This window comes from Scardinius erythrophthalmus (assembly GCF_964197995.2).
Source record: "Scardinius erythrophthalmus genome assembly, chromosome: 8".
In the NCBI taxonomy this organism is placed as follows: domain Eukaryota; kingdom Metazoa; phylum Chordata; class Actinopteri; order Cypriniformes; family Leuciscidae; genus Scardinius; species Scardinius erythrophthalmus.
In genome coordinates this window covers 12,988,038-13,132,216 of record NC_138228.1, presented here as the reverse complement: position 1 = coordinate 13,132,216, position 144,179 = coordinate 12,988,038, and the positions used below count along the sequence as shown (strand labels likewise).

The 144,179-nt window shown below is 37.5% G+C and overlaps 9 protein-coding genes across 15 annotated transcripts; 6 read left to right on the top strand and 3 right to left on the bottom strand.

The window, feature by feature from the left end:
* Positions 1 to 19,248: 19,248 nt before the first annotated feature.
* LOC308694845 (monocarboxylate transporter 2) lies at positions 19,249 to 25,350 on the top strand (the record flags this gene model as incomplete). Its single annotated transcript, XM_081372610.1, has 4 exons — positions 19,249 to 19,471; positions 19,910 to 20,053; positions 21,428 to 22,270; positions 25,176 to 25,350. 4 exons carry the CDS (start codon positions 19,249 to 19,251, stop codon positions 25,346 to 25,348), a joined length of 1,383 nt encoding a protein of 460 aa, XP_081228736.1. The 3' UTR covers positions 25,349 to 25,350.
* A 16,824-nt stretch (positions 25,351 to 42,174) lies between these two features.
* Positions 42,175 to 53,843, top strand: wfdc1 (WAP four-disulfide core domain 1). Its single transcript, XM_081372155.1, has 7 exons — positions 42,175 to 42,485; positions 50,098 to 50,293; positions 51,690 to 51,773; positions 53,065 to 53,205; positions 53,416 to 53,466; positions 53,571 to 53,634; positions 53,747 to 53,843. The coding sequence occupies exons 1-6, from the start codon at positions 42,366 to 42,368 to the stop codon at positions 53,627 to 53,629; spliced, it is 651 nt and encodes a 216-aa protein (XP_081228281.1). The 5' UTR covers positions 42,175 to 42,365; the 3' UTR covers positions 53,630 to 53,634; positions 53,747 to 53,843.
* Positions 53,844 to 55,537: 1,694 nt separating this feature from the next.
* On the top strand, positions 55,538 to 69,086 carry utp4 (UTP4 small subunit processome component). The gene is made up of 17 exons (XM_081373131.1): positions 55,538 to 55,651; positions 55,968 to 56,133; positions 56,272 to 56,460; positions 57,319 to 57,403; positions 57,486 to 57,575; positions 57,683 to 57,888; positions 58,461 to 58,632; positions 62,144 to 62,235; positions 62,327 to 62,423; positions 63,535 to 63,599; positions 63,785 to 63,907; positions 64,075 to 64,228; positions 65,603 to 65,709; positions 67,188 to 67,283; positions 67,387 to 67,572; positions 67,890 to 68,000; positions 68,094 to 69,086. Exons 2-17 carry the CDS (start codon positions 55,975 to 55,977, stop codon positions 68,208 to 68,210), a joined length of 2,049 nt encoding a protein of 682 aa, XP_081229257.1. The 5' UTR covers positions 55,538 to 55,651; positions 55,968 to 55,974; the 3' UTR covers positions 68,211 to 69,086.
* Positions 69,087 to 69,909: 823 nt separating this feature from the next.
* On the top strand, positions 69,910 to 93,392 carry vps9d1 (VPS9 domain containing 1). Of its 3 annotated transcripts, XM_081372180.1 has the most exons (17): positions 69,959 to 70,085; positions 70,672 to 70,744; positions 71,333 to 71,524; positions 72,902 to 73,061; positions 75,156 to 75,267; positions 77,440 to 77,502; positions 78,582 to 78,634; positions 78,860 to 78,947; positions 79,166 to 79,251; positions 79,341 to 79,537; positions 79,655 to 79,855; positions 81,050 to 81,179; positions 82,051 to 82,256; positions 83,329 to 83,413; positions 87,580 to 87,684; positions 89,864 to 89,980; positions 92,801 to 93,013. In XM_081372180.1, the coding sequence occupies exons 1-16, from the start codon at positions 69,987 to 69,989 to the stop codon at positions 89,973 to 89,975; spliced, it is 1,962 nt and encodes a 653-aa protein (XP_081228306.1). In that variant the 5' UTR covers positions 69,959 to 69,986; the 3' UTR covers positions 89,976 to 89,980; positions 92,801 to 93,013. The 3 variants fall into 3 exon arrangements, with proteins under 3 accessions (XP_081228304.1, XP_081228306.1, XP_081228305.1); XM_081372178.1 differs by having other exon boundaries at positions 69,910 to 70,085; positions 79,341 to 79,855; positions 92,801 to 93,392; XM_081372179.1 differs by having other exon boundaries at positions 69,968 to 70,085; positions 79,341 to 79,855; positions 89,864 to 89,976.
* Positions 93,393 to 94,807: 1,415 nt separating this feature from the next.
* LOC308695127 (peroxisomal trans-2-enoyl-CoA reductase) lies at positions 94,808 to 98,876 on the bottom strand. The gene is made up of 6 exons (XM_081373112.1): positions 98,701 to 98,876; positions 97,920 to 98,027; positions 97,672 to 97,811; positions 97,389 to 97,485; positions 96,171 to 96,295; positions 94,808 to 95,998 (listed from the first exon to the last, which is right to left on the bottom strand). The coding sequence occupies exons 1-6, from the start codon at positions 98,783 to 98,785 to the stop codon at positions 95,822 to 95,824; spliced, it is 732 nt and encodes a 243-aa protein (XP_081229238.1). The 5' UTR covers positions 98,786 to 98,876; the 3' UTR covers positions 94,808 to 95,821.
* A 564-nt stretch (positions 98,877 to 99,440) lies between these two features.
* spata2l (spermatogenesis associated 2-like) lies at positions 99,441 to 102,798 on the top strand. Of its 2 annotated transcripts, none has more exons than XM_081371969.1 (3): positions 99,441 to 99,551; positions 100,484 to 100,823; positions 100,928 to 102,798. In XM_081371969.1, the coding sequence occupies exons 1-3, from the start codon at positions 99,541 to 99,543 to the stop codon at positions 102,347 to 102,349; spliced, it is 1,773 nt and encodes a 590-aa protein (XP_081228095.1). In that variant the 5' UTR covers positions 99,441 to 99,540; the 3' UTR covers positions 102,350 to 102,798. The 2 variants fall into 2 exon arrangements, with proteins under 2 accessions (XP_081228095.1, XP_081228096.1); XM_081371970.1 differs by having other exon boundaries at positions 99,523 to 99,657.
* On the bottom strand, positions 102,759 to 114,426 carry pdf (peptide deformylase, mitochondrial). Of its 3 annotated transcripts, none has more exons than XM_081371974.1 (3): positions 114,331 to 114,426; positions 104,215 to 104,834; positions 102,759 to 103,225 (listed from the first exon to the last, which is right to left on the bottom strand). In XM_081371974.1, exons 2-3 carry the CDS (start codon positions 104,798 to 104,800, stop codon positions 103,068 to 103,070), a joined length of 744 nt encoding a protein of 247 aa, XP_081228100.1. In that variant the 5' UTR covers positions 104,801 to 104,834; positions 114,331 to 114,426; the 3' UTR covers positions 102,759 to 103,067. The 3 variants fall into 3 exon arrangements, with proteins under 3 accessions (XP_081228100.1, XP_081228099.1, XP_081228098.1); XM_081371973.1 differs by lacking the exon at positions 114,331 to 114,426 and adding an exon at positions 106,063 to 106,162; XM_081371972.1 differs by lacking the exon at positions 114,331 to 114,426 and adding an exon at positions 105,076 to 105,193.
* On the top strand, positions 105,401 to 115,530 carry uri1 (URI1 prefoldin like chaperone). The gene is made up of 11 exons (XM_081371971.1): positions 105,401 to 106,181; positions 107,545 to 107,579; positions 107,901 to 107,979; positions 108,414 to 108,549; positions 108,635 to 108,726; positions 108,849 to 108,909; positions 109,000 to 109,186; positions 109,870 to 110,122; positions 113,763 to 113,914; positions 113,999 to 114,242; positions 114,689 to 115,530. Exons 1-11 carry the CDS (start codon positions 106,098 to 106,100, stop codon positions 114,869 to 114,871), a joined length of 1,506 nt encoding a protein of 501 aa, XP_081228097.1. The 5' UTR covers positions 105,401 to 106,097; the 3' UTR covers positions 114,872 to 115,530.
* Positions 115,531 to 131,584: 16,054 nt separating this feature from the next.
* On the bottom strand, positions 131,585 to 143,432 carry tshz3a (teashirt zinc finger homeobox 3a). Of its 2 annotated transcripts, none has more exons than XM_081372278.1 (2): positions 142,725 to 143,432; positions 131,585 to 135,366 (listed from the first exon to the last, which is right to left on the bottom strand). In XM_081372278.1, exons 1-2 carry the CDS (start codon positions 142,762 to 142,764, stop codon positions 132,323 to 132,325), a joined length of 3,084 nt encoding a protein of 1,027 aa, XP_081228404.1. In that variant the 5' UTR covers positions 142,765 to 143,432; the 3' UTR covers positions 131,585 to 132,322. The 2 variants fall into 2 exon arrangements, with proteins under 2 accessions (XP_081228404.1, XP_081228405.1); XM_081372279.1 differs by having other exon boundaries at positions 143,316 to 143,432.
* Positions 143,433 to 144,179: the final 747 nt, after the last annotated feature.

Sequence of the window (144,179 nt, the reverse complement as noted above, 5' to 3'; positions counted from 1 at the left end):
TCAGTCTCTAGTCTTGGCCCCGCCCTCTTGTTACCTGATGTTAAGCCTCACCTGCTCTCTCTTGTTACCCTTCTGATTTTCTTCTCTTTTTATTATCCTGTTGTTCGCTGTCCTGTGCCAGATCGTCATCTATGTTCCACATGTGGAAGCCTTGTCTGTTTGTCGTGCCTTGCTCCAGTCCCGCTGCCTGCTGCCTGCTGCCCTGGACTGTGCTTTTCCCCCATTAGGGAGGTTTTGTTTATTTTTTTAATTAAATAAAGCCCTTCAAAGCTCCCTGAGTCCTCACAATTCTTGACCCTTGACATAAATATGGTTGTTTTGCTATTTTAATTAAAATGTAAGTTAAAAAAAAATATCTTGACATCCAATCATTTTTTAAAGAGATGTTAAAATCATTTCTAAATAAGATATTATCAGATATCAATACATTCATCATCCTGGAAATGGAAGGTTAGGTTGAGTGCATTACATCCCATGCATATATTCCATATTCCCTCTGTTGTAAACTGCACATTTAAGCTAAAGTACAGGTGTATACTTCATAAACTATAGCTTTTGTGGTGTATGTGGAAGTGCACTGACATTCTGTAATTGCTATAACAAACTTGTTCTGATGTTCTACAGAGGCCGACGATGAACAAGATCAGACAGGTGGAGGTTCGAGATGAAGCATATATCTAGAGATTGTAAGAAGACACGGGACACTGATGATTATTGCCTTTAAGGGCAGATTAAAGGACCACGTTAATCATCTCATCACCATGGGTAATTAGTCCCAACTTCTAACATCCTAGAACCAATAGATCAAAGCCCACTCTAAATAGCCCACAGACAGGGATGAGCTATTCTAGTGGTCATGGTGACCAGAATGATGTGATGTCAGGGAATGTAGAAATGTCCCCGAATCAGTTATGAGACTGTAATGTATTAATGAGCTTCATGAGACCTCATGAAGGATGGTGGTGAATCCATAAAATGTCCAGAGAAAAATGGACTGATGATTTCATTCATGATTTATAATCACCTTGCCTAAGGGTTTGTACACTCTGCACTAGTTCCCTACCTTTTATTTTCAGCAGGTGCATTAGAACTGGAGAAAAGTCAATCACACGTAGAAAATAGAATGGGAGAAACTGCAATGTGCAAAATGGCTGCAATAAGTAGACATTTTGGTTTAAAAAAATATGGTTAGAGGCAAACTAGAAAATATTTGATTACTGTTTTTTTGTTGTTGTTTTTTTTGTACTAAAAAACAGTATTTCTTTCTTTATTATGAATTAAAATATTATAATTATTTTTAATATTTAATATTTTAAAAAATTTAATATTTTTTTTCAATAATATTATTTTTAACTGTTTAACAACAATGTTATTATTATTTATTTCTTTATAATGAGTTTCTATGCCTTTATGTTTGAGTGGATCATAACGTCCGGGAACTGTTTGTACAATACTTTAACAAATTATAATACATCATGCTATCTTGTCATTCCATTCAATTTTAGTCACTAGTCTGATATCATACTTGCAGAACTGGCTTTCATTTCCTTTCTCTCATCTCTCCAGCAGAGATATTATCACTATCATCAGTCTCTCTCTGGATCACTGCCAGATGTTAGCTTGCCTAAAATCAAGAAATCGAACGCCACATTCAGAAACACAAACAAAAAACAAGAAAACTTGTCCACAGGGATCTCCATGTGCTACAGAATCAATCAAGCCTGCCAATAAAGTGTGACTGCCCTATTTATCTTCAAACATATCAATGGTTGGACAAAAGAAAGTAGTCCAATTGGATTAAAAAATGGACCCCCTCCTCCCTCCTTCCAAATGCCTATATTAGATATACAGTGTAATTCTTGATCAGTCCTGAGATCGGGAAAAGTGGTAGAAGAAGAATTTGTGTCCTCTCAGCTGTGACAGGTCTGGATTGAGTCTTAATCATCAACTATCAGCACAGACTGTGAATAAGCCCCTGATGTGCCCTTCATTTCGCATGGGTGGAAATGCACAGAAAACCATCATCTTGTGTTAGTCTCCCTGTGCACGCATATATGCACGCCGTGTGCACGTCCATACTCTGACATTTTGATTGGACAGATAGTATACGTTTTTTGTTGACTAAATCTCTCTGCTCATGTAAATTAGAGAGCTTGGGGCTTTGAGTGCTATCTGTGACGCTAGGCAGATGGTGAGGTTGAACTCCAGAGTAATGAATCAAGGGTTTCAAATTTAGATCAGTGAAACACACAGACTGTAGTGAGAATAACACCCTTAAAATAACCTCTAATTTGGTGCTCAAACGAATATAAAATTCAAATTAAATATCAACCGATTGTAACCTTGAGATAAAAAACACAAATTTAAAGTGTTTGCATGAGTAAACTATAAGGGCCACCCATTAGCCCAACAGTGGAATCCAATGAGGTATAATGTGTTTATATCTTTTCAGTGCTCCAGTGAAGTTCACTTAATTTATTAGAATTTAGTTTAAATTTTACTTTAGCTCCACCCTTAATCTGACTCCAATTTCAAATGATTATCAAATTTTTATTGTGCTTCTTATTATAAATGAATCATATACATTGCTTATTGATTAGTTAGATTAATTTAGATATTTGATTATTCTGGGTAACCAATACTTTCAAATATCTGTTAATTCGGGACTATTACAAACCTTTTAGCCTAAGTCTAGGGAGAATAAGGCGTGCAACATCAAAACACTGAACGTGTACTGGAAAACATCTCACACAAACCAGTCTAATTTAGGTAAAGTGATAATTTATTACAGTGAGAAATGAGATGAAAAGAATACCCCAAGATACTTATTTATATAAATATACAACTTGTATACAAATCGTAACCAAGGAAGGTCCGTGTACTTTTTGATAATTTCTTTTCCTGTTTGGAATGGAATAACGAGAAATGAAAACCAGCTCGTTTATTCGTTTTTTAGTTTAGTTTAAAAAACGAAAAATGAGATTTTGGCTCGATTTTTCGTTTGTGGTTTACGAATCGGTTTATAGGTTCGATATTTCATTTGCACACGTGGGTGGCGCTGAAACGCCCCTCTCATCTGATTGGTCAAAACGCTCCGCCTTCAGCAGGCTACACAAGCTTTTCTTTCTGTCAGGCAGAGTCAGTACGAGTGCGGCACTGACAAATGCACTTTAAAGGGTAACTAAACCTCTGGTCAAAAATAAAAAAAAATAATGTCTGAAACCACCACTCACTGTTAACTACGCACAATATTTGAAGCAGAAATATGTTGCTGGTCACGTAATTCGTGCTGCTGCGACTTGCAAGCGACCCCAATAATGTGAGCCACCTATAGGCTATGACAGATTATTTTTGCATGATGTATTTCCCATTGATAAATGCAGTGCAAATAATTCCGTCTCTTTGGATAAAAGGGAAGTGGAAATAAAAATCAACAATAGGCTGAACTGTACCATGATAATATGTCCGTAACATTTACCACTCTCGTCTTTTATTTACATCAAAGGGCAGGTATAGGCGTGTGTGACATGTAGGCAATAAAATTGAATAGAAATAAAGTTTATATTTATGAATGTATACATGTGTAGCCTACTCAGTTCACATGAAAAGAAAGAGACAGAAAAGAGAGAAGCTAGAATCAGTGAACGAACGTACATTAATACTGACAAAATTTCCAGGTTTGGGATTAATTAAAATCATGTCGGTTGAAGAGTACGGCATACATTTAAAATGTTATTAGTTTTATTATAAAACTAATACAATTTTATTACATACTGAATTGGTCGATGTTTCTCTGAGTTTTCTTTCTTGAGAAAGCCAGCATATATTTAAACATTATTATTATTTATTATTATTATGAGAAATTGACTCCGCCTAGAACTTTAATGCTTCACCAAACTCAGCTCAGACCTTCAGACTGGTCTGACTCACTTATATCTTTTCTAACTGGTCAGACTTACTTTCCCAAAAAATACATTGACTTGCGTTATCTGAGCAATGAAGGCCGTACTTAATGCTGTCCACTAAAGGGGACGACAGGATAAAAACTCTTTTCTACTCTCTTTCCATGTTTGCATCAGTTTAAATGACAAATAAATGCATGAATTTCATTCATAAATAGGCCATATCTGTGTATCTGTGTAGTTCATTTTAAGATATTGTTATTCACACTGGTTTTTGCATTTAATGTTTGTCCATTTGGAACTTTTATTTGTCATGAGCTCTATATTTTAAGAAGTAGCCTACTAGAAAAAATATGATTCAACAACACACAAACTCTGTTTTTGTTTCATTTCAAGTAGGCTATTGCCTACAAGTTATCCTGCTTTTTGCCATGGCTTGCCATACTGCCCAGAATAAACAATATTTTCTCCACACGACCCTAGACAAATCCAGACAAATGATAACATAGGACGTAACAGGGACCCAATGCCGCACAGAGTCACACGCCCCGGGTAATGTGGATTTCACGGTCACAAACTCTCCAGTCTGATCTTGGTCAGAGTGTGCAGGGTTAGCTAATAACTTCCATACAACTTGCCAAGTCAGTTATAGACAGAAATCAAAAGGTCTTCAGATGGACGTACCTACTGGTCCATTCATACATGCGCCTTTAGTTTGACCTATCCGCGGTAGCACCAGCCTCCTCATAATCTAGTGGTCATAATGATGTCAAGAGAGTCCAGAATAAATCAAACATTTTATTTGTCAGGTAAAAATGTACCATGCCAATTACACAAGTAAACAATTAGAAGCCAATTCAGAAATAACAGGTTACACCTGTTTTGGGGGGAGAGGAAAGAATTATCCTAAGTTTTCTATCTTTCTCATAATAATGACTGCAATGAAATTAAGACCATTTTACCAATTCCACTGAGACGTTTAAAATGATACCAAACATGAAAAGGAAAAAACAATGGATTCACAAGATACATCATATCTGATACATAGACATTCTCAGTGAACGTTTAGTGACTTTAATCAGGGGGAAAGGAAGGGAGTAGGGAGATGGGGGATGCATAAACAAGAAGATAAGTTTGGGCTAGGCGATGTCCTGTGCTCTTTCTTTGAGTTCTTCTCTCCAGGTGTGCGTTTTATTGTTTTATTGTTGGGGGTTTGATCTCAGCTTTTTTCTTAGCAGGAAAATCAAGTCTTACAGGCCTCCTCTAGCCTCTTGGGGCCATTTTTGGACATTTCCGGTGTTTATACATTTTGGGTGTTATTTTCATAGGGCTGACACCTGTTGTTAGCAGTGCTAGGCGATGGGTGCAGGAGTCAAGTACTCACCTGAACTAACAGCATTAAGACAGGTTGAACATGGAAGATGAAAGCAGTGCAAAATGCACCTCTGTGACACACAGTGTCTTTAGGTGTAGGCGTACTGTGCTGAGTGGATGCTGCATCAGCGGGACATGATGTCTGTGATCATCTCGGTCAGGCTTGCTTCCACCTGCCCTTGGTTGCGTTGGTATTCAGTTTGTAGAATGACTTGTTGCACCAAGTCTGTTGTGTTGGTCAGCATGAGCAAAAAGTGTGAGTGGAAAGTGTCATTATACTTTGTGGAAACGTCTGTGTCCTCCCCAGGATGTTTAACTGACCTTTTGAGAAGTCCTCGGACGCCTTCAAGCAGAATGTTTGATTTTCCAGGCAGGTCAGATCTCCATAAGTCAAGGAATCATTTCCACATGTCCAGTAAAATAACTTCCCTGATCAGATCCCATGTGAGCTGACACTCCCAGAGAAGTATAACACTTGCGCCACTTGTTTTGTTGCAAGGGAAAATTAAAACTTGTACCTCCTCTTGTCACTGGGTTGCAGATCAATGAGATAAAATTGAAATCATTCTATGGCTTTGGACGGATAGTCAAGAAGTCGGAGTCATCACGCCGGTATGGAGACGAGTTTGTTGAGGATCAGTACCAGCTGTCGTGTCGATGAGGCCTACACAGGGCTGATGAGGCTGGTACTTCAGGGATGCGTTGTGGATGAGTCCAGGCGCAGGTCCACCATCTGATCTGGATCCGGCCCGGATCCGGCTGACTTCAGTAAACCTCGGAATAAACAGAAAGACTAACATTAGCGTAGATGCCTTTCTTCTTATGATGTAACAAGTACATCCGGTGTTATAGGAAGTGTCCCCGGTTCCAGCTGACCGAATCTATGCAGCCTAATAATCATTTAACTGATTTGAATAATAGAAATGTATAATGTTCTATATGAATGCCAGATAAAAGAGATTTAAACTGACAGAGTGTTTCTGCTTCCCGGGCAATGTTAGGAAGATTGTTCCAAAGTTTAGGTGCTAAACAGGAGAATGATCTTCCGCCTGCAGTTAATTTTGATATTCTAGGTATTATCAACTGTCCAGAATTTTGAGATTGCAGTATACGTGAAGGACTATAATGTGATTAGAGCTTGCTCAAGTACTGGAGAGCTAAACCATATAGTGCTTTGTAAGTAGTCAGCAATATTTTTAAATTTTACGATGTTTGATAGGGAGCCAATGCAGTGTTGACAGAACTGGGCTAATACGATCATACTTTCTGGTTCTAATGAGACCAACTGGACTTTGTTTATTAAGCGTGCAGGGCAACCACCCAGTAGAGCATTACAATAATCTAGCCTTGAGGTCATGAAAACAAGAACTAACTGTTCCACATTTTTCATTGAAAGCATATGTCGTAATTTAAGATATATTTTTAAGATGGAAGAATGCGGTTTTACAGATGCTAGAAACGTGGCTTTCAAATGAAAGATTGGTATCAACCCAGGTTCCTAACCGACAACGAAGACTTGACAGACCAGCCATCAATTGTTACACAGTATTCTGGGTTAATACGTGCAGAGATTTTTTGCCCAATAATAAGAAACTCTGTTTTTTTTTCAGTATTAAGTAGTAGGAAATTAGTCATCTAAATTTTTTATTTCAGCTATGCATTCTGTTAATTTTGTGAATTGGTGCATTTCGTCGGAGCACGAAGAAATATAGAGCTGAGTATCATCAGCATAACAGTGAAAACTAATTCCATGCTTCCTAATGATATCTCCCAAGGGTAGCATGTACAGGGTGAACAGCAATGGTCCTAGTACTGAGCCTTGTGGTACTCCATACTGAACTTTTGATCGATATGACATCTCTTCATTTACTGCTACAAACTGATAACGGTGAGATAAGTATGATTTGAACCATGCTAGTGCAATTCCACTAATGCCAACATCATTTTCGAGTCTATTCAAAAGAATGTTGTGGTCGATGGTATCAAATGCAGCACTAAGATCCAGTAACACTAATAGAGAGATTACACAACACTACCACGATCGGATGATAAGAGCAAATCATTTGTAACTCTAATGAGAGCAGTCTCAGTACTATGATATGGTCTAAATCCTGACTGGAAATCCTTGCAGATAATATTTCTTTCTAAAAAAGGAACATAGTTGTGAGGATACTGCCTTTTCTATTAATTTTGACAGAAAAGGTAGATTCGAGATCGGCTCGTAATTGACTAATTCTCTAAGATCAAGTTGCGTTTTTTTTAATAAGAGGTTTAATAATAGCCAGCTTGATGAATTAATTATATTAAGAAGAGGATCTTTGACCTCTGGAAGCATCTCTTTCAATAGGGGTCTAACATACATGTTGTTGATTTAAATGATTTAACGAGTTTAGACAATTCTTCATCTCTTATAGCAATGAATGAATAAAAATTTTCCTCAGGGAGACTACAATGCACTGTCTGATGCGATACTGTAGTTGACGGTTGCATAGTTATAATTTTCTCTCTAATATTATCAATCTTGTAAGTAAATAAGTTCATAAAGTCATTACTGCTGTGCTGTTTGGAAACATCCAGTGTTGGAGCTTTATTTTTCATTAATTTAGTCACTGTTTCGAATAATTACCTAGGGTTGTGTTTGTTTTCTTCTAAAAGTGTTGAAAAATAAGCAGATCTAGCAGTTTTTAAGTAGCCTAGAAATCTAGACGCACCCTAGCGGCAGCAAAATGTATTTTGCAGCCAGAGTAGTCTAGCAACTCTCCGTTGACTTTCGAGCTGCAAAAACCTAAATTGGGTCAAGCCAATCACGTCGTGTATAGATTAGGCGGGGCGGGCTTAACATAATGACGACAGAGTTGCGACGGTTCCCTGCTACTTGAAAACAAAGAATGGCTGCTGCAAGAGAACAGTCTTTCGAATCAGCTTTGGAGGACTTGGAGTTAAGTTTTTCTTAAAAAAAGAAGATGTGTTCTAGTTTTGCCGGCCAGATATGGCAAAAGTTGAATCTATCAACTAACGTTAGCTCCGCTGTTGGGAAAACGCTCTGGTTGGTTGTAGCGCTGTCCTGTTGCGTGCAGAGGGAATTTGAAAGACAGCCGTTTATCCCGCCCCTCGGATTGAGCCGTGTCTATGGAGAGTTGCCAGAACTAACATCCTGATGTAGGTCTGGCTTGCCAGGCTAGTTTTTAAGGCCTTTCTGTATGCAATCGTGCTCTCTCTCTCCACGAAATGCGAAAAAATTATAATTTTGTTTTCTTCCAGCTACGCTTCATTTTTCTGCCTGCTCTCTTCAGGGCCAGAGTGTGCTCATTGTACCACGGTGTTGGACTATTTCCTTTAATCTTCTTTAAGCGCAATGGAGCAACTGGGTCTAAAGTTAACATCAAGTTCTTCTAAGCTATCTGGGATGCTGACGAGATGAAACTGATCAGGAAGATTATTTATAAAACAATCTTTAGTGGCAGAAGTGATAGTTCTACCATATTTATAACACAGAGTTGGCTTTGAAACCTTGGCTAAATTAAGTATATATGAGATTAAATAATGATCTGAGATGTCATCGCTCTGCTGCAGAATTTCAACGGCATCAGCATTGATTCCATGTGACAATATTAGATCTAAAGTCTAGATCCAAAAGAGTTTAGAATGTCTGTAAATGCTAATCCCAATGCGTCTTTTTCAATATCTACATGGATATTAAAATCACCAACAATTAGGACTTTATCTGCAGTCAGTACTAACGCTAATCAGCAAATTCTTTGATAAAATCTGTATGGTGCCCTGGTGGCAACGGGATTTATCACTTACGCTAGATAACGTTACAGAAAGCACCATCACTGCAAAAGAATTATATTTGAAACTATAGACTTCTGAGTAATACTGAAGATATTGCTATAAATTACAGCAATACCTCCCCCTTTTCCTTTTAAATGAGCCTCGTGTTTATAGCAGTAATCTTGCGGGGTGGACTCATTTATAGTAATGTAATTGTCTGGTTTTACCCAAGTTTCTGTCAAGCACAGCACATCTAGATTATGGTCTGTAATCATATTATTAACAATAAGCGCTTTTGAAGAAAGGGATTGAATATTCAGCAATCCGAGCTTTCTCATTTGTTCATCTGCATTATATTTGTTTTTTATTTATTGAACATTAATACAATTTTTACCCTTAAATGGGTTTGGGAGTGTTTTGTATTTCCTAGCTCGGGGAACAGACACAGTCTCTATGTGATGATATCTAGGTGAAAGATTCTCTATCTGATGGGATTTATCTCTGACCTCAGTGACGTGAGACAGCTACTGTAGCAGATGGTCAGTTTAGCCAGTCTGTCTGCTTCCTGACCTGAGCCCCAGATTGTCATGTTTGATCTCTAAGATTATTTGCCATATTACTAGAGAGAAGAGCAGCACCATCCCAGGAGGGATGAATGCCATCTCTTTTCAACAGGTCAGGTCTGCGCCAAAAATGTTTCCAATTGTCTATGAACCCTATATTTTGCAGACACCACTTAAACAGCCAGCCATTGAGTGAGGACAGTCTACTAAGTATCTCATCACTCCTTCGAACAGGAAGGGGGCCAGAGCAAATTACAGTGTCTGATATCGTACTTGCAAGAAGGCATTTGGCCCTACAGCTACAGCTGTGCTGGCATGTGCATTGTGTGCACAGCAACAAGTCAAACTGGTTTCCAGTTATAGACTTTGATGCTGTGAACATTCAATGAACTGCAAGCACTTAGAGCATGGGTCAAATCATTGCTCAATTTAAAGATTTTTGTGACTACAATATAGAATTGGACACAATTGTCTTGTTTCTGGGCTGAGATGTTATCAATTGCATTCTTTTGAGAATACTGTATATTTGAATATGAAAGAAAGGTTGGACAAACACAGGTCTGATGGAGGGCACCAAGATTGTTTTTGGTTTGTTAATTTTGTTATAGTCTCTTTTGAGACATCAAAAAACACACAAGTGTGCAGCGATGGCAAAGTCTGAAATAAGACCAAAGTAAAAGCTATGTTTTATAAGACTGAGCCTTAAATGGTGTTGTTTACACCATATTTTGAGACATCAGTCATTAACTTTTTAGCACACTTGAAAGTTTTTCAAAGAACAGTGATTAATCTGATGTAATTCATATTACATATTGCAAACAAAGAAAGGTGGCATAAATGCATTTACACAGCAGTTACAACTATATAGTTTGATACTAGCTGCTGAGATGAGTATGTTTTATGCATGTATACATCAAAACTTACTTTCTTCTAGTAAATTATACCTTCATAATATATAGAAACGCTAAATTCAAACCCTAAATAAATGCAAGCCATGAATTTCATAAATGACATAAGTAACTCACACGCAAAACAAACACTTACATCACTCAGTATTCTGAATATACAGCCATAATAACCCACAAACTTTTGTGTTCTGTCTCATTTACATAAGCTCCACCCTTTTCTCATCATCTTGTTTAACCTATGGAGTTTTGACATCATCACAGCAGACCAAAAGCTTAGTGATACAACACATCTGATGGCTACAGGTAAGAAATAGTTTTTTCCAATACTGCATATATGACATGTTAGCCCAGAACTTTGCTCAGTCTTTAATTCTGTTATTTTTCCATCAGTGTGTAATGCTAAGCTTTGTTAAGATAAGGGGGAAGGGATGTTTTTGGTGCTGTGACACCAAATCCTCTTGAGGAGCACAGATGGTCACCATGGACACCAAAACATAACCATGAGGATAACAGAGGGGTCACACCTTATACAGATGAAAACAACAGAACAGAATCAGTGTTAGAAGCATAAACACATTTACAATATAGTAATTATTAGGACACGCTCGACACTCTTCAGATCAATTTTTAATTTGATCATTTTTTTAGAAGACATCTTTATTTTGAATGGCAAAGTCCATTTCGAGCAGTAACAGTATAACTAAGTTTACAGTATAACTAACAGTATAACTAAGTTTTTCTTAGATTGAATAGACTGGTCAGGTTTTTCCAAGCTATCATGTGTTCCATACTAATTTTAAGATAAGATTGCTCCTCTCTAGGACAGCTAATCCAAAAATAAAGGAAGAAGTATTGCTTGGAAGAATAACACCTCAATTTAATTTACATTACATTGATTTATATCCAAAATTGCCCAGCAACTTTGTATCCAAGAAAAAAAAGGATGTACATTCTGTCTTCATTCTGGAAGAATATGCCTTGTAACATAAGCTTCTGAGATAGTAATCTAACAAAGCAATTTCAGTAAAATTGTGATTTAGATGATCTTCATGTTCCAAAGATATCCTGTGTGGCTGGCTTTTCGTCTTTTTATGATACTCAGGTTTTGTAATCAACAGCAAAGCCATCTGGGTAAGTGCAAAGACACCTGTGCTTTTTGGGTGAAAGCCACTGGAGTGGAAGGACTGCCAGAAGAGGATGCCCTTCTATCAATGACAATGTAAAAACATAGAACTCAACTGGTCTGAACTATTCAGACGATTAATACGTATCTAATCTTGTTTGTCCAAATTATCTAATTGGTTTCATGTAGTGTGTCTTCACATTTTCATCCTATCAGAGGGATCCTGAACATAGAGACCTCATTAGGATGAACGATCCTCTGCTCAGCTAATGCTAACCTTCTGTTTAACACCTTGCAGGTCACAGCACCCAAACAGAGATTAATCTGCATTATTTCATCCCTGCTGTGATATCCAGTAAGTTGAAAATCATTCTGATTAAGATACTTGCAGTTTTTATATTATGAGACACGTCCATATTCATTTCTGGAATATGAAATCATTAAACAAGATGCCAAGGTCTGTTGACCATGGGTAGTCTGATGCGTGTCCAGAGAGTAAAAGATCACAGCTTATCAGGCACTGCACAATATTCGATAACTAACTAGCTGACAGTTGGTCCTTTTTAATTGGATTTCATCCAAGACTGGAGAACACGCAACCAATGAAGCTTTAAACAGGACATGCAACATTTAACCCCAAAGCTGATGTATGTTATCTTTCAGTGCTGTTCAACCAAAATGATCAATTTCTCTAGTTATAGTTATCCTATAGAAATACATTACCATTCAAAATCTCTTTTCAGAAAAAACACATTCAATTGATCAGAAGGGAAAGTAAAGACATTTATGATGTTACAAAAGATTTATATTTCATATATATGCTGTTCTTATAATCCTAAAAAAAATATGGTTTGCTGACTTTGCATATATTAAGCAGTACAACTGTTTTCAACATTGATTATAAGAAATTCTTGAGCACCAAATCAGCATATTAGTATGATTTCTGAATGATCATGTGACACTGACGACTGGAGTAATGGCTACTGAAACTTCAGCTTTGCCATCACATGAAAAAATTACATTTTAAAATTGTAATACATTTTTGCTTTATATTAATCAAATAAATGCAGCCTTGGTGAGCATAAGAGACCTCTAATAAATTCTTACCAACTATTGACTTTTGCAGATTTTCATTTTAAGAGTCATTGACATAAGTAACTACTTATGACTTTATGTCAGACGTTACTAATTCTACAGTATCTAAAATAAATTGTGTGTAAAATTGATTATTAGGATACTGTCTAATTGCAGTTTATGACGATTAAATTTGTCGGCACGTGTTTTGAGACTTTCAATGCTGAAATCAGGTTTAGCTCTGGTAGACAAAAGCATTGTAAAGTAAAGGGATGCAAGCCAATATGTAATTTTATCTATGCAAGATAAATATTACTTTCACTCATAACTCACATTATCAAGCTTTCATGCTTTTACACTGCATGTATTCTTTTCAGTATTCTATTATAAATTCAATTCTAACCATTAGTGTCATAGTGTCAATGTCATAATAACTGATTTTTTTTCCCAATGTACTGCCAGTCTAGACAGTTAACAAGGATCGGTAATACTTATTATTTTAATGGTCAACTTTAGACTTTCTACTAACTCTAAGTAACTTTGCAACTACATGTCAACTATTTTGGGATTGCGTGCATTGTGCATAATTTTACTAATTCCCGCAGATTTTGTGCTCGTGCCCAAAGTGCGCGCACATAAAGCCACCCTCAGTACTAAATTGAGATCTTTTTCGCTGCTTATTGCCACCAACAAAAACGCACAAAATAATGTCAAAATACTTGTGTAGTCTTGGCGAGTATTCACGTAAACAGCTGTTACAGTTGAGACAAAAAACACATACAGTACTGTGCAAAAGTCTTAGGCATGTTAATATCCCCCCCCCCCCCAAAAAAAAATGGTTTTAAGTCAGTTATTTATATCTTTTGCAAAAGATATAAATAACTGACTTTGGTGGGGGGGGGGTATTAACATGCCTAAGACTTTTGCACAGTACTGTATGTAACAGTGTAAAGAATCTGTAAGTCAGGTTTTAAAGTGACAGCAGCTTAAAGGAGAACTCCGGTAAATTTTAACACTGATCTAATTTTTTTGTAAATTTGGAGTGCTGTCAATACAGAGAACAACGACAAAAAACGATTTTAGTCGTTGTTCTCTGTATTGACAGCTCTCCAAATTTACAAAAAAATGAGCTCAATGTTAAAATTGACCGGAGTTCTCCTTTAATATACCTGTGCCAAATTATGAGATAATATTAAAAATACCTATGGCAGTTTTTCCCCATGGTATCGGTGTCAAAATTGCAGTGAAAATGCTGAGTGGCTAGTAACTTAGAAAAACCACTAGACATGGTAGCTGGTGAGCAAAAAAGTAAATGTCAAGCCCTGATTATCATCTACATTATGTTTCACATTAACATGTTTAACATTATAGTGCAAACAATGTTAATTTGATTCTTCTATATGCTTATGAGCATGCATGTCTGGTCTAGTTTTTATTATCCACATCCTGTTTTGTATGCACAATGTATTTTGTAGTATTTCTGTAATACTTTTCGCCATCTATTTTATAATTAATAGTGTTTAAGTGCCTGTCCAGGAGCCAAAAATTACAGCTGAATGAATTTGAAGTTGCCCGTTTTTATGCACATTTGACAGTTTAACCTTCCTTTTAGGAAACTCTTCCTACTTTACATGCATAGAGGGAGAGAGGACATCAAATGAAACAAGTTTTTTACTGGCCCCTGAGCTTATTTAATTTTCCTTCCTTTTAATTTGTTTTTCAAAACACTCCAAGCAGTGAAGATCAAACATCAGAGGAAGCTTAAATGACCTCAGCTAATCAATGAACTCAGAGCAGTGGCTGAGAGATGAGATTCAGACTAATTAACTGTTTTTTGGTTCTCAGGGTAAAATACTGTTTATGCCTCAATTTTAGTTGAGTGTCAGTAGTTCAAGCCCAAGATTACAGGTTTGCATCTTGATAAAAAAAAAAAAAAGACTGTTTAAATATTTTCTTTCCAAAAAAAGTTCAAATCCTATATGATGACCTTGGACAATGCTATTTCATACCATAGTCAGGCAGCATAATATTATGTATAGATTTTTTTTCTGAGTATTGAACTTACAAGCTGCACAAATTCTTCATTTGACCATCTCATCTTCAAAATCCAATTATTATATAGTAAAGGAACTCTGGGGTCTTAAAATGAGAAGGAATTATGTGAAATCCTATTGGAATATAACTAAAAGCTGATGTCTGTACTTTTCTTTTCTTGTCCAGTTCTTGTGCAGTTTTATCTGATCCTGAGAAATGACTTTTTATTGTTGTTGGCTAATATATTCAGGATTTTTCAGTCATAAATAATATGTTTGACTTGTATAAACCAGTTAATTTAGATGCTATCACATGAAGCACATTTTACGTGTATCTAACAAAACATGTTTTACAATGCTGAATGCACCAGAAAGCTCATCATATTTATCATTAAGAACGTTTAAAATTATATAATTAAAGAAGCTGTGGTTCTCTGCTTGGAGTGGTTGCTAACTTTAGTGAAATGTATTTTACTATCCTATCTAAAAAAGTAGGGTAGGATAAAGGTGATTTAGTTCAGTTATTCAATTAAATTAATTGTTAATTTCTGTTCATCTTGTTATTATTCACTCTAGAGAATGATGTGCTACACACATTTCTGTCCAGGGTAATCCATTTACAAAACAGCTTGTTTATATTCAGGTCCAGAGATCATCCAAGTGAGGACCTGTGAAGCTCGGCCACAGCAGTTGTGTATCTCCTTCAGCAGAAAGAGAAAAGATCTACATGCTGGAAGCATTGTACAATACTGCATATGAAAATGCTTTACAACCAAGCAGGTTACCTCCCACTTCTTACGTCTTCCCTGTGTTGACCTTTGCATTTCTGTACAGTAGTATGGATACGCATTGTCACTGAAGATGAGCCAGACAGAACTTGGAAATGGGAATGAGGAGTCTTTTCAGCCAACAGATATTATGAGAGGTAAGATCACATTTGTATTGTGAATATAATAACTAGAACCACTGCAACTTCTTCAGCTGTGATTCAGAATATAGTGCCTTATTATATTTTAATTGGTTGAAACATGACAAAAAATATTATGTAAAAAAAATCGTCTCGGTTTACTTGACTGTAACCCTGTCAAGTAACCTGAGACGTTCACTTTTAAAAGCTACACTCAATGCTACGCTTGATTCAGCACTATGGTAATGAGAATACCCATGCCGCCGCACTGGGGATGTCTGGACCCCTCACGTTGTGTAGTGTGAGCTCAAAAGGTCTCAGACATGTGCTTGTGATGTTGATTTAAGGACGGGTGAGCCCGGAGTGGCATGAACATCCAAACTGTAAAACCTTATGAATGTGTGTGGAGAGGTCCAGCCAGGCTGCCGCATCACAAACATGCTGCAGGGGGGCACCCCCCGCCAAGGCTCGGGAAGAAGCGACCCCCCTGGTAGAATGAGCCCTGATGCCTACTGGCGAAGCTTGACCGCATGCCTCATGGGCAAGGGCAATAGCATCCCTCATCCAATGTGAAATTGTCTGTTTTGTGGCGGCCGCCCCCTGTTTTGGCCCCCATGAGAAATGAATAGTTGCTCTAACTTACGCCACTGGCTAGTGCGGTGAACTTAGGCCTGAAGAGCACGGACTGAACACAGTCTGTGAAGTTTCTCCTGATCCGGCATTGTGAACGGCGGAGGACAGAAGACATCAAGAGTGACTGGATGTACGTCATCAAGAGTGACTGGATGTACTTCCCTTAGGGAAGTAGTCAGGATGAGGTTGCAAAATTGCTTTCACAATTCCTGGGGCAAAGTCTAAGCAGGATGGCGAGACAGACAGAGCCTGCAAATCCCCAATTCTTTTCAAAGAAGTGATAGCCATAAGAAAAAAAATCATCTTTAGAGTGAGAAGCTTGTCAGGCGCTGACTCTAGAGGTTCAAAGGGAGATTCAACCAGACCCTCAAGAACTATAGCTAAGTCCTATGAAGGAACCTTGGTTCTAAAGGGGGCCTCAGTCACCTGGCCCCACGAATGAAGCTGGTGAGCAGAGGATTCTTCCAGAGTGGCACCCTGTCAATCAAAGCGTGGCAAGCCGATAAAGTGGCCACTGAGAGTGGCATGTGCCTGCTGATAATTTTTCCTGCAGGAACTCCAAAATTGAAGCAATCTGTCAGTTAACTGGATCTGCATTACCAATGGATGTGCACTACCTTTCAAAGACACCCCATTTATTGGCATAACTTCAAGTGTAGGGAGCCCTATCACTGAGAATGGTCTCTGTAACTTCAGGTGAAAGCCCAGTATCCCCCAGTTGGTACCCTTCAGGGGCAAAACATGAAGGTTCCACAGCTCGGGCCAGGGTTGTCTCCTGCGCTTGAGACAAAAGGTCCCTCTCCTTTCTGGTGTTGCCCATGGCGAGCCGTCGAGGAGAGATATTATCTCCAAGTACCAAATTCTGTTCAGCCAACACAGCGCTTTCAGTAAGAGGCAAGACCCTTGTTGATGAACTCTGGCTAGAACTCCTGAGAGCAGAGAAACCAGGGGAAACGCATACAGGCGTATTCTGGGACATAAATGCGCAGGGGGGCTGAGTGACTCAGAGAGAAGTAGATGGGACATTGCGCTGTCTGTTGGGAGGCGAAGAGGTCCACCTCTGCTTCGTAAAATCCCAGATTTGTTTCACTACCTCGGGGTGGAGTTTCTCTGTCTGGACAGTAGATCTGCTCCCACATTGAGATATCAAGGGATATAAATCACCCTGAGAGACAGGAACTTGTCCTGAGCCCAAAGCAGAACACACTGCACTAGTCTGTTCAGACAGCGCGAACGCAGACCACCCCGGCGATGAATATAGGAGGCTTCCGCAGTGTTGTCCATCCACACTAGGACATGGTAACCTCTTAACTGGTGGAGGAAGTACTTCAGGGCCAGAAATACAGGCATCAATTTGAGGCAATTAAAGTGCCAATCGAGATGATGACCTCACAATATCCCTTGGGCTGGACGGCCACCTAAGACCGCTCCCCAGCCTGTATGGGAAGTGTCTGTTGTTTGCATCTTGTGACATCAACACACACTTTGAGTGGGACCCGCGGTGAGGAACCGGGTCTGAGTCACAGAGACAGGGAACAAAACCGCAATGCGTAACCCTTACCATAAACACAGATTTTAGAAAGTACACAAAGCGTTAAGCACAGTTATGTCACATTTAACCCCCAAGCACGTTGCTCTCTGAGCAGGAGAGGGAATGCTTTTCTTGGTATTGCGTCTCAGCCCCCAAGAGAAAAGATGAGCGAGGATCCATCTCGATGTCGAAGAGCAAGCTCTTGAGACTGGGCCAGTATCAGCTAATCAGCTATGTAATTAAAAATGTGGATGGCCCAGCGGAGCCAGAGGTGCAACCATGCATTTTGTGTAACAAGGCTAGGTAGAATGGAAGAACCCGATATTGGTAAGCTTCGCCCCTGAAAGCAAACCTCCGGAACTTCCTGTGTTGTGGCAATATTTCTATGTGAAAATATGCGCCTTTTAGATCGAAAGTGACAAACCAATCGCAATGTTGAATTTGCGGCATGATCGTCTTGATAGTTAACATCTTGAACTTGAGCGTTCTGACAGAGATCAGGGTGTTGAATGTTCTGTGTACTGGGTCATAACAGGAAACGACAGAACATTTCGCTGGAAACCGCTCCCCCCCAAATCACCAGAGGTGGCAGCGATATTACAGTGCTTTCGTGGGGTGTCTGGTAGGAGCTGATTGATGTCTTTTACATGCTCCGTCCCGAGGGGGCACACCACTGACCTGGGCACAGAAACGTTATCCCTTTAAATACGTTGGTCAGTTCAAGGATAATTTATGCAATTTTTTATTATTTATTTGAAAGAATGAAAAGAGCAGTTTCCTGTCTATCCTTGCATTGTTCTACTGGTCAGGGTTGATTTAGAAAGTAATTAGTAATATGAATTGCAATACTTTGAGTAATCTAATTACACTGTTGAAGGTGTAATTTGTGGCTAGTAATTAATTACTTTTTGTAACTTACACAATACTGCTGATAACTACCATCATGCAATTTACGCAATGGTTATTAAATATGACAAATATGTCAGCTGCCCTAATATTACAGATGCTAAAGGCTGAATGTTAACCATGTCTTCTGGCAGTAAAAACAATTTTTACTGAAAAACTAGTTATCTCACTGTTTGTGGGTGCAGGTCAGCCAAGTAAAACATGTTCACAGTGTGTTCACTATTCTTAGGGATATTGACAGAGGTTACATATTCATTGCCTCATACAAAAAAAAAACATGTGCACACAACATTAGTTCAGTTTGGTGCAATGTGATTATGGCATGTTGTAGTTAATCATTCTTCAGCTGTTTTGACACAGAGATAATAATTGATGAACTATATCACTTTCGTCTTGTGTTACTGGGCTCAGAGAACATCAGTGCTGACTGGGCAGTGTGGATTTATGCGTTTCCATTTTTATAAAAACATGTTTTTCTTTTTTTAGATGGCAGATGATGAACTTATCTTCTGAGCCTCCAATGGAACTACAAGGGAAGAGAAGAATAGTTCGGCCTGCAGGTCCCCCGGATGGAGGCTATGGCTGGTTCATTGTGCTTTCCACCTTCCTTGTCTTTGGGCTGACATTCGGTGTAATCAAGTCCTTTGGTGTGTTCTTTGTAGAAATCCAGTACTACTTTGCAACCACAGCGACTGCAAGCTCATGGATCACATCCATCTCTGTGGCAACGGTACATTTTGGGGGTATGTACCAAGTTCAGTTTCAACCAGCAGGGGGCTCCCTTCACTTACACTCTCAGCAACCTTTGCCTTTGAATTCGTAACTGCAGACATGGTCTGATGTTCATTTATTTGTAAATGTCAAAATGAAGATGGGGTAAAAACTCTTTGTCACACTTGATCTTCACTGTTGATCTAATTTGTGATTAAGATGCATGCCAACACACAAGCTCACTGTAATCTTTTAATATTTGTTAGAGCCACATTCATGTTCTCCGGCACCATCAGACCTTTAAACATTTTGAGGCTGAAATATATCTAACAGAGCAGGAGACTAGAAATATGAGTTTGTGTTATCCTCCATTTCTCTGTCTCCCAGTATGGTAGCTTTACATGGGCTGACGGAGCACTTGGCTACTGGCGGTACAGTATGTCATAACTGTGTGCTTGTCTGTGATTCAGCCCCTGTAGGCTCTGCATTGAGCGCGTACTTCGGCCATCGGCCAGTGGTCATGGCGGGGGGTCTGCTGAGCAGCATTGGGATGGTGGCCGGGTCGTATGCCCAGGATCTGCTACAGCTGTACATAACTGTGGGGTTCCTTACAGGTAAAAGCACAGCCAGCAGTAGAGCATATGGCTGTGCTCCTGCACACACACTTTCACGCTTCCCTTGTTTCATCGTTGATTCACAACTTGAAAAGGTCATAAGCCAATTATAGCGGCTATGGGAGAGAGAAAGGCATATGATGAGACAGGAAAGTTGTAGGAGCAAAGAGAGAAAGAAAGAACATTTTGCCCATAGGCTTTAGAGTTAAACTAGAGTTAAAAACGATGAAAATTTGCTTTGTTCATTATCACTATTGGCACATGTTGTCTAATTATTTATCTTTAATTTATCATTCTTTATTACTTGCTTAAGTAAGTTGTTAAATTCATTATTGCCATTTTCTTAGTTTAGTATTAGCATATATTTTAAGTACAATTATTTATTCTTATTTATTAACTAGTTAAAATCAATTTTAATTATTATTTAAATAGGCACCAATTAATCACTTATATTATTTTGCAGAATTTTCAAAAATTCTGTCAGATTAATAAAACACTAAGGACCAGATTTACTAAACAGGGAAAATTAGCGTAATTCCAACACAGCGTATTTTACGAGGTGGCTAATTCGTATGAATTCGTACGAATGACCTACCCCTGACCCCGCCCCTAAACCTATACCCATCACTGGGGTTATGAATTCGTACAAAAACTATTTTTTCAGCAATGCATTAAATTGATCAGACTTTTGCATTGTTACAAAATAATTAAATCTTTTAAAATATCATCAAAGTATCCTAATTTAAAAAAGTCATAATTTCTACAAAAAAATATTAAGCTGCACAACTGTTTTCAACATTGATAATAATAAGAAATGTATTGTGTGCTCCAAATCAGCATATTAGAATGATTTCTGAAGGATCATGTGACACTGAAGACTGGAGTAATGGGTTTCCCCATCACAGGAATAAATTACATTTTAAAAGATATTAAAATAGAAATAAAATAGTTATAATATTTCACAATATTACTGTTTTAATATCTTTTTCGTCAGATAAATGCAGCCTTGGTGAGCATAAAAGACTTAAAAATGTATTTGAAAAAAATCTTACTGGCCCCAAACTTTTGAATGGTAATTTAAAATTCTTGTAGTCACTGGCTCAATATCATGGTCTAGTGTGTAAGTTACAGCAGTGGCACAACTTTCAGGTCAAGTTCAATGATAGAAATGTTCCATGACTGCTATAAAACAATGTTTTAAAATAAATGTGTATTCAGTTAGTAAGTGTTGCTAGATGTTCATAAAACACATAACCTTGCAATACTGCTGTCCATTTAGCCAGTGGCATTTGAACGTTTTACCCTACAAAATGAATGACTTGTCAAAGAAATAAATGCTTGCTCTAAATGTACTTTTCGTTTTGTCCTCTGCAGGATTCGGCTACGCCCTGACCTGGACCCCCACTGTCACCATGCTGGGCTGGTACTTTGAAAAGCGACGGCCAGTGGCCAACGCTCTGGCCAGCGCAGGAGAGTGCATCCTCACTTTCGTCCTGACCCCATCCTTCCAGTTCATGGTGGATCAGTTTTCCTGGAGGGGAGCGATGCTGATCCTAGGAGCTCTGCAGCTCAACTTGAGTTTGTGCGGAGCTCTTCTAAGACCACTCAACAGACACGTTCCTTCTAAAGAGCTGGTAGAGAAGGACAATCATGAGCTGGAGCTTTTATCGCAAACTCACACAGACTTTAGTTCAAAAAACAGTTCAGACTCGAAAAAATCTGATCCACTGAAGGTCAAAATCATAACTTACATGGACTACACGCTTATTGTTAACGCTCGCTTCATGGTCTACTCAATGTTTGGTGTCTTTGCTGCTCTTGGCTTCTTCGCTCCAGCTCTTTTTCTGGTACCGTACGCCCGCAGTCAAGGAGTGGAGGAGTACCAGGCAGCCGCTCTCATGTCCATCTCTGCGGTGCTGGACCTGTTAGGACGGCTGCTCTTCGGGTGGGTGGCTAATCTGCGGCTGGTAAAGACAGTCCATCAGCTGACTGTCACAGTGATTCTGCTGGGCATTGTTCTGTTGCTCTGCCCACTAGCTACCACTTTCACCCAGCTAGCGCTGTTCAGTGCGGGGTACGGACTGGTGTTCGGCGCAACCGTGGCCATTCACATCACGGTACTGGCGGAAGTGGTGGGGGTGGAGAGGCTAGGGAGTGCTCTGGGTTTCTTCATGCTCATCCGCAGCAGTGGTGGCCTTCTTGGACCACCTTTGGCAGGTGAGATGTTTAAAAGTATTTGATCAATAGTGACTATCCTGACCAGACACATATTATTTAATAAAGTTTGAGTTTGTTTTTAAATAATTTAAATATTTATAAACCGTATATACTATATATATATATATATATATATATATATATATATATATATATATATATATATTATTTGTGATACTTTATTTATATGTTGAGTAGGTTATTATGACATCTACCTACAAATGGCTTGCTGAAGTTATTCTACAGTCTAACATTGTGCAAACACAAGATGTCCTGTTTTATTGTATAGAAAGCACTTTATCAGTCATCCTAATGTATTCCATTCCCTCATCATAATTTAGGTTTCTCATTAATGCCTGGCAGGATTCAGTTTACAGTAATACTGTGTTATCTTCTCATAAAGCATCGCCTTTCAAAGAAATGCACTCGGCTATTGTGTTAATTTCATGGATTATTAGTCACTACATAAATGGATTTTCCCCTTTCAATAGCGAGCCACGCTTTGACTGCCCTGACCAAATCTTAAACCGTTCATTTGGTTTCATTGGCTGTAATTTTTCTGTGCCCGCTGCTCAGAACACATCACAAACGGTAGTGCAACAATACATCAGCGGAGCTACAAAAGTGGCCAAAGAATCAACAAACAAACTACCAGCCAAGAACAACAATATATTTAATAGCTGTAATTGATTACCAGATGATAAGCACTGATAGGGCAACTTAAAATAGATGGTATTGTAATGTGGAGATGATGACATTTTGCCCTTATTTAACAGTTTTTCACTTAATGAAGTTTTATGTAACAAAGTTCGGGAGGAGCATGTTCAGGTAATCATCCAATCAGCACAAGAAATAGCCAATATAAATAAAGCCTTCCCTTACCTCCTGTCTCATGACTAATTTCTCAGCATCCTGCCACCACCCCATCACCTCACATTCAGCTGGGTCTGCTCATAGATACCTATGATCTATACATTTATAGGGGGTAAATACACTCTGGGGTCGGGCTGAATTCCGAGCTCGGAGCCCTCCCCCCGGACAGCAAGCCAAATACGCATTTTAATATTACATCAGATTTCATTAACATGTGAACTCGTGAAAGAACAATTGCCAGAACATGGCACAAGTTGGAAGAGTTCTCCCCTCTGCAGCCAAAAACCTCTCCCTCGCTATAGGCAGTTCAACACTAAATCATCCAGAAAAGCCTCATCTGTCCTTTTAGAGGCATCAACTGCCAAAACCATGTCCATATCTGTATACTGGAAGACTAATGTACCTTATATGAATCTCTTGGGTTTTTTAGTCCATTAAATAGAGCACAGACTAATGGTTGGGAGGAGAGAAACGCTTTTTTTAGGCACTACAGGTTAGGAGTGTAGTCTGCTGGGCTCCATAACCGGCGGTGTAATTACACCATAAATTAGCTCTGCTGCAGTTTTTCTCAGTGACTTTTAATCGGGGTGGAAAACTCCTTTGCTGTGGCATTATAAAAGATGACTCAAATAATCACTGCATCACTGACTTCATAGGGGCTCTGTTCCTTGGTGCTTTAATTGATTGTTCGTTTAAAATAATGTACAGTGAAATGTGCATTCAGAAAGCAGGTTGGGCATAAAAACGGGAGGTGGGATGATGAACGAACAACTGCAGGCTAATTAGTGGTGCTTAGGCAAGCGTCACTATTGTGCCCAAGCAACCTCACAGAATACCCTAGAAACCTCATACAAATGCCCTTGCAACCACTTACAACAGCCTATAGAATTGGTCGAGGTGAGTTTTGTATGGGCAAGTATGTGTTTTAATTGCAAGCTAATAGCAGTATTTCAGTATTACAGGAAAACAAAATGTGATTTGACATTATTATAATATATATCACTTATGAGTGCATGAGTGTTTTTTATTTGAATGACTTTTTATATATATATATTTTTTTTTTTAAGCTATATTTTGTGCATTCATTTACTCCTTAGACTAAGTAAGTCTAAGATTAGTCAATTAGGGAATGACTACACGCCTGCGCACATATTCAAACGTGCATACCTATAGACTGAACTCGTAATACGCATGTGCACGCCATCGGCGTTCTCACTGGTTCGCGTTTTTGAAGTTTGCGCAGAAAGAACGTAATACGCATGTGCACGCCATTGCCGTTCTCACTGGTTCGCGTTTTTGAAGTTTGCGCAGAAAGAACGTAATACGCATGTGCACGCCATTGCCGTTCTCACTGGTTCGCGTTTTTGAAGTTTGCGCAGAAAGAACGTAATACGCATGTGCACGCCATTGCCGTTCTCACTGGTTCGCGTTTTTGAAGTTTGCTCAGAAAGAACGTAATACGCATGTGCACGCCATTGCCGTTCTCACTGGTTCGCGTTTTTGAAGTTTGCTCAGGAAGAATGTAATACGCATGTGCACGCCATTGCCGTTCTCACTGGTTAGCGTTTTTGAAGTTTGCGCAGAAAGAACATAATACGCATGTGCACGCCATTGCCGTTCTCACTGGTTCGCGTTTTTGAAGTTTGCTCAGAAAGAACGTAATTCGCATGTGCACGCCATTGCCGTTCTCACTGGTTCGCGTTTTTGAAGCTTGCGCAGAAAGAACGTAATACGCATGTGCACGCCATTGGCGTTCTCACTGGTTCAGGTTTTTGAAGCTTGCGCAGAAAGAACTTAAGAGTTTTCTGTTAAAACGGTGTTGTGTTAGCGCCCCCTAAGTTAATAACTAGTGATCATTGCGACGGAAGTGAATCAATCAAACTAATTTCCTATTATCAATGTAGGCTAAAGCTGCTTTGGAACAATCTACATTGTTAAAAGCGCTATATAAATGAAGATGACTTGACTTGACTTGACTAAGTGAAACTCATAATTGACAATGATGAAATAATTTCTCCTGCTGTTTCTACAGGAATCTTCATAGACAAAATGAGTGACTATGGTGCTGGTTTCCTGATGGCAGGCGTGGCTCTTCTCGTCTCTGCCTTGTTTTTGCTTGTGTTACATCAGATGAACAAAAAAGGGATGGAAAAAGGAAAAGATATCAACTTGGACAACGGGAAAGGATGCGAGGATCTGATTTGAAAACAAGAATTCCAACTTTGGAAGAAGTTAGTAAGAGAAGGTTCTTGAATAGTGGAATGTGCATTTAGGGTAACATGTTTTTTTGCAGTGTCATGTTACTACTGTGGACAAATATGATGCATTCATGTTTCACCACACATGTCGCGGTTAAGCAGAGATTATGATTAGAGATCTGTAAGTGATGGTGTAAACTAATCTGATCTGTCCATTCTATGAAGGAAAAGTGAACAGACCTTTCTCACCTAAGTAAAACATTCTGGGAAGTCTTCTCATGTAGTCCTATAATGATGCCATTGCAAGCAATATTTCATCAGATCTATTGCTCCAGTAAGTCTGGAAAATGGACACTGCCTTAATGGACTAATGGAAGCTTACTCATGGTTTAGCTACAGCCAAAGATGATCACAGTCAAGAACAATATCTGCAATTTCTTGTGTATAATAATATGAAAAATGTATTTTGGTTTGGGCTTAAAATTGCACAAATTAAAATGTATGTTTGAAACGTGGATTTTATGTAGGTTAAAGTTCCATCCACTGGTCTGGATGTCAAATACGTCCCACAGTTTCGCAGAACCTGATTTCACCAAGTGGATCATCATCTTTGTTGATCCTGGAACAACATTCCAATAAACCAATCAGATTTGAGGGACAAGTTTACAGTTTATGTTAAGTTAAGACTTACAATCTTTAGGGATAACTTGTGGGTAGGGTTAGGTTTAGGGGTATATAGGGATAGATTATGAGTGGGTTACGATTACATTTTCAGGCAGGAATTTTGTTTCAGGATCAACAATATATGCTGACCCACCCAGGAACCCGTCTAACTCGGCGAAATCAGGACGTGCCACAGTTTCAGAAAACATTATCATTGATCGCCCTCTAACATTGAAAAGGGGAAATGCAGGATGGACAGTGAAACTGTTTTAAATGCATGTTTTCCTCATTACATTTTTTAAACCATTATAAATAAATAATGCATTTAAAAAATGCTTAGACTCACATGAAATTAAAACAGCCTATTAAAAGCTGTTTAATAGAGCATAAAATAGGGGGAAACAGTATATTAAAGTGTTTTTTGTTTTGCAAAAGCTTTAAAATACCTTAATCTTGAATCTATATGGGATAAACATGAAGGCATAGACTAAAACAGAGGCACATCCTGCTGAAGAAAACCACACGATAGACAGCACTGTCTAGATCTTTTCCGTTTATACAGTGTGATGAAACGGCAACCGTTCAAAGCTAAACCATCTTTACAACATATCAAAGCATTTGTTTTTCTTCTCAATAATCTATTCCTAACATCTGCACTTTGATGTGTTTTCTGCATGCTGGTCTGTGTGTATCACTGATAAGTGGCTTTCCAAATCGCTTTTTTTTTTTTTTTTAAATAACAGAAATAAATTTCAATATGCTTGTTACCATGAATATGAGAAAGCAAACATTATGCTCTAGACAAAATGAGCCTTCAACGGCATACAAATGAAAACGTTCTTGACGTTTTAGTCTGTTCACATTCACAAACTCACTGTTTGCACTTTCCCTTGTATTAAATTATTTTGTTATATTTTATTTTCCCTCATTTCCCTTTAATTTAACACATGAATACCAACAGTAAACCAAATACATGCACACAAAGAAAGAGGCCACTTAATGGAATTAATTTTAGTTTTAATAATGAAAGTATAAGCTGTGTATTCTGATATTCACAAAATAAGTTCATATTTTTATCATAATCGTCAAATTGAGTGATATAGTATTTTGAATGAGCTTTTATTGTTATTATTTTCAGTTTTAGCAATTTAGTTTTGTACTTTTGTCGATTTTCTTTTAGAATTTATTTTGGATGTTTTTCGTCTAATATTTATATTTTATTTTTGCTTTATTTCAAATACCAAACAATGATTTTTGATATTTTTCATTAACAAATAAAAACACTGATCTTATCATTTTATCTTTCTTTATAATATTGACATTTCACTGTAAATTCACTGTGGATTTATTACTTCAAGTACAAATAGGCCGTTATATAGTTTTTGACATTTGATCCCATCAGTAAATCCCAACGAGAAGAAGAAATAATGCTGTAATGAGAGAAAATAGTCCTCTTGCTGTTTTCCTGTGACCTGAGCAATCCTTTCTTTTAGACACAGTTGAGGCGATGAGTCCTTTGAAGTCTGTAATTGGAAACAGTTGATGGAGTAAAGTGGAATAACAGATCCCAGATCCGCTTCTCCAGACATATCTCCTTCCCGTAAATCCCGGCCTCTTCACTTTGACCTTCATATAGTCCAAGTTAGGCAGGAACCCCAGAAACAGCCGTTTAGAATGATGCATGTGTGACCTTGCTTGATGGAAACGTTCTGTGAAGCCTCAGGATGAAAACTGAATTAGACTGAATCTAATATCAAAGACAAAAGGAAAAATACCTGAGAAATTGGACAGAAATTACAACAAATTGGAATTCTGCCTGTCTCTGAACAGAAAATTCAACGTGTCAGAACAGCTGATTAATGTGACTAACTCTTTGCAAAGTAAGAAACAAGAATAGGTACAGACTGAGCAAACACAACCTTTCAAACACAGACAGACCTGGGCTGCATTTCCCAAAAGCATCATAAGCCAGTGGTTTTTAAGATCTATTTAGGCTTACAATACCTTTACGAAATTATACTGCACTAAAAATGGACAGGCTGTGCTCTTTCTGCACATACTATGAGGTAGAAAATAAATTGAACTTGTATACTGTACCTCATTATAGATCAAATATTTATGGAAGCTTTTTTCCACCATGGAATAAAATATTAAAAACTTTTCTCATAACCCCTTGCAATTATGAATTTTGATTTAGTTTCTCTCACAATTACGAGACATATACCTAGACTCACAGTTATGACTTTTCTTGCAATTGCGAATTTAGTTCTGCTTGTTCAGTTAAATTAATTAAAGGTGACATTAACTTAATTTCATTGTGTTCAATCCACCTCAAATTTAAAGTAGAAGTTTACTTCATTCATTTGTTAAAACTTCATGAATAATTTTTTTGCTGATGCTGTGGATCTGTAAGGACTGCATTATGAGAGTACATTTTAGGATTAAAGGGTTAGTTCACCCAAAAATAAAAATTATGTCATTAATTATGTTTATTAATTAATTAAATTATGTTCCTCCATTGAAAGTCAATGGACGGCATACTCTGTTCACGTCCAGAAAGGCAATACAGACATCATCAAAGTAGTCCATGTGACATCAGTGGCTCAATCTTAAGTTTATCAAGCGACGAGAATACTTTTTGTGCGCAAAAAGTAAACAAAAATAACGACTTTATGCCACTATTCATTTCCTTCTCTCTGTGCCTCGAGTGAGTTCGCGTAGTGTTTCAGCGTAGCGCGTCTGTGTTGTACGTCACACGCATCACACATGACCAGCGTCGGCCAATAGTGAGCCTACGTGTGACGTACAACACAGACGCGCGAAACACTACGCAAACTCACTCGAGGCACAGAGAGAAGGAAATGAATAGTGGCATAAAGTCGTTATTTTTGTTTACTTTTTGCGCACAAAAAGTATTCTCGTCGCTTGATAAACTTAAGATTGAGCCACTGATGTCACATGGACTACTTTGATGATGTCTGTATTGCCTTTCTGGACGTGAACAGTATGCCGTCCATTGACTTTCAATGGAGGAACAGAAAGCTCTCGGACTAAATCTAAAATATCTTAAACTGTGTTCCGAAGATGAACGGAGGTCTTACGGGCTTGGAACGACATGAGGGTGAGTCATTAATGACATCATTTTCATTTTTGGGTGAACTAACCCTTTAAGTGTTATTTTGTTTGTTTGTTTTTTCAGTAAAGGGAAGGACATGTTAGTGTTTAAAGTTCAGTTATGTTGGACATTTAGGAGTCTGTTGTCACTCTTACTGATCTAGACACCAGTCTTTTCTTTTTTGTTCATTATATATATTATTGTGTATAATGATGAACAAAATTGACGTGAGAAAATTCGTTTTTTTTTTTTTTTTTAGGTTGGACCAACATTAAAGGGATAGTTCACTTTGAAATTAATTTTTGATATGTTTTAGCTTACCTCAAGGGCATCCAAGATGTAGGTGTCTTTGTTTCCGCAGTAGTTTCAATTTGGATATTTTTAGGTCAAACCGTTCTTGTCTGTCAGTCATATAATGCAGGTCGATGGTCACTGTATCAAAACACAAGCACAGAGTCCAAATTAAAACAATTCCCCATCGTCCAAATTAAACAATTCCCCATCGTAAGTACACATTGATGGCCTAAGACACGAAACGAGCGGTTTGTGTGAGAAAACGAACAGTATTTATATCGTTGTTATCTCTTGAAAACAGCACATGTCCAAATGATCTGACGGCGCGGGCGGGTATAGATATATACATAGATGTCGCCTTGGCTACTGCAGTTCATTGGAACGAAACCGTAGCCAAGCGACATCTAGTGTATATATCTATACCCGCCCGCGGGCGGGTATAGATGTGTACACTAGATGTCGCCTTCGCTACTGCAGTTCATTGGAACGAAACCGTAGCCAAGGCGACATCTATGTATATATCTATACCCGCCCGCGCCGTCAGATCATTTGGACGTGTGCTGTTTTCAAGAGATAACAACGATATTTACTGTTCGTTTTCTCACACAAACCGCTCGTTTCGTGTCTTAGGCCATCAATGTGTACTTACGATGGGGAATGGTTTAATTTGGACGATGGGGAATTGTTTTAATTTGGACTCTGTGCATGCTCTTTGAGACAGTGACCGTAACCCTGCATGAAATGACTGACAGACAAGAACGGTTTGACCTAAAAATATCCAAATTGAAACTACTGCGGAAAAAAAGACACCTACATCTTGGATGCCCTTGAGGTAAACTAAAACATACCAAAATTTATTTTCAAAGTGAACTATCCCTTTAAAATAAATTGTATTGATAAATGTAATAAAATCTGTCATTATTTACTCACCCTCATGCCGTTGAATACCTATATAACTTACTTTATTCTGTAGAACATAAAAAAAAACAGATACAAGAGATCTCTCCTACTCTCTCTTTTTCTGTCGTTCTCGGTTGGGTGGGCCTATAATGGGGACAAATGAGAGGGGCTGTCCTAAACAGGAGTGAAAGGAACAGCTGTAGAAAATTTTGTATGAACTCCTATGAGAACCAGTAGACTGATGTGGCCGTAATGGAGATATGAAAGGAAATACAGTTTTTGAAATATTTGAGAAAATAGTAAATTAGAATGACTCTGTTAGAGAGTTGTGTAACACTAAAGTGTCTACAAGTGCCTGACAACACACACACTCAAGCCACTTACATGCACCTACATGCAAGAATCAATGGTATGTAACCCTGTGAATATTTGTACACTCTTATTTTAATTTGTTGTATTTTTTATTTTTTTTTATTTATAATACATGGGAATTTGGATATTGTCATGTCAAGGTAGTCTGAGGTATTTCAAATGTTAACCAATGAGTTGTTCCATTTGAGTTTTTGGTGTGTTCACTATCAGCCAATCAGAATGGGGATGGGGGAGACGCACGCGGAGGTGGGAAGCGGAAAAGGAGAGAGAGGGAGAGCGCGCTGTTTGACCGAAGAGAGCTAACTTAAATATATTCTGTTAAAGTATATCAAGCGACAGTGTTTGTGTCCTTAGATTACATTCAGATATATTAATGTGTTGTGACAACGGGAACGTTTTCTTTATGTTTAACGACTAAATGTGTTAAGTCTGCTCTGATCATCCTAGCAGCCGTCATTTTGTGTTTCGCTGGAAAGGACTATAGTTTTCTCTTTATTATTTCTCGGGATTCAAGGACCAAGAAGAGTCAAACAGCATCGGGGTATTTTCAGGCGGTTCTATGCCGAAAATAGACCTTGCAACTTGTTGAAGGAGAGAGAACGTCAGCTTTCGTGCGTCTGATTCGTCGGCCATTTTCTGGTGTGTGACGCATCACTTATTTCAGCGTTGGACTGTTTGCCTGTTCCTCGAGGAGACGAGGACACAAGCTTCACGTAACCACTTCTCTGTGCAGCTGGAGAGTTTCGCTATAACAGAGTGGAGTATCTGAGTGAGTAACTGAGTGAGTCTATGCACGTTGAAAACTGCGTCATCTATTCGCGACTGACATTAAGTGCACCACCGAATTTGGGCCCCAACGAAATCCAAGCGCTTGGTTTATGAACATTTAAACATGTAAAGTGTGATATGTAATTCGAGTTACAGTTTTGATTTCATAAAAGTATACAACTGTAACTAATAACTGGTATTATCCACCTGAGATTGTTTTGTTTTTTTTTTCCCTTTTTGCTCTGTTCATTCTGTAATTTACTGACATTATAACAAAAGTGGTTTTATTTTATTTCTTCTAAAAAGAAGAGGGGTTTTTTATTTCATTTTTGACGTTTAAGGTGTTTTTTTGTTTTGAGGTAAAATAAATACGTTTTTTTATATTTGTTACTATTGTATTTGTTTCATAGCTCAATTTGATTACAGTATTGTTGTAGGAAGAAAACAGCCCTTAACAAATAGTGAAGTAGCAATTTATTTAATCAAGGGTAATGTGAATACATATTTGTGTAGGCCTATAGTTTAAGCTACAGTTTTGGAGGCACCGTGACAAATTATAGTTCCTGTAGAAACATCAGAGAAAATCCAGCCAACTCACCATCAATTGCTGGAGCCCAGGTCTTGCTGTTTTTTTTATGCGCCTTTAACAGTAGTGTTACATTTTTGGAGGCACCGCTGGGATTTTTTTTGTTTCTCTGGATTAACTTTTATCTGCTGGGGTGTCGTGTATTTATTTTGTTTTATTTGTGTTGTAAAGCATTGTGAGACATGGATATTTCTAAGGCTGGCGAGTGGATTCGTCAAGCGCAAATAAAGCCATCTTGCTGTCTAATACTCAGTGATGTCCCAATAGATGTGAGGGATGAGACTATCGCAGATGTGCTTAATACAGTGAAGCTATTCGGCCGTACCAAGATCCATGGTAAACGGGGAGATCCTACAGGAACTAAGTTGTTTTTGTTGCTTGAAACCAGTAATGACATTGATCCAGATACTGTACCACCAGAGATAGGGATTCCTGATGAAGTGGGGCCATGGAGGGTACATGTACCTGGAAAAATGGTGACAGATCCTTCTGTGGGAGATGCTGTTTTTCAGGATAAGTTGTTGTCCTTGTTGCAGCAGGAAGGAAAGTCACTGGAGGATGTGAAGGCTATGTTGGAACAAGGTCAGTCCTCTGATGCAAAAGTTAATCTTGATTTGGTGAATGCTATTGATCGCCTTGTGGAAAAGTGCATCCATATGCCCAGTGATACTGTGGGTTATAGGAGATTAAGAGTATTTTCAGGTGTGAAACCAGTACCTGCTGGGGAGGAAGAATATGACCCCTGGATGGAGCAGGCTGTTCAAATGATCAGCGAGTGGCAGTGTGCTGATTCTGTGAAAAGGCAGCGTATTGTTGAGAGTTTGCGGGGACCCGCTTCAGACATAGTCCGGTTTCTGAAGGTTAGTAATCCAGCTGCTACAGCTACTGATTATTTGGTTGCTCTGGAAACAGCCTATGGAACTACTGAAAGTAATTCCGATCTTCTTGCTAAGTTCAGGAGCACTTACCAAGGGGAAAGTGAGAAGCTTTCTGATTTTCTCTATAGGCTAGACAAGCTCCTTCATCGCATGCTTGTAAAAGGAGGAGTTGTAGCCGCTGATTTGGATCGCATGCGCATGGAGCAAGTGGTTAAGGGAGCTCGTACTACTGATATGGTAGCACTACGACTAAGAATGACCCACACTTTGCGTGATCCTCCTAGTTTCTCGAAATTGTTACGGGAAGTAAGGGAAGAAGAGGATTGGATCAGGGCTAGAGATGGTGGAAAAGTAGTGGTTGCTGCTGCCTCGGTTCCACAGGCTTCTTTGGTGTCTGAATTGAGCAGTATAAAGCAAGAGGTGAGTGCGCTTACAACTCAGATGTCCCAGCTGTTGAAAGCAGCTGCAGCTGCACCTGCACCTGACCCTGTTCCTGAGCATTCTTCCAAGGCAACTGGCCCTGTGTGTCAAGTGGCGGATGCAAGTGCTACAGAAGTCTCCGGCAAGAGGAGCACATCCAAGTTTACTCGGTCTGGAGTTTTCTGTTACAAGTGTGGTGAGGATGGCCACACAAAGAGAGAGTGTCGGGGAACTGAAAACCTGAGGAAAGTAAATCAAAAATTGATCAGTCAGAGCAGGTTCTCGGGAAACTTCTAGGGAGCTCCGTGGAGGAACGGCACAGGACTCCTTTTCCATCCCGTTCCACTTTTTGTTCTGGAGTAGAAATCGATTGTTCTTCTGGAATTCCATCTGGCTTGATTGGTCCAACTTCTGAAGTACCAGTCCAAATTGAAGGAGTGTATGCAAAAGCTTTACTTGATAGTGGCTCTCAAGTCACTATCCTTTATCGAAGCTTTTATGATGTGTACTTAAAACACTTACCACTGTTGCCAGTGGAAAATCTTGAAATATGGGGTTTGAGTTCACACAAATACCCATACGACGGCTATCTTCCCATTAAGCTTGAATTCACTGAAAATGTGGTAGGACTACCACAAGCTGTTGATACTCTTGCACTTGTTTGCCCAGATTCTCAGCCAGAGAAGAGAATTGCCATTCTGGTGGGAACCAACACAAATATAGTGAGACGATTGTTTGAGGCTTGTAAACAGAAGCTTGGTGTTCACTTTTTGCATACCTTGTCCATACATCCTGTAGTTCGAGAAGTCTATGAGAGCATTCAGAAGTCCGATGGCTCACCTGATGATTGTGAGAGGCATGGTACTGTGTGGTTTACACAACATAAACCGGTTGTTGTAGGGCCCGGAGAGTCATGTCAAATTCAGGGTAAACCACATTTTTTTTCTAAATCTACAGATGTGCATGTCCTGATAGACCAGCCGGAGGACACTAGTGTTTCAGATGATTTGCTAGTGAGACCTGAAGTGCAGTCTGTGTCTGTGGTATCTAATCGCATCATGACTGTTACCGTGAGGAATATGTCCACTAAAGATGTGCATCTGAAACGTGGCACACCAATTGCTCATCTTTATCCTGTCGATATTGTACCTCAGCCCGCATTAGCCGAAAGTCAGTTGTCCAATACGCTAACTCCTTCCTCATTTGACTTTGGGAATTCGCCTATACCTGAGGGCGCAAAGCAGCAGTTGTGTGACAAATTGATGGAAAGGCGTAATGTATTTTCTTGTCACGAATGGGATGTTGGGCGTTCAAAGAATACTAAGCATGAAATACGGCTTACTGATCCAACTCCTTTTCGTGAACGTTCTCGCCGTTTGCCTCCTGCTGATTTGCAAGATGTGCGAAACCATCTGATAGAATTGCAGAAATGTGGTATCATCTCTGAATCCAGAAGCCCTTATGCCTCTCCTATCGTGGTAGTGCGTAAGAAATCAGGCAAAGTGCGAATGTGTGTTGACTACAGGACATTGAACAGACGAACTATACCTGATCAATACACAGTCCCTAGGGTTGAAGATGCACTCCATAGTTTGGCCGGAAGCAAATGGTTCAGTGTACTTGATTTGCGAAGTGGGTATTATCAGATTCCCATGGAGGAAGCTGATAAAGAAAAGACTGCGTTTATTTGCCCACTAGGATTTTATCAGTTTGAGTGCATGCCTCAGGGGATTAGTGGGGCCCCTGCAACCTTTCAGAGAGTTATGGAGAAGACAGTGGGCGACATGAATTTTCTGGAAGTGTTGGTTTATCTGGACGACTTGATTGTTTTTGGCAGAACCCTTGAAGAGCACAATCAACGTTTGCTCAAAGTTCTGGATCGGCTTACAGAGGAGGGTTTAAAGTTGTCTCTGGACAAATGCCAGTTTTGCAGGACTTCTGTGACTTATGTTGGGCACATAGTGTCACAAGATGGAATCGCCACTGATCCGTCTAAGGTGGAAGCAGTTGTGAATTGGCCCAGACCGCAGACAGTTACCCAATTGAGATCTTTTCTGGGTTTTTGTGGCTACTATCGACGGTTTGTGAAAGGGTACTCTAGTTTGTGCAGACCCCTCAACCAGTTGCTTAAGGGTTATCCACAAAAACGCCAGGGAAAGGAGAACCTCAAGAAGACTGCTACTGATGGGTTCTTCAGGGCCTCAGATCCATTTGGTTCTCGATGGGATGACAGTTGTGAGATTGCTTTTCAGGATCTGAAACTCCGTTTGACGCAAGCCCCGGTGTTAGCGTTTGCTGACCCTGAACTACCTTATGAGTTACATGTTGACGCCAGCATGGATGGACTGGGTGGCGTGCTCTATCAACCACATCCTGAAGGATTGCGCCCAGTGGCATTCATTAGTAGAAGTCTTTCTACCTCTGAAAGGAATTACCCAGCACATAAGCTGGAATTCTTGGCTTTGAAGTGGGCGGTAGTTGACAAGCTGCACGACTATCTTTATGGAGTAACTTTCGAAGTCAGAACGGACAACAATCCCCTGACTTACATTCTGACTTCGGCTAAGTTAGACGCTACAGGTCACAGATGGCTAGCAGCTCTGTCAACTTACCAGTTCAGCTTGAAGTACAGACGGGGATTGATAAACATCGATGCAGACTTTCTGTCGAGACGGCCTCATGTCAGTCCTGGAGCTGAAGAAACATGGGAGGTAGTTCCAGCTTCCGGAGTACGTACTCTCTGCCAATCTGTGGAAACAAAGGATCAAGTGCAAGGTGCCATTGAGTCAGCTGTAGTACGTCAGCAAAGTGCTTACTTACCCGAGTTGTGTTGTCCTGAGAGTGAAGTGTTTCGAGCTGCTGGAAAAGTTGTTTCCTTTACTCAGGAAGAGCTGAGGAATTCGAACTTCAGTGAGTTGAGGGAGGCTCAGGGGAATGACCCTTGCCTGAGTAAAGTAAGGCTAGCAGTTAGTCAGAAGCAATTATCTGGAAGTGTTCAATTTGACCATGTTGACCTCAAGGCCTTGAAAAAAAAATGGAAAAGTCTGGAAGTGGATCAAGGTTTGCTATGCCGGGTGGTCGAGAGGAAAAATAATCAAAGGTACAGGCAGTTTGTGCTTCCCACTTCTCTCCGAAGTTCTGTTTTGGAGTCTTTGCACGACAAAAATGGACATTTAGGTTTTGAGAAAACGTATGCGCTCGTGAGAGACCGTTTTTTCTGGCCTAGGATGAAAGAAGAAGTGGAAGCATACTGTAAAAATTGTGATCGCTGTATCATGAGGAAGACTTTGCCTCAAAGAAGTGCACCTATGTCACATATGCACAGTTCTGGTCCGCTGGATTTAGTCTGTATTGATTTTCTAACAATTGAGCCAGACACCCGAAATGTTAGTAATGTGTTGGTCATTACCGATCATTTTACTCGGTATGCCCAGGCTTTTCCTTGCAAAGACCAGAAAGCTTTGACGGTTGCGAGAACCTTGTGGGAGAAGTATTTTGTTCACTATGGCCTGCCAAATAGAATACACTCTGATCAGGGGCGGGATTTTGAGAGCCATTTGATCAAGGAGATGTTGGCTATGTTGGGGGTAAAGAAATCCCGCACTTCTCCATACCATCCACAAGGGGATCCACAACCAGAGAGGTTTAACAGGACACTTCTCAATATGCTTGGCACGTTGAATGTACAACAAAAATCAAGGTGGAGCCAGCATATTGCCCAGTTAGTTCATTCGTACAATTCTACCCAAAATGATGCGACCGGGTATACGCCATACTTCCTCATGTTTGGAAGAGAGCCTAAGTTACCGGTGGATGTGTGTCTCGGAGTTCGGTCTGATGAAGATTCGCCAGTTTCCTATGGGAAATATGTAGAGAGAATGAGGCAACAATTAAAGGAAGCATATGAGTTGGCAACGACTGCATCTGCACGTGCAAACCAAGAAAACAAACTGAGGTATGATAAGAAAGTGCGTCCTCAGAGTCTTAAGCCTGGAGACAGGGTGCTTATTCAGAACCTTGGGTTAAAAGGAAAGCACAAACTTGCAGATCGGTGGCATTCCATGCCATATGTGGTAGAGAGTCAGTTGTCTAACTTGCCTGTCTATAAGTTGGTTCCAGTGAGTGGCAATGGGCCTAAAAAGGTTCTACATAGAAACCATATCTTGCCCTTGAAATCAGAAGTGAAAGTGAGTTTTGAAAGTGAAAGCCTGATCCCTTTACCTGTTCGTAAGACCAGAAAGAGAAGTGAGAATGAAAAGTCCATGTCTGAGCCTGTTAACCTTGTGCAGAGAGATTTTTCATCATCTGATTCAGAGTCAGAATTTGATTATGAGCCCCTTATGTGCTTTGATTCTAACTCTCTGGAGGTTGAACATCAGGGTCAGGACCAGCAAGATAAGGGGGCTGTTGTGCCTGATGTCTATGATTTCCCCAGAGTGGAGGAGGTGGGTCAACTGTTGGGAGATCAAGTTGAGACTTTAGATGATGGAAATGTTGACACAGAAATAGTAGGTGGTGAAGGTACAAGGGAACAGCAGCTTGAACATACTGATAACCTACCTGAGTTCATTGATCCTGTGACTTCAATGGTAGAACCGTCTAATGTGCTTAATAATTCTCAAGTGAGGAGATCTGAGAGGCAAAGAAAACCCCCTGAGAGGTTTACTTATCCTGAGCTGGGAAGACCTGTTAAAGAGAAAATGGTTGCTTCTCATTTCTGTGGGGTTGCTGGTCATGGAACTAAGTCTTTATGTTTTTGTGAACATGGTCAAAACAAACATGTGTGGTGGTGTAATTCTCAAGCATTGTGTAATATGTGCATGAGAAACTCAACGGCTTTTCCTTGCACAGTCCCAAGAGTGTAAACCTAGAATTACTAATTTTAATGCAAGGTTTGAGAATATTTTATTTATTTATTTTTCTTTCCCTCGTTGTGTGCTCCTCTTAAGTCCAGACATGGGGGCATGCTGGAATTTGGTGGGGGGAGGATGTAACCCTGTGAATATTTGTACACTCTTATTTTAATTTGTTGTATTTTTTATTTTTTTTTATTTATAATACATGGGAATTTGGATATTGTCATGTCAAGGTAGTCTGAGGTATTTCAAATGTTAACCAATGAGTTGTTCCATTTGAGTTTTTGGTGTGTTCACTATCAGCCAATCAGAATGGGGATGGGGGAGACGCACGCGGAGGTGGGAAGCGGAAAAGGAGAGAGAGGGAGAGCGCGCTGTTTGACCGAAGAGAGCTAACTTAAATATATTCTGTTAAAGTATATCAAGCGACAGTGTTTGTGTCCTTAGATTACATTCAGATATATTAATGTGTTGTGACAACGGGAACGTTTTCTTTATGTTTAACGACTAAATGTGTTAAGTCTGCTCTGATCATCCTAGCAGCCGTCATTTTGTGTTTCGCTGGAAAGGACTATAGTTTTCTCTTTATTATTTCTCGGGATTCAAGGACCAAGAAGAGTCAAACAGCATCGGGGTATTTTCAGGCGGTTCTATGCCGAAAATAGACCTTGCAACTTGTTGAAGGAGAGAGAACGTCAGCTTTCGTGCGTCTGATTCGTCGGCCATTTTCTGGTGTGTGACGCATCACTTATTTCAGCGTTGGACTGTTTGCCTGTTCCTCGAGGAGACGAGGACACAAGCTTCACGTAACCACTTCTCTGTGCAGCTGGAGAGTTTCGCTATAACAGAGTGGAGTATCTGAGTGAGTAACTGAGTGAGTCTATGCACGTTGAAAACTGCGTCATCTATTCGCGACTGACATTAAGTGCACCACCGAATTTGGGCCCCAACGAAATCCAAGCGCTTGGTTTATGAACATTTAAACATGTAAAGTGTGATATGTAATTCGAGTTACAGTTTTGATTTCATAAAAGTATACAACTGTAACTAATAACTGGTATTATCCACCTGAGATTGTTTTGTTTTTTTTTTCCCTTTTTGCTCTGTTCATTCTGTAATTTACTGACATTATAACAAAAGTGGTTTTATTTTATTTCTTCTAAAAAGAAGAGGGGTTTTTTATTTCATTTTTGACGTTTAAGGTGTTTTTTTGTTTTGAGGTAAAATAAATACGTTTTTTTATATTTGTTACTATTGTATTTGTTTCATAGCTCAATTTGATTACAGTATTGTTGTAGGAAGAAAACAGCCCTTAACAAATAGTGAAGTAGCAATTTATTTAATCAAGGGTAATGTGAATACATATTTGTGTAGGCCTATAGTTTAAGCTACAGTTTTGGAGGCACCGTGACAAATTATAGTTCCTGTAGAAACATCAGAGAAAATCCAGCCAACTCACCATCAATTGCTGGAGCCCAGGTCTTGCTGTTTTTTTTATGCGCCTTTAACAGTAGTGTTACAGGTATTTGTTTCAAAGGGAGAGACGTAAAAAGAGAGAAAAAGAAACATAGCATTTATTCTTCCAGATTTATCTTCTTTCTTTCCGGAGCACAGTGAGGTCAGGCCCCTATTTTCTTTCATCCACATGTAAATCATGAAAGCTTATTTCCACAATACACCAATCATGTTGTACAGATAATAAAAGGGCAACAACCCCACGAACATTGGAGGTTTGCAGTACGAGCAACATTAAAGCACAGAAAACTGCTGAGGTTTTTCTCACACAACAGCTTGAATTTTACCGTCACGTGGTTCTTGTTTACTCGACAGATGCTGAGAAAGATGTTGGGCAGTTCAGATTTATAGTCTGTGATCATTATAAACATGCTGTGTTCCTGGACTGATCTTTGCTGATCGGATAGAGGTTGGAGACTGATTGTATTAAAGCTTTACAAAAATCATAGATCAAAAGAATCAGAACAGCTGCGCATCAGATGACACATGTGCATTCACTTCAATTATTGTAGTCATGCCATACAGGTGTTTTTATGCAGATTTTTTTTCACAAGTCATTCTTTCTTACATTCGTTATTCATTAATCCTTCAAGTTTAAATGAATTTGAGTGAAAAAGGACTGGACCATAGCATATAATTGTGAATGGAACATATAAAAACATATCAAAAAATGTTTTTTTTTACCTGGTGTTAATTATATCAGATAACTTTTTAATAATTTTTTGAAAAAAGAAAAAAATCATTCGTTCTTTAATTAATTTAACAGAAGCAAGACTAATTTTCATCTATTGTTCCTTGCCAGTTCGTTAAAAAGGCGATCTAAAATGAAAGTAAAGCAAGTTATCATAAATTTCACATATAAAATAAAGCTTTTAGACCAATATTCAAACCAACAGGTTACACACCTACCAAACCAACATTTATAAAAAAATATCATAGTGACATACACAGATATATACAGACAAAAATTAATAACATGCAAATAAATTTGAATATCAAAGTTAATTTATTTCAGTAATTAAAAGGTGAAACTAATATATTATATCAAGTCGTACATCCAAAGTGAGATATTTCAAGCCTTTATTTGTTATAATTTTGATCTTATGCAAACCCTACATTCAAAATCTCAGAAATTTTGAAAGTTTTCATAAGCAGTAAGCCATATTCATCAAAATTATAACAAATAAAGGCTTGAAATATCTCACTTTGCATGTAATGAGTCTATATAATATATCAGTTTCACCTTTTAAGTTGAATGACTGAAATACATGAACTTTGGCACGATATTCAAATTTTTTTTATAAGCAAACAATAAAAATTTAGTCAGCAGACAACTAATATTGTTCTAGTGATTTTTACATTCATGCATTTACATGAATGAAAGTTCGAATTAAGTAGCTTTATAGCTTAATAACTCATTTGTGTATGGAAAAAATATCATAAAACAACTGGAAAAAAACTGCACATGACACAATGTACATTATGTAAAGTTCATAAATACCTGACTAGACTAATAACACTTGTAATAACTTCTAATAACAACTTGTACTAACGCTGTTGCATTCCTTTAATATAGCAACATACTCCTAAAATTTAAGACATGCCATAAACAGTGTGTTGTGATGTTTTTGTTGTTGTTTTTTAACAGATTACCTGTGATATAATGACATTTCTGGAATAATTTTCTTCCACTTTGGGAATATTCTGTAAGCATATATGTCTTCTAAACCCTAAAATAATCACAAGTGTCTGCATCCAGTAAAAGCAGTGGTGTTAAAGGTTAAAATGGACTTAGCATTCCTTCGTTTTTTTTCCCCCCAGCCCCTGTAGCAGGGGTACACACGCGTACAGAGAGTGTGGGGCAGGAGGCGGGATGTCCTACTTTAGGAGGGAACGTGAAATTTCAAAGACTCTAGTGGCCCCTTCCTCAGAATTCACCACATGCTTTCATTCTTTCTGCTGGTTTGCCCAGTCTGTTTTATCCCATGGAAATGAACACACACACACACACTCACAGATCACATGATAAACCTCAGTATAATGGAATAACATTTCCTTAAGACAAAAGCAAATATTTGAAGTGAGATTTTCTACTGTACTTTTGCTTTGTTGAATATTTCACAGATGTATTTTCCAGATGCAGACACAAGTTTGTGTATCAGGCCTGAAAACTGTCATTAATAAAGATGCCTGGCCAAAGGAAAAGTCTAAGAAAAAACTCTTTCTCAACTTTGAAAGGATCTCAACTTTGTCTTTTCGCCCTCCCTCTCTTTCTCGTTCCCTCCCTCTCTCTGAGTAACCATGTGCTTTTTCGTGTCAGTAGACACATTTAACCCTCTCCTCAGAATAACCGATGCACAGACAGCTGTCTCTTTTTCTCTTTTTTTTTGTCTTTGACTTCTCCTCCACTCACTCCTGCTGTGGTGTTCTTTGTGTTCATTCTCTGCAGGTTTTATTCCTCTTTATGGCACTAGAAACTCTCCTGTAGAATATTTTATGTAACCACAACAGGACAGAGACCTTAAACACACATAAACGCTGGAGGAAGTCACAACATAAACACGTCCAACTAGAAAGTTTTGAACGGCGGGAGCAACTTCAAAAGTCTGAGGATTACTGGGAGAGAAGAAGGAGCGTCAGGCTGAAAGAGCGGGACCATGCCGGGCTGTCAGATCCGGACTGGGATTGTGCCGGTTGTGCTGTTCTTTTTCTTTTTGCTGTTGGCATCTGATTCAGGGAATGCACGCATGATCAGGAAGAGAGGACTCAACCAAAAGGTGAGGATTCAGAGTGTGTGTGTGTGTGTGTGTGTGTGTACATGTGTGTGTGTGTGTGCACGCACTTTGGTTGGACACTAGAGGCCTCTTATGCTCATCAAAGCTGCATTTATTTGATAAGCGGTCGCTTTTTGAAATTAAAATCGAATCCTGTGAGTGAAAGAAATATGCAGTAATGTTTTTGAAAAAAGTCTGTTAAAGATTTTTTTTTTATGTTTTTGAAAGAAGTCTGTTATGCTGAAAAAGGTTGCATTTATTTGATCAAAATACAGAAAAAATAGTAATATTGTGAAATAAAATTTAAAATTAAAATGATATTTGCATGGCACTATGGTAAACATAAAAAAACCATGGTATTACTATTACAAAAATCACATTATATAGACATTACAATGTGTCACTTTGTTAGTACTTTTTGAACGGAAAGGAAAACATTTTTGTGCTGAGCAGGAAAAATTATTATTTGTATTATTAATTAAAATACATATGCAAATATGCAATTATAATGTGATAACTGCATGATTGCCATGTTCCTGTACCATAGTATTTTGATACTACGGTAGTGATTGGTACCGACCATAATAATATACCATGGTACATGTCTAAAAAATGGTATTACCATTGTCATACCATATTCATGTATATTCACATGTTGATAATGGAATTACCATGGTGCCATGTCTCTTGTCTTTTTTATTATTTTGATTTATGGTTTATATTTTGAGCTGGGTAAGAAAATATAACTATTTACCTACTTTCAAGACTTTATTTTCTGATTACCATCGACTTCAAATAAGTAGTAGTATGCAAATGTGCACTGTATGATATCTGATGTACGTTTGAACGGGAAAATGGTAATACCATGGTACACTTTGGCCCTTTGTTGTTAGTGAAGGCAGTGTTGGCGGAGGTTGGCATCTGTGAGACTTTTAGGTCCATACAGTGTGGGGGGAGTAATGAATACACTGTGTCTCTGTGACTCCAGTGGAGTTGCTGTGCTTATGGTCGAATACTCAGACAGTATAGGCTTGTGTGTGCAACAGAAGCACGTAAGGATTTTAGGCAGCAGGTTTCTGGCCCTCTGCTCATTAGTCCCGATAAGTGTAGGTTTGATTAATAACAATTAACAAGGGATGGCAAGATGGAATTTGCACCGGATGGATATCCCTTCTCAACTGACCGCATTCCAGAGTTATTCTCATTACGGCTCCTCTGTGGAATTCAAGATTGACAAGATTTACAAACGGATCCATTCACATGCCACATGAAATGGAGCGTGCCCAAAGTAATCTTCTAGTAACTCTTATTTGTATCATTATGATTTTGTCTTTAAAAGTCCTCTCATTCATTTTTATTTGTTAATGTATCTTTCCATTAGGCATTATGACAAGTAACATCTGCTACCTTCCCTTGCTGTCCTCTCTTTCTCTTTCATGGTGTGAACTGATGAAGTATAGGTAGACAGAACAGTGTTCAATGAATCATAATTAGGTTCACAACGAGGGAAATTGAGATCATTCCACTGATGTGACCTCTCTTAATATAAAAAAAAACAGCAATAACACGAGTCAGAAAAGTAGATGAACTGTTTTTTGTTGGAGTGGAGAGAAAGTGGGTTTTCTGGGTGGGCCTGAAGCAGTCCAAAAGCCATCCTTGTCCAGCTGGCTCCCAGCTCACTCGTGACTGCGAAAAACCATGGGTTATTTATCCTTTCAAAGCATTTGTGCTAAAAAATGCTTGTGGCTGTTTTACTCTGCATCAGAATGTAATCAATCCATGAGCTTGTTTCGTAGGGTTTGGATTGCTAACGTAAAATGGCATGATTATAAAGCTGAACATTTCTCATTCATCTTTGTAAAGATAGCCATCGCAAAAGACTAATGTGGAATCAAAGCTTTTTACAGCATATAACAGCTCAGTCTGTGTCTCTAGGACGTATAAAGGCATGTGAGTGGTCATCTCAACTCTGCTGAATCCTCACAACACCATCAATATCTGAGGTCCTCAGTGACGATTAACAAGCCAAGGGCGAACGGTTAAAAAGCTGACAGATGATGACAGATGTTTTAGAGCAACCTGTCAACAACGTCCTGAGGCGATGCAAAGTGTCTGTCTTCCTCTTTCAGGTTCTATTTGCTCTAGTGGACTAGTAAATCAACAGTGCAGTATCTGCTTGCATGGCATCTTATTTCATACTTGATGGAGCTGTTAATGTTTTGCACCATAAATTGCATTTGCATTTTTAGTTTTTGCAAGATATTAATCATTAATTTGGAGCTTAAAGGAACCGTATGTAAGATTGTGGCCAAAACTGGTACTGCAATCACTTTCAAATTACTGTAGAGCGGTGTATCCCCTCCCCCTCCCCCCTGACACGAGGTTGCCAGTTAGGCTGCAGGATCCAGCAGGAATGTAGGCTGTTACAAGGAGCTTCCAATGGCAAGTGACGAGTCCTACACAGTAAGTTTTTTTTCTGTTAATTATGTTATGCTTCATGAGAGATGTTTTGCGTATTTTGGATTCATAACAAGGTCTTTTAGGTTTCGTAATGTTAGACATTTTTTATCCGACACGTTTGTAGCTGCAGCTGTGGTAACTAGAGCAGAGCTGGCAACCCAGATGCCGAAACACTACTGACTTCATGATTAGTAGATAGGTGGAGGGTGGGGCATCAGGCCAAAACACAACATGACAACATCAACATCAGTTGAGGGCTGCAACTTCACTTTTAAATGACAATATCCTGGCCGGACTACTGTTGTTAGTGATATAAGTATTTGAAATGAACATGATTTCTTAATGTCTAATGACATATCAGGGCCATTTTATGATTAATTGAAATACATTTCTTGCACACGGTTCCTTTAAATTATTTGATTAACACCCTGGAATTTGTTGGAAGCTTCTCATTGTCCAGTGTTAAAGAAGCTAACTGCATGACAGTCATTTAGGGAATCATTATCTTTATATACAAGTTCTTGAAGGAGTATTTGACTGTTGTGGTGTTTCAACTCCAGCTAATACCCAACATGAGTTCAAGCTAAAGCAGTTGTACAGCAGTCATGTGTTCTGATGCAACGGTAATCCCAGTCAGCTGAGATAGAAATAGCAGTTTCACCGGAAAATCAAACATAATCTATCGGCTTTGTAAAAAAACATTCTCATGCCCATAAAATATTTCTGTAATGTTTAGATAAAATAGCCTACGTGAACTTTTCATTAAGAACTTATTTCTAAATTTTAACTACCCATTACACTGTAAAAAAAAAAAAGTTGCTGCCTAAATAAAAATGTGTTGAATCTTGTATAACATAAAACAAATTGGAAATTGCTTTACATTTTGATAAATTAAAGCAATATAATTATTGATAATATAATTTTTACAGTGTAGATTTTCAAACAGGCCATAGTCATTCAACTTCAAGTTTCTGAAGAAAATGAGAGTGACACTTGCCATAGTAGAACTTGGCACAAGGTATTGTTACTAGGGTGTTCTAGGTTGTTACTTAAGCATTGATATATGGTTGCTGGAGTGTTCTGGGTGGCTGTTTCTAGGGTGTTAGTTACTTTGTGGTTGCTAGGCAGTTTCTAGTGTGTTCTGGGTGGTTGCTAGAGCATTTGTAATTTGAGTTAGGCAGTGTGGTGCGGATGTTTACAGCAAGGTATGTTTAGCTGGTATGTATGTTCAAAACCCATGTTTGATCTAGAATCTACACCAATTGGCATTACATGATGCACATCACCATTCATTTAAATGATACATACAGTATTACAATAAGTTTAAGGGGAAGGGAAAATAATCTTGCTAATGTACAATTTAACTCAACCAACCTCATGGCATGTCGATAGTCCAAAATAGTCTACATCACAAAGGGACTGCTAAACTTTTTCAAAGAGCTTAGGGATCACCATAATTGGGAAAGAGTTTATCAGGAAAAGAGTTGAAACACTGAAACAGGTGACCTTAACCCTTTCTCTCATCAAGCTTTCGGTTCCCATCTTCAGATCTGCCAATCATACAGACCCCATCCTACTCACTCCACTCAGCTCAACTTAGACCGAGCCAAGCCTCCGAAGCACCTAAGAAGCTGTGAAATACCCAGAACTCAGCAGGAAATTAACATGCAGACGTCTAGACTTAAATCACAGCACATTGGAGGAACTTGGAGAGAGAGGAAAGGGGGCTATTTAGTTTTCCTCTCGTAATCTTAATGATTGCTTAGAAGGCCACACTACAGAGTGCTAAGTATGTCAACATGTATTTAGTTCAAATCTTATTGTCCATACTAATAGGGGCCTCAACTCAGTGAACCTGAAGAATGTTGAGCAGTAACAGGGTGGAGTTACAATTTAAATGGGAAGTAAAGGATGTTTTGTGGCCTCTGGAGGGATGAGGGAGTGTAATTTTGCAGTGTTTAACCCAGCATTGGTTAAATTAAAATAATAGGCTGCTCTCAGTTAAATGCAGCAGTTAATAGTGCACACATTTTTCACCAAACAAGGACACACCTCTTTTACAATATTTTGCTTACTTTTGTGTTAAGACACTAGCAAAAGCAGCATCAAACGGTATAAAGATCCCTGTTGTTAATCGAAATATCAGCATCGTTGTCTGATCAAATCAGAGGACCAGAACAAACTGTTGTGATATCTCATAAGCAGGAACAGAGAATTTGGGAGAGATAAGCAGAAAGACATATACAGTATAGCATCGGGGGACCTATTCCAGACAGGAAGTGCACACTTCCACTTCCTCTTGAGGAAATATAATCTGTAATTACAATAAACAAAGGCAGACTGATTCTAACCAGGATGTATTAAATGAATTAAATGTGAGAGTAAAGACCTTTTACTTTTACGTATATTTCAAAGAAACGTGTCTGCAAAATATAAGCAGAATTGTTTGTATCACTGATAATAAGAATTGAGCACCAAATCGGCATATTACAATGAATGAATGATCATGTGACACTGAAGAGTGGAATAAGGATGCTGAAAATTCAGCTCCACATCACAGGAATGAAATAAATCTAAAACCATATTAAAACAGAAAATAGTTATTTTAAATTGTCTTAATATGTCACACATTGTTGATCAAATGAATGCAGCCTTGGTGAGCGTAAGAGACTTCTTTCAAAAACATTAAGTCTTACTGACCCCGTGTACAGTAATTGCTCTTATACTCTGTAAAAAGACAATCTAACCTAATTGCAAAAACAACCGCAATGGGCTCATGCCAGACATTTGCTTTTATTTTAAAAGTCTGTTCGAAAGCAAAGCTCCAAACTTGCCAATGAACATGCTGAGTTTTTAAGATGCATGCAGTTCACAAACACATAATTTAATTAGCAAACAAAATCACAGCCACATTTCGACTTGGGCTGTAATAAAAGACGCTGTGGAGAAGAATGAAGCTCTGAACGCCAGCTCATACAAGTCTGCATTCTAAACAGCTCTGGGCTGGATTTTCAGCAGCATTTTAGTATATACTTGGCCAGGGTAAGAAAGGGTGTACAAAGAAAAGCAAGAGAGAGAGAATGGAGGAGGACTCAGAATAGAGTTCACCCCTAAAGAGTACCTCTAGTGCAAACTGAAACCTGGCTCAGGCAGATCTATGAGCCCATTGAAGAACCCATGGGAGGAAGAAAACTATGGAGTAGAAAGACTTGAATGAAAAGCCTTTTTTCTTACCCAGCATCTGTATGAGAGGTATTATGTTCCTGAACAGTGTTCCCGTTATTCAAACAGTGCTACATCAGAGAAAACAATGTCATGGGCTATAAGAGACATAAAACTTTGTCCTTGGAAACACTGTATTTCTGACAGCTGACAGATCTTCTTATCAGATAATATCTCAAACTGAAACCATAAATAAAAAAACATGAACTAAAATAAAATAAAATACACAAAAACCTAAACTTATTTTTAATTTCCCAAAACAGCATTTCTGATTAATGTGCTCAATGCACATTAAAGGTGCAGTAAGCAATTTCTGAGAAACCCAGCTAATATTTGAAATCAACCCAAACAAACACAGCCCTCCCTTTATTGCTCCGCCCCCAAAATGCACGAACACGCAATGCGAGAGTGGATGTCTCCTTAGCTGAAGAGAAGTAAAATAATGCTTTGGAAAAAAATAAAGATGGCTAACGTATGACAAGGAAGAAAAGAAAAACAAACACACAGTACACAAGAGTATATATAAGCAAGAGTTTGTTGTTATTCGGCAGCAGCACACCAGCTCCAGACAGACAATGACACTCAAAACTGTCCTGTTACTATAGCTAACATTACAACAACAGCATATTCCGTGAAGCAAAACCAATGTTACTCACGTATGAAGCAGAAACAAAGCAAACTCTGAGTCCGTATTCAGGCCTTCCCGCTTAGGTCTCTCCAACGCTTGAAAGATTTTCTATATTAACGTGGGTCTTGAAGCTCTCGTCTGATCATAACCCTTCTTTTTACAGTGATATTCCTCTGACCTTTTCTATTGTAATGCCTCTCAGCCATCTCTCTTTCTACAGTCTTTCTTCAAATTAGAGTTGTGACGTTTGCGAACGAACCGATTCTTTTGAACGGCTCATAAACATGAACGATGGGAGCTGAGTCGCGGCTGGAGGGGAGCCGTTCTTTCTGTCGTTCTTTTTTTCCTATGCGTGTTTCACACAGATGCACACAAATTAGCTCCTCCGCGAGACAGAACAGTTATAGGGGGAGGGGCGCACCCAGCGCAGGAGTGCTACTGCCTAACAGCATGATGATAGAAGGGGCTGATGTCCTATTTGCAATGTTTACAGTAGTAATAGTAGTAATGGTGGACTGTATGTAGACATTTCCATTTTATTTATTCTAATTTTATCTACAGTATATATTTAAAACTTTAAATATTTTTTGTTTTCTATCAAAATGTTCTTGTGTGATAACAATGTTCTTGTGTGGAAGTGTTTGTAGTAAAAGCTGTTCTGCACAGAAATTCATTGCAGCCGGCTTTGTTTTTGATGTTTATTTGTGAGTAGGTATTGTATGAATAACATAAGTCAACGTAGCTTTACACATACACACACTTTGTACTAAAGGTAGGCTAAATCCAAAATAGTGATGTCACTGTCTAAGCAGAGGGATGTTGTGCAACCCTATGGAATATAGTCCACACATGACAAATGAGGTAATAATCAATATTTCAGAATAATTGAAACTCAGATATTGGTGTGTGATATCTGAGTTTTAATTATTTGACTACAAATCTCACCTCATCATTCCTCCCAGTGATTATTTCCAGGATAAACTGAGATGCCCCCAAGCTGGCTTCTTAAAACTGACTAAATATTTAAAAAGAGCCAAAAGAGCCGTTCTTCTGAACGGCTCTTTGAAAGGAACGGATCGCCAAGATCCGGATCCCCTCAAAGAGCCATAAATCCCATCACTACTTCAAATCTTCTCCCCATCATGAGTGGACACGCCCCCTACTGCTGATTGGCTACAAGTGTGTTGTGGTGCTCAGTCCGATCCACTTTCAACAGCATTTCTCAGAAAGAGCTTACGGGTCCTGATCACCCTGTGTGAAGGTTTATTTTTCCATATTACCTCTTACATATGTTGTCTCTCTAAGGACTACGAGTACCCCAACCATCCACAGACCACTCAGCACCAGAAGAACGACCGCTGTCCCCCGCCGCCCCAGATGCTGCCCGAGCGGGCCTGTGAGGTGCCGGGTTGCCGGTCAGATTCTGAGTGTGAGAGACACAAACGGTGCTGTTACAACGGCTGCATCTACGCCTGCCTGGAGTCAGTGCAGCCTCCACCCGGTGAGAAAACACACTGTGATCTGCATGCTCAATAATCACTACAAGCAACCCCACAGACACACACATTTGCTTTAGCATAGAGCAAATGGATTTTATAATGAATTGATCCTCTCATGAGATGTGAGTTACTGAGCAGGGTGTGTAATAGGGCTGCACGATTCTTGCTAAAATGTGAATCACGATTTTTCTCCATGGGAATTGAGATCACGATTCTCTTACACGATTCTCTTTTTTCTAACCAAAATTTATTGCACTCAAGTACAAAAAAAAACAACAACAAAAAAACAGGACATTCAGTATAATAAAGTGCAGGAGTAACAAAAAATTGTCTCTTTTCTTTATTTTAGACCCCTTAAAGTGAATAATTTTAAAGCTTTATGTTGTTGAACATAAGGGAACATTACAATAATAAAGAACCTGTGCTTTTTGCTCCAATTGGCACAGAACCTTAAAGGTTCTTGGCCAAGAACACTAACCTAGTGGTATTTTGAGGTGTCAGTGGCTCCCTTGTCTTTCATGGCTAACTCGTACTGTATTTTGTGGTGACGTTTGAGGTGATTGTAGAGATTAGTGGTGTTACCTTGCGGGGGGTTTGATGCACATAGTACTTACATCTACTGTGTTTACGGGAATACTCGACTTGGCAGTTTTATGGCATTTCTGTGTTTATTTGGCCGTTTAGGCGTGCAACCGAAGACAAAGGCTACTTGTTGCGCTCGGATCGGAGCGCGCGCACAGCATCCTGTCAGTATAATTCAGTTCTCTTTCGCGACTTATCGCGCTTTTAATATTTATTTTCAATATAAAGCACATTCTGCTCTTTTTTTTTATCTTTCATTCATGATTTGTTATTAACTTTAAACAGAATCATCAACTGAAATCTGCGCGGATTATCAAAAATACGACACACTTGGACATAAGGTTCTCTGCGGCAAAAGTGAAAGTAAAAGCACAGCAAAGCACCCGGTTCAATAAAAGGATATATTAAAGTTTATATAGCCTACTTTTACATTTTCGCTGCTGTTCTAAAATGATTTTCGCCATTACCTTAAACAAGCTACTTGAATCCCAGTGCAGGAGCTGTTACAATTTACCACAGAAACGTAAGCGGTTAGTTGATTGCTGTGGTGACTCGTGACACTCGCGAACAGCACTGAACACGCACTTTTACCGGTACAACTTGAATATTATTATTATTATTATCATAAAATAAAATAATACACGGAAAAAGAAATACACGGAAGTGAATCGCCATCATTAAGAAATGAGATCGCATTTATGTTTGAATCGAGATCGTGATTTTTTTTTTCGATTAATCGTGCAGCCCTAGTGTGTAAGGTAAATCATGAGTACTTTTGGCCATGCTTATAATGTGTATTGATTGCTTTTTGGTCAGTGCTGGACTGGTTGGTGCAGCCCAAGCCGCGGTGGTTAGGAGGGAACGGCTGGCTTTTAGATGGACCAGAGGAGGTTCTGCAGGGTGAGTATTGATTAATCAATGAATTAGTGCACAGAGTGACAGCACACTGACTGACTCATCAATATTTGTTGTTTGGAACAATATTAAGAAATCTTATTAGAGTACTGAATAGTATTGAATTTAACGTGAATGAAAACGAGGTATATGCTGCATAAAGGTCCACAACTCACAACTTTCAAACCTGTTTTATGGAGTTTTTGTGTAGCCTACTGAAAGTTTTTTGGAAAGATGTTTCATTAGCTGAACACTTATACCTCACAGCCTTTTTTTTATTCTTGTCAACAATTAAATATAACGCTACCCTGCATAAGGTCTATTCATATCCAAAAATCGGTTGCACTTTATTTTACTGTAATTTACAGTGTACTTACCTAAATTATTTTACTGCAACTTACAGTTTACTTACCTAAGAAAGTAGTAGGCAATAAAGGTAACGGGTTAAGATTAGGTTTAGGGGTAAGTTCAGGGGGTTAGTACCTTGTTATTACCCAGTTATTACTATAATAAGTACATGTATGGAACATGCGTAACAGGGCTGTAAAATAAAGTGCTACCCAAAAATCCGTCAAAAATAAGAACATTTCGAAAATTGAGCTGCAGCTTCGTAAGTTGATGAAAGGCTAATAAATAATTAAATCATAAAAATATTAAAATAAAATAAATTGCTTAAAAACACAAATACATATAAACATATAAACACACACACACACACATATATATATATATATAATTTTATAATATATAAATAACATTTATAATATATTTTATATTATAGACATATCTATATTTATTTCATATAAAATGATTTTTTATATTTATTCTTATTTTTTTTTTTTTATGTTATGTTATTATATACATTTTTATTTGCTTATCTGCATGTCATGTGACCATTGACCAACACTGGAAATTTTAGGGGTTCAAAGGGTTTTGGCTAACTTTTTTTCTTTCTTTTTTTCTTTTTTTTTGAGGAATATATATAATACTTGTAGAAAACTCTCCAGAATGGTCTAACTGGCCCATGCTAACCAGCCAAACCATGACCCCTCAATATATACATCCCCAGCAGTGACACTGCCACCTGCAGGTGGTTTACTGGCAGTATTACCAAATCGCGAATTAAAGAACAAGGGTTACAACTTACATGCACACTTTGCCTGCGATAAAACATTCTGGTGCTCAAACCAATGTTCCAATAATAATACATATTACCTAATGTGCAGCATTAATACATTGGTAACTAGTTTGAACACATGCACAAACCAGTGACTTGCTTGACTGTGTTTATGTGTAGCTGAGGCCTGCAGCACCACAGAGGATGGAGATGAGCCTTTGCTCTGCCCAACTGGTTATGAGTGCCACATCATCAACCCAGGAAACCCCTCTGCTGGGATCCCAAACCGAGGCCAGTGCATCAAACAGCGTGGAAACTCAGGTCTGAAAGGGCTCCTCCATCCAATTGTTGATTCATACATCCATCCCTCTGTCCACTCAAACATGTGTTTTACATTATAGTATGGTGGTTATAAACATTGTTTCAGTAAACACCTAAGCAAGATTACATTCAAAATACAACAGCAGATTGAATTAATATATTTAAATCAAATATTCATACAATAAACACATTTAACTGTTCTCCCTCTAGATGGACGTAGCCTGAGACACAAGTCCTTCAAAGATTACAAGGATTATTTAGGTTAGTATGACCACCAATTTATTTTGTGTTTCAGCTGTAGGTAGGGGGAGAATAAAAGCAGCCATTAATAATAGACTGACAATGAGTTTATCTTTATTCATCAGGAAGTAACTCCAACAATGCAGTGAGCTATGAGAAACATCCGCACAAGCACTTGGGTTGAGACAGGTGAGATGGGTTTAGTTGAGTTTTACCATTGCATGCATATGAATCCCAACTTGTGAATCCTAATTTTTGTCATTTCTGTTTTACAAGAGGCATTATCTTTTTTCTCATTTAGGTGGCTGAATGTGGGTTCCATTTTAGAGGACGGTAGTAACCAGTTACCACTGACTCTTATACTTGAACCCCACCCATCAAACCCAACATAACTGGACAAGCCTTTCTCTTCAGCTTAAACCAGAGATCAGTTCATATCTGGTGCTATTTTTCTTGGCTGCTTAATATGGAGACAGAAATGGAAAGCTAAAATTTCCTACCTCTTACAAAAGCCAAAAACAGAACACAGAAATGATCAAAGAGCTTATACAATAATATCTGTCTTATAGTATGTATGCGTACTTTGGGTAAAAAAGCACATTCCCTCAGAATTAACTATGTTTGAGAGTTTTGAGAATAATACTTTGTGTGGTTTTTATGCTGCTGAGTCTGAACTCTTGTTTTTTTTTAGGTGATTGTCTCGTCTATTTCACCATAACCAAAACAACAGTTAAATTCTAGCTGTGCTCCATCACTATACAATATTTGTTTTTCATATGGTGCTTCAAACTATAACTGCGGTTATTGTTGTTTACTGAGCCTGTGACTCATTGTCCAGGTCTGTGTTTTCTCCACTTCTCTCTGATAAGCTATAGAGACTGACAAGTGGGACAAGCTACAGCCTTTAATAAATCAAAACATTTGAAATTGGTGCTGCATATTACTCCATTGTAATTCCAAATAAAACAGTTGACTAAATATATCTGTGTCGTGTTATGTTTTTATACATGGTGCTAGCGGGGTTTGAATGTAACGAAGAAAGATGTCCTCTTCAAATTTTATTCACAAATTTTATCCAGCAAATCTTTATTTAGAAAATTAAAAAGCTATAAATATGAATAGTATGTTCTGTAATAACTATAATGAAACCATCTTGCATTTATTTTGGCGTTGTACTTATTTAGTTATATTGTGGTGTAAAATACATACATTTCCTCTCTCAATTTTTTGGTAAAATATAATTTGTAGCTTCACTAATGGTTGCACTTTATTTTACAGTATAGGTGCACTTACAGTATGTGTATTTACAGTGTACTTACCCAAGAAAGTACTGGTTAATATACAGTAACTGTCTACATGGGTTAAAGTTAGATTTAGGGGTAGGTTCAGGATTAGTACCTTTAGTACCCACTATAATAATATATGTACATGGGGAACAGGACTGTAAAATAAAGTGCTACCTCTCTAATTATAATGACGAAGATGAAAAGTGCTTTTAATTAATTTACTTTACCAAATTTCACATACATAAAGGCACGTTTATAAGACCATTAAGTTTTGTTGACTGTAGGGTTGTACGCTACATCAGAGATGGGCAACTGAGGGCCACTGTCCTGCAAAGTTTAGCTTAACTCTGCAGGACAGTGGCCCTCCAGGACTGGAGTTGTCCATCCCTGTTGTACATGGACAGCATAAGAGACTAAGAAAGCAATAAAGATCACAAAAGTTTGTGAAGCCATAATTATTTGCATAACCATATTGTTATTTGCATAACCTTATTGTTATCTCCCGTCCTCCCTGGGCACATTATATACATATATATAATACATACTTGTTTGTATAATGTTTAATATTGCAGTGAATGAAAGAGTGTGATGTTAATGTTTCTTGAAGAATACACATGCTAGTGATGTAAGCTCTCTTGAATGAATCAAATTATATAATAAATATTTTCAGCCTGTAACATTAACAATCTAATTCATGTAATTATATTCTTATTATAGAATTAACCTGTATTGTAATTATTATAATTTGTTTCATGTTGTTTCGGGACTTTTATTTTGAAATTAGTTTTGTGTAGACAGCCTGCAGGGGCTTCCGTTCCGGGGTCAAGAGTAACCAACGTGGTGGATCCTGCAGCACAACGTGTGCACTACTTCTAAGTGGAAAAACATCTGAAAGAGAATAAAATACATACGAAAAGAGGGTAAGAAAAGAGATTGTCATTTTGTTATTGTTTTCCGTTCTTCTTTGGATCATACGGTATTAAGGCTGTGTCATAATAAGTAGAAAAGTTGGAAAGACAATTTCAGAAACAAGCCATAACATGATACGGTTAGCCACTTTTTTCAAATATTTTAGCAAATATTGATATTTAAACAGGTAACGTTATGTTTATAGTTATATTAGGCTCCTTGTATAGTTTTTCATCACGAGTGACCAGTCCTCACTGAACGTTACTTGAGCAAAATATTAACTCTTCTTTGACAAAAGCATGTTCTTATGATGTCCATATATTTCAGATCAGCGATGGGGGAGTTTAAAGTTCACCGGGTTCGGTTCTTTGATTACATGCCCTCAGCAATCAGAGCCCTGGCTTTCAACCAGCAGAACGAAACGATGGCAGTGGCGAGGATGGACGGAGCTGTGGAGATTTTCCTCTGTTCAGACAAATTTTTCCAAGGAAAGGTACACGTTAAGTAATGCTTTGTCATGTTTATCAAATCAGTGATCATAGACATCATGGGTACCAGAGCTATGTTGATACACTGGTTTTTGACCAGCAAACAGTGCGTCAAAGATGCTTAATGTTTCCTATGTCCACAGATCATCCCTGGCAGAGAGCAGTGTGGGATTGAAGGCCTGACATGGGTTGGTGAGCGTCTGTTCAGTGCAGGACTAAACGGTCAAATAACTGAGTATGACCTGACAAACCAGAGAGTGAAATACACCATAGATGCATATGGAGGGCCAATCTGGGCCATTACAGGCAATCAACAAGGAACACACTTAGCGGTAGGTTTGCTTTCCTTAAAGGGTTTGTATACCCAAAAATGAAAATTGTCCCATAATTTACTCACCATCAAGCCATCCACCTCCTAGGTGTATATGACTTTCTTCTTTCAGCCAAACACAATTGGAGTTATATAAAAAAATATTCTGGCTCTTCCCAGCTTTATAATGGGAGTGAATAGTAACTGAGATTTTGAATCCCAAAAAAAGCATATCCATCCATCATAAAAGTAATCCATACGGCTCCAGGGAGTTAATAAATGCCTTTAAATATTTAAATATGCACTGCTTTAACGAAAAGACAAGGCGATGTAGCTGTTGTGGGAAAAAACTAATAAAGAATAGCAGTCACATCAGGAATCGTTCTCCCCTTGGCCATGTTTAAAGTTTGTGGAATGCCCATCTTGGGAACTTGGGTATTAAGATTATCCCAGAGATTCCCAGTAGTACCCTAAATATGACATGAGAGGGTGTCCTATTTTTAAATAGTAACTCGTATTTACGATAATTCCGATAGCAAGTGATTAAAATCAGCATGAAGTAGAAGTTGCGATAATCTTTTCTTCCCTATTGTGACGTATATTCGAGTGAAACTGAAAAAATGTTGGGCGGGACTTGATTTTGCCCAATTGATTGATTGATTGGATGGTTGTGGTGAGTGACAGATTGTCCTGCCCTCATGCTGGTAAACATATCAGAGATGTTGGTGCAAGATGGAGGGTACGTTATTTTGATAAAAGACTACGAGGGCACATGAAACATAAATTTATAATAAATATTGTATTCCATAAATAATAATTGATAACGCAAGACATTTCACAAAAAGAATTTTGTTCAGATTTTGTGGTTTAACGTTTGTAGGTTGGTTGTGAAGACGGAACTGTGAAATTGTTTGCGGTGAATGAAGACAAAATACAGTTTGAGAGAAATCTGGATAGGCAGAAAGGTGAGTTTCAGATGCATGTCTTGAATGGTTACTTTATTAGAAAATAGAAAACGTCTGAACATCTGTCTACCTAATTCCATAGGCCGCATCATCTCTCTGTCCTGGCACCCATCAGGCTCCAAAATAGCTGCGGGAATGATAGATATGATCCAGATTTTCAATGTGGAGACAGGTAAACAGAATTTTTCTTTCCTCCAAAACACCTTATTGCATTCATGTAGAATGAGTACATGAGCTGGAGAACTTTAATGTAGTCATGTGTGTAATTTGTTTTTTTAGGCCAGTCTATTCACAGAATGCTGACTGACAGAGGGACATCCCGCAGTAAGGAGTGCATGGTGTGGTGTGTGGTCTACCTCTCAGATGGGACCATCATCAGTGGAGACTCTGGGGGAATGGTCAAAATGTGGAACGATCACACTGGTACTCTAATCAAAAGCCATAATGTCTCAAAATGTGACGTGCTGGCTTTATCAGTCTCTCAGGTGAGAAGATTGCTGTGAATTTGTAGTCACATTTATGACTTTATAGACTAGCTTTTAAAATAGTCTCTTATGTTCACCAAGGCTGCATTAATTGATCAGAAATACCGCAAAAAGTAATATTGTAAAATATTACTGTAATTTAAAACAACAACAAACATTTTTCAACATATTTTAAAATACAATTCCTGTGATGGCAAAGCTGAATTTTCAGCAGCGTCAGTGCCATAGTATCCTTCAGAAATCATTCTAATATTCTGATTTGGTGCTCAAGAAACATTCCTTATTATTATCAATGTTGAAAACAATTATGCTTTTTAATATTTTTGAAGAAACCATAATGCATTTAAAGTTCAAAAGAACAGTATTAAAATAGAAATCTTTTGTAACATTATTAGTGTATTTACTGTCACTTTGATCATTTTAATGCATCCTTGCTAAATTAATTTGTTTCAAAGAAAGAATGAAAATCTTACTGGCCCCAGTCTTTTGAATGGTTAGTGTACATATAGAGTACATGACATACTACAAGAATACAGATAGGAAAATTCTTATTGTACCCTCTTGAATGACAGAATGAGCACAGCTTTGTGGCCGGGACATCAGAAGGATTTGTGGTACAGTTCCAGTTCATCTCTTCGGTTCTGGAAAAGAATGACAAAGAATGGGTCAGAACCAGAACATTTAGGAACCACACTCATGATGTCAGAGCTGTGGCGGAGATCACAACGGCTGTGGTTTCGGGAGGTGAGTTTTTTTTTAGGGCCCAAGCCCTGAAAGGGCGAAGGCCCTATTGTTTCCGTAAGGATTATTTTTTTTTTTCTTCATTATTTTTTTTTTGCCTTTTTGACACTTTTGGGGCCCTTAACATGCTCAAAAACTCTTGAAATTTTGCACACACGTCAGAACCCGCGGCCATCAGGGCCGGGCTGAAGCTGGTACCGGTGCGTGGCAGGGGGGCTCGACGGCGCCCCCTGGAATGGGGTCCGAAAACTTGGTCCATAAATCAAACACGCTTGCATGTAATAATATGAAACTCAGTACACATATAGATCTCATCGGGCCGAACAACTTTCGTGCTCTAAGTTTTACAAAAGCCCAACAGGAAGTCGGTTATTATACGTTGTTTGGAAAACGCATACAATGGAATGTGAAATACTCCTCCTAGGGATTTCATCCGATCGCCACCAAACTCGGTGAGAATAAAGTCAAGACATTGAGGATGAATTCTTGCGAACAGATTTTTGATATCTCGAACGGTTTGGCCGTGGCGAGGAAACTAATTTATGGCGAATAATGGGACACAGGAAGTGTGTTATAACTTCTGCATACATTGACAGATCTTGATGAAACTTCAGCAGTGTATTCGTTGTAAGAGGCCGATCACATGGATGTGACTATTGTGAGTCAAAGTTATAGCGCCACCAACTGGCAGCAGGAAGTGTGTCACTTTCAAAATGCTTTGAAGTCACCCTCTTACTTTTACCCGATTTGCTTCAAACTTTATGTGTATAATGTAAACACACGGCAGATGTAGACCTGTGAAAGGATTATTGATATCTTAGATACTGTTGCCGTGGCAACGCATCAAATTTTAATATTCTTTTCGGATGCGTTTGAAACTCTTAGCATGCTTGAAATTGGATGAAACTCGACAGACACATAACACTTATTAGCCAGTAGACATGTGAAAAGTTTCAGAAACGGGCGTGGCAGGGGGGCTCAACAGCGCCCTCTTGAACAGGGTCTGAAAACTTGGTTCATATATCAAACACGCTTGCATGAATTAATATGAAACTCGGTACACATATAGATTTCATCGGGCTGAACAACTTTCCCTCTGTCAAGTTTCACGCCAGCCCAACAGGAAGTCGGCTATTATGGGTTGTTTGGAAAACGCTTGCTGTGGAATGTGATGTACTCCTCCTAGAGAATTCATTCAATCACCTCCAAACTCAGTCAGCATGAAGTCAAGACATTGAGAATGCTAAATTGCGGACGGATTTTTGATATCTCGAACGGTTTGGCCGTGGCGAGGAAACAAATTTATGGCGAGAAAAGAGAGGAGACGAAGTGTTATAACTTCTGCATACATTAACTGATCTTGATGAAACTTTAGCAGTGTGTTCGTGGTAAGAGGCAGATCAGATGGATGTAACTATCGTGAGTCAAAGTTATAGCGCCACCAACTGGCAGCAGGAAGTGTGTCACTTTCAACATGCGTTTGACAAAAGTGGGTGGGTTAGTTTTACCAACAGTTACAAAAATCAGTATATATATTGGTCTCACCGAGCCGGACAACTTTCTAATTTACAGTTATTAGCTCAGAGCAAAAGGAAGTCAGATATTTTGGTTTGAATGTGGATTTTTTGGATATTTCAGACTCTGAGTTTTTTAGCTACTCTTCCTAACTGGTTTATTTTATTCACACCAAACTTTTTCAAAATGATAAAGATACATTAAAGATGCTAAATTGTGAACGGATATTAAACATCTCAAACGGTTTTGCTATAGTGAGGGACTAAAGTAAAGTAACACTTAAAGCCTCATCTTCTAAAAATGTAATTAAACACCATTTATTTCTATATAAAAGTATAAAAATATCACAACTAAACCCATTTTATTCTTTTTTTTTCAATTTAATAAATATTTATAAGTTTAAAAATAGTAATTGTACTATTTAGTCCCATAAAAGTCAAGTCATACATAGGGCTATACTGCCCTCTTGTGTTCAAAATCAGGTAGGCCTATTGTATCTACTTAAAAATATACTAGGTATGTGACGGTGAGAATATTTTACCACCGGTTAATCGACATGTGACACCGCTGGGGGCTTTTGAATCGCCAACTTAAAAACGAAAGTAAAATATGTTCGTCCACACTGACATTGATAGTGGTTGAGCGAGCGTTTCAAATTAATTCCTATGGAAGTAGGAATTAACTGAAAAACGTTCACTCTGTTCTGCTCGTTCCTCGCCGTGGATGTGCACCGTTATGAATGCCCGTGCAGCCATGAGCATTTTAGTTTAATTTTAAAATTAGCGCCTTTCGGGGGTTGATTGCTTGAAATTATTTTACAAAAGCACAATGTTGTGTTTTATTGCGACTGTACACAAATATAAGTTAACACTTTGCAGTTTGAATGTCGTCCTGTATAATGACGGAGTATGTTTTTATGTGTCCACTGTTCAAACGCGCCCACGCCACACACACACACCCACCCACACACACACGGTTTACTATCTTTGTGGGGACTCTCCATAGATTTAATGATTTTTATACTGTACAAACTGTATATTTTATCTCCTTACACTAACCCTACCCCTAAACCTACCCATCACTGAAAACTTTCTGCATTTTTACATTTCCAAAAAAACTCATTCTGAATGAAGCTTGTTTACCCATGGGGACCTCTATTTAGGTCCCCACTGTGATACGAGTCCCCATGAGTCTGTGTGCATTCAGGTTAAAGTCCCCACCGGGACAGAAAAACATGAACACACACACACACACACACACACACACACACACACACACACACACACACACACACACACACACACACACACACACACACACACACACACACACACACACACACACACACACACACACACACGCACACACACACACTAGCATTGCAATCTTGACATTGCAGCCTGTTCATTATAGACTTAATAAAATATAATAATAAAATGGTCAACCTAACATATAAAGATTACACTGCTCTAAATAGTCAGTAGTACAATTCGTACAATCACAGTAAGCACCGCTCCACTGTGAATTTTCCAAGGACATTTTTGCGCATGTGAAGAGGATCATTTTTCCCTTCGATATTGGAACGTGAGTGAAGTACAAAGCATATAATAAACAATAGTTTAGCATCCAAAAAAAGGTAATTATATATATATATATATATATATATATATTTTTTTTTTTTTTTTTTTTTTTTTTTTTTAAGTGACAAGACAAAGAATATTACTTGTCTGATATATATATATATATATATATATATATATATATATATATATATAATATAGCTGCGAGCAGCGATGGAGGGCCCAAGCCGGTGACACCGCCACCCTGGTGCCTTTAGTGTACTAAAGGCACCAGGTTGGCGGTGCCACCGGCTTGGGCCCGCAATCGCTGCTCGCAGCTATATTTTTTTTTTTTTTTTTTTTTTTCGTACTGATTCGAACAGAGCTGCCTTCATCACATGACTGAAGTATTTTTGTTTAAATGAGCCTTCTCGTCTCAGGTATGGACACACAGCTGGTCGTGAGACCTTTGTTAGACAAGATCGAAGTGAAGTCATCGGCCTGTGGCTTGCAGAAGATTATCTTTCCTCATGTGAGTATTGTGAAATTGTGACATGCACATAGAAAACATGTTTGTAATTGACTCTTAATGGGAGGGACTTGTTCTGCTTTTTTCATTGCAGAGGAGTCTGGTGTCCTGTGCAAGAAAGGCAGGCCTGATGCTTTTCCAGTACCCTGGTCATCTGGAGCTCTGGAGACTAGGAGAGAGTGAAGGACAAGGTGAAGATGTTACTCAATGTGATATTCATATCATAACTACCAGTTTTGGACACACCTAATCATTCTTTACAATTACTATTACCCACATTTTAGAATTATAGTAAAGGCATGTGGGAATTACACTAACATTAAAAAAAATTGGAAAAAATATATTTATTTAGCAAGGATGCAATGATCAAAAGTGACAGTAAAACATTTATAATGTTATAAAAGTTTTCCCTTTCTAATAAATGCTGAAAATTCTTTTGAACCTTCTATTTATCACAGAATCCTGAAAAAAAAAATTCTTCCACAAAGATTAATAGCACAACTGTTTTCAATATTTGTGCACCAAATCAGCATATTAGTATGATTTCTGAAGGATCATGTGACACTGAAAACTGGAGTAATGATGCTTAAAATTCAGCTTTGCCATCACAGGAATAAATGACATTTTAAAATATATTCAAATAGAAAAGTTATTTTTTAATTATAATACTGTTTCACATTATTACTCTTTTACTGTAATTTGATCAAATAAACGCAGCCTTGATGAGCATAAGAGACTTTATTCAAAAACATAAAACAACATTATGCCAACCCCAAACCTTTGAAAGGTAGTGTGTGTGTGACTGTAATGTTAAACATAAAAAATCATACATTTGAGCTGCTTCAAAGTAGCCATGCGTCTAAAGCTCATTCTTTCATGAGGTGCATTCAGAGATACTTTTATACAGTATTGAAGGAGTTCCCATGTATACTGAATGTCAGCACGTTTTATAAAACTAATATCAAGCAGGTAAGCTTAAAGCGGGTCGCACACCGGACGCGCAGCTCAGCGCCGCGCCACGTCTAGGACAACTCTCACCTGAAAATCCGATAACATCAACAATTTTCTGATTTCTGTATACTCTCATAGAGAATAATGTGTTCGAATTTAAAAGACGTGGCGCTGAGCTGCGCGTCCAGTGTGCGACCCGCTTAAGCCTTTAGATGAAAAGTTTATAATAATGAGAAACCAGTTTAGTCGAGTGTCTCCAGACTTGTAGTGTATGAAATAATTTCTATTTGACTTGGGCATGAAATCTAAATTTTTCCTTGGTTTTATTATCTTTTTGTCTTTTGTTTTCAGGCATACCAGGAAGCAGTTTACTTGTAAAAAAAAATCCAGAGAAATTGCTTCATTTGAAAGTGAAGGTACCATTCTTGCTTTTTTGAAAATCAATGTCTTTGTAAAAAAAATTAAACATTACAGTTGGTTTAAATTAAAATCTCCATACTGAATAGTCATCTGTATAACTTTCTGCAGTATGTGGTGAGAGTTGTGACATCCATAGTGCTGCTGAAATGAATGAAGTGATTGAACTGATGTTTATCTGCAGGGAGAGGATCACATCCGCTGCAGTGCCGTATCTCCCTGTGGAGAATGGATTGCATATTCCACAACCAGCAGTTTAGGGCTCTACAGGCTACACTGCGACAATAACAACATCAGCATCACCAAGGTACTGTAGATTTCCACAGAACTGCATGAAAACACATTACATAACTTTGAAGCATGGTAAAGAATGCATAGACTCTGCTTGAATTTTGAAGTGTCTGATAGCATTAGATAAAGGTCCCATGAAAACTGATTAAAAAGTTGTTGTTGTTTTTCTTCTTCTTCATTCAGATATCCAAAATTCCAAAGGTACTCAGCTCAGCCAAGCTTTGCTTCTCCTCAGACTCCTCCCATTTGTTTTCCGCCTCCACACATTCGTCAGTGCATGTGGTCTCGCTCAGCCAATCAGGTTGCAAGCTTGTGGGCACCCTTAAACCTAAGTCAGGTGAGGACTATACAGATTTATCTTTAGGCCGCTGTGAAAATTAATTTCACAGATTCACAAATGAATGCATTTTGATCAAAAGTAACAGTAAAGACATTTATAATGTTACAAAATATTATATTTCAAATAAATGCTGTTCTTTTTAACTTTATATTTATCAAAGGATCCTGAAAAAAAATGCATTATGGTTTCCTCAAAGATATTAAGCAGCACAACTGTTTTCAACATTGTTGATAATAAGAAATATTTCTTGAGCATCTAATCAGCAAATTAAAATGATTTCTGAAGGATCATGTGACAATAAAGACTGGAGTAATGATGCTGAAAATTTAGCTTTGCCATCACAGGAAAAAATGGCATTTTAAAGTATATTAAGATAAAAATAAATAAAAACTATTTCCTTAAAGGGGGGGTGAAATGCTCATTTTCACTCAATCTCATGTTAATCTTGAGTACATATAGAGTAGTATTGCATCCTTCATATCTCCAAAAAGTCTTTAGTTTTATTATATTTATAAAAGAAAGATAGGCTGTACCGAGTCTTTCCGGAAAAAAATGAGCGGCTGGAGGTGGGCCGTGTGGGCGAAGCTAAAGCTGTGCTAACGCGCCGAGCTAACAACACACAGACATTTGAAGCAGTTTTACTCACCGCCTGGTTCCAACCACGACCGCAAACCTTTATCATTGCGACTGCTCGATCCTTAAGCATTAGATGATCTGCAAATCCGTCGATCTGGGCTTTGTTTGTAAAACAATCATCGTCGAAATGCAGGGAACAAACAGTCCGTTGATGCTCAGGAAAAACAAACTCCATCCACTGGTCCCTTAACGCCGGGTTCTTTGGGAATCTGTGCAGGGTTGTCTTGCCCTGGCAACCAAAAACACACTTCTTTGGTGACATTGACTTCCCAAAAGCCGAGCAGAGCGCTTTGATGGCGTACTGCTTTCGCTCTCTCGCTCTGGTCTACGAGTGCGCGCGCGCCCGCGCTAAGAAGTGCCCTTAGGACCCATATAAAGAAATTCCGCCCCAGCTGACGTCACGAAGACCCATACTCGAAAAAAACTTTCCGAAACTTGTGACAAACCGGAAGGACAAATTTTGGCACAGAAATACACCTTCAAACGTACAATTTAAATTGTGAAACTTTGTCCATGTTTAGCATGGGAATCCAACTCTTTAACAGTGTAAAAAACTCAGTATGCATGAAATAGCATTTCACCCCCCCCCCCTTTAAATTACAATAATATTATTGTTTAACTGTATTTTTGATCAAATAAATGCAGCTTTGGTGAGCAAAAGAGACTCTTTTAAAAACTGTTTTAAAAACCTCCGAACAGAAGTGTGTATGTAACAAGATTATCCTCCTCTAACAGGTTCCCATCAGGCCATTCACTTATTGGCAGCCAGCGAGGATGGCAAATGGTTGGCTTCTGCTAACAGTGACCACGAGGTTCACGTCTACAACCTGCATACAAAGGAGGTGTGTTTTATGTCCAGTGTTGGGGAAAGTTACTTTTAAAAGAAATGCTTTACAATATTGTGTTACTCCTTTAAAAGTTTTGGAAAGAAATTCACTACATCACTACTTTTCTCTCCTGGTCTGGACTTGCTTGTTTGTATTATAATAACAACAAAAGTTCTGTTTTTGGCAAATGTAAAGACCCTTTCCCATCAAAAGTGATATAAAAAGCCTCAGGCTTAAAGGGTTAGTTCACCCAAAAATGAAAATTCTGTCAGTAATTACTCACCCTCATGTTGTTCCAACCCCGTAAGACTTTCGTTCATCTTCAGAACACAAATTAAGATATTTTTGATTAAATCTGAGAGCTGGATCACTCCTCCATAGGCTTCTATGGGATCGAAACTTGCCGGCCCAGAAAGTTAGAAAAGACAACGTTTTCTAACATTTTCATTGTTAACATCATTTTCAAAAATATCTTTATTTGTGTTCTGAAGATGAACTAAAGTCTTAAGAGGTTGGAACAACATGAGGGTGAGTCATTACTCACAGAATTTTCATTTTTGGGTGAACTAACCCTTTAAAGGTGCTCTAAGCGATGTCGGGAGATGCAACTTCTTGTTCATATTCGAATTGTTGTCAAACAAAACGGAGGCTAGCTAGACCCTTCAGCAATACAAACAATGTTTATTAATGTTTAAAGTCATTGTTTTTTTTTATTAGTATGGTTGAATTGGATCATCTAAGGTCAGCAGCAAAGACATTTGTTAAAAAATTGTGTTCTTTAACATATTTAATAATTACAGGTTTGCGTAATAATCTGAGTTTGCATTACACTGGTTTTATTCATCTTGAGGAATACTGAATCCTCACATTTAGTCTAGAACTACAATAACCATCAAGTTTACACACTCAGCACACAACGCCTCATTATAGGAGAGGTGTCAGTCAATAGATAAGAAAATAAAGTATCTTGTGTTACTTGTTTGAAAGAGTAATTGAGATATTTTCTTGTAATTTTATTAATGCATTACTGTCCTAGCTACTTGAAATATGTTGCTATATTAGTGCAAGTTAAAATTGTGAAGTGACTTTATATAAAGTATACAGAGATTTGAACATGTAAACTCCCATGTTGTCCTTTTTAAAGCTTTGTCTATTCATTCTAAAGTGTATTTATATTACATATCTCTTTATATACATTTAAACTAAATGTTTAATTGTTCAACTACATTTTTTAATGGGTTAAGGGTATAATAATATAAATCATAAAATAATTATAATAAATAATCATCGCTAAAGATCTCTAGTTACCTTTAATTTGGAGCAAGATAATCAGGGGGAGTGACTTTATTGCGTCAGACATGTCACTTTGCTTACAGCTCGAACTGAGCTGGAAGATTACATCTCTTTTTTTTTCTCTGAAGCTACTTTATAGATGAATTTAACTTTACACAGTTATTGAACCAAACACTGAACTGATTTCTCATATGTTTCAGCTTCATTGCACAGTCCCTATATACAGTTCTGCTGTCAGCGCCATGGCCATCCACCCAGAAACAAACTGTCTATTCATGATACATGCAGATCAACAGGTAATTAGTGAGCTTTAATGGCGACCTCCATTGAATTGCATAACTGTGATTTGAAGTGGCTTAGATTGTTTTTCTTGTTCTTATGCATTTTTGTTCACCACAGATGTTTGAGTTTTCCATTGATCGGAAACAATACACAGACTGGAGCAGATCGGTGCAGAGGAATGGCCTTCATTATATCTGGCTGGAAAAAGACACACCGTGCCTCAACGTGATGTTTAATCCCCAAAATCCTTCCCATGTCATCCTGCATGATACCTACGTGTTCTGCATCATTGATAAAAGCCTGGTGAGACCGACCTAGTCATGCTCTGTCATTACATTTAGTGACTTCAGAAAGCATTTGCCACGCTTAGAATTAATGTTTGCAATTGTCTAAACTATATATCAAACCAAGTGGTATTATTTTGAAACCTTTCACAAAACATTTTCATTCTTCAACTCCTTTTCCTTTTTTCTTTTTTGTATTTTTAGAATCTTCCATTTGTTGGAATCATGTATCTTTATATGGTTGTGAACTGAATGTTTCTAATGCTGGTCGTGTATGGTCATCATTATTAATTGAATTTTTTTATGAATTTTCAAAAATGCATGTGTCTGTTCTAGCCACTGCCTGATGCCAAGACACAATTCCTCAATCAGCTGACTCTGAAGAGCCTCCCAAAGGAAAAGAGGAAATCTCACAGCCATGCTTTCAAAGTCTGCAAGACCTTCAGGGTGTGTGGGAGCAACATGTACATGGTGTTTTTTCCTTTTCCTGAAATTTTGGATGGAAAATTAATGACTTTTTATTCTCTTTCTGTCTTTTAGGAGATGTTGCATGTTGAGCTGATGTCAGATCAGTCTCTGGTGGTGGTTGAGCGCCCTCTAGTGGACATATTCACTCAGTTGCCTGCACCCATCAAACAAAAGAAATTTGCCACTTAAGAGTAAACCTCCCTTGTATGTGTGTGTGTGTGTGGCCTCAGTGAGGAAGTGTTTTATTCAGAGACTGCACATTTTCCCCTCTTCCCCCATTGTAAAAAACTGCTGAGACTGTATTAAAAAGAAATTTACCATACCTTCTGTGTTGGTCTTTTGTCTAGAAATTTTAGGTTTGACATCTTTGGGTATGTTCTGACATCAATGTTGTTATTAGTTACTAAAACTATTAAAATTGTTTTCTGTAATTGAAACAAATACTAGACTGACTCATGGGCATTTATTGAAGAAGCACCAAAATGGCAATACTGTAGAACCAACTTGTCTGTAAAACATTTTCTTTTGAACTGCCCAATCTTTAAAGTTATGAGAATGCACTTTTTATCAGGACAAACTTTTAAGGACTTATTTATGGATCCATTTTTTTTTTTTTTTTTAGCACAAGTACATTTAAAGAATCTATTATAGAATTGTACTCATTTTGTACATGTACTCTTTTTTTTTTTTTAAGTTTGTTTTCATTATGTTGTACTTTTGATATTATGTTGTTAAATGTTTAATATGCATCTGCATTACATATTGTCATTTATCACGTAATAGCCAGTGATGCTGATGGCAATAAACTCAAATACTACTACTGTAATTGAAACAAAGCTAAAATAAAAGTAGTAGATGAAAATTAGAAGTGTTGAAAGAGATTTAAATTTATATAATAAATCAGTGCTTGAAGTACTAAAATGACTCGAAATAAAAACAAAGAGCCTATTAAAAATGGCAATCACCGGATGAAATGTAAAAATAAAAGCTAATTCAATATAAGTACTATAATAGTATATAAGTACTAAATTGCTGTATTAAATAAAGTATGTTTTTCATATAGGCTATCTTGTGCACTTCATTTTACCACTTTCAAAAAGGTAATACCACATTACCTTAATCATTGTATTTAAATAGGTCACTTCTAAGTATTTCAAAGAATACAATGGCGTTTGGACTTATAATTTATGGAAATAAGTATAACAGGTAATTATAACCTTTTATTTTTTATGTTGCAATTTAATATGCCAAATATAGGCACTTTATTATAATTTAATCTCAGTCTTTGAATATTTGCTTTTTTGTTGTTTTTTATCAACTAAGTTTTAGTCATAGATTTTTATTTTTAAATAACGTGTTTTTAGAATAGCAATTTTGGTTTGGGTAAATAATGACTGTGAATAACATTACTTGAACATACGTTTTCGTTTTGTTTTGGTGTTATTCACCCATACCTCAAGTGTCAGTTCAATGCAAGAACCGAAATGTCAAACAAATATTACAATATATTGTTATAATATATGTAGTATTTTCTTTGTTTATTTAAAGGTAAGAGCTGAGTAAACACAGTAAGTTATTAGAAGTGCGCAAGTACATAAACGAATTTCGGTAGAGTTGAGGGAGCATTCCTGTGGGCGGAGGTTAGTCAAAAAACGGTTTTAATGACGTCATTAAAGAAGGAAGTAGAGGGATGTATACGGGCCGCTCGATGTAGTCAACTTCTGTTAAATAAAATATCTCACTTGGCATTGAACTTTGAGCTTTATTATTTTACAGATATTATTTATACTCTAACAACAACATTACACACTAACTAAAGTTTGAAACATGGGATCACGAAGAACGGGACCTTTAAAACTACTATTATCACAGTAACTAAAGTCGGCCTTTTATTTTGAAACAGTAATTACGTCACTGGAGGTTGTTGCGGTGATGCTGTCAGACTCGCGCGATTGTTTTGGCAGGATGGCCGCCACTCTCAGTGACAGCAATCAGAGACCACTGCAGAATGCCATGAAGCTTGTAAAAGTGGCCATTCAGCTGGACACCAGCAACAGACACAAGGTAGATATGTTTAAATCTTTAAACCTGCCTTGTTTGGTCCAGATATGGTCATATTTAGCAAATGAGTGCATGCGAGAGTGACGTCATTTATCAGCGTAAACACTGATAGAAGCTGATGATCATTGGTTAGAACCCCAATGTTTTCCCCAAAAATCATTATCGAGTCCAGTCGATCGTGTCCAAAATGTGAACTCTATTCAATAAAGTACTGATACAATATTTAAAAGTACTGATACTTTCTTAGGATAAAATCATATCAATGGTGATTTGCATAGTTTACTTTTTGATATTAACTAAATCTAATTACCGAATCACCTGATCTCAAGTGTTTGACGATTAATCAGAGCTTGTTTGAGCTCACAGACACATTGCAGATTTAGATCAAAAAACATTTTTTTTAGATAATACATTGATGTTGAACTCTCTTTGGGGGGTGACGTTAGACGTGGCTACTCGAGATACCCTAGAAGTTCAAAAGGACGTCTAGCAACAAATCTTAAACTTAACAATATGGCACTGTGTTGCAGAATAGATCCAATAAAATCTTCCTGCCACACCCACTGTGGTTATTTATTTCCCTTTATAGGAGGCATACTGTGAATACTTAAGAAGTATCAACTACATCTCTCATGCTCTGCTTGAAGATGCCGCATCTAAACGTAAGTTTTTCACACTTCAAACCTGAGAGTTCATAAATGAGTTCTCCAATTACACATCCTCCAACTCTTCTGTTGAAAAGTGATGAGCGTTTAGGCTTCAGTTTCACAATACATTTTATTTCCTCTCTGACAGTCATTGTCATGTGCTGTGACCTGGCTTCCTACTTCAAGAGAGGACTTTAAAGGAATGATATGTCACACAATGTTATGTGCTTCATCATGACATAAGTGAATTTGATTAATAAGACACACAGTCCTTTTTGTGGGTTAAAATGTACTGTATCTTAACTCGTGTGGAAAAGATTGCATTAAATGATTCCTAAAGCTCTATTAAGATAAGGCTAGATCTTCTCACCTTTGTTCATGATTAGCTTTTCAGGCTCGTGCAGAGTTAACCTGGTTGTTTAAGGCCAGTTCGTACCGCACCAACAGGAGTCTGTTGTTTTCGCCAAGTGTCGGCATTGGTCTGCGTCTGTTGGTGCAGTGCGAACCAGCTCAAATTGTACCTTTAAAGTGCTGTTTTTATGTTCTGGATGAGCTAAATGAAATATAAAGAGACATATGACTCATATGCACTTCCTCTTGCAGTGGAAGGAGAGATGGAGTCGGTGGAATTAGAGAAGATGGTGAAACTGGTTGAGCAATGTTTGGAGAGGGTCAAATCATGTATAATAAGGAAGCGAGAGTCTTCTACACCTGCCACCTCCTCCACTTCTCTGTCCGATCCCAAACAGACCACCAATCCAGCTATTAATGCATTAAGTGATCTCAAAATATCAGGTGAGCCTATTTTTCCTGGTTTTCAATCAGGAGGTCCCTGAAGTTGCAACTTCTAATTTATTTAACATATAGACACTTATTTAAAAAATATTATTTTTAAAAGTGTATGCTTACCATGTTTATGCTTATGCTTACCAAGGCTGCATTTATTTGATCAAAAATACAGTTAAAAATGTAATATTGTGAAATATTATTACAACCTGAAATAACTGTTTTGTAATTTAATATATTTAAAAATGTCATTTAATCCTGTGATAGCAAAGCTGACTTTTCAGCAGTCATTAGTCTTCAGTGTCACATGATCCTTCAGAAATCACTCTAATATGCTGATTTGTGCTCAATTATTAATAAGGGTTCTTATTATTTCAAGCATTCTTATTATCTTAAGCATTCAAGGTTTTAATGCTTAATATTTTTGTAGAAACTGTGATAATTTTTTTTAGGATTCTTTGATAAATAAAAAACTCAAAAGAACGGCTTTTAAAAAATATATTTATATTGTTGTTACATTATAAATGTCACACACACACACATACACACATATACAGTACTGGTCAAAAGTTTGGAAACATTACTATTTTTAATGTTTTTGAAAGAAGTCTCTTATGCTTATAAAACCATTTTTTTGAAAAAGCATTTATTTGATCAAAAATACAGAAAAAAATGCAATATTATGAAATATTATTACAATTTAAAATAATGGTTTTCTATTTGAATGTACTTTAAAATATAATTTCATTTGTGTGATGCAAAGCTGAATTTTCATCAGCCATTATTCCAGTCTTCAGTGTCACATGATCCTTTAGAAATCATTCTAATACACTGATTTTTTATCAATGTTTGAAACAGTTGTGCTGGTAATATTTGTCTATAACCTGTGATTTTTTTTTAGGATTCTTTGATGAATAAAAAGTTGAAAAAAGAACAGCACTTATTTAAAATAGAAATCTTTTCTAACAACTTCTGTTCCCTTCCGTTGGAGTCAGTACTTTTTTTCTTTCTTTTTTTGAAAGAAATTAATACTTTTATTCAGCAAGTATGTGTTAAATTGATAAAAAGTGATTTCTATTTTGAATAAATCCTGTTCTTGTTTACAATAAATCCGGAAAAAAAGTATCACAGGTTCCAAAAAAAACATTAAGCAGCACAAATGTTTCCAACATTGATGATAAGTGAGTATCAAATCAGTAAATTAGAATGATTTCTGAAGGATCATTGGACACTGAAGACTGAGTAATGGCTGATAAAAATTCAGTTTTGCATCACAGAAATAAATCATATTTTAAACCATTATTTTAATTATAATAATTATATAACACTGTATATTTATATATATATGCTGTATATACCTGATATTCCAAACTCCTCTCTTTGTAGAAATGCCTAATAAGCCGGCATTGATTTCTGTGACACAAAGTAAGGAACAGCCCACCAGACATCGCAGAGTCCTCTCTGAGGGAGGGGTGGCAGACTCCCCCTTTCTGCCACCTGAAGTCTTCCAAAAGTTTCAGACAGTTGAGTCACAAGACAACCGAAAGTGAGTCAGTAATCCATTGACATTTTCATAAGCACTGTATACATACCAGCAGAATGTGGAGGAGCTTAAGTAACGATGGGTACAGAGTCTCAATATCCATTGATCGTTGAGTTCACATCTTGTTCCCAAAGATATAGTATCTAATACATTCAAGATAACAAACAAAAACAAGATATACGTAACACTGAAACATATGCATTAGTATTATATAACATTATAAATAGTGTTAATATAATAAATTGTCTCACCACATCATAGTTCTACATTTAATAATAGTGTTACTATTTACTTTAAAGCAACACTAAGGAACATTTTTTACCTTAAAATAATGTTTCCAAAATCGTATCAGTGGTTCATCAAGTCGTAACAGGGTGAAAGGCACCTCTGGATTCGCTTTGCAGCCCTATATCTGCTATAACCACACTATGCAAGTTTGCCAAACTGGGTCGCGTTTCTGTAGTTCGAATGAGACATAAGAAAACTACAAATTTGACTTGCTTCACGTCAAGCGTTACAATAGTCATTATTTATTTATTTATTTCGTTTCTGATGTCGCAATACATCATAGTTTCATGAAATCATGCAACATACTCTACCTTGTCTGTGGACATCGTTCATTCCAAAGCCGGTGCTGGATAAACAGCGAGTGTGCGTGTGACAGTACGCTGCGGGCGGCGAAATTATTTACGACAGCGGTAATGGACAATTCTGCTTCCAACCTGTAGGGCGACCGAAGAGGAAAAGTTCCTTAGTGTTGCTTTAAAATTTCTCCATGATGAATGGACCTGTTTTAATAAATTTGATTCTCCAAGAACATTATGCTTGGTTTTACAAGAGGCAGAATAGCCTCTGTAAAATACTTGAAAGGCATTTAAACTAAGTTATTTAAAGGGATAGTTCATCCAAAAATGAGCTCTTCCAAGCTTTATAATGGCAGTGAATGGCCGTTTCTGTTTTGAAGTCCATCAAAGTGCATCTATCCATGATAAACGTGTTCCACGCGGCTCTGGGGGGTTAATAAAGGCCTTCTGAAGTGAAGCGATGCGTTCGTGTAAGAAAAATATCCATATTTAAAACTTTATCGACTAAAATAACTAGCTTGCGGCAGACGGCCGTACGCATCGATTTACGACGAAAGAGTAACCTTTGACATGACGCATTGACGATTGCGGAAGCGCAGAGGATAGAGCAAAACAAAACACTGGTCACGAATAGGAAGTCTAAAACTAGAATTTTTAAAGAGAAATGTCAGAGGAGCTTGAGTTTGTTGCCCAGCCCTGTTTGTTTGACCCGAGAGAGGCGTCAAAGCTTACGCTACTCCTACATCCTACGTCATACATCGCGTCAAGTGTTCCTCTTTTGGCGTAAGTCGACTTGCGCAGGCCGTCTGCCTGAAGCTAGTTATTTTAGTTGATAAAATTTTAAATATGGATATTTTTCTTACACGAACCTTTATTAACCCCCCAGAGCCGTGTGGAGCACTTTTATCATGGATGGATGCGCTTTGATGGACTTTTATGACAAAAAATATACGGCCATTCACTGCCATTATAAAGCTTGGAAGATCAGGACATTTTTTAATATAACTCAGATTGTATTCGTCTGAAAGAAGAATGTCATATATACCTAGGATGACTTTAGGGTGAGTAAATCATGGGCTAATTTTATTTTTTGGGTGAACTAACCCTTTAAGAAACTAATAATTGTTTTTATTCTAGATGATGCCTCTGTAAGAGAAACAGCCCAAGACATAAACTTGAAGCTTTTCCTTAATATCTAAATTATTATTATAAGTAATATATTACAAAAGAATATCATTATTTTTATCTGCTATCCACAACATTTAATATTAGGTTGTTCATCACTGTTATTTTTTAAATCATGGTTCACATGGTTCACATTAGTTATGTACACTTCCTCTGGCCCCAAGACCCAATTGATCTTTCAAGGTTATCAGTTCTGTGATAGAGAACAAATCTATTCTGCATCCATATAAAGGGAGTTAATAGTACATCACGTTCTTTTAGTCTCACTAAGAGCTGCCCCTAATGCACAACATGTTCACAATAAGAAGTTTTTGTATGTGTATGACAGGGAATTAACGCCTATTGAAGAAGCGTCGCGTCTGAACCAGAAACTTAAGGCTAATTATGAAGCACGACTGGCAAGACTTACCCCTGGTCAGGCCACACAAAAAACCTCATTGGTAAGTCTAGAAAAATAAATGTGAGATTGTATTAAAAAAATAAAATAAATCTTAGGAAAATGATTATAAAAAAATACTATGCTTGTGTATGCTCTACATACATATACAGAAGCCCTAAAACAAAGTGTCCGTTTCTTTCATTCTGCTGTATTTTTTATATATTTATTTTTTTGGTAAATATTTATATCCATATTTTTTGTTTGTATTTTTCACCACCATTATACATATCTAAACAAATTATGAAGAAAAAAAGGAATTGGCAAAAAAAAAAAACACTTAAAAAAGAAAAATAATAGAGAAGAAAAATAAAATGATGAAAAAAATTATGAATGAAATAGACCCAGGAAGGCAAGGAAAAAATGTTCCACCTTGAGATTTTTCCAACCTTGTGGTTCAACGCATTCATAATATATAAAATTGCTTATGTGGGGAAAACTGTAAACAATAAACGGACAGGTAACACTTTATAATAAGGTTCATTAGTTAACTACCTTTGTTAACATGAACTAAGAATGAACAATACTTATACAGCATTTATTAATCTTACTTAATATTAATTTCAACGTTTGCTAAAACATTATTTAAATCAAATGTTGTATTTGTTATCATTAGTTAATGCACTATGAACAAACAATGAGCAGCTGGATTTTTATCAAATAACATTTACCAAGATGAATAAATACTGTAACAAATGTATTGCTCATTGTTAGTTCATGTTAGTTAATACATTATTATATAACCTTATTGTAAAGTGTTACCCAATAAACTTGTAACTTGTAAATAAATTTCACCTTATTTCGCATGTTTAGCACCATGACTTTATTGTGCGCATGCGTATAACATCTGACGTCACACCTCTTGTTTTAAATGGCTTTGCGCGATTCACTGAGCTCACGTGTCCATGTGCTGTTGCTACCTGTGACCCCCTGCACTGAGTGTGGGATTCAGTCAGGTGTTCAGGGCTGAGAGATTGGCTGCACACAGACAAAGACAATTCATATTCAATTTGCGGTCGTTATCCTAGTTTTAATTAGCAATAGCGCAGTTAGTTGCACGGTAAGTTATTTCTTATAAGTTTTGGTGGCGGCTCAAACAAACTTTTATGTTGTTCGACGGAACGCAAACATTGTGTGCTGTCCAGTTTTCAAGAATGATCCGGAGACACAGCGAAACACCAATGGCTCTTCGTTTATACTGGAAAAAACTCAAGACATTCTGGAAGGTTCGTTTTTGACGTTATTTATTTATTCATTTACGTGGCGAGAAAAAAGGTAACTGCCTGGTACTGTTCAAAATAAGCGGCTTGCATATTAAATCTTTTAATGGTTTGGAGGGGGAAAATCGTATATTTAAATGCGTATTTGGTATGTAAGTATGCTAAAATCCTGAATCTTTGCCATATGAAAATCAAGTGCGTAAAATGACATTTTAAAATATTGTAAGTTTGAAAGTTGGGTATCACTTTAAAATAAGGTTACATTTGTTAACTACAGTAGTCAATCTTTGTTAAATGTTCATTTCAACATTTACTAATACATTATTAAAATCAAAAGTTGTATGTGAAGAAGAACCGCTGTAAAAAAAAAGTGGTACTACTAACGTCAACAAAGATGAACAAATACAGTAACAAATGTATTTCTCATGATTAGTTCATGTTAGTTAAAACATTAACTAATGTTAGCAAATGATACCTTACTGTAAAGTGTTACTGAAAGTTGACATGTTGTACTGTGACATGGTCCATCTAAAACAATTTTAACTGACTGCATTTTGCTAATTCTGCTTTTAAAAGTTCATTATTCACTTCATTGGTTTACTTTATTAATTGGCAATGCTTTTTGTATTTTTGAAAGTCAATTTGGCGAAAAATCTATTAGGTAAAAGTGTGATTTTTACAAATGTGTACGAACTGTTGACCAGTTACAGGACAGAAATAGTTTAGTTCTTGTTAATGGCTATGGTAGATGTCCCTTCAAACTGAATGATCAGTGTTTGCTGTGAGTGTTTAACTCCATCTGTTAAATCTGCAGGGATGCTGCACTATATGCATGCACTATAGTCATGTAACTTTCTTCAACTTTTCTTCTACTAATGAGTAAATATCAATAATCAAATTTGAAACTGAAATATTTACTTGTATAATGCTAGTCTTTATTTCTTTTCTTAATACAGACTCTCTCACTTCAGAGGCAAATGATGGAGAATCTAATAATAGCCAAAGCAAGACAAGATGCAGTATCCTTTATGGTTTCCTGGGCCATTGCTTTTATTACACCATGAATTCAAAATGGACAATTCTTGTTTTTTTTTTTATGTAATATTGTAGTGGCTATTATAAATGTTTTATCCGTGCACATTTAATTAAAAAAAATGTAATTTGTATGCCCTCGTAATAACTTCCCCTCCCCTTTGCAACAACCTCTTCTCTGATAATGTTCACTGGCTACAATTATTGTTTTCTCATTAAAAATTAGTTTCATTTGAGTATATGTCACAAGACGATCGCAACTTCCCTTTCATGCCAACTTCAAGGTCTGGTCTTTGACCTTTTGTGCTTTCTCTGCAAACCAGAGTTTTCTATTATTCACACTGTCAAAGCCGTATAAGTTTTAAAATTGAAACATACTGCTTGTGATTCAAAATAATCTTTTCAAAATTTAACAATTTCAACAATTTACTGAAAGCTTAAAGCACTACCACGTTTATACAAGAATGTGTTCATTTAAACAATAATGTATGCAGTTATACAATAATGAAAATTGTCATTAATTTTTCACCCTCATGTCATTCCAAACCCGTAAGACTTTCGTTCATCTTCGGAAAACAAATGAAGATCTTCTTGATGAAATCCGAGAGCTTTCTGTCCCTCCATTGACAGCTACGCAACTACCACCTTGACGCTACAAAAAGTTCATAAAGAGTTAGTAAAACTAATCTATATGAATCGAGTGGTTTAGTCCAAATTTTCTTAAGAGAGACACAATCGTTTTATATGATGAATAGATTGAATTTAGCCTTTTATTCACATAAAAACATTGATCAACTCACACATCAGTTGTGGTAAACGGAAGCTCAAGCATGTTCGCTTAACGTGTGAGAACCAATGAGGTTCATTCTCGTGTGTCAGCGAACAAACTGAAGCTTAACTGAACTGGAAGTGCAAACATGCTGCATAATGTAATTAATGACAGGATTTAAAATTTTTAGGTGACATATCCCTTTAATCAATGTGCTGTGAGCAAAGTTAGCTGCTGCTTTTTTTTCTGAATGTAGTAATTTTTCAAACTGTTGGGAGTTTTCCTGAGCGCTTGCAGCTTCAAAGGAAAATGGAGGAGAGGAGACTCCGGCTACAGGAAGAAGCCAACAGGTGAGCAGTTTTTGACCCATGGGCCAGATGGACATTCATGACGTTAAGTTGCACATAGAGTGTTATGAGTTTTGCATATGTTTCTAGTAGTGTTGTGCATCACATAATACCTTAGAATGACAAAGAAGTTATGTTAAGAATCTGAGCACCTTTAAGCCATTTAATGCTCAGTGGTTTTCTAGAATTTGACTGTTAATTTGTGTGCATGAAATTGCATTTTTGCAGGAGGTTTGCAACCTGTGGGACCATTACACCTGAGGAACAAGAGCAGCGAGTTCTGTATGCAAGTGTGCTTGAATATGAGCATGATCATGTAAGTATATTTATATTGTAGCATTGATTTTAGACTTTTTATGTATATTTGTGCATCTGTTAATCGAACTAGTAAACCTACACTAATGTTCGTTTTTGTAAGAAGTCTCTTATGCTCAGCAAGGCTGCGTTTACAGTAAAAACATTAAATGTAAAATATTTTTTAGAATTTAAAATAACTGTTTTCTGTTGTTTTTTTTTTTACTGGTTTAATCATAGGAATGGCCAAAACTTTGGAAAGCTAATCTGAAAATGAGTCCAAATGATCCGACACTGGTAATAGGTCTTATCTCCTGTCTTCTCAGGTAGGTTCATGGTGTCAGATCATCTGTAAAAATAAATGAGTGTTTCTTCTGTATCTAATGTCACCTGTTTTTGTCTTTTTTGATCCCAGCTACCCAGATCACCCAGTCATGAAGTTGCTAAAGAAGCTTCAGTATCGTGTGTATAACCGACTGTATCCTATAGTGAGCCAGTGTGTTCCAGTGCCTGGTTGCTCGCTACCCTTAAAGCCCTCCCGCAGCGCCCAGAGCCTGCTCCTGTTCGACAGTCATATCTCTCTGCAGCAGCAGCAGAGCCCACTCAAGTCTGGTCTGACACACAGCTTATCTGATGCCTCCATATCCCTTTCCCCATCCCACGACCTCAACTCAAGCGACACTAAGTCCGAAACCGAACCTCACGAGTCATCCACTCTGATCTCCACAGACAGGGAGAACTCTTTTGAGGATCTGGAGAAGTTTCTTACTCAGCTGGACTGGGTTCCTTCTCACAGTGGAGATGATACAGACTCTGATGTGACCTTTGACACAACACACATGGACCTAGAGTCTCACATTCATGATCTTGAGGAGCGTGCTCTGAAGGGACATTTGAAGGCCATCGTCAAAGATATTCACAATGCTATCGGTAAATAAATGTTTGTTGTGTGATTGAGGCCTTGGTTGTGACACTAGATACAGTACCAGTCAAAAGTTTGGAAACATTACTATTTTTTATGTTTTTGAAAGAAGTCTCTTATCCTCATCAAGCCTGCAGTAAAAAAAAAACAACAACAAAAAAAAAACAGTAATATTATGAAATATTATTACAATTGAAAATAATGGTTCTCTTTTTTTAATATATTTTAAAATGTAATTTATTTTTGTGATGCAAAGCTGAATTTTCATCAGCAAGTACTCCAGTCTTTGGTGTCTTATGATCCTTCAGAAATCATTCTAATATGATGATTTGATACTCAGTTATTATCAATGATGGAAACAGTTGTGCTGTTTAATATATTTTTTTGGAATACTTTTTTCAGGATTCATTGAGTAAAACGTTAACAGCATTTATTCATAAAAACAGAATTTATTCCAAATAAAACATTTCTAACAATATAAATCGTTACCATCACCTTTTATCAATTTAACGCATCCTTGTTGAATTAAAGTACTAATTTCTTAAAAAAAAAAATAGTTATTGTTCCCAAACTTTTGAACGGTAGTGTATATTGTTACAAAAGATTTCTATTCTAAATAAATACAGTTCTTTTTAACTTTTTATTCATCAAATAATCCTGAAAAAAGTATCTCAGGTTATAAAAAAAATATTAAGCAGCACAACTGTTTCCAACATTGATCATAAATCAGCATATTAGAATGATTTCTGAAGGATCATAAGACACCAAAGACTGGAGTACTTGCTGATGAAAATTCAGCTTTGCATCACAAAAATAAATTACATTTTAAAGTATATTAAAAAAGAGAACCATTATTTTAAATTGTAATAATATTTCATAATATTATTGTTTTTTTTGTTGTTGTTTTTTAACTGCAGGCTTGATGAGCATAAGAGACTTCTTTCAAAAACATTAAAAATAGTAATGTTTCCAAACTTTTGACTGGTACTGTATGTGCAACATGTGAGTTCAGGATTCATGGAAATCCCCTGTTATAGCCAGTGGGATCTGTAGGGTTGTATCATGCATCTATACTGCGTCAGGGTGTAAACGACGCCAGAGGGCCATAATCCACCATAAACGTGTTTGTCAAAGGTCCTTTTATGAAATGTACTAGTTGGCTGATTCTCTATGGTAAATGGATTTGTCTTTGTGTGAAACAGATCGCCTGCTGTCTCTGTGTCTCCTGTCTTTTGAATGTCTCAACACTGCCATCTCTAAGGACCAATGTGTGGCCAGCATAGAGGAAGTCTTCTTCACCCCTATTTGGCGCCCTCTGTTGGCACTCTTTAGGTAGGTCACAAATTAAGTGTTTTTCACGAATGTATACCACCTCTCAAAAGTTTGGGGTCGTGTGAGCGCTCACCCCAAAGTTATGTCAAAATGCCCATCAGTTAACAGGGTTCCCGTGGATCCTGAAAGTCTTAAATTAGATTTTTAAAATTTAAGGCCATAAAAAGTCTTATTTTTACTAATGAGAGGTCTTATTTTTACTAATGAGAGGTCTTAAATTTCAGATGACTCTTTGACTTGGACATATCTGAATGCTTTACCAAATTAAAACGATCTAATTAGCGTAAATTTTATTTTATTTTTTATTGGGGTTTTTTTGGATTTACTTGTTCACGTGACAATTCGCGTCATTTACGGCAGCATTACGTCTGTCTCCTGAACGCGAAACAGGAGGAGAGAAGGAGAAGAAAATGGGTAAATGTAAGTTCATAAATGAAATAGAATAAAGAGAGATATGAAAATAAAATTTTGCATTGAAGAAAAGTAGTTTTTTTTGGGTTTGTATATGCTGTCTAAAAAATAAATAAAAATATGCTAAAAGTGGATTTAAACTTGGAGCCTAGCTCCAGCGATTAGGTTCAGAGAGGGAGAATTGGATGTCAAGCTCCACTCACTGGCTCTGCAGTGGGCAGCCTTTCCTTTGTGATTGCAGAGTCATTCCATGATTTATCTAGATCTTGAGCAGTAGATGGCACTGCTTGTCAATTTGTATCTTATACATTTTTTCTTTAGTTACAGCATGGCTGAAAATAACCATTTTTCCTTACAACTGCTCCCAAAAAAGCATTTAGTCGTCAAAACACGTTAATAGCTGTTTTATGGTTTAGTTCATTGCATATTATTATCTTATGTGTTTCTTTTGACTCTCTAGGGAGGTGAATCAAGAACGGGAGCTGGCTGTTGAGAACAGCATGCGTCTTCATCGTAATGTTTCACCTGGTGATCTTGGTGTAGCATCCAAATTGTTCCCTAGAGACACAGCTGTGCTGCACGGTTCCTACCCATACGAGTCGGCAGTACAGGAGTTGAAGCTTTTGTGTAGAGACTATTGTCCTCAAAAGAAACTTGATTGTATTGGTAAGATCTCTGAGATTCTTAAAATGAAACCACAAATCCTTTCTGTGTGTTCTACTGTATGTCATTTCAATGCCTAAACAGAATTAAAAAAAAAAACCTCTCCCCTTCTGCTCTGACAGACAGATAGTCCTACCTTTTTTTTTTTTTTTAGAAGAAGAAGAAATTAGACTACAAATTGTTGGCTTCCAGCTATCTCTGTATGTTAAGCTGGGATAGGAGAAATAACTTAAACTGATGAGATGAATAGTCAAAATAATGTCATAATTTCTACTTCATCTTATATTTGACACTATCTCATAATTTTCACTCTTTCATAAATATGTCTTTGTATGTAATAATTTTGACTTCATCTTATAATTGACGTCATAATTTTGACTAAAATGTAAAGTCAAAATTGACAGACATTAAGAAAAACCTAAATGTCATAATTTCTACATCTTATATTTGACTTTATCTCATAATTTTGACTATTCATCTCATAAATTACTTGGTATGTTAAAACTTTGACTTCATCTTATAATTGACATGTCGTCATTTTGACAAATGAAAAGTCGAAATTTATATAGACATATTAATGAGATGAATAGTCAATGTCATCATTTCTACATCTCATATTTGACTATTTCTATTTTGACTATTCAGTTTATATGATTTGGTATGTCATAATTTTGACTTCATAAATGACTTAATGTCATAAACGAAATAAAAATTATTTCAGTCGAAATTGAGTCATAATTTTGAAGTTGAGTCATAGTTGACAGTCAAAATCTTAATTTGACTCATATATTTTTTTTAAAAAGTCAATCATAACATAAATAAAAATGGTCATACACTCATAATTATGACTCTTTTTGTAATTTTGACTTATGACACTCAAAATTGATTTACCAAAGCTGTTTTTTTTTATGTGCCAGAAATGGGCTTTCATACTTTTGTTCTTAAATTGTACATTTACACATCATTTATTTACTATAAAAGTATATTAATGCTAACACGTACCCTTATGGTATTAATATGCACCATTTAGGTACAATACCAGTATTTGTCTGACTGCAGTTGTTTTTCATTGCAGTGAGAACTTTACGAATGATCTGTGGCTGTGCTGAAGAGTACCGCCTCCTGCAAGAAAACGACCCTCAACCCAAATCAGCAGCAATGTGAGTATACACAAGGTTATAACATGTTGTGTTGCTGTGATGCTTTGTCCCTTTCGCTGTCCTTTAAAAAAAAAAGTACAAATAATCAAGAAGCAACTTTATTATGTTGAAGTTCGGAGTTGTTTTAGCACAATCTCCTGCTTGTCAGCTGACCTTGTGTCAGACTTCATCAGACCTCATGGAGGCCAAAGCTCAGCAGGGGTCCCGTCTTGACCCTCTGGCCCCCGCGGGGCGCTCAGAGCTGACTTCCTCTCTAAGTGGGTCGCCCTGTCTGGAGCAGACTTTGGCCTTGATGCACTTTGAGAGTCTGAATGTAGAACTGCTTAGGTCAAGTAAATTGATCGTTATTCTAACAAAAAGGCAGCGCTTTTTTTTTTTTTTTTTTGCAGATAGATACTTGGGGGCTCTGTGTATGTTCTAATGTGATGCTAGTTTATTATGTTCACACAGCTCCTGGCAAATGAACTGACGCCGCCGAGATTAAACTGTCGCCTCTTCTTACACAAAGTGTTGAATTCTGGTTTCACAGCATGAAATGGGTGTGTTCAACCAGTGTATCATCCTGATGACACACATTTTCTTCAATGTGTGTATTTATTCAGGTTTATCAGAGTGAGTGTACTTGGCACAGATTCTCTGTGGAAAATATCCCACAGAACTCAGTGTCTGCTCCACTCTCTTGAAAAACATCTTAAATTTCTTCCTGTCTCCGCTGTGATCTCGACAGTTAAAGTGTGAGCTCACGCCAGTGTCCTGCATAGGAGAAAACTCTACTGGGAAGTTATGTGGGCCGTTATGATGTTTGTAACCTCTCGGCCCGCCACACCCATTAAAAAATGATGCCTGTCTCTTGCTTGCTTTCTACTTGGACATGTGGGTAGAATGAACACTTGCGTCACATCTACATGTGTCTCTTTGCATCACAGCTTGCCGAGCAGAGGCTCGCTGGTGACGCACATGCTCAGCGGTTTGGCACCCCATGACAACGACTGATGTAGATGCTTGTTTTTAGAACACTGTCTGCATCTCTTATACAATGACATCCAGTTTTGTTTTTCTATTAAGGATGAACATTTAGCTCATGTGTAATTTTTAGAAAATTTAGCAACTGGTGCAGATTCTGTTATACTATTTATACAGTGCAATATATCTGTGGTGGCTAAAAAACTTAAATCATGCACAACGCAGAAAGTGTTGCATGCAGACACTGTGTCTCATATGTAGGCTTTGAATCGATCATTAATGTATATCATTTCTATAATAAAAATGTAAATGTTAATTTAATAATTGTTAAATGTGTGTGTGTGTGTGTGTGTGTGTGTGTGTATTATATATATATATATATATATATATATATATATATATATATATATATATATATATATATATATATATATATATATATATATATATATATATATATATATATATATATATATCACATTATAAAATAAATGTTTTTCTCCAAAACACGCTGGCCATAATTGTTGGCACCCTGTTATTAAATATTTTTTACAACCTCCTTTTGCCAATATAACAGATCTGAGTTTTCTTCTATAATGCCTGATGAGTTTGGAGAACAACTGACAAGAGATCAGAGATAATTCCTTCATACAGAATCTCTCCAGATCCTTCAGATTCACAAGTTCATGTTGGTGCTGCTTCTCTTCAGTTCACCCCACTCCACAGGTCAGGGAACTGTGACTGTCATGGCAGAAGCTTCATTTTGTGCTCAGTTACCCATTTTTGTGTTGATTTTGATGTTTGTTTTGGACCGTTGTCCTGATGGAAGATCCAACTACGGCCCATTATAAGATTTCTAGCAGAGGCCGTCAGGTTTAGATTTTTTATCTGTTGGTATTTGCTAGAATCCATAATACCATGTATCTGAACAAGATGTCCAGGACCTCTAGCAAAAAAATAGGCCCACAACATGTAAGATCCAGCAGTGTATTTAACCGTAGGCATGGGGTACTCTTCATCCCTGTTTGCATCAAACACATCTCCTGGGTTTGCTGGCAAAAAGCCCTTTTTTTTGTTTCATCTGACCACAGAATCCGGTCCCTTTTGAAGTCCCAGTCGTGTCTTAGAACTGAATATGCTGGAGTTTATTTTTGGAGGAGCGAGGAGGATTTTTCTTGAAACCCTCCCAAAACAACATGTGGTGATGTAGGGGTTGCTTGATATATTTTTTTAGGCTTTCTGGCCCCCAAGACTCAAGTAATCTCTGCAATTCTCCATCTGTGATCCTTGGAGAGTCTTTGGCCACTCAAACTTTCCTCCTCACTGTGCATTAAGACAATATAGACACACGTCCTCTTCCTGGCAGATTCGTAACATCTTTAGTTGATTGGAACTTCTTAATTATTGCCCTGATGGTGGAAATGGGGATTTTCAATTCTTTAGCTATTTTCTTACAGCCACTTTCTATTTTGTGATGTTCAACAATCTTTTGATGCACATCAGAACTATATTCTTTGGTTTTACTCATTGTGGTGGATGATTCAGGGAATTTGGCCTTTGTGTTTCCTCATATTTAAACTCCTGTGAAACAAGAAGTCATAGCTGGACAATTTCATGTTCCTAGTCACTCTGGTGTGCTAATAAAGGTAAGTATTAATGGGAATATACTTCAGAGATATTTTTCTCATAAAAAATTGTAGGGGTGCCAATATTTGTGGCCGACGTGTTTTGGAGAAAAACATTTATTTCATAATGTGATTTACCCCCCAATTTCAATTCTTTTTACTTCAATGAAAGGTTAGATTTTTGCCAATTTTCTGAAGGAAAGATCAAAAGGATAAACAATGCAGATTTATTTTTTTACAGCCATTTTTTATCATATTTATCAGGGGTGGCATCAATTTTGACCACCACCGTGTGTGTGTGTGTGTGTATATATATATATATATATTACACATTTTTTTTGTATAACATTTTTATAATAATAATTTAATTGTTTAAGAATTGTTAAATTTATAGTTATATTATTTTTATATAACTGTTATTTTATGTTTTATAGGTATTTGAATATTTTATATTGTTGTTTTTGTATTTTTGTTTTACTTCATTTACTATTTTCTGTTGTTGATATTTAAAATTTTAAAAATATTACACATCTTTAACTGACTGGATTATTTAAAGGATTTGTTTCTTTTTTTTTTTTTTACGACTATTGTTTATAATTGTGATTTTTGGTCACACTGCCCACCCCTGATATTCATGTTTGTTTGTTCTTACCAGAACAATGGACCGTTGCTTTCTGAACCCAAAGGCTTTGGTTCTTAAGCATTATTCGTGTGTTTTCCATTCTGTGATTGTGCATTGGTTTAATAATCATTATGCTGTAAAGGCATCAGCGATTCGTTTGGAAGTGTGTCATTGTGAGACTTGCCCTGATTTTGCCCCGGTAGCACAGCCAAGGCGCATTCTGCCTTTGTTTTGCTTTTAAGTTTGTTTGGTTGTGAGGGAGAATGAATGTCCTCATGCATGCATGCATGAACATGAACAATTTAGCCATTCTCACTATTTTTTTCAGTTGTTTTGTTCCATTGTCTCTCCTTGCTCCCTCATTCTTTCTTCTCCTCCTTTCTGGATTAAATTCACTCAAACTTGAATTTATATTGCTGTTTCCTTCTGCACATCAGTCATTTCCTCTGTCTATCCTTTGTCTTGCTTTGTCTTTTAAGGACAAGAGGGGGCATATTAATATTCATTATTTCATGCAGTTCATGCATTGGCTAACTGTGTCATTACATTAGCCCCTTTATTTTGGTTTTACGTTTATTCTGAAGTTTGCATCACCAAACTCTTCAGCTGTTCAACATGTGCTCAGATCGTGCCATAATTTAACAAACAGGCTTGAACAAGAAAATGGCTGCATCATCCCAGCACACCTTTTTGATTGCAGCAGAACCAATGTTGAAACGGATGGTATGTAGAGCTATTCTCACCTGTATAAAACGTATCAGGTGTCCTGCAGTCCGGCAGGAAAGGGGACACCCTTTTCTTTCTCACGCAAGCGTCCCTTCATCACCTGAATCATGGGGTTTCTGTGTTCTGTTAATGTTCTTTCTAAGAATAGGTTATCCTGCAAAGAAATGTCATTGGATTTGTTTGTTGACCTCTTCATGTCTTGTTAATTTCTTCCATTTTGTCTCTCTCAGAGGTGCCGATGACCTATTGCCCATCCTGGCGTTCGTGGTATTACGCAGTGAAACTCCTCAGCTGGTGTCTGAATGTGCTGCGTTGGAAGAGTTCATCCACGAGGGGTACGTCCTCAATATCAAAAGCCATTGAACTGTTCTCCACAAAGTAACAGTATTCATGAATTAAAAATGAACAGATTGCTTTGCCACAAGAAATTGTGTAGAACAGAGAGGAAATGTTTGCGCACTCTGCCGTATTCTGCGTATGTACTTTACACCTGGCCATGTCTAAGGCCGGCGACACTGGCTGCGTGGTGTGTCCATTTTTATTTCGGCTCCCATGTTAACAGGTTAGAGCTTGCACACTGCCTGCGGAAAACGCGTGCATGCTAGAAATAGAACCAACACCTATTTTTCACATGACACGCAAGCGTGTTGGAAGCGTTTCCAGGCAAAATAGAATAGGAAAAGATGTTTATATGTCATTTTGACACGAATACATATTAATAAATGACATTTTGATGTTTGAAAGTCTCTAGGTTTTGACAAATGCAGATATAAATGTAATTCAAAAAATAAATAATAATTATCGATTTTCAAATATAGCACCTATCAATACAGAACGAAATATTCTGTAGCCTATTTTGCCGTCAGCACTGCCGACGACGTCTTTGCTGCTATATATTTGTTTAACATGAAGTATAGGCCTTCCACAAATCTCTCCCCATATGTCGAATATATCACCAATGAGGCTTATCATATGTCACCTAGCAGCAGCAGCGCTGCGTCAGACACGCTTCTGGTGTGCAAAGACATAGAAAACGCCACGCAGCTGACACGCAACAGAAACGCCACGCTCACGCCACAGCCAGTGTGTCGCCGGCCTAATGACCTTCATCAGATAAGATAAGCAGATAAGATATATTTATGTATACATCTGACCAATTAGAGCAGAGTAGCTCTCAAAGGCAGGGCTTATAGTGAAATGAATCTTTGAACAAGTAATTTTCAGACTCTTGAGGTTATGTGTAATGTATATTATGAAAATATTAGGTTTACATGCATCAAAGGTCAAAAATCACTTTATTGTAGGAGACCTCCAAAACAAAATTAGGAACCTTTAAAATAGCATAATAGGTGCACTTTAAATCTACATTTACAGCCTGACTAAATATTATGCAATAGAAAATGGCATGTCTCTGACAGTCTCCAAAACAAATTGACAGTCTGTCAAATTTTTGGCAGCACTTGTTGATGATGGTGGGTTAGATGGTGCTGTTTGGAAATTTGGCTTGTCACATTCTTTTAAGTGCCAGTCTCTCTGTCCTTTAGGCATGGATCAAGTGTCAACAGAACACGACCTCACTTGCTACCAATAATCGAAGTGTCATCTATAGCACATTCTCAGATGTTTGCACAAATATTTCAGCTAGAAAAATACCCTCCAGTCTAAACATGTTGGAATAAACCCATAAAACTTTACAGTTCTTTTTGGTAATATGAGTCCAACTTTGACAACCTTATATAACATTTTTTTATATTGAGCGATAGAAATCACAACCGTGAGATCTCAGTTTGTATAGGTGGCCGTTTGACCTGTTTCCTGAGTGGTGTTGTGTGGATTCATTGCACCCCTCCTGTACTGTACTCTCGCGTGTCTACTCTGACCACAGCCCTGAGCTCTGTTTATCAGTATAAATCTGGACATTTTTACAGGCTGGTTAGATTGGCACTTAACAAGGAATGTTGGGTATATTCTGGTTTGGTTTTTTCTCTCCCTATAAAAATACAAATAAAATATCTTCAGAAGTTTATGCTGCTTGGTGGCTTGGAACTGAGGGTGGAACTCTGCAGCGTGTGAGGGAAGTTGTGATGGGAAGTGTTCTCATTCTCAGGCACAGTTAACAGGTTTCATTTAAATAGGTTTATATACATGTCTAAGACTGATTTAAAGGGATAGTTCACCAAAAAAAGGCCTGTTATATGTAGTTCCAAAACTTTTTATACTGAATTGATCAAAAAGAATGGGAATATTCCTTATGAACTCATTTGTTTTTTTGTTTTTTACTTTGTTTACTGAGAGAGCAGAATGATCTGTCTCATACTCTCCGGCTTTCTCATTTTCTCCATCACTTTCTATTCTCTCTTCGCATTCTCCAACATGCTGATTCTTGGCTTCGGCTTGATCTCGTGTCTTAGTCTCATTAGCAGACGGGTTCACTTGAAGTTGACCCCCAGTGGAAGAGATCTTGTTTTCCCTTGTGAGGAGAAGCGCTAATGAAGTGTTTATTTATGTCTACAGGTATCTGATTGGAGAGGAGGGGTACTGCCTGACGTCACTGCAGAGCGCGCTGACCTATGTCGAGTCATTTTTCTTGGGTGGGGCTCCAACCCCAACTGCCAAACCCACCTGACGTAGGTAAAGCAAATTATATAATTTCAGGTTCATCCTATCTGACAAACTCCTGCATCTGTGTTCCAAAACCTAGTGAGCTGCCTATATAGGTAGATGCATTTAAGATTTTAACAAATTAATACTTTTATTCAGCAAGAACAGGTTAAGTTGATCAAATGTAACAGTAAAGACATTACATTGTAATGAAACAGTATGCTTCCATATGTTACAACATCTCTAGATTGTCTACACTTTGCATATAAGCAGAAGAGAGGTACAGATGTTGCAGTGGCTTGTCTCTTCAACACCTGTACATCTCTGGGAATTACGCCAGACTTATTTTTATTGACTTTAGCTCCGCTTTCAACTCAATTCAGCGTCATCAGGTGATAAAGAAACTACAGAGTCTGCAAATTCCATCATGTCTAATATATTTGATCCATACAGCAAGTGGTAAAGGTGGACAATGCATTATCACCAACCACTGTTCTTAATACTGGCACCCCCCAGGGGTGCGTACTTAGCCCATTTCTTTATATTCTATACACAAATGACTGTCAGAGTCCATTTACCACTACTCATTACTTTAAATATGCAGATGATACAGCCATTCTTGCTCTGTTTAAGAAGGACAATGACACTTGTTTTTTGTTTGTTTTTTGACTATCAACGTTCTAGAGCACATTTTAGTATGTGGTGTGAGGATTAAGACTAAGGAACTGGTCTTTAGCTCCCCAAAAACACAGATTCATGCTTCTAGCATTACCATTAACGGAGAGATATTTGAAAGGGTGGAGTATTTCAAATATCTCGGCATTACTTTGGATCAAAATCTCAGCTTAAACGAGCACACTCTAGGGGTTTGTGCGGTCAACAAAGACTGACAGCTATTCGTAAACTTAGACACTTGTCTGTTCAGCCTCGTCGTCGTCTTTTGTATCGCAGCATTATTGATATATAGTATTATTGAGCCATTATTTATGGTGACATTTAGTTTTTTTTTTCATATGCTAACAGTTACCAACAAGAGAGATAACTTATTTAGCAAGTAAAATGATTGGTATCCCTACACCTAATTTATCAGATAGTGTCTCTACATTCATGTTGCGAAAGGCAAAAAAAATCTTAAACGACCCAGACCACCTACTCTATAAATATTTTATCTCCCTTCCTTCTGGCCGTAGGTATAGGTTACCGATGTGTAGAAAGGCCAGGTATAATAAGTTTTGTTCCTGTGTCTATACAAGCTCTAAATACATAAGAAATTGGCCGTTGACACGTCACTTATGCTCTCTTTGTTGTTTTTTGTGATGTCAGCTATTTATTTATTTTTATTTTATGATGATTTGTAGATAATTTAACATGTAATGGGTGTTTGTGTTATGTATGCATCTACAGTGGAAACAAATTTCCTCTCGAGGACAAATAAAAATCTAGCTATCTTAGATATGTATGCAAGTTGCTACAAAAAAAAATATATTTCTGAAAGATCATGTGACTGAAGTAATAACTGCTGAAAATAAACCTTTTCTGTCACAGGATGTAATTACATTTGAAAATATATTAGAACAGAAAGTTATTTTAAAGGTACACTGTAACTTTTGACCCTCTGGCAGTTACAAAACCCAAAAATGCATACATTTTACAGAAGAATATTAATTTGGTTGTGCTTCGGCTCTGCGTGACTGAGGATGAATATGACCCTTCACGATAAATAATGCTCTGTTAGAGTTACACATTGCAATTTATCTGTTCAATAAATTACCTTGCTCACCTGAGTAATAAAAACACCTTCTCCATTTCACTTTCACAACATTTCAGATCTCTTAGTATTCACCATCTCCCCAAAGCCAAGCCAATGTTGATCAAGTACAAGCTCTGTTGCGGTCTTTTTGTCAGCAGACTGTCCTCTGTTTGGCTTCTTTTTTTTTCTTTTTTTTTCTTTTTTTTTGCGATTCCCTGGAGGTTCGAGATTTAGCGTGCTCCATGTTAACCTTTCTCGTTCGTTGTAACAACTAACCTATGCCACTGCCACACCATACATGCGTCAAAGTAGCCAGAGCAGTAGGTGAGTGTAAGAGAATTTCAAAAAACATTATTTGTTTTATTTTTTTATATACGGACCCCAAACATTTGAACGGTTATGTGTGGATGATGATGATGATGATGATGATGATGATGATGATTGTTTTATATATATTTTTTATTATTTCTTTGGGTTTATGCCTTTCAGATATTATCTTTGTTGAGTAAGAACTTTAAGTCATATGGTGGGTCGGGGAAAGATAAACTAAACCACTAATCCTACTCGACAATGTCAGTCCGCCTTATCCCATTTTATCCAAACGTTTAACTTCGCAGAGCGCAGTGTCTGTACAGCTGTCACTTGCACTATGGCGTCCCACATTGAAACGTGCTCCTCTGTCGTTGTCATCCACCACAGCTTAAATGAAACAATTGGAAGGGGAGGGATGGGCGGTTCCCCTGAACCCAGGGTAATGCTGCTCTTTTTGATGGATGGATTACATTGACCTTGCTGAACTTTCAACTTGATTTCAAGTGAAATGGTGAAGTTTGTTTTTGGCTACAGGCTGAAATTTCTATTTTAGGTTGCGTTACTGAAATAATGATGGTCTACGGTGGCCTAAGTTCTAATTAGATTACCCAATGGAGACTGTTAAACATGCCAAAATGTCAAACAAACTTTCAACCCCTCCCAGAGTGATGGAGAACACTTTCATTCACTTTCACTTCTGTTACAGACTCTGTTCTTAAAGTAGCTGGGTGGCTCACATTGTTCTTGTTCATCCAATTTAATTAGAACCCTTTGTGTTTTGATTCTAGGTGCCGTAGCCAGCGGTTTTGGCAGTCCTCAGGAGTTGCTGTATCTCCTCTGCTCAGCCTGTTTAGCCCCAAATCATGCCAGGATTTAGTTCTGTTTGAATCTTCCCCACCTGCCGCTTTGAAGGGACTGGAGAAGGTTATACTGTGTTTGGGCGCTACAGGGCAGGTTCATCCGAATGTGGTAAGAAATGAGATCAGTGTTGTAGCCAAATCAAAAAAAAGAAAAAAAAAGTCGTTTGGATGAAATGAGCCAGATGTTAAGAAGGGACTTGAGAAAAAGTTAGTTTTTTTTATTTTTATATATTCTAATCCCATTGACTTTTTATTTTTTTGTTAAAATGGTATTCCCCACTAAATTTTATGAAATATAAATGAGACTAAAGCACTACTAGCATTTATCATTCTGTTACACCCTATTTATTAAACAATATGAGCGACACTAATACAGAGTTTTTGTTGTATTTGAGCTCAGAATTTTAGCCCGAGAAGGAGAAAAGAGCAAAATTGTCGAGTTTGGTCTTACAGATTTTTATACGCTGAGCTGTGCATTTCTCTTGCAAGTAAATAAACCACTAAGCAGATGTTAAGCTGTACAGGTTTTATGTATTTTTTTTTTTAAAATATATATATATCTTAATTTGTTATTTAAATGCTTTTCACTAATAGTCAAAGAAATGCGATCGATGTGGAAAAAAAGCTTGGATGTGCAAGAGACACTAATGCTGCTGGAATAACTGTCTTCAGTCTGACGTTACTGATGAATTGAAATTGAAATGGGTATAGTGTGTGTGTGTGTGTGTGTGTGCGTGCGCAAAGGAATAAATAAATATATTTATGTTTTGTTTGAGCAGAGTTTTGTGTTTGTTGCTAAAGATCTGTAATGAATGTGAATGTAGCTTGAATCTCTTTGTCTGAGAGACAGCAACCATGTATTTTTTACAAAGCCTTTACAAAGAGTCTGTTCGATCTTTTGAGATTGGATAATGCACATGTGCATGGTTTGAAAATGCATAGCATGTGAATTTTCTAACAATAAAGACATATGTTCCAAACTTTTTTTAGTGTTCCTCGTAGTGTTTTTCATTCCCCCGCCCCTATTCTTCTAATTGATTAGTTCTAATCTGAAGGGGAAGGAAAACGCTGTGAGAAGCGATTGCGCAGAGGGAGGCCAAGCCGCCTGATTGTTGAATTGTTGATGGCTGGATTGTTCTGAAAGTTTCCGGGCCGAAGGAGAAAACATGCCACTCTGCATCAGGAGGCTTAACCTCTGTCCTAGAATACCCTCTATGTGGATGACGATTACTCTAACTGTGCGACTTTGTCTATGGGCAGCATTTTAAATCCCTTCCAGTCCACTTGTCTTGTCCCTCTACATAAATGCCCCAATTCCTGTCTGTGGAACCCAAAATAGCTTGAGACAAGCCTTGGGGTTAAACACCAAAACACAGCAAGTGTTGTTTGGGAAAGTTTGCAAACAGTGATCTCAGTTTAATTTGATCTATAGAAATGGATGTGACTAGATCGATTCTTCTTGTCATTGACAAATAAATGGCTGTATTTGTGACAGTTGTGTAAAATTGCATTAAAAAGTCAGTAGGTTGCTCATCATAACCTTTTTGTGGTTTCTAGTTGTCACTGTTGGTCTGAAATTTTGCATCCCTATATTTCCTAACCTAACTGTTCATGCAATTTAAAGAGAGTTTGCCCTAAAAAAATGAAAATTGTCAATTACTCAACCTCATGTCATTCAAAATATCTTTTTTTGGCCACTTGCACTATACCGTCTCACGAAAAGGGACATCTTTGTTTGCCAAACTGGATTCTTTGTTTTCCGTTGTTTTAAATATTTCAAATCCCAAACAATTTTTGAAATAAGGACTCCAAGCCAGATTTTAATGAAATCCAGCATTGATCGAATCACACCCTCAGCTTTTGTGGCTCATGTCACGAAGGGTTACTGCTTCAAAGAAACTAGGAGTCTGGGAGATTTTCTTTTATTATTATTTTAATTTCCTCAGACACACAAGATAAATGCGCCAAGTCATGAATTGTTTTCACTCAGACAAACACTAAACTGAGTAACAGAGACTATATGTTTAGATGATGTGAAGAGAATGGCACACTTTTCGGTCTGTAATTCAGATTTAAAGTCATAGTTCACCCAAAAATAAATGTACTCACCCTCATGTCATTTTACACCCATATAAGATTTTCCTTTATGTGGAACATGATTCAGATTTAAAGGCATAGTTCACCCAAAAATGAATTTATTCACCCCCATGTCATTTTACACATCAATCTAGTCACATCATCCAATATTATTGTTTGGGACAACATGACTTTTTTGTGAACTATCACTTTAATAAGCTGATGCAAAGCAAAACCACGGACGATAAACTGACAATGTCTTCTAACCTTCTTCCCCATCTTTAAATAGACACTTCACTTAATCCAGATTTGTTTAATGGCAAATTTACATTCATGTCGCTAAAGCATTTATGCAAATATGATAACTGTAAACAAAGACAATGTCCTCCACTTTGGAGGCCGGCCATTTCTGAATCCCTCGCCCACTCACGCGCTTATTATGGGCCACGCGGCTGGGAATAATTGGAGCCATGGAAGCAACAGCAAGATAAGTTTTGAGTGAACGAGGGCAGGGAGTCACGCTATGGGGATGCAAGTGTGCCAACAACCTGCCATGTTTTTTTCTGTAACCTAGGAAAAGACCGAGTTTGTTTTCACATCCGTTCTCACACGTCTTCTCTTTTCTTCAACGTCAAGCTTACATATCTGTGGCCGAGTTTATGCTCTGCTGCACTCCAAAGCATCTGTACCATTCCATTGCCTATTATATTGATTTGTTTTGAGCACAATGAGTATTTCAAGGCTATGACTGTACTATGACAAAGCTGGCTATTTGCAATACAGGAATGTTTTGTTTACATGCAATTAAAACAATGCACGCATACTATCAGGATAAAGGGAATACAGAGGGAAATCTGAAGACGAGTCTGAGGCTTACAGATTGCCCCCCAAGATAACAGTTTTTAGATCGGCAGGACAGCTCACAGAGAAGACCGTGTGGGACGCGTTGCGGCGCTCCACCAGCGCAGCCACAGCCTCCCCTAAATCCAAGTGATTCAGGTACCCGGGGGCCATTCGGTCTGGGGCCGCCACACCCGTATTGATTTTCACCTGTTGGAAGATTAGAAAGTCAGGCATCATAGAGGAACAAATATGAGGAAATACTTTCATGACATTTAATCAAACGCGTCTACAGTGAGTCTACATGTCGTGACCGGAATATAACCCCATGAACTTTTCGTGTTCAGTTTGATGAGACTTTGACAGCACATTGCAAACACACCTGGTTGAGTTTGCATGGCACCTCTGGGTACTCCTCACGCAGAACCTGACAGAACGCCAGAGCGCTTGCTGCCCCTACGGTCAGGAACCCTGTGCCAGGCATCAACACTTTCTCTCCAGCACCTCCTGTACGACAGAGATTGCATCTAGATAAGCAGTGCATGCATAATTTACTTTTAATTTATCGGGGGTTTTTTTGTTGGTTTTTTTACAAAATGTGGTTCCTAAAAAAAAGATTCAGTTAACAACTCTTAAAGGGATAGTTCACCCAAAAATAAAATTTTTGTCATTTACTCACCCTCATGTTGTTCCAAACCTGTATGAGTTTCTTTTTTCTGTTGAACACAAAAGAAGATGTTTTAAAGAATGTTGGCAACCAGACAGTTGACAGCACCCATTGACTTCCATAGTATTTTTTATTTATTTTTTTACCTACTATGGAAGTCAATGGGTGCTGTCAACTGTCTGGTTGCCAACATTCTTTAAAATATCTTCTTTTGTGTTCAACAGAATAAAGAAATTCATACATTTTTCATTCATACATTAATATTTTTGGGTGAACTATCTCTTTAAATGAACCATTTTTTCTTAGAGTTAGGTACATTTTAATAACCTGTTGTGCACTATATATGTTACCGGCAAAGTGTGTAATCCGGCATTCTATAGAATGCCTATGTATAGAATTAGGTAATGTATTTTTGCCAAAAACCATTCTATACATTGCCTAGGCATTCTATAGAATGCCGGATTACACACTTCGGTAACCTATATATATATATATATATATATGACAACTAGATCAACCATTTTGCATTTCATGACTTATACGATGAACTAATGACTAGATGTTTTGAGGGGTAAGACTATTGCACAGAGAACTATTTAATACATTTTGAGCAACATGGCATTAGCAACTGATAATATAGGAAACCGCAGACAATTGTACATAATCAATTGCATGAATGCACCAAAGCAATCGCAACATATATATGTGTGTGTGTGTGTGCATTGTTGCAGCGGCTATGAACAGTGACGCTGTTTTATTGACAAGGTTTTTGAATTTTCTAAAATATAAATTTGGACTTAAGTAGATCTTATTCATACTCCTTTATGTGCACTTCAAATAGATTTATTATTTTATTTCATTTCATTTTATTTTCCACATACAACTAAATAGCTTTCACTAAATATATGTTTTGGAGGGCAAATGATAACCTACCTGTGATAAACGTGTAGGTGCAGTTAGGATCATCTCTCACCAGGGGAAAGAACGCTTTCCAAGACACAAAGGTGCTGAAAAGCAGAGTCTCAATAACCTGGTGATCAGAGAAGATGAGTTTTGAGCAATGAAATGATGGTGGATTGAAGGATGGGAGAAGCAGACCCAAAGATAAAAGTTAGGTTAGAAAGCAAAATGTGGATGGTGGATGTCATATGAGCAGGTATAAAGAGTGGAAGGATATCACTGGAAGTAAATGCTGCTCTCTTTATTTGAATCTCACCCATTGCAGTTCTTTGAGGGGTTGAGTGTGTGGTGGACCTCCCTGCCACCAGCTGAAGCCCAGAGAGGACACCACGTCTGTGATCTTTCCCACAGACTTAAGCAAGGCCTGTTTCACCTCCTCCACTCCTTCCACTGAGCCTTATAGATTAAGAGAGCCACAAACAATCCAAAATCAATGAGACCTCAAAATGACTAGAGTTGCAAAGATAACATAAAAAAAAAAACTACAAAGGGAGAATTACTTACCAACATTCCCCACTAAAGTGGTCAGGTTACTTTTTGTGTTAGGTGAAACAAACCCTTTGAGTTTCTCCAACTTGCTGTTGTCTCGGGAGATCACAGCAACTTTGAAACCTAAACCACACATTCAAGGTAAAAAGAATTCTATTTATGCAATGAAATGTATTTTTACAATTTAAAGTAAATTCATTAGACTTAAATTACAGAAATCAGAACTGAAAATAATTCCTTGTTTTAACCTCTAATAATTGCATATGGTTTGTGAGTATTTGATTTATGAGTATTTTCCTAATCATAACCACACTGAATAAAATTGTAAAAATAAAAAATAAAAAAAAGAATAAATTAAGAAAGATGAAAGCAATGTGGTCAAATGACTGTTGTCTCGTTTGGTTGTGTATGTTTATTAAGTCATGTTGTAAAGCTGATCCTTTATATAGAAGCCTTTTAAAATGAATAACTGGTCTACAAATCATTCGTTTTTCACTTCCAATAGATATTACAGGCAGTCATGTATAAATGTAATATAATAAAATATAATATAATTCATATAATAAAGTCTAATATAATATAGAATAATATAATATAATATAATATAGTATAATTAAGCCTAATATAATATAGCCTAATATAATATACCTAATATAGCATAATATAATATAATATAATATAGGCCTAATAATAGTTGTTGTTGTTATAAATAATTATAAATAATATTTAAAAAAAAAAATCTTATAAAGATAATGCTTATTACTTTGTTAAGTTGAAATGCTGAATGTGCTCTTACCTCTGTCCAGGAGAGCTTTCACTATGCCGGAGCCGACGGTTCCTGCTCCACCGAGCGCTAAAACCACTCTGTCCTCGTTTGACATCGCGCACACAACTGCTGCAGCAATGCAGACGTCTGAGATTGATTATGGTTTATGGGGTTCATGTCTCCTGCTGCTCAAGATCTTTAAATCTATCCGCAGCAGGAATGACACGCCCCTTTCAGAATGACACTCCCACCAAATTATGCATTCTTTTATCTTTTATCTTATTAGTTTCGAGTAACGTTTTTTTTTTTTTTTTTGGAAAATTATAAATGTTATGACTGAAGAAAAAAAAACACTATAGTAAATAATAGTAATATCATATCAGTAGACAACAAGGTTACAATAATCAACTTTTAAAAGTGTGAGAACTAATATTACCAACAGTTTCCATCTTATATTATAGCGCCCTCTTGTGAACAATCACTGGTACATTTAAATAAATAAAAACTAAATTAAAACAGTCTGAAGTTGTATAAATTATTTTGCTATTTTAATTTTTAAAAAAATTAGAAGAGCCTCTGTTTATTAAATTTGGAATAAAAAATATATTTATATGGAATACTTTCATATATAAAAAAATGCAAATGTGCACTGTTTTTTATTTCAATTAATTTTAATTACTGTAATTGTTATTTAATTACAGTTTTAATGTTTATACACTTTTATTTACTTTTATTTAATCCGAAGACTGCAACTTTCACGTGAGCCGAATACGGAAGTGATGTAAAAAAAAAAAAAAAAAAAAAAAGTTTCTCCGCCGACTTCGCCGAGAAGCACTGACGCTTTTCAAAGCGGTTTGTTTTGGGCGTTGAATGTTGATCAGGTAACAAATCTAATTTTTTCATTCGGAACAGTCTAGTGTGAACGGCGTTAATGTGCCACGAGCTTTGATGATTTAATTTTAAGAAGTTGAGTTAGTTGAAAAAAAGGTCAGTGGCAGCGGTTTTGGTTTGGAAAGGCAGCAATTACACAATCTTTAAACGTTTTAGCGTAGTTTATGCTAATAACAATACGCTATACATTAAATATACTTTTTAAAAAATAGGAATTTAATGACTACAGTACAATGTAAAACGCTGATTTTAGTAAATGACGTAACTGTGTTTTCCATCTTCACTTTCACTTTACTCTGTTGATTTAGGAGTGGTATAATACGTTAATAGTTTAAATGTTCACATATATTCAGCAATCGGTGGTCTGATTGGATTGAATTTGAAGTGCATATTTAATCTTTAGATAATAATATGTTTTTATATTATACATTGATAATAATAATAAACGTTTCTTGAGCAGTTAATCAGCATATTAGAATGGTTTCTGAAGGATCATGTGACACTTAAGACTGTAGTAATGATGCTGAAAATTCAGCTTTGCATCACAGGAATAAATTATATTTAAAAAAATATTCAAATAGAAAACTAGTATTTTTAATTGTAATGATATTTCACAATATTACTGTGTTTTTTTTGTTTTGTTTTTTTAATCAAATAAATGCAGCCTTAGTGAGCATAAGATAAATCTTTTAAAAACATTAAAAATCTTACAGATCCCAAACTTTTGAACGGCAGTGTATATATAAAACGGCATCGACTATATTCATGCCATCAACATATAAACTCTGAAAAGAAACTTCTTATTATTGCTGTATATCTTTTCACGTATTATACTAAATTTTGATATGTATGATTATTGTGATATTTATTGATATAACTTGATTGTCAATAACAAACTTCTTTTATTGTGTCCTCATTACAGGATGAATTCTTTTACTAAGAAAAAGACAGAGAATGGTCTTATAAATAGGTACCAGACTAACTTGGAGAGACGAATTGAGAAAGGGGATCAAAGTTTAGTATGCAGGGATGAGGGACTGTGTAAGGAAGTAGAGCTGCTCCTTAGCAATAACAATGCCCAGAAGATACATAATCTACATGGATTAGATTCACTGACAGTGATGGAAAAATCTCTCCATGCATTTCCTTCTAAAACTGGCCAAATGGGGCTTGAAAAACTTTCCAAGGCCTTTGAAGTGTTGGAGCTCGCTGCGTTAAACCTCTACGTCTTCCCCTGGAGAAGAGAGTACAGACTGGTTAAGGTATGTGGAAATACTGGTGTCACACCTACAGAGATAGATTTTTCAATTGTCTGAATTTCATTTTGTTTTTCACCTCCTTAAAATATTCTCTTCCATCTCACTAGATGTTTTCAGGTATGTTCACCCATTTGATCAAACCTGCACTGACCCTTCAGCAGGCTAAAGAGCTTTTTGGATTGCTCGGGTACCAGCCTTCAATCCCTAACGAAGACGAGGAGTTGGCGCTGAACTCCAAACCAGCTCCTACTGATTTCTTACTCGGCCTAGCATGTGGTTTCTTCACAGCCCGGATGGAGTGCCAGCTGCTACTTTCCTCCTTGGGCTCAGCGCACAGAGGTGTGGAGTGGGTTCTTCAGCTAGTTAATGAGAGGCAGGCGGGCCACAGTCTTCAGGTAGCTTTAGAGAACACCAAGAGAAAGTCAGACGTTGCTAGTGCTTCGGACGCCATCCCTACAAGCGGCATGGACGCTGAGCTTGATCTGTACACAGAGGAGACAGACGTGACACCCACTACTCTTTCACCACCACACTCTTCCTATAAGCAACCAAAAGAGATCGTTCAAAGCAAGCCTTTAGAGAAAGAGCCCTTACAGTCAGACACAGACATGAGGAATAAGGACGTTTCAAGGCTGGGAAAATCGATCAACAATCCAGGTCCAATGGAAAGCTTTGGTGAAGATCAATCGAAAGGTGATGCCCAGAGACATGCAGCAGTAAATGTGATATGCAGCTGTATCACACCAGGTTTATTATATCTATACCAGTGTGAGAAGTGCAAAGATGTTCACAGTCCATCGTGTAGCCGTTATAAAGAGTGCCATTCAAAAAAGCATACTTTAGCACTGTGCCCATACAATGCTGACGACCTTTATTTAGCACAAGACCAGCTTAGATTGGCCAAGGAAAAAGATTCCCTGAAGACACATATTTGCATGGCCAATTCTGCTTCTGATACATTTTTGGTTTGCTACAACTGCCAGGTAATCCATGACCACAGCTGTAATATTATTCAAAAGTGCAAATTAATTCACAACGTGCTGCCCACAGGAAAATTACAGCCCCCTCAAGGAGAAAGAGTGAATGCTCAAAAGAGGCACACATGTCTTTCTTCTGAAGCTCCAGTATATATAATCTGTCACACCTGTAATAACTCCCATGATTTATTATGTAAAGATTGGCAAAAATGTGTTAAGGATGCACATTATGTGCTGTTCCCCCGGGAAACAGGTGCCTCAGAAACACCTCTTGCACCAATACCATTTGTCAATCATTGCTTGACAGATAAACTGCCTGAAATTGTATGCCTCACTTGTAAAGCCTTTCATTTATCTGGGTGTCCTGATGGATGGCGTTGCTCTCAAAAACACAAAATGCAAGATATCGGAACTAAATGCATCACTTGCTCCGGTTCTGAACTTTACACCTACTGCAGGTATTGTGGTGCCCTGTATTGCAAACGATGTTGCTTTAAAAATACCATGGTATGTAAGTGCGGAATGTCTTTCGTCTCCTCTTCCCCTGTGTAACATCTATGCGTCAGTGTTGACCATGTGTGGTTGAAGACTGTTTTTAATCTGCACATTAAGCCTGTTATTATTTTGCTAATTGCACAGTTGATCTGAAATACTTGGGGTTAAATACTTGACAATCTGTTACACTTTTGATTTTTGATATCAGCAACATCTTGATAGGAGCCGTATATTACAAAAAAGTTACAAAGTTCACAGTAGAGTTAATTATCACTTAGCAATTTATGTCCTACAATAACACAGCTCATAACTGTATATTATTGGTTGAGATGGCCAGTCCAATATTGGGAAAATGATTTTTTGGGTCTTAGCAACATTTCTAACCAGTTATTATGTTTTTTAGAGTGATGTGCTATGCTGCCATATAATTATTAAATATAATGCACATGTTTATTATTGTGATGGTTTCATGGAATTAATATAGAAATAAAGGGAATGTAAGAGAATTCTGCTTGTACTCTTATTTAAAAGAACAAATTACTAACATTATTATTATAAAAAATGTCCTACTATTGAAGATGGTGTTGTAATCTCAACATAGTCATAAACTAGTATCCGCAAAGGAAAAGTGGAAACTTGATTGTAAATGCTCAACTTGAGGTCATATCTGGGAGTGAAATGTGATAAACAGTTATAAAAAGGCTTGTTTCAGATAACAAAGGATTTAATTGAATGTCCATTTTATTTGAAATCCAAAGGTAAGGTTGTCAAAGCTTTATTCATTGTACTCTTCCCATTTTACATTAATGAAGGTTTTACTGTCCATGCGATCGATATATAAAACTCCATTGAGGTGATCCATTTCATGCTGCAGTATTCTGGCCGGCCACCCACTCGCTTTCCAGCTGACGGGCTCTGCTTTCTCATTAAGACCTTTGGAAAGAAGACAACAGTTTTTAATTGATACCTTAAATAACATCATAAAGTACAGTGCTATGCATAAGTTTAGACACCCATACTAAAGTTGACTAAAAAGAGGAATAAAAAATCATCTTTTGGAAACTGAACTTAATGCCTTAATTAAAAAAATTAGGAAAAATCCAACCTTTAAGGACACCAATTTTCTTTGTGAATGAATAATGTATCGTAAATAAATAAATATTCTTCCTTAAAATACAGGGTGCATAAGTTTGGACACCCCTATGTTAAATTCCCATAGAGGCAGGCAGATTTTTATTTTTAAAGGCCAGTTACTTCATGGATCCAGGATGCTATGCATCCTGATAAAGTTCCCTTGGCCTCTGGAATTAAAATAGCCCCACATCATTACATAGCCTTCACCATACCTAGAGATTGGCATGGTTTTATTTCAGTTAGCCTAAAAGCTGGTTTGATTTGCATTGAGAGATGATCTTATGGAAAGTACCCCATGCCAATCTCTAGGTATGGTGAAGGCTATGTGATGATGTGGGGCTATTTTAATTCCAAAGGCCAAGGGAACTTTATCAGGATGCATAGTATCCTAAAAAAATAATAAAAAAATACTTAAAAATAAAAATCTGCCTGCCTCTATGGGAATTTAACATAGGGGTGTCCAAACTTATGCACCCTGTATTTTAAGGAAGAACATTTATTTATTTACGATACATTATTCATTCACAAAGAAAATTGGTGTCCTTAAAGGTTGGATTTTTCCTAATTTTTTAAATTAAGGCATTAAGTTCAATTTCCAAAAGATGATTTTTTTATTCCTCTTTTTAGTCAACTTTAGCATGGGTGTCTAAACTTATGCATAGCACTGTATATATTTAGGCTGCCACAATGATTTTAAGTCTAGCCTCATAGCTATGGGTCACTTAATACAGGTTGAGTCTTTTTCTTTCTTTTTTTTTTTTTTACATTTTACAGCATGATAATTTTACCTGAGACTTCAACAGACACATAGCGTGGAACGGATGCTGAATACCCACAGATGCTCTCACATGCCTCTTGGAAGATGACGGTGTGTCCATCTAGTACACGCAACTGTGGGTTTATAAAAATCATCAGGGGCACTGCCACCAGACCCCGAGCTTCAATGGAAGTGATTGTGCTTTCCTCCAGCATTTTTTTGGGATACTCCAAGGCTAATATCCGTAGAGGAACACCAATCTGGGGTGCGCTCAGGCCGACACACTCAAGCGTTCTCATCACCTTGACCAGAGTCTTAATGACCTTCTGCACTTCTGGTCCCTGAATGGCTCCAGGTTCCACAGCCGCAGCCTGTGAACGTAACACAGGATCTCCAACCTGGCACACGTGATTGTATGGAGGAGCCGGTGCACCTTTGACTTTCCTTTTCATGTACTGTAAGTAGGAGCGCATCTTGATGTTGGTAGAATAAGTACGTGGGGATGCAGTACATGTGAGTGGTGACAAGGGTAAAAGTATTCTAACTGGTTTTGGAAGTACATAATTTGTCTGACTTCTTAAGACACAATGTGAAAACGTCCTCCAGTGCCTGATCATGACTGGCTGCAGTGGAAAGCTTCTCTGTTGACAACTGGAGAAATGAAAAAAAGGACATGTCAACAAACACATTATTATCATTAATAATTATTAATGCAATAAATTTGAATGTGGTCAAGTCTGTTTTATTTTAGCTCATCAAAGCTGAATGCATATTTAAATGAAAATTTGCATAAGTAAGCAGTAATGACTTAAAATGAGCTATATTAATTAAATAGAAGGGGTGAAATAAACATAGGATACAGTCACTTTTATTAGCAAGTGTCAGTACTCACCAGTACTGTAATAATTCCTGTAATAAGAAGAATTTCACATTTAACCACTTAGAAGTATTTCAATGTGAGGAGGACAGCCAGAGAGACCATTCCGGAAAGCGGAATTACTGAGACCTATGACACAGTGTTGTTTCTTTAAAATAAAAGTCTGGGTAAAAATTTTAATTAAATAAAGTTAAATTTAATTTAATTTAATGTAATTTAATGTAATTTAATTTAAACAGTCTTAACTTAAACACCACAGAGGAAAAAAAATGCTTCGAGTTGAAGGCTTTTATTTTGGTTAAATCCTTTTAAAAAAGCTAACGTCCTGTTTCAAAACGTCACGTGATATAGTCGGTGTGAGGATTGTTTACACGTACGGTAAAGGACACTCCTCCCTTTCATATTAAGGAATGAACATTTTCAATCAAACAAATCTTACCATTAATATTACCACATTTTATCATTATTAAATAATATACACGTCTTTAATTCTAAGCAATTATTCATGTCATGCTGCATTATGGCCAGTTTGAGGAGAATAATAGTAGAATTTTATGTTGCTTCATCATGCAGATAATTATTTTCAGTCCATGTATAGTTATTTTATCGTAAGAAATGTACTTTATCGTAACCTTTTTATTTTTTTTATTTTTTTAAAATGAAAGTTATATTAATTAAGTGAAGTAGGCGATCACGTGTTTGCACCGTAGTAGTATGGAGAGAGATATCTGGAGGACGTACTACATCCGTGATTAGATGAATATGGCGCAGGGGAAACAGGCCGTTCGTGGACTGTAAACAAGAGGAAATTTTGGGATAAGATCGACATCGTATCATGCACGTGTGAAATGGTCTCAATCTCGATATACTGGACCGTTTGTTCTGCTTCATTGATGACTACGAGGCGACAGATTGAGTGCAACGCATCGAATTGCATTCATAAACATTTCTATAGGACTTCAAACCCCTGAGCATTCATTGTTTTGGATATTGAAAACAAACCTTGTTTTATTGTGGATGACATCCTTCACGACCAAATGGCTGCAACTGGAAAAGTCAAACGGAGTAACGTTATTGATTTGCCTCAAGGTGTTGAGAGGTTGAAAGAGGAGCATAGAAAGGTCAGGAGTAATGTTTATTTCATATACCACCAATGCATTCCTGCAGATAAAACTCAATGTTCATGCAATTTATCATCAGCACCAATTTATTTGTTATCTATTTATGTTGTTTTTGTAGTATAGTCGCATAGACGCGTATCATTTTCTAGAAAGTTCCTTTGTGTAATCACGTGTTGGTTAGCTGATTGCTTTGTTACATGTGTGTGTTTTTTCTACTTCGCAATAAAATTCATGTACAGATGTACATGCAATTTATCTCTATAATGTTAACAGTAAATTGTCGTACATGTATGGTAGCTAGCAAACAATGTAAACTATAGTTTAATCGAATACAAAGTTGTCCACGTTGCCAAAATGCATACAGAAAGCAAAAGCAAAGGCTTACAGTACTGTTACAGTAGATAGTACCCATGCTGTGAAATGACTCCGTGTGAAGTTTAAGTTTAACTGACCTATTTATATTTGCATGGTATTTTGAGTAACATGAGTAGGTGAAAGGCAAAAAGTGTTTTTCACCCATGTGTTGACATAGGAGGATAAAACTCCGCTGGCTGGATATGAAAGCTACATTTGTGCTGCTTCATTTAAGACTGGAGTATTTTTCTTTAAAAATTCTGGAAACTTCTGTTGCATTAGCCTCAGCAACACTTCTTCTATAAGGGAAAATAAGAAACATATAATGCTTATGTGCATGCTGTTAGACATGCTTTATGTTGTTCTATTGGTGGGTGAATCTCCTAAAGCCTGTAAAGAACATACCTGGGTCATGTTTCTCTCCAACATAAAAATAATCAACTTTTCCGTCTGCAAAATATAATTTTCACAGTAAATTAAGATGATTTGCACCGTGATATCATTTCCATGACAAATAAGCACATTGATCTTGAAATTTTCAGTGGCATTATGCTAAAATCTCTTTCTCATTACTGTAATAGAAAAACATAATATCATTTTTTTTTTTTTATCATGATAATACACTACTTTTTAATAAATAAAAAAAGTATGTCCGGTCAGGAGGCATTTTCATTACTCAATTACAATAGTAAGAGTGTGCAGTGAAATGGAATTATACATTAATAGAAAAACTGCAAGTGAGCATTACAGTATGTGAAAAAGGGATTATGAAATTAATGTCACAGTGCAAATAATAGCTATTGTTTTTAACAGTGACATTGCCAAAACATCCTTACATGGTACCTTGTCTCAACTTCTCACAACAAGAAACTTTCAGGACTATCATTCGCTTTCTCTATAATGGTCAATTCACATTACCAGAATATTACAGATAGTTTAGCAGTGATTGTCACGGTGGCATTTTGGGAATTTCAGTGGTTGTGAAATGAACAATTGTCTTCCACAACAGGTGGTGAAAGATTGCAGAAGTCAAATTGAGCATTGGTGAGTGTCCTCATGCAGTTTAACAGCTCTCTCAGACAAGCATAACATTCTTATCAATGTCAATAACTCTTCATTCTAGCTGCACATTAGCTTGTCTTTTTTTTTTTTTTTTTTTTGCATGTTTATATTTGGAATGGAAATGCTGTTTATACTGTGAATCACTATGTAGATGTTTGATGGTTTTGACAAAAGACAGGCTTTTGTTATATTCCTTTTCAGTATTTTAAAAAGACATTCTGTAGGTAGGACAAAAATAGAATTTGTATGTCATCAAACCAGTAATAACCTTCTAAGTGATTCATTTTTCTCTGTGATTGACAGGGAAAAAGTGGAAAAAGACTATGAATCTCTTCAGGACCGTCTCAGGACCTTGCCTGACAAGTTGTCTTATGATATTATGGTATGGCATCACTTTCCAATTACCAATGCATCCAACTTAATCTTCATACACACAATATTTTGTATGCCTGAGCATTATTATCATCAGAGGATTATTCACTCCTTTTAGCTGGTTTTAAGAAACATTTACCAAGGACGATAACAATAAAGTTTTAATATTTAATACGTTTTAAAAAGGTCTGTAGTGCCGAAGAGGAACAATTTGTTTCAGCTGATGAAGGATAATAACATTGCCAGCCTATCAGAGCTTGAGCATTTAAAGCAGAAAATGACATAGTAACATAACGTTAACGGTGTTGGTGTCGACACCAATATAGTTATCTTTATAATTATTGATCTTGGTGTGAATGGACCTTTTGTCAGATTTGAAAGTGGCACTTTTACTGGAAGCCCTGATTTTGCTCATTATTTGGTTGTTGTTTTTTAACATGATAGGTACCATTTGGTCCCTTGGCTTTTATGCCGGGAAAGCTAGTTCACACTAATGAGTTAACGGTTCTCCTCGGGGATAACTGGTTTGCAAAGTGTTCTGCCAAAGAAGCTGACACTCTTGTGGAACACAGAAAGAAACGTGAGTTATTTCCACTAATATTTCCCATTGACCAGTTTTGAATAATGCGTACAGCTTGACCTGATTTATGTGATATTTTTCCCAGATGTCAAAAATGCACTAGATGACTTACAAAAAGTGATGAAGAACTTTCAGAACAGGGCTGATTTTACAAATGATCTTGAAAAATTGACTGGTGTAAGTGTCCTAACTATGACCTCAATACTGTGTGACATTAATTGGAAACCTTATACTGATGTTTTCATTACTGGAAGAAACTTCAGCACACGCCTAAAATCACATCCACTCTTTCTCAACAGGGTACTGGAGATTTTGTAGACATTAGAGAAGAGGTAATAAATGAGGACGAAATTACCAAAGGTAAATCTAGTCTTCAGGATATCTGTCATGCTATCAGGCTGTTTCTACTTCTATTGTTCATTACGTTAACACTCTATTGTGCTTCCTCAGGAAAACATCGTTTGGCCCACAAACCCAACTCTAAACCTAAGCAGGAGTATTTGTTGGACCTGAAAGAGGACAAAGAGAAGGAAGAAGTTGATGAAGAGCGAAAAACAGGGGTGCTGTCAGAGGAAGAGCTGTGGGCTCGACTTGATGATCTAGAGCGCCAAGAGGAACTGCAGGATGCGAGATACCGGTAAAAAAACACTCGCAACCTAACACCGTGTTCAATATTTTGCAGCACAACTGTTTTTAACATTGATAATAACAGGAAATGTTTCTTGAGCACCAAACCAGCATGATTTCTGAAAGATCATGTGACACTAAAGACTGGAGTAATGATGCTGAAAATTCAGCTTTGCCATCACAGGAATAAATTACATTTTAAAATATTATAATATAAAATAGTTATTTTAATTTGAAATAATATTTCACAATATTACTGTTTTTACTGTATTTCAGATCAAATAAATGCAGCTTTGGTGAGCATAAGAGACTTCTTTTAAAAACATGTATTAAAAAAAACCCGGTATGGTAGTTTATATGGGGTCAAATGATAGTACTAGCTAATAATTGTTTCCTGTGGGACACAAAATGGTCTTTCTCTTTAAATCAATCAAGTATTTGTTCCTAACATACAAATGGAGTTAAATGGTTTTTGAAAATAAATCCTTTTTCAGTTATCACAAACTTCACAGAAAGGCCATGGAAATTTAGTGGTCAAAAAGTATAGAAACCTTGCTTTTCATACCATGTATTCATACATTTTTAAGTAGTATGAAAATGCAATGCACATACAGTACAAAAAAAGTAGCTGTTACACCAACCATTTAAGAGGATACTCATAGATTTGGTCTATTTTCTTCCCCATTATACCAGATTGGACAGCACAGACACTAATGGAGAAGACACCACTTCCTCCTCAGAGGAAGAGAAGGAAGCAGATGGTCGCAGCGGTGTCCAGGTTAATGGCCATCAGAAGGAAAATGGCTGGTTACCGTCATCTCTCACAAGTCAGATGAACGGCACTAATGGCTCGCACCCTGAGGATGAGGAGGAGGAAGATTGTGAGGAGGAAACAGACAATGGGCTTCCAACTATCTACTTTTCTCACACTGTGGAGTTCAAAAAGGTTAGTCGATAGCTACACAAAACTCTTTTAGATAATGTTACAAAATATTTCTATTTCAAATAAATGCTGTTCTTTTGATTTTTTTTTTACATTTTAAAATCAAAATCAATTCTATATTTGACTGGCAGCCAATGTAGTGAGATCAAGACCGGCATTACAGATGTTTACGCATCCCATAAAGAAGCCGAGCTGCTGCATTCTGAACTAACTGTAGATGTGGAATACAAGACTGGGGGGCACCGACATAAAATGAATTGCAGTAGTCCAGTCGAGATGTTACGAAAGCATGCATAACCATTTCGAAATTCTTTAGGGACAGAAATGGCTTCACCTTTGACAGAAGACAAAAATGATAAAAACACAACTTGCTACTTAGCAAGTTTAAGATTATTATCTAACCAAACAGCCAAGTTTCTGACATGCAGTACTATAAGGTGACAAAGATGCAAATTCAAAATCATGTACACAGTGTTCATTTGAACCAAACACAATAAATTCAGTTTTACTCTCATTAACCTGTTAACCGTTGCCAGAGCGCGGGCGCACTGAAGCGGTTTTTTTTTATAAATAGTTCAAAGTTACTATCAGATTTAATGTTATACCTTGACAAACTATACATCATTACAAAGATATAAGACTCAAGTTTCAGAATTTGACCACTATTGTATTCTGAGAAACTTATAGCGACAGTTATTTCTTAATTTGTGTCAGGAGTTATGAAATGAAAAAATGAGTCGATACCTTTGATATGAATTATGCGCGTCAGCCGCTTTCATTCATAAAAAAACTCCCGTGCCGTCGTCATGACAGCGATACACAAAACAACGTCCTTCCGGGCTTTTAGCTAAAAAATGTGCAGATTTGGAGAAATATTGATATATTCTCATAGGTTTACATCAGATTTCTATAGACAGGAATAATATTTATTGAATTTATACCCAAATGCGTCGATGTAATCATTATGAGCGTTTGTATACTCTGTTAATGCGTTTTCAATTCATACCAATAGCATGAGGGCGCCCTCGCCGCCCTGTGCACAGTATTAGAACATGAAGAAGTGCCATAATCATGTGACAATCCAGGAAGCCTCGAACACACACACAGCTAACAAGAGATCGCGCTGTAACTATGGCTGTAACATGGAGATACAGTCGTTTTGAAGACAATAAACATGTTTGCTATGATATTTGAGTTACCTGTGTTTTTCAATCCATGCCAGGTATTTCCATAATAATAGATTATATTTATAATGTAATGCTAATCTATATAGACTATCATTGTGCAGAACAGTATACAATAGTATATTTTCTGTCTGATTTTTTTATCTGAAGCCAAATTAGATCACAGAAAATTATTTAAAATACTCAATTTGCTTTATAAAGTAAGTTTATAAGCACAAACATGGTTTTAATCTCATAAATTGTCGTGTATTGATGGTGTGCTAAGCTAACATGCTAGCTAGCCCTAGGTGCACCTGCCACCTAGAAGTTATATTTTTATTATTTTTTGAATGCTTACTGAAATGTTTCTTTATTCAAGAAATGCATTTAAAACAGTTTAGAATGTAAGGGTGAACTTTGAGAAAATAAATTAGTGACTGAAACCATATGAATAGCATGTGAATAGCCAGTCGTTAGTAACTAATGCAGACAAAAGAAATGCATATTTAGAGCCATAACCAGGCTAGAGAAGTGTGAATGTGTGCAGGGGGAGACTGAGACTGAATGGGGCTCGTTTGCACCACAAAACAATAAAGACAATATACTGCATAGATGGTAAGAAGATGACACTAAATATCAGTAGCATTTTAGCATCAAATCAAAATAAAGTCACATGACATGGTCTTGAAAAACATTTCACTAAATACAGAGTTTTGGACTTATTATCTTAAGATTTTAAACATAAAATGTTTAGACATGTGGCATTAGCTGTAGTGCATTTCTAGATTGCTCCAGGGCCAACTTCAATTTTATTTTCATGAGGATGTTTCATAAAAAATAATTTCTAATAACTTTACAAAACTTTGAAGCTATTTATAACAATTTTTGTCATTATGACAATAATTAATTCTACATTACAATAAACTGCCAGGTGTCAGCTTTCAAATGAGATCATACTTGTGCTTTTAGTACAAAGGGTTCATGAACTGTATCTGTTTCAGTTTGGGTATGTCATTTCTTGGGATTTTTCAAAAGTGGGGTTGCAGCTTAACAGGTTAAGGCTCAGGAAATTAGTTGCAAGCCAGAGTTTTAGCTACCAAACAATCCACAATAGGCTTTAAGGCCTGCTTCTTATCACGCTTCAAAGGGATATAAATGTGGGTGTCATCTGCATGCAAATGAAAAGAGACCCCATACTTGTTAAAGATAGACCCTAGAGCAGGGATGGGCAACTTCGGTCCTGGAGGGCCACTGTCCTGCAGAGTTTAGCTCCAACCCTACTCAAACACACCTGAACAAGCTAATCAGAATCTTAGGATTATTAGAAAGTTTTTTCAGGGTTTTATCAGGGTTGCTGCTAAACCCTGCAGGACAGTGGCCCTCCAGGACTGAAGTTGCCCATCCCTGCCCTAGAGGAAGCATAGAAAGGGAAAACAGTACCGGACCAAGAATTGAACCCTGGGGAACACCAGAATTTAAGTGTATTTCAGAGGAGGAATGGTCTCCAATATTGACAACATACCTCCTTTCACTGAGATATGACCGAAACCACTGTGATACTGTGCCAAGAAGACCACCACATGTTTCAAGACGTGATGTAAGAGTATCATGGTTGACTAAGGCCCCGTTTACACGTACATGGTTATTTTGAAAAACGGAGAGATTTCCCTTCGTTTGCGCCCTTCGTTTACACGCAAACGGAGGATTCGCCAATGAAACCGATTCTTTCTAAAAACTCCGGCCAGAGTGGAGATTTTGAAAATCTTCGTTTGCACGTTTGCATGTAAACAGAGAAAACCGGAGTTTTAGGTAGCGACGTCACAGAATGTGACTATTTTCGGGATTCTGATTGGCTAAGGTGGACTTGAGCTTCTCGTTACACTGCCACCTACAGGTTTGGCATGCTCTTGACAGCATATACACAGGTTCGTGTGCACGATGTTATTTTTGAAAACGAAGAGGGGTGAAATATCCGTTTATGAAAATAGCCACCTACGTGTAAACGTAGCCTAAATCTAAGACAGAACTGAGGTCTAACAGAACCAAAGACTGGCCGGAGTCAGTGGATAACATGATATCATTCAAAACTCTTAAGAGAGCTTACTCCGTACTGTGACAGGATTTAAAACCGGATTGTAATCTTCATGAACAGAATTGATAATCAAAAGTTAAGACAACTTTCTCTAGAATTTTAGAAAGAAAAGGTAATGTGATCATGTGACACTGAAGCCTGGAGTAATGGCTGCTGAAAATTCAGCACGATATTTCTTTTTTAATGTATTTTTGATCAAATAAATGCAGACTCGAGTACATGAGACTTCTTGCTAAAATGTTTAAAAAATCTTACCAAATCCAAACTTTTGAACAGTAGTGTATATTAACATTTTATGTTTTGCATTGAATTACTTTCTCTTGTCTGTCGTGGAATTAAAACATTGTGCATAATTCTTTCATTCAGTCTTCCCTTTTTCCCTTTGAAGGTCAGGATAAATACAGGAAAGAACACCACTCTTAAGTTCAGCGAAAGAAAAGAACAAAAGGAGCAGGCCAAACGAAAAAAGAAAAATGGCAAAAGTAACGGCCATTCTCCTCTTGAAAGTTACAAGATCACAAGCCCAGCAGACATTTATAAGTAACAGCCTATCTATTTTAATTCACGTCTTCCACTGCTTGTGTGTTTTTAGCTCTTCAGATTAAACACAGTCTATGTTTTTAGGGTGTTTGTGGACTTGGTGAATGGAGAGCCAATACCACGGAAGTCCATTTTGAAGTCTCGCAGCCGCGAGAACAGTGTGTGCAGTGACACCAGCGAGAGCAGCACAGCTGACTTTGAAGAGCGCCGTGCGGCTTTTGGACGTTCATGGAGCCATGATGATGCCATGCACAGTGATACCAGCGATGGCATTACAGAGGAGGAGAGCCCTACTGGGACGAGTCCCCGCACTAACGGACGCTTTGAGGTACAGAATGTTTGTTGCTGTTGGTTAAATTTGGTATGAAATGAAAATTCACCCCATCTATCGCCCAATCCTGTAAAAAAATCTTAACCTGAACTGAAACACTTATCGCAGTCGTGGTGTCCAAACTCTGTCCTGTAGGGCCACTGTCCTGAAGAATTTCACTCCAACTTGCCTCAACACACCTGCCTGGAAGTTTCTAGTATGCCTATTAAGACCTTGATTAGCTGGTTCAGGTGTGTTTAATTGGGATTGGGGCTAAGCTTTGCAGGACAGTGGCCCTCCAGGAGCAGGATTGGACACCCCTGTCTTATCGAGATAGAGGCTGGCAGCCTAGAACCAGTATGGCATTGCACCAAAATATATTGCTGACCACTTGTTTTCTTTCCTATGTCTTGCTCAGGCAAAAATAATCTTAGTAAATGTTTAAATATCTTTTTGTGTTGTAGGCTTTTACAGGCACAGTGATTGAAAAGGACCCCCTGCCTTGCTCAATCCCACACCTGACCATCGCCCCTCCTGCCTTACCCACAATCCCGGAGAGAAAGCTGGAGGAGGTGGGCCAAGAAGCACCTCAGGAGCCACCCAAAAGGATGTCAAAATTCAAAGCTACACGGTTGCATCAGAAATAAGAGTTCATCTCATTAGTGCCCAGCGTTTGAATTCGGTTATATAGCTACAAGACTGATGTCTCACTAGTTGTCCTCTGCCTCTGTCCTCCACACTGCTTCTATACTGTCATCTGTCTCATGTTTCGTTTTGTGACATGCAAGCTGGACATTTTATTTGCTCTATAAGAGAAATTGAGAAGTTACATGATTTTTCCTAACAGTTTGCTTTTTTTAAGGCCAAATAGTTTAAATATGGACAAGCTGCTCATTTGGGTATCTTTTTACTTTTATTAGTTAAATAATAGTTAAAATAGAATCGAAGAAGTAAAAATATTAAAATGTTGACTGCTGTCATTGAGACGTGGTCTATCATGTGGATTCTTTGGAAAATGCTTTATCAAAGGAATAAACTTCTGTTAATTCATAAATTTTGTTAATTCATAAAATATACGTGCAACTTTGACCTATATTGGCAATGAATCAGCTGTCAATTTCTGTCGGCTTAAAAATGTTTTGTATCCCTTCTGAACTCTGTCTTTGACTCCTTTGTCTTCTTTTGTATTGTTTACAGGGTTTTGGCTTTTGTGTCTGACCTAATGTTTGTGACTGGCAGAAAAATGATGTAACTGAAAAAGAACAAAATAAATGATTTTCAATATACACGCTTTTTAACTGGTCAGAACATGATTTATTCTTGTTTCTACACGGAGCATACATTTTTGCATTAGTTTCTGGACATGAAATGTCTTAATTCTAATGATGTCATCGTGGTGTTGCTCAGTCAGAGCCATTGGAGGGCGCCAAAGCGTTGCACTTTTTATCCTTCTAACTCGAAGCCTAAACAAGCTGCTGCATATGGGGGAAAAAACTATAGACATTTAGCAACTGAAATTGACTCCAAAGGTGACGTGTTTTACCTCAGATATAGCAATCGAGCTCAGAGTGGCAAGTGCAACGCTTTGAGGCAACAGGGACACCTTATGGGGCTGATAAGAGCTTGCGTTTATTGCTGATGAGACTCGCGCACCAGCTCAGAATTCATAGAAGATGTGATTTCTTACAGTTTTTCTCAGTCGCTTTGGTGCATTTCTCATAACACTATTTACATTTGCACAACAGTTAATGCAGTTCTCAAAACAATTAGTACAAACTGCAAAACCTAGTTGATAACCTGCGAAAGCGTGTCACTTGCTCAAAATGGATAGCCCATTCCTCAAAATCAAGTATTTATGTCAATGAAAGTGTCAGTGTCATCAAAATAAAAAGTCCTGACACCATCGTTTATGAACAAGATAGTCAAATGGCTTAGTCATGTTTTCATTATGACAGTTTACTCTGTAAATGTTTTCCAATGATAAAAGTCAGATCTTGGTGACACTACCTGAAAATGCTCAATACAGCACTAAATACTATTTGCACAGCCATTTGAAAAAATACAGTAAAGTTACACATTACTGTATTTATGAGGTAACTGAGTACAAGACACTGAATATATGTATGTTTCACATTTTTACTGCATATGCTCTTTGCAGTTCTAATTTGTTCACAGCATTGTGCAAAAAAAAAAAAAAAAAAAATACACCATTATTTACAACAAACATAAACTCCCTTTGGGTAGAGCTGTGCACAACTGTACACAATATTGCAGTAGGCCTATATACTGTATTGGAACTGAACATACAACATACATAGGACTGTAATCATTCATGCACACCCAGACGTTCCTCTCTGTCTAGTCACATAATTTCATCTACATCCCAGCGAATATCATCTCTTGCTCAATTGCAAATTGTTCAATTTAGGAGACTTTTTCAGGAATTTTTTTTTTTTTTAAATGACAGATTTTGACAACTAGTTCAACATTTTTGTATGTAATGACTCAATCAATGAAATGAGGACTATTAGTTTTATATGGAATGACTATTCAGCATTCACAAGTATAGTTAATTTTGACTGACATGACATAAGCAAATGATAATGTTATAAAACAGCAGAGAGTTGTATGAAAGCATTTGATGCATGTCCAAAAGCATTTGCAATTTGTTGGAAGGAATGAGAAACTGCTACTATGATGTGCACAAATGACTAAATGTTGTGGAGGTTGAACTAACTGTTGTGCAAATGTAAATAGTGATGTGAGAAATGCACCAAAGCGACTGAGAAAAACTGTAATTTTGCATGCACAATATGTGACAATTCAAGTGCTTCAAATATAAAGCATATTTCAAAGATGCTGCTCTTAGATACTGACTAATCACATGTCTTAATTATCAATTAGAATTATTCAGGATTAAATCAAACAAAAGGTGTTCATGTAAACGCTGCTAGTGATACACACATCTCAAGACATACATTGTAGATAGTTACACTCAAGGGTTATACCCATTCAAATAGCACCCTCGGATTTTTAAAGGCAAATGCATTTTTTATTTAATTTTCAAAAACAAATTTCCATTAAGCTGTGATATTTCGCCCCTTAAATTTATTTCCATTTTTTCTAACCTTATTGTTTGCATCATCATGTATGTCAATTCTTAAATAATGTATTTATATATATATATATATAATTTTTTTTTTACATTTCTTTGTATATGTATGTATTGTATGTGTATTTATTTATTATTTTAGCAGACCAGGCATTCCATAGAACTAATTCAACCAATCACAATGCAGAAAAATTTCGTAGACTAATCATTTGTGTGAATTTATGTGAGAGAACTTTTTTTCCCCGCTGTTGGTCAGGACTGCCTCTTGATCAAATGTCTTGAAGTTTGTACACCTAGTCTTCTTTGTGTTGTGTAGTATGCATGTAGATGACAAGACAAGATGACAAGAAACCTCAGGTGTGTTCGCCATCGGCTGCGGCTGGATGTAACCGATCGGCGAGAGTTGCCGCGTGCAGGCGGAAAGGAGTCGTGAAGTCGGACGCTTTCTGCTTCCCGTAGTGACCTCTCACGTGGTGTTTGCATACTTTACCACAGCTGAAGTGAAATAAATGCAATATTTGTCAAATACGCACGTTTCAAATACGTTTCCATTTAATACTTTATGTCTGCAACAGCGTCTGTTTGTACAAGAGCAAAGTTCAACATAAGCCTATACTATTTAAATACCAATGTAGTGGGGTCTGTGGTTTTTTTTAATCAGTTTTATTTTCATATGACACAATATAACATTGTGACTACATGAAAAGAGAATTTACTGTTATGAAAAACAGATTTGTGAGCATTAGTGGAACTGAAGGTGTTCTAATAAACACAAAACACACATCATTGTTTTCATGAGGTGGATTCGGCCAATCGTGGAACAGTTGTGTCGTCATCAGAGCTCGTGCAGCTCCTCTGGCTGCTCTCGAATCGCTCTCGCGGTGCTTGGATGGCATACGTCACAGTCACGTGGTGTCGGCGCTGTATCAAGTCGGACAAAATTTCTAACCGGCATGCACTGCTTCAAGTCAGCCACCGATCAGTCTGCGCAGAGCTGCATGAAGTCGAACAAGCCTCTTGTTGTTTAGTGTGACCAATGTGAGCTTGCCCTTAATTGCTGCGGTCACACTAGACTTTGTGCGTGCAAAATATATTTGGACACTGCAATGGTCATGATATGAAGCGTCTTTTTTATAAACATTAATAACAAATAGTAAAAAATATACAACCTACTCAACTTTACTGCAAAAATATCGTTCTCTTAATTCAGCCAAGAGATCACACTGTGACATATCGATCTTCTAAACACGTTTTCACGTGATGCGAATTCGTAGCTCAGAGTTCACGCAACGAAATGTGAAACTTTTCGCATTCGTATGCGTTTACGGTCTGTTGGAGGCCAATAGGGCAAAAACGTGTCAAACTAAAGTTTACACTTTAGTTTGACACATTTTGACCCCTTTGGCCTTCCATAACATTCTGACGCATTCGCATGCGTATGAATGGAAGTCAACGTAAATGAAATGTGTAGTGTGACTGGCGACCGCCCCTTTGGCCAGTGATGATATACAGTATGTATATAGCCTATATATATATATATATATATATATATATATATATATATATATATATATATATATATATATATATATAGCCTATATATATATATATATATTTTTACTGTATAGTAACGCAAATATAAAATCAACCAATGATGGGTGGCAGGATGTCTTTTTGTCTCTAACTTTATTGAGGCAACTCAAGCTTGTAGGCCTGTTAGTCATGTTAGATTATGTATTTGTATTGAATGATGTGATATGTCATAATAAATCACAGGCACATCTTAAGAGTCATTTATAAGGTTCGCATAGCATTCACCTTCTTGGAAACAGTCAGAATAGTCCAGAGAGTGCTCCATTATTACTTTTGGCATTTAAAGGCAAGGACTGAGTACTTCTGAGTAGGACTGCCTCCATTAATGCCTTTGTTTTTTACCGGTATCAGTCATTTGTGTTTGACTGCAGACTTATCCATCAGCACATTGACATTTGGATGTGGACAGATTCTGAGTCAGCAGCTGGGCTGAATGAAGCATAGTCCATTCAATTAATTTCTGTCTAGAAAGACAGAATGATCAACACGAATCAAATTTTTTCAAGCATGATCTCAAGCCATGCTTAAAATGGCTTGGAGTTGATTTTTTTATGTTATTTAGCCGGACTTCTGTGCAAAGCTTGGTTTCAAGGAAAAACTATAGATAAAAAAAATTCTGTCACCATTTACTCACCCTCATGACTGTCACAGTTATGTTTAGTTAGTCTGTTTTCATGGACTTTCAGTTTGTTTTAATACATCACATGTGTTCTTTTGTTCTAGTTCTTGCCACACATCAGTCACTCACCATGGACACTAATCATCACAGCTGTTTGTCTTTTAGTTAATCATCACTGTGTATTTAAGTTCCTCCCTTCGTTCAGTTCATTGTCCAGAATTGTTTGTGTTCTCGCATGTTGGTCTCTTATTAGTTGTTATTTAATTAACGTTGGATTATTATCATCATCATCATCGTCGTCTTATGTTGATATTAGCGTTACAATTATGTTCCAAGCCTGTGTTTTTTTTTTCTTATATTGAACATACTGATTATCATTGTTCATTTTTGACAACCTCTAGCCACCATTCACTTCCATTTAACTGAAAATAGCAGCATGAACTTTCTGCTAAACTTCTCTTGTGTTTCACAGATGAAATACGAAAAAGTTTAAATCAACATGAGAGTAAATGCTGACAAAATGTTCATTTTTTGGGAGAACCATCACTTTAATTCTCACTCATAGGTCAGTGTTTTCAGATTGTTTGGTGTGTCAGTAAATAATGAATGTAGAGCCACTGTGGTGCCTTCTATTTTATGCCACTGTCTCAAGGGCTTGGGGGGCATCTGTGTTACTGAAACTGTCACTGATAAGGATCGCACTAATAATCGCTTCTGGGCCAATGAGCTCTATAACGTCCAGCTGGTCTTTCATGCTGATCCACCATTTTAGGGGTCAGAGTCTCTCCGAGGTGACTGGGCTCAGTCTGGATATGTCATCATTAGAGTCAACATATCAGCTATACCAAACCATAGTGCCTCAGAGTGGCCATTTCACCCCATAATTGAAACATCTGATTCTCATCTCAAAGCAACAGTTATTAACGGCAATTACACACCAATTAGTTGTGTAGTTAACACATCTAATGGAGCCAGATGGGGAGTATCAATTTATGCTCGAATGACAAACCTGCCCTGGATTTAGCTTGAGTGCAATTAGCAGTATGAATGAAGCCGAAAAGACAGAGAGCTGTTTTTTTATTGCATGCTTGAGATGGATTCTTGCTCCTGATTTTACTATGCAAGTTTGGACTGATTTTATATAGCCTATTTCAATTTTCAGAGACAAAACATGTGAAGCAATTACATTCATTTTGGAGATTTGCAGTGAAAGTGTTCTACTATGCATGTGCTTGACTGGTAAAACAATAGATCACCATGGGCAGCTGTGTTACCTCCCTTGTTTCCATGGCAATGCTGCTGATTGACAGTTGCCCTGACAACTCCATTCAGCCACCACCTGCTAGCTGTCAATCAGACCTGCCATCCTGGGGCTATTGACAGAGCTGTCAGCCTGTGTGAGATGTGCCTGTCAAAGCTTCCAAACACTTGTGGTGGCAGGGAAACATCTTTTTCCTCCATTCACATTGTCTTCTCTTGCCTTCTTAAACTCAAATTTGAGCTGTCCTTTTAGATTTACATATACATTCACATTCGTATGCCATGCACACCGTTTTTTTTTTTTTTTTTTTTTAGCAAAGTGAGAAATGTTATTTAATGTGTAATGTGTAAAAAAAATATTTAATCTGTTTCTGTTGTTTGAATTGATAATTGTTAATTGATAGTATTTGCTTCTGTTGAAGCCGTTAGCATGCATTATTTCAACTTAGTTTTGAAATAATCGTTTTTAACAGCAGAATTCGAGTTGGAAAAACTACATTACCCATGATGCTGTACCAAAAATGACATCAATCAGAGTCGAAAATAGCAACATGTGCCAAAATATCTCATTAGCTCCGCCCACTCTCATGAAGCACTGCGAGTGACGAAAATCGAGTCAATCTCTCAACACTCTCAAAATACTTAAACGTTTGAATATGTATGCATATTTTGCAATAAACTTAAAATATATTGTTGTTACATATAATAAACATTTTAAATGAGAAGTTTTTAATCTGATTTTGCTGTTCGCAATACTTAAAGCAGCGCTATGCAGTTTCCACATATTTCTATGCAATTTCTTCACTGTTTTCTCGCTTTTTGCTCACGAGGTTCTCTATAGAGCTCCCCCTACAGCTTCGGAATAGATATTTGACAACACTGTCATCAAAACTCGTTGGCGACTCTCCCCCCTCCCATCTTCTTCCTTCTGTCATGTGCATTTGTTTTCAAATAAGCTGGCGAACGCACGGAGCCATGTCCACTGAGGTACAGTATGTATGATACACAGAAGGCTAGCATATAAATGTTTAGATAGTGTATGTGTGCAGTGCCGTAAAGCGTCCCGCCAGCCCAAAGTTGCAAGGGTGGTTTTTCCGCTCAAAGGCGCTAGGGGGGTGCGAGAAGACCACCATTCAACCTGAAAAAAGTCATATAACCATTCCAATGACTCCGAAGCTGTTCGGTTAAGGTAAAAAAAACCCTGCATAGTTCACCTTTAATGGGATTGATGGCTTTAGTTAGGGAAAGAACTTCAATCCCGTTAAGCATTGCGATCAGCAGTCTTGAACCTTTGTATTCTTGTACACAGTCATGAACCTTTATATTTTTGTCCGATTTTCAAATAGTTTTAGCTTCAAATCAAAGTTTGTAGTGTTGTGATTCACCTCGTTGATTGGCTTGGTTAATTCATGGCTAATAACGCTTTAACAAAGACTTTTTAAAAATCCCAAAGGAAAAAATGACAAAATTCCAAGTGACAGATTCTTCAACCAATCAAATGTTTTATTTGTACCTGGTGGCCATTGAAACTGGTCCTGCTGAGGCCTTTGAGCAGGCATCGAGTTACGCAATCACGCATTCAATAAGAATGTAGATCACAATAGAATTTAAAATGAAATGATTCATTGATTATTTTTAATAAGTGTTTCCTGTGTTTGTGTATCTTCAATTTGTTGATTTCTCACAATGGGGTGAATGAAGTTTAGTAGTGTCATTGGTGCAGTTTGCCGAGATGTAAATGTATGATGTCCACACAGGAACAAGACCATCAGTTAAATCATTATCTAAGTGTTTTAAAACATTCCCTCTTTCTGCCGTCCATATTTGTAAGTGTCATCAGCCCAGCAGAGCTTTGCTCACACCTGACAGATGACAAGCCCCAGCTCGGAGGCTGACGCTGCAATCAAAGTTCTGTCACACCTGTCAATATCCCGCTGTCATAGCAACACTTCTTGTGAATGATGATGTGAGAGACAGTGGTGGGTTGGGGGCTAACTTTGCATAAACAGTCACCCCCACCTCCAGACGAAGCATGTTTTATGTTCTCCGGGCTTCATAACTTCATAGCTGTCTGTTTACAATGTACTTTTTATAGGACTTTTCTTCATTTAGAACTACCCAGGGAAATGCTGGTTTTTTTATCATGCAGAAGTTATTGAAGTTCCTTCTTAAAGTGGTTATTTGTATCTCTGTAGCCTCTTGTTGAAGTGATGAATTAAAATGTAAAAACAATCTTTATTTTTAGTTGTTTACTTATTTTAATGCTTGCTTTGCCTTATTTTAAATCATTTTTGAGTCATCTTGCCAATCACATTTTTTAAAAGTACATTTGTTTAAAAGAGACATATATGCTTACTGGGCTTCGAGGAACTTATAGAAAAATACTGGCAGGAGAATAAGACGTTAATTTCGATTTTGCTATTATCGGTTTCACACTTGGACTCCAAACATGACAACAATAAAGTTAATCTCAACAGAACATGAGGATTAAATCAATTAGCCTATTAAAGTATGCTCAGAAAATTGGCATATGCAATTTAATGAGTGTCTTGCATTTTGTTATATATCACATTTGAAATCCCATGATTGGGTCAGTGCAGGGGAGGAAGGTTCTATTAAATCTGTCTGGATGAGGCATTCACGTTTTTAAAGAGTTTACAATATCCTGGCCATATTTCAAAGCCTATCATCGCCTTCAGATTAAAGCTGACGCTGATGTCTGCCAACTCACATTAATCAGAAGAGTGTCAGAATGGGTTTTGCAACAGTTACAGTCAATGCTAATGATGTCTGCATTTCATGTTTCCTCTGCAGTGGATTATTAATCATGATCTATGATATTTGCTGTCGAATTGTTGTCTAATCATTCAAAGAGTTTGTATTTACTGTTTCACTGAAACAAAAAAAGATTTGATTCCTGCCACGCAAAAAACATGAAAACTCTTGTCTCTTGCGCATTTACATGAAGTGGAATCGGAAGGGACAGGCTCGTCCTTGACAAGTACACCTGTCACAGGGTCAAGTCAGATCACATTGGCAGAGTCAAGCATGTTGCGCTCGGTGCCTGTGTTTGTGTTTATTTCAGGATACATTTGTTTAGTAACTAGCTGGCTTGTAAAACAACAGCAAATGAAATAAAATGCAGATTAATTAACTATATAATAAACAGAAAATGTAAAGAGATGAGAGAAATCATACAATATATGCATTGCAACATGGTATTTTACTCTAAATGCAACTACAGTATTTTCTGCGATTGTTATCCTTTTTATACAACGCATTATTTCACTGTAGATACTTATATGGCATGATGATTATTAATTATATAAATAGTTGCATTAATAAATAGAGAAATGTTACGTTTAGAACATTACATGATTACATATATCCTCTTGTTTTTGTGTTTGTGTTCTTAAGGTAAGCGAATGTATTAAATTATTACGTGATGGCTGTAGGAAATATGTGGAAAATGAACAATGATGACCAATAGGATTATTTATTTTTGATGATTTCTTATGATCTTTTCAAATAGTTTTAATATACATTTTTATAAAAGGTAAGAATTTCATGTATTTTCCACATTTAAGTTATATGTGCACACGTTTTATCTGAAAAACTGTTTTATTCAGTTTAGCAATAGCATATTGTTTTATTAATCTGAAAGTAAATGTTGTTAAGTCTAGCCATTTATAAATGCACAATGAGTTGTTACAGACTACAGATGTTTCCTTTGTGAATTCTTTCTTAGGTAAAATGTAATATCCTCACACCAAGCTGATGGACAGAGTTGACACCTCTGTCTCACAGCTCATGTTATTATTGGGGCATTTTTTCATGAGGGAAGGACTCACCCTGCCAAGCACACAGGCTGATGTTCACAGCTTTGACAAGATTCTGCACCTCTTTGATGTCTGTATGCAAAGATGTACGTGCGTGTGTTCTCCAACGCGTTATCACCTCTCTGTCATTCTTCTGTGCTGAACTGACATGTTGAAGGTATGGGGAAAGAAGCATGAGAGACTGTGGGTGTGTTTGTGTTCATGTTTGTGCTGTCTGAACAATATTAAAAGGCTACAAATTACTGAAAAACTGAAACGACTTATATGACTGATTGGAAGAAGTGGCTGTCCTTGCTATTGTTATTCAGTGTTTCCTGTTTGGACAGATTTAAACAGTGTATGCAGAGTGAAACTAGAAATCAACAGTGTCAGTAATTGACACACGGTAAAGGTGCTTCAAATAGCCTCTCCATAGCCTACTCAAGACAAGGGACTTCAAAATGTATTTTAAGTGCCTCAAAACTCTTTCTCCGATAATACCAGTCAACTTCGAGCACTGCTAGTACATTTAGGCTACTATTAATAATAATGCTCATAATAATTGTATTATTATACTTACGTTTGATTCTGTATCCATTTAGTACAGTTATTCAGTATATTTTATATTGTAATTTAAACCCTAAACAACATTAATAACAAGAAAAAGAAGAAGAAAATTGTTATGTTGTCTCGAAACTGCTGCTATTCCTCTATGGATCCTCGCGCTGCTTGCGCGCAAAAAAAAGCTCAGCTCATCTTTGAAAAAGTAACGGCTCCTCTCATCAAAGCCTGCAGCCACTTCTGCGGGTTTTTCCATTACAAGGTTTGTGCACTCGCCAAATAAATAAATACACAGTGTACTCAATATATGTTCACACATAGGCTATGCGTAATTTATTATTATACATAAAATGTTTTACTGTTTAGGCTACACCTCGTTAATAGGCTATTGCATGCACGGCTATCGGGTATGAATGATTTAGCCGCGCTGCTAACGAATCTAATGAGAACAATGTGCTACAAAATTAACTTAATGCCATTTATTAGTCTTTTGATGTTTTTTAGTCAGCGTATTGTACAACTGTTTTCATTTAGGCGACATTTTAGCAGATAAGTGCCATCATTGTCATTTCTTTAGGCCTAAAGGCCTACAGGATGTTATAGCCTACAAGTGGTTAATATAATTTGTTTATTCACTTACAGGTTCCCCCATTCCCTCAAATACATTTTTTTTTTAGCCCTTTGCTTGCCAATAAGTATATTTTTATGTTGTGCATGGATATTATTAGCTTTGTTCTTTTCTTTCCCCAGAACAACCAGTACATTTGTACAATGTACAATGTCAACAACCAGTAGGCTACAATGGCAGGCTACATTGAATTTCAGTACCAGCAGCACATGTAAGTACTTTATTTCTATTACCTTTTCTGTGTGAAATTGTAGCTATTGTTTGACTGTGCTTGTGTTTTTAATGTGTTATTTATTTATTTATCCTCTACCTATCTGTAAATATAATTTCAATGATAGTTTGGGAGATATTCACTGATAATGTTAGACAAGGTGCTGTAATGTGGTGAGTCTTCATAAGACTTACAACTCATAACATGAATTGTGGACTCACATGATACTTTTTATATTTTCTGTAACATTTTTGTAGCTCAATAGAATACTTATCCATTTTTACATAAATTGTTGCATTGCATTGAATGAGATGAGTTCATGTAAGAATGGATTCATGAATGATATACAGTTTTTTTCATGATATGAAAGTGAACGGTGCCTGGGGTTGCATTATGTCTGAGATATGCTTTTGGGTTCTACAAACAGAAAGTCAAACAGGTTTGAAATGTCACAAGGATTGGGAAATGATTTTTATTTTCACAACTGTCACGTTAATATAGTATTTGGCATACTTGGCATAGTATTCTGTACACGTTTGAACAGGAATAAAAACCTCTTGTAGACCTGAAAATCAAGTGCCAGGACCACCAGAAAAGAGGAAAAAACGAAGCTGCAGCACCTTTTCACTTCTCTGACTCGTTAATAACCTCAAACGTTCCTTGTGAATATTGTGTTGATTGCATTTTATGTTGGAACGGAGTAAAGGTGCTGTTACATTTGTGAAATTTCTGTGAAATTTTGTTGGCAAAAAGGTATATTGTCCGATGTCAAAGGTGTAGCGATGTAATGTATGAAGAACAACTCACAGAAATCTTTTTTAACCAGCTCAACTTTTAAAGTTGGTCAATTAATGCAGCGAATTTGAGTGACCAACTTGGACCCATACTGAAATTTTTTGACTTCACAAGAAATTCCTGATTATGTGGATTCCTTTTGAAATGACTGGAATTCACCTGTGAACGTTCACAGAACAACAGTAAATGTGGCAACATTTAATCTCATTACAGATTTAAGGTGCAAAGTCATGATGTAAGGAATACTGTTTCCGGGTCCAAGCCTCTACTCAAGCCGTTTATGATCACTGTTGATTCACTGTTGACATTCTCTAGGCTCACAGTGTTCTGCCCTTGATTTATTTTAACGATTCATAAAAGCTGAATAAATGTGACCATCTGAGATTTTGGTATAGAGAAAAAGGTTTGGATCATGATTTTTGGGTAGTATTACAACAAACTGTGAGTGTATATTAGCACCATATGTTGTTTGCTTTTGGCATCTGATAGAGCTTTTGGACCTGGAAACAGCGATGTCTGAACAAGCGGATTGAGACACATAAATGTTTTAAAGTTAAGTATGCAAAAATATTTGATGCACTTTTAATTAGTGTTGTCAATATGTAACAACACTAAAATAATTACATTTATTACATGGAATATTTGTATTTACATGCATTTTTTTTATGTATTGAAAAGCCTTCCATATGAATTTTGCTTATGTATCATAATATATATATTTTTTTCTATGTTTTGCTATTTAGTCTATTCTATGTACATGCAAGTGTATGTATTAAAAAAATATATAATATGCAATAAACATTTCTTATTATGTATTTGGCTCAGTTTTTCAGTTTGTTTATTATAATAAAAGTTAATAGCAACCATAGTATCAACAAGAAATATAAATAAACTAGACAAAAATGTTTGTCGAGACAAACTTTGAAGTTGGCTTGAGAAAGCCTGACCAGAAAGTTTGAAGTAGGCAATACAGTCTATCAGAAAATAGATAGATAGATAGATAGATAGATAGATAGATAGATAGATAGATAGATAGATAGATAGATAGATAGATAGATAGATTTTTGCACATTGCTAACATGAGTTAGCACATTGCTACCATGTTTTAACACATGGTACGCATGAATTATCACATTGTTAGCATGTTTAAACACATTGCTAACATGGATTAGCACAATGCTAGCATGAATTAGCACGTTTTCGCATGTTGCTAGCATGAATTAGCAACTCCAAAAGGTTCCTCCATAATCTTTTCATTTTTACAGTCTATTAAGATTTTATTTATTTGTTCTGTTAAACTTTTTATCTGTAAAACTTTCTTAGGTTAGACATAACTGAACTGACCATTAAATGCCGTAGCAGCACTATCTGCTCCTCTGTAATGCAGATTAGAGCTGGCATTGACTTTGAATGAGAGGTGGCCAAACATGATCATGACAGTCAAACAGAAAGCCCAGACAAGCAGACAGATGTCTTATCAGTGATTTTCAAAACACTGTATTTCAACTCCCTCAATGTGTGAATAAAGGGGACAGGAAGTGGCAGTTTGGCAGCTCCAACCAGGAGTGTCACACTGAATCGCGTCCCCTGCCATCTCCGGACGGCTAGCTCGGCCCAGGAGGTCGCGTGAAGCGCTCAGCTCATGCATTTCTGGGACGTTGCATCTAAACGCCACCTATGCATACGGCTGAAGCGTGCGGAGAGGGACGATGGACAGGGATGAGACCATTACCACATTTCGAATGAGCCTTGACAGAACATGAGTGGATGCCTTGTCAGATCATTCTGAATACACAATGTCAGAAGTCTTGCCACCATGTCAGACAACTCTGGCGATGGCAGAGAGCTAGCATGCTACAATGTTCAGCTTCTTTTTAAAATCTTGACATGTCTGACATTTTTCTGCTCAAAATGAGGTCATTTCAAATGAAACAAGATAGACAAAAGCATCTATCTATGACTAGTGATTACTATATTTTGCATTATTTTTTAATTTAAAGCAATATATATTTAGTTATTTCCAGGTTTAAGGTGAGATTTTTTTGTGGTCTTAAACATTTGGCACAATTTTACGTCCATATATAAATGCACCATCAAACAAACAATTAAATCTAACCAGATAGACAAACAAGATCTGATCTGCTAAAAGATAGTTCAAATAAAGGTAAAAAATGATTCTAGTGAAAATGTTTTAAGTTAAGTTCCTAAACGTAATTTCGGGAGGAGTGAACCCATCTAATCTTTCAATTAACTGCGGAGCACATAAACAGATACTTACCATGCTCTGGCATCAGACGTTTCGGCATCCCTCCACCTCCCCAACTCCAACATAATTTATGCATCTTGCAACCATACTCATTTTCCAAGCAGGAGGGGGTATATCTCAGCTCGAGTTGAAGCTGCTTCCTCGAGCCCCTCCATTGCAGACAGCAAGCCAAAAAGGTTAAATGGGCAAATGAACTTGTGAAATTAAACATCATGCATTGAAATTTTCTTTGTATGTCATTATTTTCTTTATTAAATGTTCAATATATATATTTTAAATCCCAAATGATCAGCTCTCAGACTTTTTATCCCCATTATAATACAGTGCTAAATGGACAAAGTAAATCTAACCAGAAATACTGGGTGCAGAACACATCTTATAGATATGCAGTCATAGGCAATCTTTAAGGCGGTTTCACTGGTGTTACAATAGTCTTTTGTTTGTAAATATTTGAAATGTATTTATTTGATTTATTTATGTGATGACTATAAGATTTTGTAGGGCGGTACAGCCAACATGTTCAAAAAAGATTTCTGTTTCTTAATTCTGTCAAGAGAGGCAGGGAATACAATAATAAATTGAGCAAAACCAAAACTATAGTTCTGAGAGAGATATCACAGTTCTCTTGGGGGTTGTTTGGTACACTCTAGTGTATAAAATGAAATATATGCTTTTATTTATACACCAACACATCTTGTTTTAGACCTTACTTTTCTTGCAAATATAGCTAGATCAGCCAGTGTGTTCCTCTCAAGCGTTTTACTTGGTCAGCACTTCACTCGCAGTCAGAAATGTTGCTTAAGGTATCACTTAAGGTGTTGGAAAACAGGATCAAAAGGATTGATACACAGCTTTTGACATGCTATTTGAGCATGTAGCTCACTATAATTGGTCGTGTCATCATGCATTAAATTAACAATGTATGGTGTAATGCCCTGAAACGAGTGTCTTTTGCAAATCTGTCAGATATCATGCCAAAATGCTCTTGACAGCTGTCTGGGGAAATGGTAGTGAATAGCAATTCAGCTGCTCAAAATATTCCCTGTCCAGCTGTTAAATATTTTGGACATACAACAACTTTCTTGAGTTTGTTTATTGGGCAGATCGAAAAGGGTGTAATGCACCATAATTCTTCATACTGCTTAGTTTTTAACTCATGATCTTCCATGACTGAACCAATAACACATTTAAATCATACTTAAAGCACTTCAGCATAAATGATGTCCAACTTAATTTAAACTGACTGTACTTCAGTAGTAGGACAATTTTCCCATTCTTTAAGAAAAGGAAAATGACCTTAACCCGTACCCTTGTGCTGAGAATAATTCAGTCAGTGTGGACTCTGTGGACAGCTGCCTCGATTCTGTCCCATGAGTGCTCTGGAGCTGTCATAAACTGTCACATCAACTCAGGTCTGGTCACAATATGAACTGACACTCAAGAAGCGGGTGAACAGGATTTCCAAGAGGCCATGATAAGATGAAGATTGTTCTAGCTCAGTGATCAATTTATTTCAGGTTAACCATGAAATGTTTTGCTAATTACACCAGAACAGAGATCCACACTATAGAAGTAACATGTTTTGAAAATCTATGTTTGAAGTAATTTATCACTTTTTTTCAGGTGCTGGCCCACATGCTATAGTTTTATAACAGCTAACTTCAGACAAGATGTCAGACAAGAAATAAGCATGACACTAGTACAATCTGTACAGCATTTCACATCAAATTCAAGCTACTGTTTTCACATCAACTTTTTTTCTCTCGATTGGCACATGTGTCAGAATTCCTGTTCAAACTTGTCTGATCAGGTTGAAGCTTATTGCACTGTCAAACGTAGCTCTCTTCTCATTAGTCTGGGCCCCTTCCCATCAGTGCATGCGCTCAAATTAGATTGACATCCAAACTGTTCAGATATACAAAGCAATTTAGATGATATTCATTAGAGCGATGACATAGGCTGATGTGACTCTGACAGGGAGCACTTCTCTCTCTTTCTCTCTCTTATTTTATTACCACTGAGGCGTGACTACCCCCACTAAATTCACTGTACCAAAGGAACAAAACAAAAAGACACAACAATGTCAATTCAATTCTGTCTGTCAATACTGAATGGGAAACAAGCTAACATTACAAAGAGTACAAATATCTGAGTAGATGTTTAAACTTGGCATGGTAAGAGTTAAAAGATCTTCACTAAAGAGGAAGTAACTGCAGCACAATCATGAGATTTCAAATTATGAAAAAGCCTCGATCCAATGACTGGTCACACATAAGATCATTGAGTGTGAAAACTGAGTGTTTTGGACTCTTGGATGACTAATTAAACAATGGGATTTAAATATAGCCTACTGAATTCTGAAATCAGGTTAAACTGGTGCCAATTAATCAGAAACACATCAATTAAACAGAATAAAAATGTGAATTGCATGTATGACAGAAAGTCAAGTATTTAAGACAAAGACAAACAGGTTTTTGTTCTTCTAATTGTTTTTTTTCTCTCTCTCTCTATAAAAAGATTGCAGTTTTTTACATTTTACATATATGGATGGCATGCCTCATTCAATGTATTAACATTCAACAAAAATTGTGTAAATAAAAACAGTCAAAAATGTCTGGTTAAATAGACTGATTAACAAATCTGGCTAGAATAAAAATGAAGAAGTGATACAGAAGTGAAAACGCATCTGTAAAAAAGCAAGTCATGGCAATTTATATCAACAAGAAAAAGGTTTAAGACTAAGTATTTTATAACACTTTATATACAGTTCTTTAATTATACATCTCAATAAATCAGATTCATTATGCACAAACAAACCAAGTAGTAGCACAGGCAATAATGAAAGCAAGCCATATTTTGGAAAATATGCATAACGTAGTTTGTCTATGTACAAATTTACATTCTTCTCTCATCAGAACAGAAACATCTCCCCCCAAAATGTTCATGATTATTTTAGAATGTTCATAATTTTAAGACACGTTTACATAGATTTCTTATACAGAGTATCTATTTGGTAAAGCTGGCATTAGCCACCTTAGAATTTTTAATGCTAAATTCCCTTGACAACACCAAAGATCACAAAGCTTAGCCTACAAGGCCAATTATGTATGTTAATGCAACAACATGTAAGTAACTGTGAATGAATCTTTACACTATGATCCTACTGTCTGTTCTCAACTTGGAGTACAATAAATGTCCTGGCATACACTGTTAACTGTACGAGTTTGTGTGTATGTTACAGCGCTGGCACTGGTAGCAGTTGCTCCTGACATCCTCTAGCTGGCGATACAGCTGGAAGCACAGGTTTTAAGGAAGTGCTTTTAGAATGCTTCGTAATCTTCCGGTTGAAATTCTTAGAAGAAAGTTTAGCCAAGTCTTTCATTTTAAACCCAAGGTGTGACTCAAGGTGACAGATGTATGTAGAACGAGCTTGGAACTGTGTTGCACATTCGCTACAGTAGAAAACTGGGTGTCCTGAGTCAACGTTCTTTATGAACTTTGTTCTGCCAGTTCGTCTGAGCTGGTATTTCACATTGGCCAGCCAGTGGCTGATGGTTGTCATAGATAGACCTGTTATTTGTGATATGACCATCCTTTCCTGGGAGCTCAAGTCTGATATCACATACTTTCCATCAGCTGTCTGCCTCAGGCAGGACGTGAACTGAGCCTGCAAAATCAGCAAGTGCTGGGGTTTCCAGTGTGACTGCCTACCTTTACGTTTGTGCACCACTGACGTATCCTCTGCCTCATCTGATGTATGAGAACCTTCGATTTCTGACTGCCCTGGCCTGCATAAAAGTGTTGGGGGTTTCAAAACTTGAGAGTCTGAGAGATTTCGCAGCATGTCTGATATGTCAGAGAGGGCATTTTCACGCAAAGGACTCGCTGGTGTGAAGATTTTTGAACTAGTTGATTCAGTCACAGATGCACCAGGCACAGAGGAACTCACAGCTTTGCCTGGGAGAGTAGCAGCTCTGAGACATTGTTCACTTTTGCCTTTGGACAAGTCTATCGGTTGGTCTCTGCAAATTTCATGGCAGTCCGTATGTGACTGGCTAGGTTTCGTCAAGTGTCCAGATGGAGCGGCGAGAGCGGCCCTTTCTGCCATGCTGTTGCTCATCCTGAGAAGCATACTCATAGGGTCCTGGACAGGCCTTAGCGGTTTGGCAGCTTTACCCAGATGAAGGTTCATAACAGACTGAAGGGCACTTAGAGGACTGACAGAGGGTTGTTTTGGCTCAGGGTGTGCAGATAATGGACCAGCGTCATCATACAGATCTGAGGTGGAGGTGGTGTGAGTTCTGAAGTCTTGAGTGTGCTTCTTAATTTCCCTTTCGTTTGTGTTACTCTCAGTGACATTGCTCATAGATGTAATCATGTTATCCAGGCTTGGAGATTTTGACACCAGTGATTTCCCTTTAAGATTCAGCAGCTGCCGATGTGGTGATCCCTGCCCATTCAAGTCATTAAATCGCCTGTCTACTTCAGCAACTGTTACGGTTACTTTGTTTTCCAGTTTGTCCACCTCATAGAGATTAACCGTGGTTGAGGAAGTTCTTGGTGGAGTGCTTGGAGGAATCAAATGACTTTTGTCTAAAGACTGGACTTCCTGACTACTGGATGATTGTTTTAAAGAGGAAATATAGCCTGAGTTGTGCAGAGCAGGTTTCAGATGGTTTTGTAACTGATAAGCTGCATGAATGCTCTGGTAACCGCCCCAGCTTGGGGCACCCCTCTGTGCTTTGTTAATGGCAGATGTAACTGTATTCTCCAGTGATTTTAGAATATCAAAATCCATTTTAGGACTCTCTTTCAGATCATCTTCAGTAAGGTAATCAGACTTTGTTAATGTGCTGAATTTCTGCTTAGCATCATTTACATTTGCAGACTCATTGCATTCATTGTCTTTCAGAGAAGTAATTTCTTGTGTCTTGTTTTTGTTGTCCCCAGTTGCTACAGATGTGATTGATGATGACTCCAAGATTCCTGTGGCTGAGAGAGGGGAAGAACATGTTGTACCTGACTGAGACTTCTCAGACTTACTTTTGGGATGAGGAGGCTTGTCTGTTTTTTGCAATGATTGGGTAACTTTTACAAAGTGGCCGGTCAACACCATATGAGCACTCAAGTGCTGAATAGAGTCATGCAAAATACCACACTCCATACATTTAAGATTCTGAGACTTGAACTGTATACCACGGCTTGTCGTCTTCTGATCTTTAACGTTTTTATTGTCGGTTTGTTCAGAGTACATCTGAAAAATATCGTTGGCCTGCCCATCATTAGGACTTTTTGTCTGCTCCGTTGTTTGCAAAGATTTTGCAACATCCAACTCCATTGGAACCCTCTTTCTGAAAGAAGACACAACTTTAGCAGCAATTGCTGTTCTTGGCTCTCTCAGAGGAACCTTTTGGTAATGCTTAGTCTTTATCATGTGCACGCTGAGGTCTTGCAAAGATTCAAAAGAGTGTCCACAGTACATACAGCGTAGGACTTTCTGGGCATCTTCCTTTCCTTCCATCTCCAAAAGAGATCGCTTGCGTGGCTTGGACCATGACTTGGCACCCTTGCTAGCACTTTCGAGGTTGTCATCACGGTAGTGGTCTGTTTCATTCATGTGAACTGTGAGATCAAGCAGCGTGTCATATGCTGCACTGCAGCTTTTGCAGTGGAACTTGCTAGCACCGGTAAAGATGGATCCGTAGAGTTTAGTGCTTTGGCGGTAGAGCTGAACAGTGGAAAAAATACTTGGTTCAAGTGCAATAGGTTGTTTTTGAGAGACCTGTTGGAATGTCTTTGCGATAGCAGATTGATGCCAATCGTAGCAGTTGCGTCCAGGACTGCTGTTGCTGCTACTGCTACCGCTGCTACTGGCTGTCTGTTCATCTGCATACGGTTGAGAGGAATTCAAGTTCAAAAAGGACCAGTAGGGATTATTGAGGAAACTTTTGTAAATAGCCTTCATCTGTTCTAGGCTGTCTGTAATACATACAGAGTGTTCAGAACTGTCCTTTAGAAAGTCTCTTGTGGCCTCCTCCTCTTTTTTGTTTGGGGCGCTCTCTGTATCTGATGTGGGGTCACTAGATTCACTTATGTGAGATTCACTGTCAACATCCTGACCTGATAGCTCAGCAGCAGGGGAATCTTGTTCATCCATTGGGGTTTTTAAGTCTTCTCCCAAATCATTTTCATCCTGTAGTGTCTCCTTGGCCACTGAGCAATAACTTCCAGTATCTTCAGTCTCTATGGGGGTCTCCTTAACATTCTCTGAATCATAAGCTAGAGAGGGGGGGGGGGGGGGGGAGGAGAAAAAAAGTATTAAGTAAATGCCACATAAGTAGCACTGAAATGTAAACAAACAAAACAAAATTTTGCCTAATGACATTCTTCTATGAATGAAGTGAATGGGCCACACCCCACATGAAGTTGAATTTAAATTGCAATTCAGCAAATTCCTCTTTCTGAAATTACAATTTAAAGAAGTTCAACACAGGTGTTCTTCCACCCTGGCCCACAAATATCAAAGTCTTACATTCAGGTTGCAATTCTGTATACTTTTGTCTGCCTCAATTCAAATGCAAATCAAATTCAGGAATTTAATTCAATTCTGAATGGCACATAAGCACTAGTGCATCCACAAACAAATAACGGAGGTCTAAGAAATAACGCTCTTCTAGAACTAAGATTTTGAAATAGGCTGGTCTGGTCTAGTCAAGTGTACATCAAAGCTTTTTTTAATCTTAATGTTTGCTGTTGAGCTTCTAATCAGGCTATTTACAAGAGGTTGCACCTGCTACCATTTGGCCCACCTCCCCACATGTCCACACACCTGTGCACATATAAAGAGACAAATAGATAGAGGGAAAAGGTGGACAGATAGATTGAGAGGTTAAGGGGAATGACATAAGATGGCGGCACATAAGCCACCTGTCACTTTGAATCCCACCTGACGACTGTTCACCTTGGACAGGTGACATGTTGCGAGAAAGGTGTCTGCTCGAGCACCTCAAGATGACAGATCCAAGGGGACACGGTCGCCCTTCTCCCTGCCAGCTGCCCTCACACCCTCAAAAGAGCCCATCCACCACCGTCCTTCGGGACTGATGATCCCGTCTCCTGACAGCCTGTCCCCTGCTAGTTTGACACTGTCACTCTGACTCCGTAAGTGGAACAAATGCCCTCTTGAAAGCCATACCAACCCCCCCCGTCTCTGTTCCACTCTATTCACTCTTGTTTGTGTGCGCATTTGTGATTATGTTGCTCATGTCAAAAGGAAAACGCTTGACATGTCAGATGTTTGGAAATACAGCAGGCCTTGAATTACAAGCTAACATGGTGTGCTGCTGCATGTGTGATTCAAGTGCATTGTGCTACGCTAACGGTCTCTCTTCCTTTCTCTCTCTTACAAGATCCACCACAGTCTTGACAAGAGTGTTAAAGCACAAATAGCTCTCATTTCAAATGATAATACACAATCTCACAAGCCCACGCTTCTCTCATTTAGCCTCTCACTGGCTGTCAGCCAGGCGGCCCGCAGGATGGGGGCTCTAAAGGATAACTGGCAGGTGCAGGCCAGTCTTATCCCCTCTGTAGATTTGGATTGTCACTAGGTATCCATTACTTGCCAATCTCCTCTGATCGTGCCCGACAGCCTTGATCAAAAGATGTCATTTGAAAGGCCTGATTTGGCATGAACTCCAAAGCAGTTCGAAAAGAGGGTGAACCAGGTGTAACTACAATGACATGATCATTTTCCTGCCCTCTCATATCCCTGAGACAATTACGGTGACACACTGAGGGTTCACAATGGCAAATTGCTTTTTTCTTGTACAAATGCCGAAGACTACAAGACTGTAACTTTTTGGGGGGGGAGGGGGCTTCATAAAGGTCTTAGGGGGTGGAGAAGTTAAGCACACGTTCATCCTAAGAAAAACCATAAACTTTCACTAATGTGTGTGTGTGTGTGTATCAAAACCAAAGCCCACTAAATTTGAACACAATCTTTAACCTCAAATGATTTATAATCCATCTCAGGAGGCACCTACCATAACCAATTATTCTCAAAAGGCTTGATTGACAGGCTGGGTGATTTATTAAGCTAATAAAATGTGATGTGTGCAATGAGCTCTAGCAGGACAAAAATCCAGGAGACTTTAGTGGCACTCGCCCTGTTTGATTTATGTAACTATTACATTTGTCTCCATATGACCAGTCATTAACCCCCTCCACCCTACAGACAGAAACAGCACATAAGACATTTAAATTGGAACATCAAGTACTATACATAACATTATTTATTTAAGGTGCATGCATTATTGATTACTCTAAGACAGTACAGAGGTCAGACACATGATTACAATTAAAAGTAGGCATTTTTGTGAGGCATCTACTCACAGCTGCTTTGCACTTTATGTGATTCTCTAGATGATAACATTTTTACATGAAGTAAAAATCAGAGGAAATCATTTAATGCCATAGATTAGTCTTGTTACATAGGTCTTGTTAGGTAACTTTGCAATAATACCTAATAAGATGATTATGATATGCATTTGAATGGTTGCTCGACATACATAAAGCTTTCTGTCAGTAAATACTTCAGCTTTTCATCCTCAGAGCTCACATGACTCTCTTGCAACCTCACAGTGTGATACAGATTGAGGCTAACTGTGAGAATTATTCTTGCTTCTGGCCATGCTAATGTGCAACACATGACACTTTGATCAAAAAGCAGCGTTCAGGCAACATGTTGAGATGCCCCCCATGCCAAAAATAGTGTTCTTTGCTGGAATCGAAGCAAAGAACAAAGTTAATTTTTAAACTACAACTAAACTACACTGTTGGCGTGTATCGGTGCCCTGGGTCTTAACCTTTCTGTAGTGTTTCTCTTTCTCTGCTGAAGAAACTTAAAACTCACCATTTACTGTAAATGCGGGAAGGCAAACAGTCTCTGCTGACTGGAATTCTACTGACCATAAACGTCCTTTCAGGGGAGATATCTCTCTAATTATCACTCTGTGTGCCTTTGATTCCTTTTCCCCCTTGACAACAGTGTGTCTGATGTGTCTCAGCTGCCAAGAGTGATTGGCAACAATTCTATGTGTATCTAAGCCAGCAGCTGCTGAGATGATGGCCCAGCATCAAAGAACTCAGTGAGATGGATGGCACTCATAATTCTACTCTGCAGGGACAAGGTGGGGGAGGTTGGGGGCAAAAACCAACAGAAAAAAAGGGGGAAAAAACGACTGTCACCCACCAACTCACCCCCCAACCTTTCAAGCGAGGCTTTGTTACCCTCTTTAATGAGCTTCCGATAACTAGGAATTGAGTTCACTGAGAATACTGGAAAGGTTCGTTGGGAATGCAATACCAAACTCCCAATCTTATCCGGCAATGACCACCCGGTGGACAGCTGGTGTCTCGTAACAAACACGGAAAGAAAGCAAAGCTATCCATCATAGAGAGGACATCTAAGACCCTGTGCTCTGTCTATGCCTCTCTAACGCTCAGGTTACAGGCTTACACAGCCGTCCAAATAATATTCACTGTGATAAATGGTCCTCTAAGCCGCCTACCTCTCATTAATCTCTTTCTTTAAAGGAGCATCCATCATGGAGCAGGGCTAGAGCTGTAGAAGAGAACGCTAGAGTTCATTTACAGGCCAGCTGTGCTTGAGTGATGCGTGTCATTTTTAGCTTGGACGGGAATGCGCAGTCGTCAACACGTACAAATGTCCACGTACGTGAATACCCACAGACGAAGATGAACGCACATGCAAACGTGTATTCTTGAGAAGCAAGGTCGGTGATTGAAGGACTGATTGATTGATTCAAAACGTGGTTTGGTAGGTGAAAATTTTGAAATGTGCAATGAAACACATTCCCACCTTTTGCTTAAGTAGAAATTATCATGCATTTAGCTAAATTAGAACTCATTTGTCGTTTCACTTGCTCAGCATGTGATATATCTTAGTCTGTCATCGGCTGAGTTCTCTACTCAAAGAAGGCTTTCAATGACTTAATGACTTATCAGCTTAACTCAGAAGTGTGAAAATTTATTGAATTTTCTTGCCTGTGTCAATTTCTTTTAGTCTAACTACAAACCCTATACAGCACCATCTCCATTTCGCTTTTAAACATTTGGCCTGTATCTTTCACTTCCTAACTTTCTCCCCAGCCTTTTCTGTCCAATTCTCAACAATATTTCTCCTTTCTTCCCTCCCTCAGTGTCTCGGAAAGCCTGGGTGATAGATGACATGTGTCAGGATGCCAGAAGTAAAGGGTGGCAGCGTGATTAACGGCTCTGTTGAAAGGGTAATTGACGGTTTGGCATTGTGCTGATCTTCTCCACCAGGGTTTGGTTTCAGGACCCCTGAGGACCAGACTGACTCATTTTTCTAAAATGGACCACAAGCTAAAAGCCAGCTCCCATGAGAAAAAAAGAGATGGATTCTTGTCTTCTTAACAGAAGATTGATATCTTCATTGTCAACACAGCAAAGTAACATTCATATAAGTTTACAACCACAATAGAGTGCTAGTTCAAATGAGAGTTTGGATAGATAGCACAGGTCAATGATGTGACACTCATCTTTTGTCCTATTTAAATTTATTTTAAAAATGCAGTCAATAGGCCTACATACTATGACTTAAATATTGTCCACCTCTTCTACAATGAGCATGATTTTAATTCCTGTAAAAAAAAGGAATTGTGATGTTTTTGCAGGGGGCATAAGGTGAAAAATATTTGAGTAATACAACTCAGATATCTTAAGATTGTTTTTTTGGGGCATATTTTACTGTTATTTCTAAGAAAATTAAAATAATTTGCTTCACTTGAAAAAAAAAAAAAACACTTTTATCTGCAAAATTTTTGCAGTTTTAAAATAATAACATCAAACAGGAAATTATGTCATAGAGAGGATCCTATGTGTCAATAAGTCTCTGCAAATCACACAATTTTTTTAATGACAAAGCAAGGTTAGTTCATGTGCTGTGACTCCCCTAAACTATTTATAAATTAATAATTATTAGTATTTGTAAACAAAGAGTTGTAAAACACTATTATAACCATACAATTTAAAAATATATATAGTACAGTTTAGTATAGTTATTTCTACGTGTTTTAAACTAGATTTTTCCTTTTAATTATCATGGACCAGCTCTTATACCCCATATAGCAAAAGGCATATACTTATTTAGTCAGCTATGACTTACAAAATTTGGCTTAAATAAAAAAAAAAAAGCAATTTTAAAAATATAACAGAACATTCACAAAGTAAAACTAAATTTGCCCATCACATCAATAACAGTTATGAACACATTAAACTCGTGAACACACCATCTGTGTGCATGTGTGAAATGTGTATGCAAGAATGTGTATGATTACTTTAATCTTTTGTCTCAGCCATGTGTAAATCAATGGGGTTCTAGCCGTTTTGAAGCTGTTGGCAGTGATTACAGGCATGCCTGGCTGGAGAGGTATGTTGACACTGGTTTGGATTAGGGAATAGTGGGCCTCTATGGTTTCCTGCCCTTTCATCACCGCCACCATCAAGCCCAGCTCCTGCGTCACATCCACGCATGACTGATGGCCGCTTGTCCGGATGACCTGCCTCGCACCTTAGATCTGACAGCGACTGAATTTACCCTTAGAAAGAGGGAGAAGGCAGGGCCTGGAGTTGCGCCCAACAGAGCCTGAGAACCGAGAAGATTTTTGGCCAGGGTGGCCCGTGGGATTTGCGGAGGAGTGTCCGATTAACTCACATTATCAACCCACACACAGACGGAGAGAGATCTAACTAACAAAGTTGAAACAAAGTACAACTCTCAAAATAGATTTGATGTCTAATCTGTCGTTCCAAATATGGCTCAAAGCCTAACAGACAGATGAAAACATCCATTTGAGAAGGACTGTAGGTGGTTCCACATGTTTGTCTCCTCGCTCATAACAGTTCAGAATCGTCTAGATTCAAGACAGGCACCAAAAAGCTCATTTGTCACGTAAAGGTGCTAAATTGGGTTATGGCAATAGGAAAGGCCAGTAACAGGGGCTAATATCAACTTGATTACATCAGGGGAGCACAAACCTAATATGACTTGGTGACAGACGCATACCTTGTCATCTCCAATCACATGTCAGGAATCCATCAAGTTAACAGCTAATTAGGTGTGCTCAAATAAAGCAAAGCAAAATGTTTCTTTTTACAGAGCACTGCAAACCTTTAGGGCGAGAGAGAGATAGGGAAAGAGTACATTGCTCTAAATCTTTCATTAAGACTTCACCTACAAGATTGGCTATTGAGCTGTACATCCTTTACAGAGAAAAACAATGCATCAGAATCAAGAATTCGGTCATCATCAGGTTAAAAGTAAATAGCACTTCACTAAATGTGTTCATACCTGTAAACCATAAACTCACACTTGTAAACCACTATGGTCACCACTCTGCACAGGGTCCATGAGTGAAGTTTGGTGGAGCATACTGATGAAATAAAAGCCTAGGCAAGCTTATGGGAAAAAGAAGGAGAGCACTCACATGGCCTTGCTCTGATTGACCATTAAAGCCTTTGATGGATGAGGCTGTCACAAGGATAACAATTAAATCCAACATGAGACAAAGCTGTTCTGACAGGCCAGTCTAACAGAGCAAGCCATACCCCTCCATTAAACTCCACATCATCTCTGCCTCAAACACACACACACACACACAAACAGTGAAGGCTATATAATAATGGCTTTGTATCTGTTTCAAAGAGCTCTGCTATAAATAAAAAAATTCCCCAGAACTCCTCCTCTTTCAAATAATAGGATAGGATCTATTCTATTAACCAGACAGATAATATTTTGGTTAACATGAAGGCAGTTTCAGTGGTTTTCACCTCTTTAAAGAAGTTTAAAGAGTCTGAAATGGATATGTGTATAATAAGCTGATAAAAAAGGATTAAAATTTAAAATACCAGTGTTAAGTGTATATATATATATATATATATATATATATATATATATATATATATATATATATATATATATATAATTTCAACAACTTATTATGCAACAACTTAATGACCTTGATATAGCCTACAGATTGAGGGTCTAAACATTTTTTTCTGGTTTCTGGGCGTTTTTTTCTTGTCACATGACAACAAAATGGCTTCCAGAATGTTGGTAATATTTTAAAACAAAATTTAAATACTTAGCTCCATTTAAAAAAAAAAAAAAAGCTAATAAAAGGATAATGCCAAAATTATTTAGGCTACTGTATGCATATTTCTTTCTCTCTTTATCTATCTTTAAAGAATTGCAGCCTTTAAAATAGTTTTCCAGACAGTTATCAAAGACAATTTTTAAGCCCCACAAAAATGAAAAATTCAAATTCAAAAGCTGTATTCAAGTAATTTTGAATCAGTTGTACTGTACCTTTAATTAACTTCTGACAAAAAAAAGCACAAAAAAAAATGTAATCAATAACATGACAAAAATAAAAGACTCAAATTAGGATTAGGAAAATATGTTTAGATAATCCAGGCAAATAAAAGCGATTATACACTGATTTTGTGGCTTATGAAATGTACTAAAACGATATGTGCATAATGGAGGACAGATGAACAAGAGCATCTTAATGAAATTCAGATAAACTTACCTGCCGCTCGTTTCGGCGCCTGCTGTTTTCTTCGCGGCATACTTGCGCGCAGACTGTGTGTCTATATACGCAAACTGAAACGATTTTCTACTATGTATGCTCCCAGTCAGACGTGTCACCATTAAACAAAAGTACAGCGCAGTCACAACAGCTACGCCACTTCGCATTGGGCATAGGAGAAAGCCCAGGTGCTCCGTGTTCAGCGGTAGTCTTTGTTTAAAGCCAGTCCGCTGGAGTGATGAGGAAAACTGCACGGCAGGACAGTTAACGCCTAGCCGATCGCTACGAGTTTGTCACGTCACTCAAAAGTCCGCGGCAACCGATACACTAACAGAAAGTATGGGGGCGTTTACACGTCTGGTTGTGTCCAAAACAGCTAGATATAACGCAACGAAATGGCACAGAACACTGGGGTTTCGTGTCGCGATTAAAAGTTAATAAAAGTTACACAACGTTTAACTCGACAACGCTGATGGCGCGAGACAGTGAAACATCAGAGAGACGCGACGAAGACCAAAGACATCATGCGTGCGTAGTGCGTTGACCAACAATTATACAATAGCAGACAAACAACACTTCCTGTGCTCCTACCGGTCACTCCCACGCACAATCCCATGCCCAAAAATGCAGTCTAGGTAGGCAGCTCGTAGGACTTTGAGACACTGCCAATATGTCACTTAAGAGTGCATTAACAAGACCGCTTACACTGACAAGGAGGATGTAACTTAACCCTTTAATGGGTAGCCTACACCCAGAAGCGGAAAAAAAGAGTTTTTGTAACAATAACAACAAACAATGTTCAGTGTTTTTACAGATTTTACAGTTTTTAAGTATAAACGGTTGATGTTCATTAATTGCTAGTGCATTTTTCACAATTCTACATTGATGTCAGTTTACATTTAATTAAAAGACGCTGTTTGAAACCAGCTGTCATAAAAAATTATATTTGTTTGATGTGTAAATAAGACATGCTTTAAAAAATATTGAAACAAATATATAGATGCAAGCAGAAATGCATAAAAAGGTAGCCTATTATGGTTTATTTAGCAAGCCTGTAACCAGATCATATGGAAAAGACCATTTACAGTTAAAACAGGCAATTTACTAAGGAAATAGCCTAGCCCTAGCCTATGTTTTAAAGCTTTTTTACAGTTATCGATGTAGAGCAGCCAAAAGCCAAGGATTAATTCGCAAAGGTAAAGGTTATGAAATAATCATGCACTTCTAGAGCATTTAATAATCTTTTTAGTTAATTTCAACATTTAGCCTATACTAATACATTATTCAAATCAAAAGTTGTATTTGTTTACATTAATGCACTGTGAAGTAACATGAACAATGAACAGCTGTATTTTAATTAACTAACGTTAACAAAGATAAACAAATACAGAAACAAATAGTTAATTTTAGATAATACATTAAATGTTAACAAATGAGACTATTGTAAAGTGTTGC

What these genes read in the sequence shown, in the direction of transcription:
- pdf (XM_081371974.1), bottom strand. Translation starts at nt 104,800, where the DNA reads ATGATCAGGCACTGGAGGACGTTTTCACATTGTGTCTTAAGAAGTCAG. An exon ending in TGTGTCTGTTGAAGTCTCAG is followed by an intron (nt 103,226 to 104,214) that starts GTAAAATTATCA and finishes TTCTTTCCAAAG; the next exon opens with GTCTTAATGAGAAAGCAGAG.
- vps9d1 (XM_081372178.1), top strand. Translation starts at nt 69,954, where the DNA reads ATGCTGTCAGACTCGCGCGATTGTTTTGGCAGGATGGCCGCCACTCTC. An exon ending in CCTCTGTTGGCACTCTTTAG is followed by an intron (nt 81,180 to 82,050) that starts GTAGGTCACAAA and finishes TTGACTCTCTAG; the next exon opens with GGAGGTGAATCAAGAACGGG. An exon ending in CAACCCAAATCAGCAGCAAT is followed by an intron (nt 83,414 to 87,579) that starts GTGAGTATACAC and finishes TGTCTCTCTCAG; the next exon opens with AGGTGCCGATGACCTATTGC.
- uri1 (XM_081371971.1), top strand. Translation starts at nt 106,098, where the DNA reads ATGGCTGCAACTGGAAAAGTCAAACGGAGTAACGTTATTGATTTGCCT. An exon ending in TGAAAGAGGAGCATAGAAAG is followed by an intron (nt 106,182 to 107,544) that starts GTCAGGAGTAAT and finishes CTTCCACAACAG; the next exon opens with GTGGTGAAAGATTGCAGAAG. An exon ending in CTGCAGGATGCGAGATACCG is followed by an intron (nt 109,187 to 109,869) that starts GTAAAAAAACAC and finishes CCATTATACCAG; the next exon opens with ATTGGACAGCACAGACACTA.
- utp4 (XM_081373131.1), top strand. Translation starts at nt 55,975, where the DNA reads ATGGGGGAGTTTAAAGTTCACCGGGTTCGGTTCTTTGATTACATGCCC. An exon ending in CACCCTTAAACCTAAGTCAG is followed by an intron (nt 64,229 to 65,602) that starts GTGAGGACTATA and finishes CTCCTCTAACAG; the next exon opens with GTTCCCATCAGGCCATTCAC. An exon ending in TGATACATGCAGATCAACAG is followed by an intron (nt 67,284 to 67,386) that starts GTAATTAGTGAG and finishes TGTTCACCACAG; the next exon opens with ATGTTTGAGTTTTCCATTGA.
- tshz3a (XM_081372278.1), bottom strand. Translation starts at nt 142,764, where the DNA reads ATGCCGCGAAGAAAACAGCAGGCGCCGAAACGAGCGGCAG. An exon ending in GGCGCCGAAACGAGCGGCAG is followed by an intron (nt 135,367 to 142,724) that starts GTAAGTTTATCT and finishes CCCCCTCTCTAG; the next exon opens with CTTATGATTCAGAGAATGTT.
- LOC308695127 (XM_081373112.1), bottom strand. Translation starts at nt 98,785, where the DNA reads ATGTCAAACGAGGACAGAGTGGTTTTAGCGCTCGGTGGAGCAGGAACC. An exon ending in GAAAGCTCTCCTGGACAGAG is followed by an intron (nt 98,028 to 98,700) that starts GTAAGAGCACAT and finishes TGTGTGGTTTAG; the next exon opens with GTTTCAAAGTTGCTGTGATC. An exon ending in CACTTTAGTGGGGAATGTTG is followed by an intron (nt 97,812 to 97,919) that starts GTAAGTAATTCT and finishes TTAATCTATAAG; the next exon opens with GCTCAGTGGAAGGAGTGGAG.
- wfdc1 (XM_081372155.1), top strand. Translation starts at nt 42,366, where the DNA reads ATGCCGGGCTGTCAGATCCGGACTGGGATTGTGCCGGTTGTGCTGTTC. An exon ending in AGAGAGGACTCAACCAAAAG is followed by an intron (nt 42,486 to 50,097) that starts GTGAGGATTCAG and finishes TGTCTCTCTAAG; the next exon opens with GACTACGAGTACCCCAACCA. An exon ending in AGATTACAAGGATTATTTAG is followed by an intron (nt 53,467 to 53,570) that starts GTTAGTATGACC and finishes TTTATTCATCAG; the next exon opens with GAAGTAACTCCAACAATGCA.
- spata2l (XM_081371969.1), top strand. An exon ending in GAGAGTACAGACTGGTTAAG is followed by an intron (nt 100,824 to 100,927) that starts GTATGTGGAAAT and finishes CCATCTCACTAG; the next exon opens with ATGTTTTCAGGTATGTTCAC.